This window comes from Struthio camelus, chromosome 2 (assembly GCF_040807025.1).
Source record: "Struthio camelus isolate bStrCam1 chromosome 2, bStrCam1.hap1, whole genome shotgun sequence".
NCBI classification, from domain to species: domain Eukaryota; kingdom Metazoa; phylum Chordata; class Aves; order Struthioniformes; family Struthionidae; genus Struthio; species Struthio camelus.
The window spans coordinates 142446503-142568553 of NC_090943.1; the positions used below are offsets into that span (position 1 = coordinate 142446503).

Sequence of the window (122051 nt, forward strand, 5' to 3'; positions counted from 1 at the left end):
ACGTAATGCAGTCTTTCATAACACAAGCAAAAGGCTGCACAACTACTTTCATCCTCTTTACACTAGTAGAAAATGCGTGCTTGCACTTACCCTCCACCTGGACCCACATCTTTAATAAAGTCAACTGGAAAGCAAAGGCAGTGCCGTTCCAGCTTTGTGTGAGGACCTTGCGTGACAAGGCAGGTAAAATGGATCTGAAGTACAAGGTTTCAACCTTGTAGCCCAGGAAGATGTGCATCAACCCGTTAGTGCTGCTGGGCAACCCTTTAGCCTCTAACACCTCCAGCTGGGGCTGGCAAGCAGAGGAACAATCACTGCAGTGTGGCTGCACACATCAAACCCCAGAGCACAGCAATAAGTGGCTATTCCTCTTAACCGGCCTCAACTGCAAAGTTTTAACGATATCGGTCCTCTTCGCCATATGTCTGCTGGGTATGAAGTTATTAAGGGCATTTGAGGCCCTGATGTTATCCATGTGCAGATGATGTCCAGCTCGCCAGTGCCTTAAGTCTTCCCCCCACAGGTGCTGAGAAAGCCCGAAGAGCAGCTCTGAGAAAGCTCAGTGCAGGTAAGATTTGACTATTCTGTATGGCAAGGCAAGAATTTCCAGGGAGATGGTCATAAAGGTGGTGTTACATTTTATCGAACTGCTACTGTTGGTATGTGAGGAATAAGGTCTATGGATTATACTTGGTTCCTCATCCCTCTTGAATATCCAAATGAACTGAGGTTTTCAGACAATTGGGCCATTCTTGCACTAGGCAGGCCCGTAGCAATGACTGATGTAGTCCAAAATATGCCACAGCAGTGAACTTTACCTTGTCTGCAACTGACGTAGCATGCAGAGTCCCTCCTCTTGACCAGTGTTTGTCCCCAAGGCTATTCTGGGGGGCTTCCAATCAGTTTGACCTTTTTGCTTGAAAATATTTGTTTGATTAGGAGATGAACGTCTAATCTAGTAACCTAGTGTCTATAATTGTCCCCTCCTCCTACCCTGACCCCCATTTCCTATGGCCATGTAACCTGGTAGGACTTAGCATAGAGCTAACAGTTTTTAGAGGCAGGGTGTTCCCAGGGGAAGATTTGTCATGCTGGCAGTGGTATTGCTATGGTCATAACGTTCCAAAGACTGGGTAGATTAGAGATGATAGAACGAAGCAGTATCTCTTCTTCGATCGACTGATATATTTAGAATAAATAGGCTGCAAGCTACCCAGACCCTTCTTCCGCTCATTCTCGGTACCCTGGCCTTGAGGAAAAAATATAAAGCCAAGCCACTTTTCCTACAGCCTCTGGCATGTTGTAAGAAATTTGCATCAAAAGACAGAGGTATTTCACTTCTCTAAAGTGTTCTGATGTTTGGTTATCATGAAGATGCAGTTTCACATCTGGTTCCAAAGTATCTAGAACCACATCAAAACTATCACGATACAAAGCATTGAGCCAGCACAGACTCATTTGGTAGTTTCAAATTTGTTCACTGGTATTGAAGGCAGATTGCCAGAATCTAGATCATGATGGATCCGGTGTCGTCATACTGCTCTGACTTTATGCTGGATCACATGCTGTCTGTCCTCCTGTGGCCAGCGTAATTTTGCGCTGTGCTTTCAGACCAGTTCTACCAAAACACAGTTGTGTGTCTTGCCCTCTCCACATCTAATCTGTACAGTTTGGGCATCTGCTCCTAAACTGATCCACGGTGAATTAATGTGAAACCCTGCTTCCACGCTTTGGTAGCAAGGATGGCACACTAATAATTTACCAGCACATAAGGTAGAAGAGCTGCAGAGATCATCTGGTCTGCTCCTCTGCTACAAGGGAGGGGAGTAAAGCCAGAAAAAATCCTGGCAAATTTGCCTGACCTGTTCTTAGAAAGTCCCCCGTGGCACCAACTCTGTATCTTCCCTGAACAATTTGTGACAGCGCTTCACTGCTCTTATTTCCAGGAAGCTTTTCCCAATGTCTGAATGAAGTCTTCATTACTACAGATTGAATTTATCACTTCCTGCCCTACCAATTATGTTACATTCTTTAGGATTAGATTTTGATCCTTTATTCTTAACACAGATTCCAATGGCTTATAGAGTTGTCAGACAGAGTTTTTGTGAACAACTTTCAAGTGGGCAACTAATCATTGGATTTGCTTTCTGTTACTGTGATTCCAATTCTGCATGTGTATACATGATTGATTTTTAGAAGCATTAGTTGTCCCATTAAAGGCAATGACACCTGTGGATTTACAGCTGAGCACATATTTAAAGATTTACAGAACCAGGATCAGGATTATGTAGTAATCATGCTGTCATGTAAATATCTTCTAATTTCAGTCCTGGACTTCAGTCATCCTAGGGTATGGGTAGTCCTTCAAACCAGGAATACCCAAAAGTCATCACTGACCTTCAATAACTTTGAAATTCAGCCACTGCTTTATGGCTCAGTAGCAAAACAATCATGGTACTGATACCTTTACAGCATGGTGGTATTTTAACAGACCAGATTGTCTTTCCCAGGGTAGTATGTTTATGTTTAATTTGCAAAGTATTTGCAGTCATAAAATACTTCGTATAAAGATCAACTACTAGAAATACCCACTGTTCCTCCATAATAATTACATATGACATTCAAAATTTTGTAAAAATCAATGTATTATTAAGGACTGATTTAGCTAAAGCACAAATAATATTAGGTGATGACATCAAATTAATATTTTAAAGCACTTGACTTCAGGGATTTATTTTGAAATATCTATCTGATATTTTGCCCCTTCAATGGGTGTTGATGAAAAAGTAATCAGACTATCTAGAAAAGTTTCTGGGGGAAATTATTAAAAATATTTTATCTTAATCTGAATGAAGAATACAATTCTGTAAAAAAAAAAAAGCACCTAATAATCTATTTATTATACTTTGTTAAAATTTGATAATGTTTTGAACTCCCTGAGAATCTTAGGTTTTTAACTCTAGTGAAATTTGACCAATTAATAATTTTGTAGCAGATAATTCTTAATAAAATGCCTAGAAGGTTAAATGAGTTGAAGAACATGTGCTCCTAGCATTGGGATGTCATAGATGCTCTCTTATGAGATTCCCAATACCAAGTTCTGACAATTACTTTTCCTTAAGGTTAACTTTGGATATTGCAGGGGAGCAGTGCTAAGCGCAGCCCTCAGAAATCATTGCTATCTGTTGCCATAAAGTTGCTGCCTCCCTGTCTGCCCTTTGACACTCTAATGTCTTCGTAGACAGAATCTTCTGCATCAGAATTTAAAAAGGATAAAACTTCCTTAAAAGGATAAAACTGTTACTATTGTAACAACAATATCCAGGTTAGCAACTCCTTTAGCAGCTCCTTATGCATTTTAATAGCCAATAAATGGTGAGGAAAAGCTAAAGCTCCTCAGCTTTGGGAGAGCTGGGGCTGGCAGGATGAGGATAGCATGTCAGGGAGCGGGGCTCAAAGCCTGGGAGAAGGCCTCACGGAAGACACTGTGAGATGACAAGGTGGACAGAGGTCACCCAGGCCACCAGGTGCAATGGGGGCTCCCAGGATTCGTGGCCTCATGGGGTCCCTTAGCAGGGGCATTAGAGGAAACCCAGGCCTCCTGGTGCTCTGCCCATCTAGCTGGTCTGCTCAGCACCAGCCTCAGCATATCCACTGTCCCACTTCCTAAGGTGGTATTCTTTTCCAACCTGTTGCTTATTATCTTGTTCTTATCCTTGGGCTTTAATGTTGCGATATATATTGCTGCTGCTTGTGAGTTCCCTCAGCAAGGTGCAATGTCTGCTTTCCATAGTCCACCCTGAGCTAACATCTCCCTGTGAGAAAGGGGAAAAGTTCCAGAAAAGAGGGGGCTGGGAGACCAAAGGGAGAAGAGAGGGTGAAATGGAGAAAGAAATATGGCATTTACTATATGTAAAAAATATGCAAGAGGCCAGGTAATATAGAAGTTAGACTCCTCACATTTAATCAAGTGATAAATAATATATTAAATTACTAGGAGGCACTACCAAATGGCAAGTCTATCTCACCTGACTTCTTTGGTATATGTAATTGAGGTCAGAAGAAGAATATCTTTAAGTTTCCTGTTAACGTTTCTTCTCTCACCATCATTCTTTCTGCTTTTATTCTTACATCCTTTGTATTTTCCTTTTGCTTGACAATAGTGGTACAGCACAGGGCTGAACCTATGCATGAGAAGTACAGGAGCAAGCACTCTGCCAGCTTTAGATGACTTGAGCTGGCTAATGAACATCCAAGGTCTTCTAGTGAGCAGCACAACGCTACCTGTGGCACTTGGCTATTTTGACTTCAACTTTGCTTTAGGTAAAAAGCTATTTAATTAAAAGAACAACATGTTAGCAATTCTGTAAATATCACATTAATGCCAAAGACTGTAATTACTAAATATAAATTATACTCATAATTGTTTAAGAAATTGTTCATACCTTAAGAATAATTATACAGTGGTTATAATTTGTCTTGTTATAAAAATATTTCAGGTATTTTGCAGTGGGTTCCCTCTTTATCGAGTGCTATCACATTGTAGCATCTGGGATACAGCATTCCCTCTGCTCTGGTTGCCATTTAAATCTTTGCAATACTGAATGCTGCCACGGTACTTGCAGTACTTCTCACACTGTGTGCCTGTCTGTAGGATCCTTCATAGTATGTCAGACACGGTTCAGATGTTCCCAGCAGTGCTACGTATAGGCAGTGTTGTGAACAACAGCAATGATTACTGGCTATGGCAGAACTGTGAAGGTGTTAATGGCACCTGCCCCACTTAGAAAATTGACAAAACCCAGTGGTATCATAGCAAGTATGAGATTGTTATATACGGATTTCTTAATGATACTCTTATGGAAAAAACTGAGATAATGATGTCTTTTTCCACAGGGTGTTTACACCACCATATGCCATTCTGGAAGAAGTACGTGGTATAAACGCTGTTTGGTTCAATAGGTTAGTTCTTAAGTTCTTCAGAATTTAAATAATTGTCTAGTAAATCTCATCTATTATTCAGAGAAATATCTGTTGAATCGTATTGGTTCCACCCCTATTACCTTCTCCAGGTTCCACTGCTGTCATGGTGAGTTAGCGTGGACTGAAAGGCTGAGCATGAAGAGCCGGAAATGAGACATTTTTCCAGGAGGAAAAGTACATACACAGGATGTCCTTTCCAGGTGCTGAGTTAGGGAATTTCATTTTGCTTAGCTAAATTCCCCTTGCAGTTTCTACTAGGTGCAAAATTTTTCTTTATGTACTGTCATAAACTCCTCTTCTTGTTGTGCACTGCTAAATACTTATCTCCAGCTGTAGGTTGTGTTTCAATGGTAAGCGGAGTCATATTTGTTTCTATTTCTTTATGTTTGTAAATGCTTTGGCGTCCTTCTCTATAAAAGGTGCTGCATAAAATGTAAACTATATTTTAATATTACGAGCACCATCACTTGCAGGGAAGGCTCTAAATATATTTCACTCTTGTTGTAGTCTATCAAATTAATGTAATGACGAACATTAAGGCTTTTTATAAATCAGCTGAAGGATGCTAATATTTTTTTCTCCAAATCATGTAGCATTGTACAAAGCTAAATGCAGGGATATGAAATGAAGTTTCATCATCGTTGCCTCGCAAGTCTCTCAGGACAGGTGTGCAGAGATAACTACGGGGCAACAGCTGTGCAAGTGACCTCTGCACTTCTGGCCTACTTTACAATGAACAGGAGAGAGAATTACGACTCTTTTTTGGTCCAAAAGCTGGATTTCACCCATCTGCCCATAAGATCTATTCATATTTCAAGTAGTGGTGTCTCTGATTCTACGGGACGTGAGTCAGGGGGTGCTGTGACCATCTCAGTGACCTCAGAAAAGCCACAATGTTCTCTTATATTCTGAGAGTGAATGACCTTCAGATTAGCTCACCCTGGGGCACAGTTTCAGAAGTTTTGGCTTCTCCTTCTGTAAAGTGCCATTAATATTTACCTTCTTCCTCACTTTTTGACATTTTGAGATCTACATTGTGGACTGCGAATCAAAATCAGACACACACACATGCTTCTAGGCAACCCACACTGAACGTGTAGTGGGTTTGTTCAGGTGACATAAATGGTGGGAAGCAAGAGGTAATGTTGGTGTTGGAGCTATTTGTATAGCTTTAGGGAGTGATTTCCTTGGACTGTGCGCTATACCATTATATACATAGTGTATATACACAGGTATATAAAGCAGCATTGTAATGATATTATTTCCTCTGAACTGAACCTGGCAACATTAATTTTGCATTGTTTTTTTTCCATGAGAAGTTCTAGGATTTTTGTTGCTTTTATGCTTGTTCTTACAAAAGTATGAAAAACCGGGCTGTGGTACTAGGTTTATGGTGTGACCAGGAAGATGGCAGAAAAAGTCACCTCTGGAAATCTCTAGTACAAGCCAATTCTCAATGGTTGTAGCCACCTTTCAATATCCACGTTTGAGGTCTGTTGGTGATGCAGGAGAGCGTCTTTGTGCTCTAGCAATTTTTCTTTTCTGCTAAATCTTGTGTAAGCAAGTAGGAGTGACCCTGTTGCTAGAGGCTACATTAAAGATTGTAGAGATGTTAGAGGTGGCGTAGATTATGTTGGAGGTGGTGAATGGCCCCAGCATGTTTGTGAGGGACATGTGATAGCTATCCTGTCCCCACGAAGCTCATCTCCACATTCTTTGCTCTAGGGTCATATTTTTTACAGCTGCACTTGGTGCATGGTTAAGGGATAGGGCTGTTTTAAGACAGAGGTAGAAGAAAACCTGAAGAGCTGTACAGAAATACATGAAGAAGGCTGCTAGGGACTCAGGAGGAGTGCAAAATCTGTATTTTAAATAAAGCAGGCCCTGAACTATTCTCCAGTCCTATGGCCATGTGATGTGGCACAGCTCACATCCATACACCTGGACTCTCTCCACTTTCCTGTCCATGCACGACAGTGTGGCTGCACCTAGGAGCATCACCTGGCTCACGGTGCCTCTTCAGTTGTGCTGGGGAACTGCTTGAGAGAGCACTAGCTGGCATTGCTGCCACGCCAGGGAGCAATTAAACAGTATGGACAGGAGTGGATGCGTGCGTGAGCCAACACCTGAGCTCTGTTTTATTTACTGGTAAAGACATAGCTGAAGCAGTACCAGGGAACTCTGTTTAGTCTCTGCACAGGGGAATGGAGGGTTTAGGCTAGTGAGCTAGTGAAAGTTCATGTGAGGGCTAAGATGGCCAGAGCTCTTGATGATGGGATATACTAAGGAAGCAACAAAGCTCTAGCAAGACTTTGAGGAAAGGAATCACTGATGGCATTGTGGTATACTCTCGTTCTTCTACTGCCTGTTCCAGAGCAATAAAATGGCAGCTCCCCAGCTCTGTACTGCACAAGTGCTTGTCATTCTTGAAATTCATCAGCTGTTTTGTATCCACCTTATACGTGCCTGTTCCCTGCTATAAGGCCCCCCCAATACAAAACAGACTTCAGCAACTGGGAGTATGTTCAGCAGAAGGTTACTGAGATGATCAGGACTGGAGCACCTCCCCTGTGAGGAGAGGCTGAGTGAGCAGGACTTGTTCAGCCTGGAGAAGAGATGGCTTTGAGGGGACCTAACAACAACCCCTCAGCACTTATGAGCAACTCATCGAGATGATGGAGACAGGCTCTTCACAGTGGTGCAAGGCAGGAGGATGAGAAACAACAGACATAGATTGAAATAAGAGATGTTCAGAGTAGATATAAGGAGAAACTTTTTGCCCGTGAGGCCAGTGGGCCAGTGGAACAGGCTGCCCAGGTTGATTGTGCAATCTCTGTCCTTGGAGGTTTTCAAGACCCGACTGGCTAAAGCCCTGAGCAACCTGGTTTGGCCACATGGCTGAGCCTGGTTGGAGAAAGTGTTCAAACTGGAGACCTCCTGAGGTCCCTTCTGACCTGAATTATCCTGTGATCCTATAAAAAATTTTTTCCTGGTAGAAGCATGTAATGCAAACTGTGCTGACAATTATGGCTAAAAAGATTGCCACATAATATTTATAAAAAATATTTTTCAGAATTGGAAAGGTTTCAGAATCATTTTAGCTCTAAAATCCCCTTTTTGTGACCTCTCCAAACTTCCTAAAAAAAATTATCCTGTGAGATGGAAAGGAAGCTGTTCGTTAGGAAATTGGTTTGCATGGGAAGAGGGGGGCAGTTAGAAGAAAATCAAGCATTGGGTGCTCAGCAGGTACTAATTGGGTGGTTAGTTGTGAAGAAACTGCTTCCCCCAGGTACTGGGATAACGCAGCACAGAAATGACTTGAAATATGGATGTGACCCAATACTTCCCTTTTAATTCAATCTTTTTCCAGCCTATTGCTGGAATTTACACAACGTTTTATTGACTATGGTATCAGAAGCTATCAATTTGCTGCAGCCTCATAAAAATAAAATAGTGATACAGAAGAGAAACTGCTGTGTCAGACACACTTCAGCTATTCCCAGCTTTCCTCGACCCCTTCATCTACCCTCTCATCATAAACATCACTATTCCGTTTGCCTCTTGCCTCTCTCAACCATTAAAACAGGGAAACAAAAACATAGCTCAGAAGCTGTTAATACAAGATCCAGAAACATGTCAAATATTCAGTGTATGAAATATTTGTTGGCATCAACTAGTAGGAAGGAACAAACAAACAAGCAAACAGCATAAAAACAGGTGTGTCTGCGGGTTAGAGAGAGACTAAAGCAGGGTTATATATTCAAATTGGAGCAAGAGTGTTGTATCATACCATGATTGCTGTGGTAATTACCCATTTTAACGCATATTAGTGCAAACAGCTGTGCAAAATCCATATAAATGGTGGAACATAAGTAATACACTTTAATTAAAAAATTACAAGGCTGTTTTTCTGAAGTGGGTAAATGTATTTTGCTTGTCTTGCTTGCTCCCTTGTGATGTGAATGTCTCAGGGAGCAGTAGAAGGGGTGCACAGCAACTGTTTATTTCTGGGTTGAATTCCACATATATTAAGAATACATTGTTTTGGTGAGTTCAATACTTTGTTTTGGAACAATACCCTCCTTTTGGCTCTGAAAATCATAGACCTTCTGCAATACATATGCTCTTTACTGTATTTTATGCATGGCCACCTACCAAAGACAGAGCACTTAACAAAACATAAAATAGCTTGAGCTTTTGAGAATTATAATGCCTGTGTTGTGACCTTACAAGTGGCTCTGGTAAAATACAGGAGCTGCAGGTATTCAGACCAAAAATATGGCCCTGGGTAAGGGTGACTTGAAGGTCACTTTGAGCTGACGCCATGAAGAACCATGACTTATTTTCCATAGAGACAAAAACGTTAGGACAAAATGAAAGAGACCCTAAAAGTGTATTTTTGTCATGGCAGTCTGTGCCTGATAACGACCCCAGGGGAAGCCCCAGAGTGTGGAGACCCTGTTAACCTCTTTGCTCAAACGTTGGGGTTTGTAGATTTCCCTAGGAAGTTTCAAGTCCTTTAGTACGTGCATTTGCTGATGAGAATTGTTCCCTTAAGTATATTCCCAAAGAGATAAACTTTATGCTATATGCCAACTTTATGATGTAATAAAAGTTTGGGTTTGAGGTACCTTACTGATTATCTATTAGGTAGAAGAAAAAGAATAAAACAACCAATTAAACAGTAGTTCCCGTACATGTATCTTATCTAACCTGGTAATTGAAAAATGGCCCCCTTTTTTCCCTCCCCCACCCATTTCCTTGTAGTATTTCAAGAACTCTGTCCAAGAATCCAAGAATATCACTCTATGAAAAAAAACATCATCTCAAAATTATTAAAATCTCTGTGGGAATTCATGATTAATTTTAAGGCCTGGCAGATTAAAATACATTATTATGTACACTCTAGTGCATCCTTTCAGATATTTTCAGAATCTGATTTTGCTCTCTTGATACACACCAATGATTCTACATGTATCTAGTAGATTGCAAGGAATAGATTAGCATTAAAGAGGCAGTATTGTGTTGTTAGGTTGTTATGTGTAACTTGTGCTCATACATTAAGAAAAATGTAGCTGGCATTCCCTTGGACATGACCAGACCCCTTAAAAAAAGAGAGAATTATTAATAGTTGATTGTAATGCATTAGTAGAGCACTTCTGAAATTTTGACCTTTAGTACATTAACTGGCTGTTTTTATCCAGCTCCCAGGCAGAGTGAGATCTACAGTAGCCTGCTTTGGAAATGGAAATAATGGGCTTATTAGTAGGACCTGTTAAACCCTCAGTTCCTAAAAGGAGTGTCTCTTGTACCTTTAGCACTGAATATAGCCTTGCAATGAATCTATGGCTCTAAACAGCAGAATTAACAGCATTTAACTTCAAGAAGAAAGGAAAAACTGCTTTTTATTTTGGACAGATTGGCTATATTCATCATTACTGCGAAGTTCTTCATTTGTGGTCTAGCTTCATGAATGTTAAGGCCCAAAGAGGCTGTCTGGTCTGATGTCACAGGCTGACCTCCTGCTGTTCAGTTGTCCTCAATCCTGAGCCAGTGGTTTGTTATCTTCTGTGCCACAAATGAGCACTTTTGCTGGTCTGAGCTGTTCTAGCTTCAGCCCACCGCAGCTGGGTCCTCTTGCATTTCTGACTATACAACTGAGGACCCACCTAGCATCAGTTTTCCATCTCCTTGAACGTCTTTGTTCTCCATCAAGGAAAGTAAATAGAGCGCCTTAAGGCTTTCTTAATTAGGCATGGCTTCTAATGTAAGTTTAATGTAATTACCTTTGGGACTCTCCTGTGGTCCACCTACAGCTTGGCCTCAACCTGCCTGAACTGTGGATGTAAGAACAGGCCACAGGATTTTGACAGCATTAATGTAACCAAATCTCTCTGTTGCTCTATAGTCTCCTGTTTACACACTCTGACACTGCACTGTGGGTGCAGGATCAGACTGGAGCTCATGATCAGTTGACCAGTCCTCATGATTCCCATCTTTTTCAATGCCTCTGTTACGAAGATGTCCCCTCTTTTTGAAGTATTTTTCCCCTAGATTAGACTGGACATTTAACTATACTGAAATTATGTTGTTTGTGCCCATTGTACTTGCAGTCAGAACCTTCTGTAGTAGACATCTCTCCAGTTTATTATTTAACATGGCCCCAAACATCATGTCATTCTACAAACTTCATCATAATGATTTTATGTTTTCTTCCATGTCACTGATAATGTTAAATGATATACAGCCAAGAACCAATCCCTGCAGAACCCCACTAGCAACAAGCACAGTCAGTGGTGATTCGTGTTTATAATTACATTTCGAGACATATCATTTAACCAGTTTTAATACATTGAATATGTGTCACATTGGTTTTGTATCGCTCCAGTGTGTTAATCAAAATGCTTTGAAGTACCAGGTCAAATACCTTACCAAAATCGAAGTATACTACATCAATATCATATACCAAATTAATATTCTCATCAAAAATGTTAGGAAGTTAGGTGTGCAAGATCTATTTTCTACAAATCCATGTTGATTGTCACTAATTACATTACATTTTTTATTAATCAAATCCTCTACCAACAATCCTACTTCAAAACCCTGTGTAGACTGAGAGGCCTGTAGGTAGCTAGGCCATTATATTTACTCTTTTTCTAATCCTGGCACAACACTGCCTTTCTATTCCTCCTCTGCAACAACCAGATTGTTTCAAAAATTGTTGAAAATCAGTGCTAACAATGTAAAGAGGTCCTTGCCTAGCTCTAATTAAAACATGTATTTGACCTGCTGATTTTAAATAGCTAAACTTAATAATTGTTGTCTAACATCAGCCTTATATATTGTTGAAAATGCTGGGAAATATTTCAGCAGCAATTTCATATCATATGAATATAGATCTACTTTTTTCTCCAAATGCAAAAGAGAGATTTCTTGAATGCTTCCAACTTCTCATATTGTGTTTATTCTACCACATCCATCTTGCTCTTAAACCCTTAAGTTTGGACCCTTTTTATTCTTCAAAGTCTAAAAAGATCCTTCTTTTATTTTTCCTCTAACTCTATCTTGTCGATTTCTTCTTGGTGTCCACTAGCCTTATTAATCAGTTTGCTGTATTTCCCAGCTTCTAACATATGTTCACTGCTTCTGGCTTCCAATTTATTTTACTTTTTTTTTTGTTTGGGTATTTATAGCTGTTTACATTTCCTTTCTTAGCCAATATAGCCTTTCTTCTGGACTTCTGGAGGTGTGATTTTTGTGGGGAGGTATCTATTTCTCAAACAGTTTGCAGTTATCATTCAGGATTTCTGCTTAATTTATCTTTTCTCTCACAGCTTACATGGCTCAGTTGTTTTTGGCTGTGTCAAATATGCCCCTTTTAAAGCACCAGATACATATATTGGTGGTTCAAGCTGTATCTCTTATCACATAGCCGACTTCTAATCCTGAGCAATTATGAAATTTTCGTTCAGACATAAATTCCTCTTTTCCTTTTAGATGAGCTCCAATATCACTTTTCCCATGTTAGATACAATAGGTTTGGGTGGCGAGGTTTTTTGTTTGTTTTTCAGAAGTTCTGAAACAGTCATCCATTCTTCTAAAAAATTCTCAGGACATTTAGTTCTGCCTGCAGCAGACTTCCTGCACATGTCACCCAGATTGAAGTCTGTCACTCTAACACAGCTTTTTTCCTCCTACATCTTATATATAGAAAGATGTTTAAGGGACTGGTCATCCTGTTCCCTTGTGTGATTTGGGGGTCCAGAGCAGGTATCAATTGGCACTTCATCTTGTTCTTTATCTGATAGACCATTGATCCATAAGCACTTGAGAGCATTTCCTTCAGACGTATCAATGAGTCAGAAGCAGATATTGGTGTAGATGTTAAATATGTGCTCTGACAAGGGGACGGGGATCGAAAATCCGAGGTTCTGTTGCTATTGATTCACAGAAGCATTTTCTCCGTGACTTTGCTGCTTATACATTCAGGACATTCCCAAATCAGGGTAACTGTCCAGTGTGCGCTTTGCTGTCATTTTGCAGAGAGGTAAGTAATAGCAAACTGCAAGACAATGCAGAGTCAGGCAAAGCGAGTGGCCTGGTGTAAGTCATACACAGTTTTATTTTCTGTGGCACCTTCTGTGAGTCCAACCATTCCTCGTATCTGAGGATGGCAATATTGTAAAGCCTCTAAAACCCTAAAGAAAGAGCCCTGTAGAAGTATACCTATGGGATGCGTTCCCGCAGCTTCAGCAGTCCCTTCTGAAAAATGTGCAATATCGTCACCTATTATGAAGGTCAGGAGTGCTGAGACACTTAGCATCTTGCAGGAACTGACCTATTGCTACCCATTAAAATTTTTTTGCTTTCCATTACCTTGGGGATAAGTCATGCTTGTGAGTTACTAGTGCAGCTCTGAAGGAAAGCTTGCCCTCCTCTGCCTTTCTAATTACCGGAGCCTTCGAGCTCAGCTGGGTAGCCCCAATATTTTGGATGATCCCCACTGCTAAGTAAACTGAAGGGATAGGGCAGCTTTATGTCCTCTCACCCCATTCTGTGATACTGTTGGCTGCAGAGGTGAAAGGAGGGAGATGGTCTACACCTCTTCCAAAAGAAAAATAATGCATGTATCCGTGCGTAAGGGTTGGAGAAGGTACACTGTGAGGCAGTGAGCCTTGGGTTAGAATGAACTGATGACACCCTGTTCGCTGCCCAGATCTGGGTCTCGTGGCATTACTATGGTTGTTAAAATAAAGACAGAACTGAGGGTTGATGGGCTGATGCAATATCCTATGCCACAGGGCTGGTTTCCTCACCAGCACCCACAGGAGAACTAGAGAGCTGGGAAAAAAAAACTCAGAATGGTAGGGCAGTGATACAAGGTCAGTTCAGACACAAGAAGGAAAACTGAATAAAATTAACAAACAGATGTAGCGGTTACTTCTTGGGAGATGTCCAAAGGTTTGCTTTCAAGCTATACTGCAAATTAACTGCAAAGCTCGTTTTTTTAATTTTTCTGCTGTTGGGGCTGTGACAGAGAAGTGGGTGAGAGACTGAAGAAATGTATAAAGGAAAGTAAGAGGGACAACTGAACGTAATCAGTCACGAATGGAAATGAAGATTCATGCAAGAATCGCCCGATAAGCTGACAATAAATCTTAAAATCTCTTAGATTTATTTAAAAAAAAAAAACAAAAATCTTGGCATTGGTGTATATTTAATTTGAAATATTTTGAAGATTTCTTTTCTTTTCCATTAAAAAAAGTGAAAATTCGAATGTTTCAGTAGCAATTATCCAAACAGTTTTCATCCTGGATATGTTCTTTCACAATTAACATGGCTGAGACTCTTTTCCTGGTTAAAAGCCTCAAATCAAAATACTGCACCAACCGCCTGCTGTATCTTCACGACTCTCTCCACTTCAGGCAGATCACCTTTTCCTGCCAAACTTGTGAGATTTCATCTTCTCACACCAACCTGCATGGCCTGCCCATGGGGCTATGGGCAGCTACCATTATTTTGTGCTGCTGCTTTGCACCAAAATTGAACCTGTTTCATCTGCCAGGTGGAAAGACAGAACTTTAAATATACCCTGTCTGCAGTGACTCAGTAGGTGCATTTAGTGCTTAGCATCTTAAGTATCTCCACAGGGAGTTTCATCCTGGGTACTTATCTGTCGCTGACCCAAATGGACCAGAGAGGAGGGATTTGGGTATGGAGGAGGTCAGAGGGTGGAAGTTATAGCACTCATGTCAGGAGGTGATCAGAAAGCTGATGCTGTGCACTTTCCTGCTCCTCAGTGAACTGATTCACTTTGAATGGTTCATTTATTTATGTGACCATCTAGGGGGAAAAAGTCTTTAATTGCAGACTCCATAATGTGTTCTTCGCATTAAATTCCAAAGTGCTGATTTCAGTTGATTCTGTTTAGAGGTCCATATAGTTTTGTTGGTGAGCTGTGCTTATTCTTTAACTCTTCTGGTTTTGGTGTCATTGTATTCTTTCAAACAACATAAATCACCTTTGGAAAGCAGCTAAATATTATTAAATCCCTTTGTGCAGAGGAAAATATACTAAGAAATTTTTAAAAACTCATGTATATTTGCCCCAGTACAAAGAATGTAGGGATACAATATAACTAAATTTAGGAACAAGAAGTAAATTCCACATTTTGGAGGAAAGATCACTTTCTTAAGCCCTCGTGCTCTTGGAGAAGAGCCATATTTAGGCAAAGGGAGATATATTTCCTTCCCTTTTCCTGAGCCAACCTTGGATGCGAAGCACGAGACTCGTGCCTCAGAGGCAGTCTGTGATTATTGCTTTAAAAATTCTTCCCATGAAATTCTGAATATCCAGAAACTGTGCACTACTTTGTCTCCTCATCCCTCTTCCCACCCTTCAGTAAATTGTTTTTTGGGCCCCCAAAGGCATTATCTTTACATGACATTCCTTTGCTTTTGTAGTTGTTCTTACAATAACCTGGAACAACTGTGCAATAAGGCCATCAAAATGCTTTTTCTTTTGCTGCAGTCAGAGATCAGTTTCCAGGAGAATGCAGAGAGACCTCCACGAGGACTAAAATGCAAAGATTGGTAGTTGGAAGGTCAGATTTTCCAAATGTTAAGAGGTTAGTTCTTTAGGAAACAAAATAATGCAAAGGATTGTTCTGGTAGAAGGACGTTTATTAATTAATGGACTTGCTCACATCTCTTCTCCAGAAATCTGAATGTCATGTAAAACATGTAACTCATCTTCTAGGTTATGAACTACATTTAACCCACTTTCAGAGGGGCTAAACTGAAGGACAAGAGAGAAAAAAAAACAGAATGGTGATCTTGCCATGCAGCTCAAGATTTTAAAAGCATAATAACTGTACTTTTTAGATAGTCAGAATGTAGTGAACCATTGAAAGTGACCCAGTTCACTGAGCTGAGCTGAACAGATGGAATTCCACCCTCGCCATGCTTGGGTGACTCCTTGAACAATACAAAGTCCTCTTTCAAAATCCTCTCCACTGAGCTCCTTATCTCAGGCATGTAACATTTGGGGATGTTCTGGTAGCTTTTCAGTTCCGCTCACCACGTTTTGGGGTAGAGTAGGCAACATACTCTTAGCATTGGGCTATTCCTTGGTGTTTTTGATCAGGGCTTTCAATACTTCTGCTGTTTTGTTCCAGATCAAAAAAAAAAAAAAAAAAAAAAGAAAGAAAACAATTACAATATGGTCCTTATTTAATGGAAGATGTCTCACCAAACTGTAGCCCCCGAAATACAATGGTTATTTTTCTTTATTCATTTTACTCACCTACCACCAAATGCCAATAAAACATATTCACTGCATGTTTGTTATTTCTAGCTAGCCCCCTCCTTTTTACAGGATAAACAAATGACAGATATAACTCGATGTTTTTGTTCACCTTTTTATTAAAGACTATGAAAGAAAAAATATGGCATTGCCAAAATAAAACACTTCTTCTAAAAGTATCTATATGAATATTTTTAATGTTTTAAATAACATTCTTATATGTTAACCTAAATTTGTGAGCAGTTTGGATTTCCCCACCAAAAATGAAGCTCATTCATTGAATTTAATATTTGCTCTTCCCTTATCTCAAGTTGCTCTAACTAAAATTTCCATAAATGTCTCTAGGGTGTCTAGGGTTGAAGCATAGTGAGAGAGAGGGCTTTTTTAATAAGTATAATGTTTATTTACTGAAAGCTAGATCTTAAGGAGTAACTCAGCCTTTCCATTTGATTTGACCTTAGCAAACAAATTGTATCCAAATGCATGGAAAGAGTGCTTTACTTGGTTTTCAGAGGCACTATTTAATTTACATGTTTTCCAAATTTAATTGATTTTTTAATTTACTTAAAAAATTTCCTTCATAAATGCAAGCTTACAGAAAATATAGGAAAGGAAATATAAAATGAAATTAAAGAGGTACAGTGTTACTTATTTTTATTGTTGCTGTTTTGCTAGTAAATCTGAAACGTTTTTCTTTATTTTTCTATCTAGTCAGCAAAAAGACCTCAATTTTTCTCACAGCCCTAATTCAGAGACCTGAAACAAGGGTGAAAAAAAGAACATATACTATTCCCTTTCTCTTTTCTGTGAATGTACATGAAATGACTTTCTAGAAATCAGGGTAATCTGGACATCCAAATGATACTCACCATTTAAAAGTTGAAAATGCAGATGCCTTGCCTCTAGTAATAGTTGTTCTTAGCCGTGTAAAGAGCACATAAATTGCTGCAAAATTAAAATGAGAGGGAGCATCAAACCAGAGATCCAGAATCTTTTATAAGAAGCCACAGCAAAGGTCAAAAAAGGTCAGTCATTCAAGCCACCTTATCAGTTGCCAGATCTAAAGGCTTCAAAGGGATAGTTATTTGAACTTCCTAGTCTTCTCTGTCAATTTGCCCCATAAAACAATATAAAAATAGTGGTAGCTTATCGAAAGGTAGCAATCAGAGCAAAACAAAACCCTTGTTACCTTTGATGTGAACAAGTGAACTCAATTATGATAGCACCAAAATTATCTTCCTCAGCTGTGAATTTAGCTGTCATGCTAGGGTCTTGTCCTAGCCCTTGCATGGCTTACCCTGCTCCCAGGCTTAGCGGGCACCCTCAGCCCAGCCCCTCCGAGGATCCCAGCCAGCCCTGGGGCTGATGGACTAAAACCACTGGCACCACCTGGGAGCTGGCTGTGGTGAAATGAGGGGGAAGATAAGTAATTATGGGAGGAGTAAGAATAAATATGGTCGGAAAGTCGTCATCACTCCCTGTGAGGGGAGAGTAGAGAAAAATCAGGACTAGAAGGCTTTGGGTAGGGTATTGATTTGCTGAATCAAGCTGAAACTGGCAGATAGAGACCTCCCCTTGGTGCTGTACTAATGCAGGTTCTGCTAATAGCAGCCCGTCTGGGGCACTGGCACTCATGGACTCAAGATGAGACACCAGCTTAGGAGAGGCAGGCTTCAAGCTAAGTGCAGGAAGGCATCACAGAAAAACTGTAGGGCTTTAATCTTCCTGGATGCCTGAATAGCTTAGAAAACTGGTTTCATTTCAGATTCATTTTGAAATGCCCTTAGCAAGCTCTTCACTTCTCTTAGTTAGAAAAGTTTTAGGATCTGTGTTTCATTTCTTCTATAGTAAACTGAAAGCTTGTTGCTTACGTATGACTTGGGAAGAGAAGGACCTGAGTGCTAGTGCATCAAAGGGTGACTATGGAAAACCAACATGCTCAAACTATGCAATTTAGAACATATCAGGTCAGGTAGCTGTGTCACAGATATGGAAATATTCATATCACTGCAAGGGAAAGGTAAAGCATCATCTGAAATAATGAGCCATTGCAGGTGTTAAATTCCAGACAGAGGAGCTTGGACTGAGCGCGTACAGTGAGGGGTTTGGGAGTCTTGTTAGGAGGCTGAAGATCCTTTTGTATGGGAGAAGATCAGAAGATATTATTTTCTGTAAAAAGCAAAGTCTCTCAGGAGATATGATTTCTCCATGTCTGTGTATCCAGAAGACAAGAAGAAAGATAAACCCAGGGATGGAAAAGAACTGTTTAATCTAAAGATAATGTGTGTAGAGCACACATGAGTATAGGCTGGTCAGGATGGTTCCTGTCCAGCTAAAAGATGATTATGAACCATTGAAGAAAGCTCACTGCCTTCCTGTACAGCCAGCACAAGCAAGGCTGAGCAGAGCTTGGTGGGTTGATCTGAGGTGGCTCCACCTAAGGATGGGCCCCTCATCCAGGACATGGTCAGCTCCAGTCCTTGAATAAAGACGTTCACAGTCCTAGCTAGCACTCGGTATTTCTCCTGGTGGAGAGGTCTAGAAAAGAGCTGATATGGAGATAAAAGCTTCCCTCTTTTCCAAATCAGTGTGATGGCCCATCAGAGAGGCAATGCAGACAAGGTTTGGTCACTACCTTTGCTGTAGCTGTTCTCTAGATGAAGGGCTGTTACTCAAATGTTGTTCACCAGTTCTGTATTCACTGACATTTTTTAGTGCCCTGAAGTCTGACTGCATGATGATGGGCGATAGCAGAGATACCTGTAATCTAATTAAAGCCAGTACCAATAGCTGTTGCTAATAACCTTAACAAAGTCCTTGGTGTGTGGGCAAGTTCCTAGCTTCCTGGAACGGTTTCAATCAACTCGTGCAAGTCTCTGCTTCTCCTGTTCCACTTCTCTTAGTGTATGTAATAGTCAGGTGGAAGTTAGCTCTGCTGTGTGCGAATGACTGCAGTCACATCTGTAACTGCACTGTTTGCAGAGCCTCGGTCAGCAGCCCTTCCTCGAGCAAGTACTCAGTGCTGAGTCATGAGCACATCTGCTCTTTTGGGGGGGTTGGCAGAGGTACCTGCTGTATCGCCTCCTGGCTGAATCAAGAAGGGAAATTAAATGCAATGAGCTTATTGATCATCAAAAATAGTAACTCACAGGAGAGGAATTCGCCCCTGGTAGCTGGCAGCTCTGACTATAAAACACTGGAGGATGCTGCAGCGGCTATGTCGGGTTTATAACCATCCCCTGAACCCACAGAGCATCTCCTGTCTGGGCTCATAGGGGATTTATAAGCACTAGGAAGCCACACTCTAGCCGTGTGGCACATCGCAACTGTGTCACCATACACGGTTGTGTAGCAGGGCTGGGGGTAAAGCGGCCACCCAGGGCGTTCAGAGGCTCGGGAGCCTGGGGGAGCTGCCCGACTACCACCTCTCAACCCCAATTTCTGTCCTCTCTGACCCAGGGCACAGGATAACTGGCTATAACCTGGCTTTGCTGCTCCATGCAGTCACTGAACAAGCATGTCCTCGAAGTGGGCACCCTGCCATCCGGGTGACAGGTGTCACCTGCCCCCAGCAGTCAGCAAGGATGAGGGTTTGACCCGCTGGCTCATAACCCCTCAGATGGGCTTTCCTAGCTGGAAGGGGCCTTCCTAGCTTTTCTCCTGGTGGGGAAAGCATTGCACATGGTCTCTGCCAGCAGCTGCCCTGCTCCAACGGGCAGCGAGGTGCCACGTTAGCACTGGCCCTTTGGGGGAGGGGGGCCCTCAGGCAAGCAGCCTACCCCTTTCCAGAGCACCTGCCCCTCTTGGAAATTCTGCAAATTCTCTTCTAGGGGCAAATAATCATCATTAAGCCTCTGCCCCAGCCACAATAGCATCTATTTAACTGATAAGGAGATGCAAAGAGCAAGGGCCTCCTTTAATCCAGGGGAAAGCTGGGCAGGGAGAAGCTGTCCCCAGAACATTAATGCCTGACATGAGCCTAGTAAGTGTTATAATTAGGTGACATTAATTAGTGCTGGAAAAGATTGTCATTTTTAATACCATGCTTTTGGTTAAAAGATAGGAGCAGAATACTTTTCTTGAAAAAATTCCATGTATATTTTCTTGTTTTACTAGTAGGGATTTTTAATCAGTTGAATGAACTTGTATGTACTAGTTAACTTTGCTGGAGTTTAGTGGTTGTATTTAAAGCAGATTTTATCCTAGAATGATATTAATTTGATAGGATCCCTGATCTGTAAAACCATTGGTTATCTTGGTCTCTCCTGATAAGAAAAAAAAAGTGCCGAGGGTTTCCAGTTGGTGAGCACATTTGGGCAGAATCTTTCACACGTCACAAATTGCAGATGGGAGGCAGTGATCTCGAACATGCAGTCACATTGCGTGACCATCTGACACCTTCCATTTAGAAAAATAATACTTTCCTCACAGCATACGCTCCCTGCTGCAACCAGCACCAAAAATTATGCCTGGGAGAGCTGTTCCTCCTAGACTAAGGTCTTAAATATTTCTTAGGCTGCTTTTAAAAGATTCATGCAGCAGCACCACCTCACTCACATCCTGCTAACCCAGAGAAAATACTGAAATTCCTCCCCAGACGGTGTTAATCACAAAAGAGCTGAAAAGAACAAAAGGGGGAAAAAGACAGCAGGAAAATTATATACTCGCACTAGTGAGGTGAACAATGGAAGGTTCTTGTAGCATGTGTAATTCAAACATGTCCACGTTAAGCACCGAATGGAGTTATTTCCTATTGCTACCAGTTTCTCAGCTGTAGAGAATCCTACCACTGTGGGGAAGTTCAGCACCCTGGTTTGTGCGTAATTCCATTTGACAATGCTGTGCACTAATGCTCACTCATTTAAAATAACAATGACAATTTCAGGGGCTCCTTTGCTGTATAGTTAGGTGTCAGTAGTGATAAAAAAAATTCTTTCATGTTTATGAACAAAGCCATGTGAATTTAAAGACTGGCATCACACACTGACCTATTGTGTCCTGTTTCTTTTTATGTCCCAGTTGATATCAAGAATAAAAATTAATTGCCACACATACTTTCTACCCTAATTAGAAGACTGGCTTGGCACCCATTTTTTAACCCACGATATTATCAGCAGCACGATGGGGTGGACTGCAATAGGAGGCAGCTCCTGCTGTCCTACCTGACCTTACCAAGTGCAGCTATCTTAAAGACTGGGCAATGTTTTCCCATTCATCGGCTAAGCAGATGTGCCCCAGCAGCCAAGCCAGCCGAGCACCTAATTTCTGTGGAGCAGCTTCCTCCCCATGTTACACAGTCATTACTTCAGGTCCGCAATGACCCGCGACCTTTACTGCAGCAAGTGCCATACCCCCGGGCTGGAAAATCCCATTCCAGCTGATGCAGAATATCGTTCTGGTGTTTCAGTTTGGATGGCAGTAGTACAGGCTGATACCACGTTTAGTAAACCTTAGTAGCTTGTGAAGGGTCTGATACAACCACACAGGACATTAGATAAACAGATATACCTGTATATCTAGATCTTCATTCAGTCTCTGTGCATCTGAACTGCCATGAATTTCAATGAAGAAGAGGTGCCTGTGTAGCTGCTAAAATGTGGACGTCTTTCTAGGGTGGGGCATTAGTTAGCCGTCATATTGGTGACATTTGCCAAACTGAAACGGATGCCAGGGCGAACATCTCTCCTCCTGGCTGCTGTGGGTGGGATGTGAGTGATGGCTCAGCCCTGCAAGCACCTCTCACAGCCCAGCCTGCAAGGCTAAGTCAGGCCCAAGGCACTTCTCACCTCCTAGGAGAAACTCCACTGGCCTCTGGGAGTTTTAATGATGGTTTTGTCTTGCGGCGGATTTCACAGCCCTTCGGTACCGCAGCCCCTGAACTGGCCGTGCTGCCTGTTTGAAAGCAAATCTTATCCTTGCCAACAGGGAGCTGTCATCTCACGCTCTCCAGCCCAGGCCTCTACAGACTTTCTTCCTCCTGGCAGCACCTTCTGTGGTGTTCTGCTAAGCAGACCTAATGCTTTAGCTCTGTGAAGACTTGGTACTGCTTTCACAAGACACACTGTGATTTCTGGGGACAGTGCTGCCCCCTTCGCTCCTTGCCAGCTGATGGACAGGGCAGTGAGCGGGGTGAGGGAAACGCACGCCTGGGAGAAGTCCCTCCCTGCCATGAGTGGTGTGTGCCGTGCCTCTAGTGCTGAGGCTATACAGTGTACAGGTGGCACAGCTGCCCCAGGACCTATGAACTAGAGACGTCCCATGCATCGAAGCCGGGATGAGAGAGAAACACTGGCTTCAGGCAGACCCAGCCAAAATCTAAGGCAGAACGAGTCTTCCTTCCCCCTCCCTGTGGCATGCCTGGCAGGAAGGGACATGGGGAGACTCAGAACATGAATTCAATCTCCTCTGTGGCCAAGGGTGGCAGATGGTTGGATAGCTGAATGCCCAGCTTTGCCCTCTTGAAGCCCACTTTTCTGATTCGTTAGTTTAAAGTTGCAACCTGCTGCTTATATACTTGTGCCTGTCAATAGTCATCTCTGTGTCCGGATCAGTAAGACTAAGCCAACTAGTGAACTTGTCTTGTTATTTCCTTGCTAAAAACTTATAGGGATTACTTATTCTTGGATACTTATATTATTTATGCTTTTGCTAACCAGAAGACTAGCTCAGGCATAGCAGAACTCAGAACACAAACCCATCTCTTGGCATTAACATAGCCTGGGCTGGATGTCATTTTACAGTAGTTGCACAAAAAAAGTAACTAGCAACAAGTCACAGATTATATTGTACTGGTTTAGCTCATGTTGTTTGCTTTAAATTTATCTCGTGCTTTAAATGCCAGCCATTAAAATTATTAGGGCAAGGTTTGCCCTCAGTTTACAACCCCTCTCCCCAGCAGCTCTTAAGAACGGCTTATGGTCTTGGTCTCTCCAGTAGAAGTCACAGAGAGTATCCAAAGAGCCGTAACACAGCCCAGAGCTGTTTCACTTCCAGACAAGATTTGCACTTAGAAATCCAAGTACAGAAGCAAGCAAAGTGCACTAGAAAGCTGCATTTCATTTACTCAGCCTGATCTACACCCTAAATCCATAACATCTCTCTGGGTCGAGTGATGCAAAAGGGACTAGGAATTAAAAAGGCCCACCTCCCCTTTGGCAATAGATTATTCTGAGTTCTCATCTTAGCCTAAGGAAGACCACCCATTTTTCTAAGAGATTATTTTATTAATATATTCTTTTGACTGTTATTATCCTCCCTCATGTGTTGCTTTGTATTTTGCTAGTCTGTCCTCACATGTAAAATATAGTTTTTAAATAGCTTCAGTCTTGCATACAGAACTTCCTGTGGATTTCTTAGTGTGTGAAAACAAGATCTGTGGCAGAAAAGCTAATGCAGTCCTAAGCACAAAGATGCCAGAGACTCTTCTCTAGGGTCCTTAAACAGGTGAATATGATCTTATTTTGACTTGTGACAAATCTCAGTGGTGAAATGTCAGCAGTGTTTACACAGAAGCCTCTACCTATCATGGACAGTGCAAAGTGCTGTCCGTCGCTGCTGGAACAACAATACAACTGCTGTTTTTTTCAAAAAAAAAAAAAAGGAAAAAAAAGACAAAATACATAACGTGACGATCAGGCAGTCAGAAGAGAAGGAAACAGGAGTGGATGCATTGCCAAACACAGATCTGGAGAGCGGAGCCCCTGTGAAGCTGACCACACTTTGTAAGGTGTGACAAGCTGATCAAGACATGAGTTATTTCAGAGTCATGCTGGGCAGTTATCCAGACATGCCTGATGAGGAAAATGTCAAAATCTGTCCAGAACTCTTCAGTGGAAGGTTGAACCAAAATCACCGCTATGTTCCAGGCTCCGTTTTATCATGCTCAGATCTCTCAGCTTCCATAGGACAGTTCAAGTGTGAGATAAAGTCAGACTCATCAGGGGGAAACCTGAAGTACGCTTTGCCATGTAGTTCTCCAGCTGCACAGTAACAGCGCACATGGTGATCTGCAGACATGAAGAGAGAGACAGTTCCTCTCAAGAAGAATGCAATAGGAGACAGTGGGGGAAAAGAAGCTAACGTGATCCTTACGTTAAAAGTCAAGACCTGGGCGCGAGTTACACTTACAGCATACCTTGTATTGCTACTGATGACTGAAAAAGTCCGTGAAAAACTCAGAGACTCTGAAAGAGCAGGGAGTGGGTAGCTCCGGCTGAAAGAGCCTGGCAGGTGGCAAGGTGGCAGGAAGACACAAGGGGTGGAAAAGCACTAACTCTTCCCTTGGGAAGAAGCATGGCAGAAAGGCATATGAGAAAATTGGATTTGGAGATTTGGTTGTAAGAGAACCGGTGGAGGTGCCTAAATGAGGAGAGGTGAAGGTATCTCTGCAGCGGGAGTACAGCAGATTACAGCGACAACAGCTTTCTACACAAGGTTAAGATGACAGAGGGAGAAAGGTGAGTGAAAAAGTAGATTTTTTTTGCTGAGACATGATACAGATGAGAATTTTTTGTAACTGCAACAGCAGAAAAAAACAGAAGGAAATAATAGGGTTTTAGGAATGTCAGAGAGAGTGCAAGTAGGATTGGTCACTGCACGGGCCTGGGATAGCAGAGAGATGACACCACCGCTCTGTATGATGGGGAATTACAAGAAGATGGCAGCAACCGGGCACATTGTAGAAAAACTCCTCTGCTGCCTCATGCCTTTGCTGGAGACGGAGCTCTGGCAATAGCTTTGGCTGGAGAAGGTACTGGAAAATCACAAAGCTTCTCACTCACTGCAGCAAGACTGGTTTGTGAACTGTGTCACCCTCAGGTCAGGAGATACTGGGAGTGGAGGAAGGGTTGCAAAAAACATGCAAACTTTGGGAGGCAGAAAGCTCTGTCTGCACCTGACATTCTGTTTTTATTAAGCAGAATAGCTACAAAGCCAAATTCTAGGAATAGGCCAGCTTTGAGCTTTTATGTCAGTATATGTGTACACTTACAGGCTTTGTTGCCTTTTTGTAGGCTTTGTCCGGAGCAAAGGAGAGTGCTAGGAGTGCATGGGAAGCTGTGGTGTTCCCTGCACTGGCAAGGGAAGAAAGTATTAAACAGGAAAAAAAACGACTCGAAAGTCAGAGTTATTATCCTGGCTCTTTAAGAGACTCCATTACAATATCAGCATCTTTCTCCTTCCAGATGTGCAATTTTAGTTCCTGCAAAAGTCCAAGGCAAGTGCAGACATTTAGCTGCTTTGAACGTTATGAAATATCATACTCCCCTGTGAGCTGGGTCCTTAAATGCCATATGGACATAACTGCCCTATGCCTCTTGACTCTGAAAAATCAATGAAATATAACTATAATAGGCAGTTTAGACACAGCCTCTTTGTCTCAGCTCATGCTTTGGCAAAATTCAGGTACCCTGTTCACATAGTGGGTATGATAGGGTATAAAGCTGTCATATCTGATGCAAGAGGCATTGAAAGGCCAAAAAACAGTGAGGAAAAAGTAAAAATGAGAGGAGGGGCTGTCAAAAAAATGGGTAAGAAAAGTAGAATGAGTATATTGGGGGAAAAAAAGTCCTACTGTCTTCCAAATTCCCTGCAAAGGGATGGAGAAGAGGGATAGATAAGAGGCAATGTGATACCGGCGGTACCTTGTTGCTTTCCCCTATGCACTTTTCACTCTCCTTGAAGATCCCTGCAGCGCTGACCCCTGCAGCGTGCAGGGCAAGTGATCCAGCAGGAGCAGCCGCTGCCGAGCTGAAGCCTGCTGCAGGCAGGCAGGGCAACAGCACCAGGGCCAACCTCGGACCCAGGCTTTGCCTGCTGGCTGCTGCATGAACAGCGCTTTCCAACTGGACTGACACTCGGAAACTAATTCACTCTCACAGGTTCATTAAATTATGTGGCTGCTTATCAGAAATAGTCAACAAATGCAGGCAGCATTCCTTGTGTTATATCATGATTGCAGGAAAAAATAGGCAAAAATGCGTTATACTGGGAACAGTAGGGGTCTGGATATTCTTTTCCAGATACACTTTTCCTCTTTTAGGGCTTTGCTTTAGGTTTCAAATGCCCTTTCTATAGAGAGAAACTGTATTCCCATTCCTGAGGCTTTTGGGTATCCAGACTCCTCTCTCCTTGCATTTTGGTCACTGGCTGTGCTCCTCAAAGACCATTTCATCGTGTTGTAAGGTAAGACAAGGCTGTGACCCAGATTCTGGTCTCTTGGGTGCTGTGGCTCAGCTGCAAATACTAATGTTGCTTGGGGTTTCACTATTTCCACCCTTCCTACTGTTCTTGTAAATTTGATTTCCCACTGCAACACATAAAGAGCAACAATTCATGCTCTGAGGCACCATCTCTCACCTCTTTGTCCTCATCCATGAGAAAATGTCCCTTTTAAAAGCACCTTGCGTGTATGTATTTGGCCTTTGTTCTGTTTTGTATTATTTAATGTTCATTTTATGTTTTCAGTGATTCTTTCTGTAAGACCTTAGATAAACACAGAAGACTAAACAGACCTGCAGTTACTTCCCAGGACAATAAAAGCTAAGGGTCAAATGAAGAAAGAAAACCTCACTTAAAGGTAGGCCTATAAAATCTAGCATTCCTGCATTTCAGGGGCAGTGCAGGAGTCTGCAGTACAAAGTTCCAAGTAACAGCTGGTTGCCATGTCCTACAAACACTTCTTCTGAGGAAAGCACATTGTTAGGCATTTTAAGGCCAGTGCTGGCTGAGGGGAATCAGCCCAAGAGGCAGTAGCAGAGGATCACAGGAATCCTGAACGCAGAGCATCAGACAACAATAGGTTGTATTTGTGTGTTGCTCTGTGTTTTTCACTGGCTCCTTATATGGCTGCTTTGTAAAGCAGGTTTGAGCTAAGTTCAAAGACTGTCTTTGTCCTTCTCCACTTGTTTACTCAAGGGCAAGTAACTGGAATTACATATACCTAGTGCTTGTCAACATAGAGGACAAATTCCTGCCTGCACCTTTTCCGGTTGTCTAACAGCCAGGGAGAGTGAAACAAGCCTGATGCCAAGCACAGCGTTTGAACAGAGTTCCCACCTTTGTGGTCAACAAATCCCAATTTGTGATCAAATTATTTATTGTCATGAGAGATAATAACGCTAAAGAGGAAACAAACAACACAGCAATGAGCCTTTCGGTTATATTTAAAAGGTATAAAGGATTTTAAAGGATCCTGAAGTGTTTTCCAAAGAGATCACTGAACCCATCACAGAAATGTAGCAATCTTGGTGCTAGAACACCACAGCTGGGAAATAACAGCTCTTTACTTTATTCCAAAGTTTGGAGGGGGCATATGACCAGCTGATCCCATTTCAGTAAATCATCTGCTATGCAAAGCTTGTGTCTGTCTGTCATATCTTTCATAATAGCAGCAGAGAAGCTTCTGAATGTGTGCATCTGGCCCACGCTAATATTTAAAAAAGGTTTTAAGGTTTCTGCCCAACACCTTATATGTGTGAAATCCCTTTCTACATACAACTCAACAATATTTTTGCAAATATTTTTATTATAATTCAGGTGGTCATAGCACAGGGAGCATTCAGAAGGATCCAGCTCACTGGTCTGAATCGCTTGGGAGGGGTTGAATTCAACCCTCGGCACGCTTCAACAGCCTAGGCCATGCCAAGCTTTCTTCGGCTTTTCCTCCTTGGAGCTGCCCTATGCTTGTCTTTAAAAGAAAACTGCAGCCACATTACTTAGGCCAGCAGCATGAAAATACAGTGCGAGAAGCACTTGTCACCATGAATAAACACTGAAATGCATTTTTTTTAAAGTTGCTAATTCCACTTGGCATTTCTGAGCCTGGCGTTGGAAACATCCATCTTATTAAAAAGTGATGTCATTTGTGACACTAGTAGTATTAGAAGAGACTGCAAACGAGTTTTCAAGCTGCTTTAATAATGATTTAACAACTAGGAAAGTAATCAATATTTTAGGGATACATTTTCTATTGTGCCTTTAGCAGACTCCATTTGTGCCCATACAGAACTATATCTGTATCTGCAGGTAAAAATACCTGAGTGTATATGTCAAAAACATACATGTGAAATATTATACCTGCAACACTTAGTGCCCAGTATTCAGACGTGAATTGCAAATCCCTTCATCTTTCCTCAGTCTGTGATAAACCCAATTCCACCTCTCTCTCTGATGAATTTGCAAATAAATCTTCATGCTTTTTGTTATTATACATTTTTGTGTTTAAAAATAGCAAAAAAAGTGGGGCTTTTTTGATCTAGCATAATATCTAGCACAAGGTACCATAATTTCATTTTCTGATAGACTTAGATGGCATTTGGATTTCACATTCTTGCCACAAAATGAAGCTATGGCATTCTGAACGGCTTGGATAATTGATGTGCAGATACTTCAAAAAAAAAGGATAACCCAAATTGGTTGGTTTAAGTAGGAAAAAAAAAAAAAGAGTAGGAGCTCAGTTTTCTTCCTTTTTAATGCTGACTCATTCCATAGCTATGCCACTGAAAGTGGAAGCATTTGGGGTTTTTTCTTCCTGAGTGAACTGTTCTTATGTAATTTCATTCCTACATAAGCAATACTTTTATAAGGTTATGTAATTATAGGCAAAGCTTCTGGAAATATCACATGCAAGTATAGAATCTATGTCCTTCCTTCTTAGGAGAAATACACCAATATTTTCTGAAGGAAGTGGCAATTAGATTATCTGGATTATCTAGTAATTAGATTACCCATCAGGACATCATTTGTTTTATTGAAAAGTAGATACTCTGAGCTTTCCAAACCTGAGTCACTCAAAATAACAATTCCCTTCAAAAGTCTTGGTCTTGCAGCAAAATTCTATGTATGACCTCATTTTCCTAAGGGTTTTTTAAATATAACCCATAGCACTGTAGGATTTGACCCAAGCTTGTGCATACCAAAATACTGATGAACAATTTTTCCAGCTCTTTTCTCAAAATTAAAATCCTGGTGTGTATTATGCCAGCAAGATGAATAGTTACATTTTCACTGTACAGTACATGTAATAAGCGCACGCCGTTGGAGACTGATGCTGGGCTGACCTGGACCTGAATGGGCCTCTTCTTAGTGGCAAGGCAGCTGGATTACACCCCACAGGAGCTCATCTGAACTTTAACTCAAAACTTGATGCTGTATAAAATTAAGTGTAGAAAGAATCACTTTTGCCTTTTTTTGGGGGGAGGAGGGTCTTCTTTTGGAGGTGGACCAGGTGTCCTAAAATACAACTGGAGAAGCCAAGCCCACATGGGCAAGCTTGTGCTGGGGGACCTTGCCATGCTGGATACCCACGGTGGCCTGGGAAGGCTCAGAGCTGGCAGCACAGCCACTGGGGAGCTGCTGAAGGCGGTACCTTCAGAGCTGGAGTGGAAATCTGGCCTGCTGCCCCTTGTGCTGTTTTTCCAGATAGCAAGCCACAGATTGGCACTCCTGGGCTACAGGCAGTAGAAAGATTCAGGTGCAACAGGAGGGAAACCTGCACTTGGCGTGGGTGTTGCGTGGTCGCTAGTCTCTGTACGCTGGCCAGCTGTGCGAGGAAGTTACGAAGGAAGAGAAAGGGTCCCTTGCCTCAGTGACCAAGGTTAGATGGAACAGCACCTCCAAGTAAGTGGGGCTGGTGATTTGGCAGGAGTGAATAGAGGAAGAAGATTGCAGAGGTGGTGGGTAGAGCATGGGGGGGAAATGAAGTCAGACTGCAAGCGGCACCAAGCAAAAACTGACTGGGATTTTGCTGCAAGGATGTGCTACAGTAAAAGCTAGCTCAGATAGGGGGAGCTGTGATTGAAGTTAACAGTAAAAGAGTCCCAAAAAACTAAATACTGTTTTCCTTCCTCTAGTTCTTACCCTAATTTTATCTCAGGTTTCGTTTGAAGCAGGAACTGTATAGAAACCATTATCCTCTTCCTGCCTACCCATTCTCTAACTTTCATTGATACTCAGAAATCACTGCTATGACACCGACAGTACAAATGTGGGGAACTTGTGCGCCCGTATGTGAGTGTGTGTGAGCAGGTAACCGAGACAGTCTGTACTTTCATCCCTAATACAAAATACCAGCCCAATACTTCCAGCCTAACGTAAATTTGGAAGCCTGTAAAGTAGAGCAAATGTTTTCTTGTGTATGTTGCAGAGACCCTTGTGGGAAGCACAAAAGATGAGGCAGGATGCTGAGGGTACGAAGATAAATGTTTCAGTAATTCTCCTGAGTCGATTTCCAGTTATTTAAGTGGGTGTCTGCTTGCGGTCTTGCAAATAAAAGCCTTCAAAATTGGAAGCAGGCAGTGGCCCTTGTTGCTGGTGGAGAAGTTGCTGGGAGGTGTGGTTGGTCCCAGTGCATTGCGGCTGGCTGCAGCGTGGTGCTGCTGCCCACCACCCTGGCCACACTCAGATGGGAGTACTTGGATGGGAGACTCCTCAGGAATACCTGGGGCACCAGGATGCTGAGGAAGCTTCAGTTTCCCACTGAAGGGAGTGATGCCAGGCCTAGGCTGTGCAAGCCCCACACAGAAAGGAGAGGCCAGATGAAAGCCCTTGTGGCGCTCCATGCTGGGCTGGAGGGGCTATCCAGCTAACCTAACACTGCAGTATGATATTTCAATCAGCTGGTGATGATGAATCCTAATTTTCTTCCAAGAGCCCAAGAAGTTATATTGAAATAAACCCGATAAAAACATTTTGCCAGAGCAGGTTTCCACAGGAAAATATTACCTCCATGACTTGGCATCTTCCCACAGAATATGCCTCAGTGGTCTTCACTAGCCTTCTTGCTTCAGTTTCTGACTGTGGGAACCCATAGCCTCCCAAAACTACTCATTTTCCTGTGTTTCCCCAGTCTACCGAGGGAAACATCTGCAAAGCACTTTGCCAAACTAGAAGTTTTAAAAAATTTCTGTACTGAAAGGAGTAAAATAACAAAATCCCATACTCCTACCCCAGCAAGCACCTTAGTTTTGGAATTTTCATTCTTATTTGGAATACGTGTTTTAAATATGCAAGCATCCCTGCATGATTTTATTGCTAGCTCAGAGGCAAATGGAGATGTCTTAGATGGTCATGATTCTTAATAATATCTCTATCATGCATGTATCTTAGAAAGGAGGAGTATCATGCTACACAGATCTAGAGGTTCACTGAAGGGCAGAGAACACTGAGCGGAGGAGAAGGGCATTGGACTATGCCAAAAGGCTGTTAATTACAGACTGCAAGGTTGAGGCTGGACTTCCCATGGTCTGACTTGGTGGAAGAGGTACTGAGCCTTTGAAAGCCTGAGAAGTATGGGACCAAGGGGTGACAAATGGTTTAATGATTACAGGACAGTACACTATGTCTGGGTCCTTGGCCTGACCAGTCTCCTGACCTGTTGTATAACTGTAAGCAAATTCTTTTACTGTTCCAGTCCAAATCCTGCTGTCTGCATCCAGGCAAAGCTGCCATTGCAATAAAATTCTGTCTTGCTGAATGTTTTATGAGTAAGCACAATACTACTGTTTCCTTTCTCTTGCCCAGAGCAAGTTCCCTTGGCATTATAGTCCCCTGAGGGACAAAGGCTGAATGTGGCATGTTTTGGTGACAGGTTCAGATCAAAACCAGATCTGAATATCAGAGTATAGCAGTAGCGACCCACTTTCACTCTTTATTTCCTCCTCTCGTCCATGATTCTCAAAAATCACTTGCCTCCAGCATTGTTACTGCTTTAACTCCCAGCCCAGAAGATCTGCTGTGCCAGAGCGACCCATGACTCAGAGAGATCCAAAAGCCTGAGCTTAGCAGCATGCCTGCTGAACTGAGACAAATAAGATGAGCAGGTCAGTCTGACGAGCTAATCAGAACTCTCCTCTAGGAAAGATTATGCTTCCAGGACATACTCCACATATTGCAGAAAGCATGTGGAAGAGAGCCAAGGCAGAGGCACCAACTCCAGCACAATCCATGTTCCCTCAGTCTTGCAGACCCTCAAGGACAGTTTGTCTTTTGACCTAACATTCTGAACCCTTAAAAGTACAAAATCTCTCCCCTTGCCTTCCTTCTTAGCAGAGGAGTGTTTCTTATCCAATCACTTTCTCTATTTTATTTTGTCGAAACTGGAGGGATTCTCCAGCTCCTGAAAAAATGTCTCCAGTCGCCTAAGACGAAGTTGGTACAGAATAGACCCGCTGAGATTCCTCACGTCTCCTCCATGTGAGGCCTTAAGGCCCCTGTTTGTGAACCTAGTGAATCTAGGAAGGTTGCTTAGCTGTGGCAATGGGAATGAAGTTACTAAATCACTTCTCTGTCTCAGACAGGAAGAGCACATGTGACAGAAGACCTGAAGATGGAAGCTCTTGAGCCTATACAGCTTCATGAACATGGCTTCAACTTCAAGTCCACTAGTGTGGCTGGAGGCAAATGTCCTCAAACCTGTAACTCGTTGTCACTCTAATTTTATCTTTTTTTTTTTCTTAGACACCCTTACTGCACTTTTCTCAGTCCTGTAAGCACAACAGAAGAGTTCTGTTGAAGGAGTAAAAGGAGTAAATAAACTGTGGATTTATATGCTGATTTATTCTGATCTGAGCTCCACTTATGTAAGCTTATTGTTTACTAGTGGCCATGTTCAAATAGCACAAATATGAGAAATTGGCTAAATACCACTCTGAGATTGACCCCTTACTCACACATAGCAGTGGTCATATCCATTCCATGCACAGTTTAACCTCCAGTGGCTTTGGAAGAGCAGCAGATAACAGACAAACAGGAGCCCCTCTCTGCTGCAGTGCATACAGATTCACAGCTCTAGCTACTTCCAACCTACACATTTAAGAACCCCTTTAAAAACAAAAACAAAAACAAAGTCACACAGCCTCTCTGAATAAAGCCATTAAATGAGGTGGCAAGATTTTGTTTTGCTTTGTTTCCCCTATGTTTTGTTTAGGACAATTAGTGCTTACTAATGTCCATTTCAGGATTTTGAATGTTGATATTTTGTTTTAGGTCACAAGTGGAACAGCCTTTTTTTAGTTCCATTCTTCTTTATAATATTTACCTTGGACAGGAATATTAAGAACTTGCAAATCAATACAGACATGCTAAGGGCAATTCTGTAAGAAAAATAAGGCTGTTCTTATTTGCAATGTGCCTTTTTAATAATACTCACCTACTACTGTTCTTCGCTTCTTGTAGCACCAAATTCACTTGCAGATTTAATGCTGAAAATAAATAAGCAGTGGCTCTGTATGCATGTGTGTGTGTGCGCGTGTGGTGTGGTATGGTAGATACTGGGGCAGATCGTCAGCTGGTGTAAATCAGCCTAGGTCCATTGACTTTAGTGGAACCATGCCAACTTACCCCAGCTGAGAATCTGATTATTGTTTTGCAAGTTCTTGCATTAAAGATAAGCATTCACATTCTGCTCTGTTAGACTGGTGTAAGTGGGAGTAACTTCACTGAAGTCTCTGGAGTCCTGATAGATTTATATTACCTGGAGAGCAAAATTTAGTCCAAAATCTTAATGACTCTTAAAGCAGTTTTTACCTCTGCCACATTAAATGTATTTCCTTTTCCTAAAAAAAAAAAAAAAAAGAAAAAAAAAGAAAAACAAGGAAATATCAATGTCATGGAAATTCTCAATCACATCTTTTTCTCTGATTCTCATATCCAGGCTTTGTGCAAATAGTTTATTTGATTTGACACCTCCTGCACAAAAGGTTGCCCCTTCTGTTCTATCAAGGCTGGTATCAAGAAGAGAAAGAAAAAAATTGCACAGCTGGTAATACAGAGAACCCAAAAATATACAAAGATGTACCAGAGGGAATAGTCATCAACATAAAGTGAACAAGCACCCAGACTATTGATTACATGCTGCTCACAGAACACTAGGCATTTCTGCCAACTTCTTTCCACTCTTACACTGAGCTGCAGACAGCATGTTGTACTTTGCATCATCAGTTTTGATGAATAATGCACTGATAAACACTGCAGCCAATATTCTGGAGGAGCTGAGAAGCCAGATGTCATCTGGACCTCCGATAGTTTTAACCCTGGGTCTCTGACAGACACTGAAATAAACACTAGACATGCACCACAGAATGGGCAATTCCTAAGTGCAAGGTGAGGCACAGTATTATGCTGGCAGGCGTATGAAAAATGAATGGGCATTGTAATTCTTTCACAAACAACTTCAAGAGGTGCTGAGATGGTAAGAAAATACCCTGGCACTAGCTTTTCACCGGAAATATCTGCCAGGTGCACATCACTGGTTAGGTGGGGATGCTCAAACAAAAGAAACTCTGCTGGCTGCCTCGGCTCAGACCTGCAAGGCGCTGCCCCTCTCCCTTTTGAGGGGAAGTGACTGGAGGGCTCAGCAGACTCAGCACCGTGCAGAGTGGGTACCCCTTTTGGAAGAAGGGAGGCATCCTTGCTGCGGCTGTGGTTTCGATGTATTAGGATGGCAATCAGGTGGGCATCTCAGTGACAAGACCCTTTCTCCTCGTGTGCAGCACTGTGTAGTGATGTTTCTCAAGCCCTTAAACATCATTTGGTATTTATCTTATATGTACCCTGAACAGTGAGGCCTTTTTTTTTTTTTTAAGCAATCTGCTTGTGGGCCCCCTAGGTCTACCCGCTGCTACAGTCAGTGCTTAGCAGATCTCAAGGCCTGTGAGGGTTTCCAAAGTGAGCACATTTCAGTGAGTCCTAGCAGCACCTGCTACCTTTTAAAATCTCACAAGGCTTAGCAACATCATCAGTGAGATTATGCAGCCTTGGAAGTCAGCTATTCTCCCCACCCATCTCAGTAATCAAGGTCTCAGCATGCCACATAAGAGAGTAAAACTTACTTTTTTAATAAAGAAGAGAAAAGACTCTGCCTTCCCCAGGATTAGAGTGTAAAGGGCTCATTGCTAGTTCAAAATTCTGTTTAAGGAAGATCCGCTTACATAAAAAGCCAAATTAGGCTCTCAAAGGCTCAGTGTATGCCTAAGCAATGGAACAGTAGTTTCTCTCTGCTGGCACTGCAGCACTGCTAGGGTCAGGAAGCCCCCTCATGGTTTACTCACCAGGAGGAGGTTTGTATTATCTGAAGCATCCTAAATGTTCTGCTTTATTTTACCTACAGAATTTCCCAAGAGAACAGCACATAGAAAAGAATATATGTGGCTTAAATATCTGGGAGACTGTCTTCCCTTTATTTACTTCCTCCACTTTCTTTTGCACCTGAGTAGCCATTCTTGCCTAGTTGGCAAATGTTCCAAGACGTGCCATACTCCTGCATTGAGAGGAAATCCAAAAATAGATAATATGCCGCTCATAATGCTATTTCTTTTCCATTCAGCTTGTCAGATAACTGACAAATATCAAGCATGAATAAGGACCTCTAAGAGGTATGAAATAATCCAAGAAGAAAACTGGCATGCACCTGGAAGTGGTTAAAACAACGTAGTAGATCAGGAAATGCTTACATAGATAAGGGGTAAGCTGTAAAAAGACAGAGGCAGTGACTATAGTGGAATTTCAATTACTCTGACATTGATGGGCATAGCAGTAGCGAAGTCATTAAAGATGGATGCATGTTTCTAAGTGTGGTACCAAACTGTTTTTTCAGTTTGAGGAGCAATCAACAAGACCAGGGGCTATTTTGGACTTAGTCCAAGGAAATGAAACCAGGTGAAATGAATAATATGGAAGATAATAAACCCTTAGGGCTAGGTTATAATATCATCAAATTGGAAACACTTCTGAGAACATTTGTGAATAGTTATAAAAGTACAATAATTCTGAGGACGGAACGAGTTGAAGAAAGTTGATTGGAATCAACTGTTTGTGGACAATAATGGAAAAGCATGTAGGATTTAAGAAATGCAGGAACTGCTATTTCTATTCAGTTTACTAGAAATAAAGTCAACATGATAACAAAAAGAAGCTAATATGGCCTCAACAAAATGTAATAAAGGTATCAAAATGCTTTCCTTATTTAAAAGGCCAGGCGTCCTTGAAAAATGGGAAGGTTTGGCAGTTTTAAAATGAATGAGAACAACATCAAGGGAATACCAAAAAATGAATAATATCCATCAAATAATTCAATCAAGACTGAGGCCAAGTTGCTCAAGTGTATGCATGCAGTGCAAATGGTAAAGAAGAAGAAGAAGAAAAAAAGAAAGATGATAATGAAACATGGAGTGCTCATTCGCATCTATTTCCACAAACTAAAGGATCGGTGCTCAGGCTTTCATTCAGGTGGCAGTTGCAGTGGCTTCAGCAGAGTGCTGGTACAAGCTAGGGCTATTCGGACAGGCCCTGATTGCAAGGTCCTTGAGGGAGCTCGCGGTTGCTGGAATCCAGGGTAACTATTCCTGTACACGAAGGGTCTGATCCCCTTCTTGTGATGTTGAAGACCGTTTGGAAGCGGCTACCTAAGAACCAGAGCATGATCTACCCTGGCAACAAGGTGGTTATTTTCTCTTGCCACAACAACCTGGAAGATCCAAGCAGAAGAAATACATCTTGAGCCACATAAATTACTCGAAGGGCATGGTCAAACGATCAGAGAGGTGGCTCAAGCGCATCTATTTTATTTTGCAGACGGCAGCCTAGCACACATGTGGCTACTCTGCCTCAGCTGAGAAAGCAGCAGCTTCCAGCAGAGGAGAGGTAGTAACTTCTCAAAGTAAGCTAACTCATTCGTTTGCAATTTACCTATGTTTTCAGCTGCCTTGTCTGCGTAAACTCTCGGTTTCTTCTCCTGAATGCCACAACTTGTGATACCAGAGCAGACTCTGAGAGCAGAGTTTTCCTTCTGCTCAACTAGTGGTATACAGGCCAAAGTCGCCTGGCTGTATCTTGCCCTGGCTAGAAAGAGAAAGGAAACCAAAGGCATCTCCTGGTAAGAGTGTCTGCAGAGGGACAGGCAGACAGTAGAAGCTTGTACAAACAAGGCGCTGCGTGGTGGGCAAGGGGAATGTGCTGAGGAAAGTACTTTGCCTCTTCTTGGGGAGAAACAGGATGTCCTTGGTCGGAGCTTGCTGCAGTCAGCAGCGAGCCTCGCCAGGCAGAGGCAGGGCTCACCATGCCTGGCTGAGCAGCAGTTCGTGCCCCTGTAGGGATGTCGTTCAGTTGGCAGCGTCTCCCGCTGCTGTCCTGAGCACTGTGACACAGCTTGCTGCTTCTCTCAGGGAAAGAGGTGCCACAGCCTCTCTTTCCCCTTGCCCGCAGCCCTCTATTTCTCAGTTCAGATCACAAGCCAGACATGCCATGATACAACCAATGAAGCCTGGCTCCAGACTTCTCCAGTGTCCAGAAAGGCTTGAATTACCTATTTCGGTTCAGCCTTGCAAAGCGGGCCGACCAAGGTCCCAAGGTACTTTTCCATATCCCAGATTTCAGACTAGGCCTGATTTCTAGCACCTAAGCTCGAAGAAAGTTCTTCTGATTTGCCAGCTGAAAATAAAATGATGAGTTTTCTTATGCAGGACTGATGATTCACAGTCTCAAAACCTTGGAAAGGACCAAGTTAAGGGACTTTGTTTCTTCAGCTGTGAATTTTGTACTCTGTTTTCACTAGATACCTTCAGAGCACAAGACTGCTGAAAGTGGGAAAAGGGCTTTTTGGAAACACACCAGTTGTCACATCAGTGAACCTCCAGCAAAATGCTGAAACCACATGGGAATGAATACTGAAGACAGCTGGCTTCTGATTTTCATAGTTTGAAGGGATTTTACTGGCTGAATCTTATATTAAGCCCAACAATCATATATTAAACTCCACAGTGAGTCAGGTTACCACAGTGGAGGCCAAAGGCAGGAACAGACTGGGGAGGATCATGGATGTTTTCTGGACCATATTGCCACAGTGGGAATTAGGAAAAATATTGTATTCCACAGAGTTTTACACAGGAATAAATGAGGTACAGGTCAGAGAGGAATCAGGCACTTAACCTGTGTGGAGTGGCAGAAATTGTGCATTTGGCTTCAAAGAGATAAGATGAAAAGCAGTTGATTTTTTGCAGTTACGTATTGCAAAAATGAATCCATCTCAAATTAGGTTTACCAAGTGACCCAACTTGTTGATGGGGACCTTGCAATTTTGGGCTGGGGTCACTCATTACTAAGACTCCTTCTAACTGGCTTCTAACTGACCCCTGATCATGGCAGGAGAGCACAGCTCTGATTGGAACTGGAGTATATGTCATGAATCCTCTCTCCCTTGAATATTTCTGCACCTGCCAAGCACCAAACATCCTCCAGCTCCCACAGCACACTGCCTCTCCCGGCAGCTGCTGCCGGACTGATTTACATGCCCTGCTGGAGCATGTGGGTGCCCTGCTAGCCTTTACTGTAAGCTAGCCTGAGAAGGTGGTTCACATTGTTCACAAAAATAATAAAACTTGGTGGAAATTTCAGGCCTGTGATAATGATCCAAATTTCCATGAGCCCATAAACCGCTCTAAAAAATTAGTGGGGAGAGTGCAAGACCGTGCATACCCGTGCAGAATTACTTGTTGACTAGGCAGGGGAGCAGAGAGGAGGATGTAGAAGGAGCAGGAACAAGTGCAAGAGCAGCAGCAACGCCTGGGCTGCATCCTTCTTGCTAGAATTTCAGAACTATAGGTGCACAAACATCTGTTTCCAGAGAATTTTTTTTTAAGTGAAGCCTGGAGGAAATGAGTTTGACGATGATTCAGAAAACCCTGGGAAGCTCATATCAGGGTCTCCCTCCTTTCTCCAAGCACCTCTATTAAGTGAGAAACAAAGAAAGGATTGCACAAGTGTAGGAACCGGAGTAAATTTTTTTTAAAAATCAGAGCACACAGCCTGGCTGAGGAGCAGGGTGAGCCCCAGCCTTTGTGACGGTGGAACCTGCCACATATTTGCACTGGGTAATGAGCTCAGAGGAGCAGATTTAAAAGAAGACTTTGCATTGTTCGTGGAGTCTCTCAAGCATGGGGAGGGTGGAATTCCATCTGTTCCCTTCAGCTCGCTTCAGTGAGCTGGTTCACTTTTAATGGTTCACTAGGCTGTGACACTTAGTAGAAATTACGGTAAATGTTTTTTAAAACCTTTACATTATCATTTAAGAAGCTGCATGACAAGATCACTGAAAAGCTAACCCTTTGATCTCTGTCTCTTGTGAGGTTTTTTTGTCTGATAATGGAGACAATGTAGCATGTACCATTGAGGCTGGATAATGTGTTAGTGTGCTTATGCTCATTTTGCCTGCTATCTTAATGGCATCCTATATGTGTTTTTTTTCATGCAACCACAAAAAAACACAGATTATTGCACTCAAAATCTGTAGTCACCTCAGCAGTTCCCATAGAGCTCTTCATATATGAGGAGAGCTGATAAACAGCTCCTAAGCCAGCTCAGATAGGAAGTACCCTATGTTACTGATCAGGTGGAATTCCACTTGGTCTGCTTGAGTGACTCTTTGAACAATGTAAATCATTAAGTAAGTCTTTGCAGTGGTGCAGAAAGGTGATGGGGGAAGGGAGTTCTATATCTGGTGCTTATTCAATGCAGTTTCACAGGAAGTCTGTTTATTTTCCATAAACCTTTGTGGAAGACCAAGTGCTGGTAACTTTTCAAGCTAAATTTGACTTGAAAAACATGAATGGAAATTCACCACAAATTCTTACACATTTCTGGGTTTAATCAGTATTTAGGGTTTTTTTTCTCCCTACCTTTGCTCCTTACCTTCACAGTTTTCAGTACTTTTCTTGTATCAATCTGTTTTTTTCCATCTGGAGAAAAGTCTATGGAGTATTTGTAAAGCCTGCAGTAACCATTTGGAAATCTTCACTGCTGTAGGAATGGGCCCTATAAGGAGCAGTAGAAAATCTTTATCTTTTTGCATAGAGGAAGGGAAACACACACAAATGAACGCAAGCTCCCCAGATCCATGGTTTGCAAAGCTTTCTGCTCCTTTGCTCTAGTCAAAGGGAATGGTGTGCAGTTTCCCCAGGCAGCCCATCCCCATCAACAACACTGCACAGGGGGATGTCTAGAAAGTGAGCAGCCTGAAAAGCAAAGCCTGGGTACAGTTGCCAGCCAGTAGAGCTCACTTCCACCTTCACCAGCATTCAACAATTCATTACTTCAGCCTGATGTTAGGCGACAGATACAAAGTGCAGATTCAGATCAATTTTTTTCCTGTAAATCTGGATTTATCCTGACCCAGGGCATGGGTTTAGGCATGAGTTCAAACCCTTTTCTCTGAACACATTCTGTAGGAAATGGAAACCTCAAAGGTTTAAGTTCTGAACTGGGACAGTGTGCTTACCATTAGTTTCATTATGCTCACATTTCACTGAGGATCATGGTTAGCACACTTAACAAATAGGATTTTAGCCATCAAGAAGGAAAGCTCTGAAGTAAAATGTAGTTAAATGACACCAGCAAGTTCTTGCTATAGCTGTACTCCTCGGCTGGACATCTCACTGAAAAATATTCTATTGCTTTCCTCCTGCAAGGTAGAATCTACCCAAAGAGAAGAAGGAAATTCAGACCATTTAAGGGAAGGCTGATAACCATGGCTGAGAAGAGACAGGGAGAAGAGTACTGAGAGAGGAAAGGAGAGAAAGAAGGAAGGATTGCAGCTGAATGTCGGGTGGAAGAATATGATGCTTTGGACAAGCTAGTGATAATCAAGAGGAAAGGAGGAGATCTTTTTGAAGTAAAGGGGCTGGCTGGGATTCCAGCTGCAGGTAGCTTCATACTGTCCACTCTAGCTGCTGGTTTGAGTTATTGGCCTTGAGAATGTGCCTGACAGCTAAACCAGGATAAATAAATTAAGCAAAAGCAAACAGATAAATACTGACACGACAGATGAGTTTTCCATTGCTCCTGCGTCTCCTCTGCACCGCACAGTGCCAGTGACCCAAGGCCACCTGCACAGCTTAGGAGCTTCCCAAGCTGAGGAAGCCCTCAAACTGCTCGGATATTGGTTGCCTCTGGCTGTCTCTGACTTATCTCAAACAGAGGCACTAAGACAATCCCCCACCGATCCTCAACTCTCTGATGAAATCTAAGTCCAAGTATTCCAAGTATTTCCTAGTACCCAAGTCCTAGTCTTCTTTTTTCTGTTGTAGATTTACAGAAGTTCATTTGAACTCCAATGTCACTGCGGTGCCACGGCCAGTGCATGCTTTATGCTGTGGGGACAAGCTACCTCTCAATCTGAAAGTGGAGGAATCCTTCCTGCAGAAATATCCATATCTCATGAAGCTGGAAAAGCACAGCCAATATAAAGCAAATAAATCTATCTGCATGTGGACTTTTGACTGGTATCAAACTGGCTCATTTATTGCCACAACTCTTTGCTGGGAGATTTTTGTTCTGCTGTAGAGCTGCTAAATTCCCCTTGAGTACTATTAGTGTTGCTGCTTTTTATGTCTCTCTCCATGACACTACTCAATGCAAGTTATAATTAACTCAGACGAAGTAGAAAAAGATGGACTCTCTCTGTATGAGAGGAGGTGGGTACAGAACAGGAAAAGATAATGCCAAATAGCACACGGGCTTTCTATTAAGCCAAAAATACTTGGGCCTTGGTTATTTTTAGACCTCACCTTTCAACTAAGAGGCAGACCAAAGTCTGTTGTCAGCCACAAATTATGGCAATCTGGATTGATTTTCAGGGCTGAGGGGGAACTTGAATGATATGTAGACCTTTGTACTGGCCTTTTGCGTGAGGCTGCGTTTTAGCCTTGGGAAAACAACAGAATTCATCTCTGGCTGAGAGCCCAGTGCCAAAGGTGAAAATGTAGCTGTTCTCCAGGAACACTGGACAATCCTTAGAGTAATTTATTGTTTAACCATTTAAGATTTAAAAGCCAAATGCAGGAGCAATCATGCCTCCTGCAGATCCCCACATTTGTGCAAGTACGCAGCCTGAGAGAGAGGAGCACAGCTTTTTAGAAGAGGCATGCACTTAAGTATGATCCTGGCTAGGCTGCTTCCTTTTTTTCAAGTACTGCACTGTGGAAGAAGAATCAGCTAGCAAAACTAGCAAACTAATGATCACATCGCAGATGCTTTGGACACAGAAATGATGTACCTAGTAGCAAATAATGAATGTTTAAAGGATCTTAGTGATCAGCTCACAGAATTCTTGGAAGTCAACAAGAAAAAATAAAGTGTCCTGAGAAGCTTACTGACTTTGGCGTCTCTCTTGCAGGTACATACAGTCATAAGTAACTTTATACAGCTGAGTAAACCTACCAGGTTCAGCAGGACCACTCATATGTGCGCTTTACTCACCTGGGTCTTAGTAATGTAAGCTCATGGTCTAAATAGTTCATACTTTTGAACTATTCAGAAAGTGAATTTCTGAACCAAGAAGCTATTTGAATAACCAGTGTGCTATTTTGATCTGCATTCTAATTTGAAAACTCATTATTATTTACATGATAAACATAAATGGTGCACTTGGAGTTGTTATGGTCCATCATGTAAATCCATATTTAAGCATTATGAAAAAGAGGACTTGTGACTCAGTAGATCATAATAGCTTTAAAGCAGTTATTCCTGTTGATCAAATCTATTTTCTTACTGCCCAATGTGCATCAAGTCCATCTGATAAAAAATCCTTATGACATATTTACTGCTGTGTGAAATGATATGGTCATTTTTAATTTCTTTGTATTTTTGCTATAATACTGTAAGCTGCTTGGCATTCTCTGAGGGGGACAGCAGTCTTAGCCTAGATAGCCCTAGTTAGATCTCAGCCAGACTACAGTGTGTGACGGGCTCCCACAGATCTAACAAAGGCTCCCACAAATATTTTCCCCCTCATTCAGTGATGCCGGGGACGCTCTCTGGGCACGTCCTCCTCACAGAAAAAGGTGTCAGGTCTACGTACTGCTTCCCTGGTCAGAAAACATCAGCTCCTTACTCTTATTTCCCCCTATTTTGGGCCATTATCTCCCTGATCCATCATACTTCCTCATCCCACTAACCTGGTAGTATTTATAGTTGACCTCCCCTCCCAGCAGCTGTTTTTCCAAGCAGATTCAGTAGGAACGAATCTGGTGGTCTCTGGTAACCAGTGCGCACTGCGGCCGCAGGCGCTTAGCTCTCCTGTGAACTGTAATGTTGCAGCGGCGGCTCGGATAGCCACCAAGTCTGCTCTGCCATGGGAATAGGTAGTCATAAGCAGACTCATTTTTCCTTCCGCTCCTCAGGTTGGCAGTCCCACGCAGATAGATGAAGGTATCTCATGAATGCAGGAAAAGACCTCTACAGCTGGTGCTGCAGGGAGAGGCAATAGCTCTTCTGCCTTGTGCATGGCAGTGCATGCTTTTCTTGCTTCGTGCTGGGCCAAAAAGACAGATTTCAGTCTTCTCGCTACTCCTGTCAATGCTACACCAAAAACTTGTGTATTGAGAAGGGTCTGAAAATGTTAACTAGCGAGATCAGCCTTAGCATTTCCTCATGAGCTAGAAATTAATTTGTTGTTTCCACCCCAAGTGCAATCAAAAGATATCCACAATTATTGCAACTTTACCTCTGAGGCATGAAGTTTTAGGACTGTTTGTGGGCTAAAGTTTTTGGGATACTCTTACCTGACACAATTTTGTACATATTCTCTACGTGTGCTTGGCAGGGAGATAGAGACAGAGGCAGATCTTTGTCCCCTCTACTGCCTCCTGCAGTAGAGGTACTGTGTATTCTTTCTACTCTCTCCACGTCAGTGACGTTTTTAAGGCTTGCTTTGCTAAGGAACGGGAAAGAAACTTCAGCCCGGATCATCAATGACTTCTAGAAACCAATACATTTACAAAAGCTAACCCTTTGTTATTAAAATTGAGATTATCCTTACGAGGCCCCAAAGGTCCCTGCTACTAGCCAGAGCTGTGCAAGGCCTCCGCAGATCCTGCTCCCACCTTGGGGAGGATGCCAAGCAGTGGCATGCCAACCCCAGATGCAGCAGCACGTTGCGAAGCTTCTTGGGTGAAATCTATTGCGATCAGCAACCAGGAGATGTGTCAGGGAGAGTTAAAGGAATAGGCAAAGTGTAAGACAAATGAAATTGCAAAATAAGGGTAATGTTCCACCTAGCAGATGTTCTATATTCCTACAATCTTGTTACCTTTGTCTGAATGTTTGAATCAATGCTCTTAGTTTAATAAACAAAACAGACGCAAAATTTACAGCTAAGTGTTAGGAGTGAATGTCAAGGCACAGCGAGCTATCTGCATGTCTCCTGGGACTGTGTTTTTTGGTCCAGGATGAGAAACCTGTTGTTACAATTGTTCCCAGATTATATCCCACTAGCCCTGATTACCTTGATGTTGGGGAAATGCCTCGAGGGACGTAAATTGCCTACAATCATTTGCAACAGCTGCCACAAACTGTGATTCTCTGTTATTACAAAAGCAATCTCCCTTCCTGGGAATTTGATTTGCAAAAATAGAAGAATTAACAGAAATAGAAAGAAAGATTTAAAATAAAATCGGTTTCCAAAAACTAGAGACCCCATGCTGCTACCCTTTTTCACACTGGTATCCCTCATGAAATCAAACGGGAATAATTACAGAAGTGACTGTCACAAGATGGTACACGCTTATGAAAAACAAATTTCTCCCTTGATTTTAGGCAGGCTCCAGTCAATATTTCTTGCAGAAGAAATCTCTCTTTTAAGCTTAGTATATTTTCTGGAACAATGGATATTGAATTGTGTCTGTTAATATAATCACTTGACATCTACCGTTTTGTGTATTTCGTGTTCCAGTGAAACCTCCTCTGTATTGCTAATGAAATAATTTTTTTTTTATGTTCCCAATAATCATTATTCTCTTTAATGAAAAGTTAGGGCAGATCCTCCAGTCCTTACCTGTGGGAATAATTTCTACCCTCACATTACTTTCTTGAGTAACTTAAGCTGACTTGAGCGAATTAAAGTTTTGTAGGGATGGATTGTTCATAACTTAAGTGCTAATTGACATCTATTTCAGAACATGACGTTCCAGAATAAACCTTACTTTAAGACACTAATGTAATTATGGTTTTTATAACAATTGGTGTAATTATGTTTTTGGTCATAACTAATAACTCACTGTAGTGGAATGTAACGTAATGTTTCCTGCCAGCTGCCTTCAAAAATTCTCTGTCAGAGACAGCGAGAAAATCTGTCCTGAGTCACATAAAGCATCTCCCACAAACATTTCTGAAATAAGAGAACGTGAGACTTCTGTCTTTTAATGTTGAGGCATGACTAATTCAGCAGACTAATTCTCATGCTTGAAAATTTTAGAATTCTTTCCTAGTATCATGAACAAAACAAATTGTTTCATTTCAATGCTTTTGCATCAGAAAAGGAGTCAGGTCCAGATACAGCAGCCAGTCTAATAAGTGATTAACAGCTAAAGTGAACCTCTCGTACTTTATTTGCTATCCCCTGCTCTGTCTCCTCTTTAACACTCAGGTAACTGTCAGAAATGCACCTAGCTATTACAGATGACAAGGGGTAAATGCCTTCGTGTTGTCCTCCAAAGGTTAAGGTTTACCAACCTCTGTTGGAAGCCACAATCTCCAATAACCATTAATCCACTAAACTCCAGTACGAGCGAACATATTTATGGCTGCAGTCACTAAAGGGTGAAATAAAGATTAGTTTTTAGTTAGGAACGCAAAGCTTTTTAGATCAATACAGACCCACTGCTGAAATCAATCTAAAGTTTGGAATTTTTAAGTAAAGATTTACTGGGCTTCCTTGTACAGTTAATTTTCCAAAGGGAGAATAGTCTCAGCAACGTTACATAGTAATCAAATTGAGTAAACACTAGTCAGTTCGTAAACTGACCTCAGTTATGCACATAGCAAATGAGTGTACAGCAATAAAAACACCCATAACGTGGATAGTAAATTTGCCAATAAACAGGTAAAGCCAAAATGCACATATAGACTAACAGGATAAAATATTAGTAGCTACATTTGCCTATTTGAAAACATAAATAATCAATAGACATTAATAATGAAGTTGTTCGTGCGTTTCTTTATTACTGTGCATATTAAGTGTTTCAATTATTTCTACTTAGTTTGATAGATAAATGTATACGCACATTTTATGCCAGGCATTGAAAAGAATATAGGATTACTCTTCAAAACAAAAGCTACCGTTTAGATGAAAGAACAAGTGGACTGGAAATACATAGCTTGTTATACCCCTCTGCTGTTCATGTTTGATGCATGTATACAATTTATTATGCAATTTCTTGAGATTTGACAAAGTAATTGTCTGGTAAACCATAGCTTTAATGATGGTTTTTCTGCTTCATACAAAAGGTCTGAAGGTAGTGTAGGAAAATGACTTAATAGATCAGTGTCTATAAATGTTGTTAATGCGTATTATATATATATATATATATGTACAATGGCAACCCAAGTTATTTTCTGAGTTACCGCACAATATGTTGTGAGAGTCCATGTGGTAAATTCATTTTTTGTCATCAGAGCTACTGCATGAAATCTTGTATGTTGAGCTGTAACTTCCAAAATAACTTGGGTCACTGCTGTAGCTTTAGCCTTGGTGTCTGTCACTGGAAGTTCTTGACTGTGGACCAAGGGCTGTGAAGAAGCCTAGATGCTAACAAAGCACCATGGTGGCTTTAAAAAAGCCAGAATTTCCATTGTTAATCCCATTTTAAAGGGCTTGTCATTTGGCAGTTAAAATCCATTCGGGTCTGAAACCAAAGTCAAGGTGCAATATATAAATTTCCTTTTAATCATATTCATTTTAAATCACTTGAGCTACAGAGGACAGAAATCCTAAAGTTTTATTATTTTGAACAGTTTTGCAGTCCTTTGTAACTAAAAGATGTCTAATTTTAAAAAATGAAATTTCTCAGCAGAGGGATGTTCTTCGTTTTGCCTGTCTCCCTGTTTTATCATCGGTAAAAGACTATTGGCCAGATTCATAGCTCATGTAAGCAAGCGCTGAGTCCACCAGGATCATCCCTTTACATCAGCAATGAACCTTTGTCTGCTGAGGAGCTGTACTTGAATGACGTTAAAATGGAATCCGTTCTCATTTTCTTCCAATGTCTTCTCTCAGCCCTAGGATATTTGGGATGTTTACTTATGTCTAGGCATAAATGAATATGAGGCACTGGGCAGACAGGAAGATGTTCTCTCACGAGCAATAGCTACCAGAAAATCACCTGGACAGCTTAAGCCAGAGAAAAAAAAAAAAAGAGATGATGTTCTGGTGACTGTACTCTGACATCAGGTATCATTTTATTCTATTTCATCTCCATTTTTTAAAAATTAATGGTATCTAACTCCATGCTCGCTTTTTGCCTCCCATACACTGCTCATGAATGAATCTGATTGTTGATAACAAGGAAGATTTTAGTCTTCTGTGAACCCGCTGGTACAACAGGAATCGGGCCAGTATTGATTTCTTCATGTTCCTCATTCGGCACCATGGAAATGTTTGCAAAGTGAGAGGGGGACACTTCCAGCTGTGAACAGGCGGATGCCCCCATCTGTCAATGCAGACCTCAGATGATCTGCTTGTATTCATAGACAATGTCACCCAGAGCCAAACAAAGGGGCATTTTTATTATGTGAACCAGATGCTGGACTGACACAGTTGGCTGATGGCACGTACAGCCTTGCCAGCCATTCCACGGTGACTTCTTTTTAGTTTCTGTTGCCTAGGCCAGATTCAAATCAGGAACCTACACACAACCATCCACATTTCTGAGAAGTATGGAAACACTTCAGCAAAGTAGAGAGATTTTTTTCATCCTCCCATTAACATTTTTGCCCCATTCAGAGAATCTGCTATCAAAGTTACATCTGATGAAAAAGAATATATTTGCAGGGCAATGCCAACCTCAGGTTTGCTATTTTGCAGTTGTACCTAGGGGAGGCAAAACACAGGACCCTGTATATCTGGGTAGCTAGTTGGGCTAGGTCTGAGCTGCTACTGGAGTACACCAAAAGCACGGTGCCTAACTAGTGAGGGTCAACTCCAGTTAGCAGAATAACGCTTGACCTTCACTGGCTACATAAAGTTAAAAATTACCTGGTTTTAATCTCATGTAGCCTGATCTCCACACTTTTTTTTCCCACACCTCTGCAAACTAGCTAACTTGAGTTACCAGTTTCTCACTCTAAAAATGCATTTTTGGAATAAAGGGAAGAAACAGCAGAGGAAATAACGTGGACTATTTCACAATGGTGAATAGTCCTGATTACTGAGAAAGTAATGATAGGTGGTGTCAGTTAACAGCGCTCTCCTCTTTCCACTCCACAGCAGAACAAGGCTGTACTATTTAAACCTAGCCCTGCCAGAAGCTGCAAGGTCAGAACACGCTGTGTGTTATCTTAGAAAGACAGGGCAAGGTAAGGGTAGAGGGTAAACCTTAACTTGCCCTTACTTTGCTTTTTTATACTTATTTTTAACTTATGCCCCCAACATGATGTTAATGAATAAATATCTTGGTAGTCAAAGGTAAAGCTACATTTTACTTTAAATCATTATTTTCTCATCAGGGAGTCCAAGTCCTACAAGTCTTCTGTTCCAGATCCAAGGGAAGAAAACAAATTTGGGTGCAGCTCAAATGGAGCCCTACGGGAAAAATTTATGTCCTCAAAACACTAGTTGCGATGGAGAACCGAAGTCTTTGCCAGCAGTTTGGCTGAAAGGGAATAAAAATGTTCTTGCACTCCTCTCTCCCTTAAAAATTGTTAGTGCTCCCTTGGGGCTTCTGAAAGCCACTTTAAACCTATGGATTATATATTACTTCATTACAAAAACATACTCCAAATCTAGCCACTGCAATTCAGCTAGTTCCTGCTACTCCGAAGCTTGCCCTTTCCACAAAATGCTGCCTTCCCTTGGAGCTGCCTCGAGAAATACAGCAATTGGGAGGGAGTGCTGTCCCATTTGGGGCCATCTCCTTATGAAGTCTGACAAGGACTTTGAGAGCATCGTGGTGCCACTTGACACCAACGAATCCTCCTCCTAGTTTTGCAGTGAGTCCCGTGTGCGCTGGGCCGAGAAACAAAGACTTGCAATCAAAACTGCAAGGTGAATGCAGGCACATGTCCTGCGTCAGGAAAGCATCCCTTTTGAAGAGTGCTCTGAAGAATGCGCTGTAAGAAATGCCTAAATGCTTTCCTGAACAGAAATGGACTTAAGCACAACAGAGTATCCCTTAATTGGGACTACAGAGCAGACACAATCACTAAAGCTCATATTATGTACCTGAATATCAAGTCCCAGAGCGTAAGCTCTTCGGAGTGATGGTTAGAGGGTTCCTAGCTGTAGCGTGGTTCTGTACAGAAGGATTTGCTTAATCCACCTTGCTTTTAGATTGCAATTTCCCCAAGCTTAGCTGCTTCTTTTAACAGTTCTGAGTTCTGCCTCCCCCAAAGTTATTTTAATAAATCTTTCAGAGGCAATACCTTATGTTCTGATTTTTCAGAAGCTATTGGTTTTCTACAAACTTTATTCAAGTCATCCTCATTGCACAGCATTGCACTGAATGACTTTTATTTTTTGTGTGGTTTACCCTATTCCCTTGTTGGGAACTGGGAGAGGAGGAAGAACAGCTTGTCTCTCAGTGCTATTAGGATCACTCATTTAAGGTCCAGTTTAGGAGCTCCCACTCCATTTTCACCAGAGCTTTGAACAACCGAGGGCAAAACCTGAATACATAACAACATTGTGACTCTTTTTACAGAAAAATTTCTGCTCTGTGTACATTCAACCATGTACACAGCCATAATAACAACACTTTGCTATATGCCTGTGTGCATAAATAAAAACCTTCAGTGTTCCTGGGGGAATCTCAAAGCATTGATTAAGCAGGACACAACGGAGGAGATCAGGACCCCTGTGACACCTCTGGGGCCAGCTGTGCCAGTCTCTAGAGCTACATGGTTGTGGCAGCCACTGGCATGACAAGTGTAACAGCAAACATTTGAAAATATCCAGCTGGGGGTGGAGATGGGCAGATGTGCTCAGTAGGGCAATTAGACCACAAGCTGGGAGAGCCTTGGACCACGCTAATGAGAAGCCTTTTTAGCATTTGTTAACTGAAGCACAGATATATCAAAGGATGCACCTGGGTCAAGGTTGTTACATCTATATTATTAGACCTAAGATAACTTTTGATTTCAAGTCTCTCTTGCTCCCAGCTCCTTACAGGGCCTCACAACTCCTTGGTTTCCAGGGAAAGGCCTCTTTAAGGAAGCACAAGGCATCTGCAAGCTGTGGATGGTCCCCAGGCCAGATGTGGTTTACCCTATTCCCTTGTTTGGGAATAAGTGAGTGTAGACGCAGACATGGCGTAGCAGTGGTGAGAGTCCAGATATCCGGACTCCCAGGCCCTTGCTGTAACAAAGAACAACACAACCTCCTGCTTCTTCCATGCCTGCCCTATTTCTTAAATTGACACTATCTGAACATGGATTAAGTGAGTCTGTCTATATACCACTGTGATGATGGCAGCTCCACCTCCAGAAGTGCAAGCTGATGAACTTCCATGTCAAAAACTTCAAAGTGGATTATATAACAATGTCTGGCAGGAGTAGCAATGTTACTGACAACGTCCAACATGGCCATTGCTCACTTATTTGTGTAATATGTGTACTACCTATGTGCTAAGAGCTGTCCAAAACTAATGTGTCATGTTGCCCTGCAAAGATTATCCAGCTTATCTGTACTCTTTAAGTTTCTAGAAGGTCCCCAAAACAATTTTCCTTTCCTGCAATGAGAGATCCCCTCCACATGTGGATGGTTCTGGTGAGCACTGTCAACCAGTCGCGTCTCTTTGACCATTTGAAATGCAACAGAGGCAGAGATGCAAAGTGTTGAGAGAGTCCAGCAGGCCAGACCATATGCAAAAGGTAATTTCTGTACCCAAAACCTGAAGCCAGCTCAACTTCTTTTGGTGCCATCAACCTCAATGGCAAAGGGGCAGATATTCTGAACTGATACTTACTTTCGGCCTTAACTGTTAAGATCCTATACACATAGCCTGCTGATTGCTGAGCTGTGCTGGGGTGTCAAACGCAGTGTACAGGGCAGCAACAAAACCCGCAAAAAAAAATCCCCCTCAGAGCATAAGCTGTATAGAGATATGTTTCATATTGCAAGCACAGATATTATATAGGAATTCAAAACTTTTCTTTTTCATAATTACTCTTATACATTTACTTTGCTTAGCTACTGAACTTGTTCACTGGGTTTTTAAGACAATGCCTTAGATTTTCCTGATGAAGACCTCCTCTGCAAGAGGACCTCTTCCTTGAATTGCAAGGGGAATCTCACTTGCTGTTGCAGTATTGACCTCCCTGCTACAAGTCTCCACACTGACATTTCCATAAGGTCTCAATGGAGGCTGCATGGAAGGAAATAGATGAGCTGAAGGAAGACAAGTAGAAGTACAACATCTACTAACCTCTGGCTGTGAAAAGACAAAAGCAGTGAAAAAGTCCCCTGCTTAGGCACAGAGTCCTATAGCTATGACAGGGAAAGCTCAAGGAGCATTCAGTGCTGTGATTTAATTCAAAAAGTTTAACTGCAGAAAGTTAAAAATTTGTAATTCATAAAGTGACCAACTATCATAACATCAGTAAGATTTAATTTTATTTTAACTTGAGTTAGTGTAGCAGAGTTAAATAAAAATTAACCAGATATTTTCACTAATAAGCAAAACATACCAGTACGCTGGTCCCAGAAACTTGGTACATGTTGTCACAGACGCATTTTGGCAGCTTATAGTGGTATAAGAGTGTGTGACACATCATTCAGTGAAAAAATGATACAAAACCCCTTGAGGGTTATTTACAGCCATTACAGCAGTAAAGTTCAACAGCACGAGTATGATATAAAAATTGTTCTTCCCATCTACTACAGTTTGGAGACACCTCACATCACTGAAAATAGTAGCCACTATTGAAATGGAGGCATCTTATAATTCATGCTTCTCTTCACCTGAGCAGGGCCAAAACATGGGCAACCAGCAGGGCAGAACTAGGAGGGAGGGGAGACACAAAAGGAGCAAAACAAAGAAAATGGTTTCAGAAGTATATGACAATGTCATTCTTTTGGGAGGAATACCATACCCTAGAACAGCAGCTGCCTAATTTCTGTTGGAAATCTCTTGCAGAAATAATTGAGGTACAAGGGAGGAGAGAATCTAAAGGAACGAATCTGTCTGGTGAGAAAAATGGAAAAGTATAGCAGAACGCCTTTTTTAAGGTCACCAGAAAACAAATAAAAGTGAAAACGGCTTTGATGCCTTTCAGTTTCAGTCCTTTGCATTCCTGAGCAATCTGACTCCAACTCTGTAAATGCATTGGCTTCCTTGGCCAAGTCAAAGAGAAAAAGCCCATGAGATCTGGCTTTCAAAGCAACACTCCTGGTGCATATTTTAATAACAAAAGCCTTAGTATTTTCTGGGAAATGGGATGGGGCTAATAGGTTTCACATCAGGTAAAACTTTCTGTAAGCGCTCACTCCAGTCTCCTTTCATGTGCGCTTCATTCAAGGGCATACCTTCTGCCTTTTCTTTCTTTCTTTCTTTCTTTCTTTTTTTTTTTTTTCTCACAATTGGAGGTTTGACAACAGGAGAACAGAGCTATAAATGTGAGGGTGCAATATATCATGAGATAAAGTGTGGAGAACATGTCCTCTACCAAAATGCCCCTTGGTGGAAAGGAAAAGCCCAAAATGCCTACAACAAGAATTCCCTCTGCTTGTTCCAACTATAAGGGAGCAAAAAAATAAAAACAAAAATGGAACAAAAGCCCAAACCACAGGCTGTGCACGTTTCTAAGGTATCAGATCTGGCAGAAAGTTGAAAGGTTACGCTTGTGAAATAGCAGCTGCTTTCCTGCCATTTGATTCAGGCTTCTGCATTGCAAAGTCTCGAAACTGAAAGACAAATCTGACAATATGCTAATCTTCCAATAAAAAAAGAATGTGACTTCTGAACCCTTATCTGTTGAAGAGCTGACAGTGAAGTTCAGAGACGGTTGTCTAACCAGACAAAACGATAGAGAAAATATGCCTTCAAACAAGATCATAAATCTTGAACAGTGCAGGAGAACAAATGTAAAGGGAACGTTTTACCACTAACACCATTTAGTAGCCTCACTTTCTTTCTCTCCCCTCCACCCCTCCAGCCTCATCACATTTGCAAGGATGTATCCTGTCAAACCAATAATATAAATACAATGGGGTGGCGGGGGGGAGGGGGACGATGACAATATATCGGGTACTGAAGTCAGACATTATTTCCATCACATCTAGGGTGCGGGGGCAGGGGGGGAGTAGAGACAGAAAACAAATACTGTGCAACCTGAATACAACAGCCTGCATACCCCCCCAACACACACTCACACACTCACACTCACCCGCAAAAAGTTTGCATATTGCACAGGGCGCTTGAAGATCATAAATCTATGCATGAGAAAGATGTAGTGGAAATTTTGGGGGGGATTAGAGTTTATTTTTGTCATCTCTGCGAGACAGCTACTCATTCATCCAGATCACAGCTAAGAAAAAAGCTGGTCACAGAAATTAGCAGTTTCAGCTCAGCAGCAAAGTCGCCAGCCTGTGAAGGCAGAGAGAAATTGACTAATTAGCAATGCGCACTAAAACTTGACGGTTCTTTATAGAGAGAGAGAAGAGAGAGGGAGAGCGGGAGGGAGGCAGGCAGAGAGGAGGGGGGGGGGGCTCGCTTTTTCCCCTTCTTTCTTCCAAAGATGTTTGAAATCGCAGTCATTTACGCTCGACAATTTTTACAATAGCCTTGAGCCATAATTTTGCGAGTCTCTCCAGCATCCATCCCCCTGTATGGTCTCTCTCCACCGGCCATGCACGACCGTTTCTCTCCCCAACCGTGGATTTCCTATTACTCTCGTTACGACTCACTGAGCCCCAGGCCCAAGGATAATGATGTGTTGTTTCTTGGTAGCATAATTTGTCACACGTACATTTTTTCTTCTTCTTCTCTTGCAGAAAGCTCTGCGCTCTCTCTCTCTCTCTTTCTCTCTCTCTCCTTCTCTCTCTCTCGTACATTTTCTTGCTGTTGCTAATTCATGGTGATCAAATGATGTACGACAAAATAAATTGTAAAGAGTGACTGCTCCGAGTTGGGAACCAGAAGGTTTTTTTTTTCTTTCTTTCTTTCTTTTCTCCCCCCCCCCTTTTTTTTTTTTTGGAAGGAGCGAGCAAACCTTTAAAAAGGAAGGACAATTGATTTTTTTGGGGGGGAGCTTAAGTGAACCTTTACTTTGGCAGCTGGTTGTGGAGCAGGTAAGTTTCTGGCCTTGTGTCTAACCGTCTCTGTGTATTTTCTTGTGTCTCCTGATTTGTTTGCTGTTGGGGGAGAGGAAAGGGGTGTATGCGTGTGTGTGTCTGTGCGTGTGTGAGTGAGTGTGTGCGCGCCCGGGCTGGAAGTGTGCGCGGAGGGGCTGGGGGGGGCAGTTGTGTAACAAACGCGTTTGCAGAATAAACTCCGATTGCAAGAAATGGGCAAAACGAGGAAGAAAGAAGGGGAGGGAGAAAGAGGAGGAGTGTGTGTGTGTGTGTGTGTGTGTATGTGTGTGTGTGTGTGTGTGTGTGTAGCGGGGAGTGGGGAAGGGGGGGGGGGTTGACCGGGTCCACTTAAAGGGAGAGGCGCTGGGAGATGTCTGCCGCCGCGCCGGGGAGCCGCGCCGGGGCCGGGGCCGGGGCCGGAGGGGAGAGATGGGGCTGGGGGCGCGGGGGCAGCGGGCAGGCTGAGCGCGCTGCAATGGCAGGAGCGGGGCCCGGCGGGATCCCGCGGCGGAGCGCGGGCGGCGGCGGCGGCGGCGGGCTCGGCTCCCCCCGGCGCGGGAGGCGGCGGGCGCGGGTGGGCGGCCGCGCAGCCCCCGCAGGTGCGGCTGCAGGTTAGCGCCGGCCACGCCGGGCCGCCCGCGGGAGGGGAGGAGGAAGAGGAGGAAGGGGAGGAAAGGGGGCGCCGCCGCCGGGCAGGGCCCCTGCTCCCCGCAGCCTCCCCCCCCCCCGCCCCGTCCTTCCCCCAACTTGAACTTCACGCAGTTACCGGAGTTACGGCAGCGGCGCCTTCGGCTTAGAGGAGAAGCGAGCCGGGCAGGACAAGAGCAGGCGGCCCCTCTCCGGGCCTGGGGGCTGCTGCTTCCTCCTCCTCCTCCTCCTCCTCTCGCAGGTTGCGAAGTCTTGCAAAGCCTCCCAACTAGGGCGGAGGAGGGGGCTCAACTTTGGTGCCTGGCACCGCCGGTCCCCGGCCCCGGACGCTCCGGCACAGGCACACGGGGGTGAAGCAGATGCCGGCGCCGCAGAGTTGCAAAGCGAGGAGGCGAGGGAGAGCAGCCGGGCACGGAGCGGGGGCCGGGCCCGAGGGCAGCGGGCAGGGACGGGGGCTTGCCTTGGCAGTCAGACTTTTAGTCACTTGGTAGTTTCTCCGGGCATCGCAGAGTTTGCGGTGGGTTCGGGGGATTGTGTCTTTTGGCTTGTTTGATCGCTCGGGTTTTTTTGGGGGGCGGCGGGGGTTGAGGGGGGCGGGGGTGGCTCAGCTTTGAACACGGCCCCTACCTCCTCGCTCCTCCCCTGGAGAGCAGCCCAATTTGCACCGCGGAGGGAGGAGAAAGGGGTGGCGTGCGTGTATGTATGCATGTGTTTGCGGGGGGGGGGGGAGGGAGGAGGTCGAGGGGGGAAAAAAAAATGAAATAAATATCCTCCCGCTTTCCCAAGTTGCGGCCTCACCCCGCGAGCCCGTGGGTGCGCGGCGGACAAAGCCAAGCCCCGCGCCGGGCGCCGGCCCCGAGGGTGGGCGGCCGCGGGGCGCTGCGCGGCCGCCGCGCCGGGCTCCGGGGGGGGGGGGGGGCGCGCTCCTCCCGCGGCTGCTCTCGCCCTCCTTCACCCCCTCCTCCCCACCCCCGCACATACGGTCAAGATGAGTCCTCCAGGCCTCTAAAAAGCTGTGTATTTATTGTTGTGTCGTCCCCCTCCCCACCCTCCCTCCACCCACCCCTTTGCCCAGGTTGGAGGAGGGTTTAAAAGGCAGGTGTGTTGGAGGCCGCTCGCCATGTCCAGATCCGGGGACAGGACCTCCACCTTCGACCCCAGCCACAGCGACAACCTGCTGCACGGCCTCAACCTGCTGTGGAGGAAGCAGCTCTTCTGCGACGTGACCCTGACGGCCCAGGGCCAGCAGTTTCACTGCCACAAGGCCGTGCTGGCCTCCTGCTCCCAGTACTTCCGATCGCTCTTCTCCAGCGGCGGCGGGAGCGGCGGCCACCCCCACGCCCTGGGGCTGGGGCCCGGCGCCCAGGACGGCCTGGGGGGCCCGCCGAAAGACCCGCAGCCGCAGCCGCCGGAGGAGCCCGGCACGCCGTCCTCCTCCCCGGAGGACAAGCTGCTGGCCAGCCCGCGGGCCATCAACAACCTGGTGCTGCAGGGCTGCTCGTCCATCGGGCTGCGCCTGGTGCTGGAGTACCTGTACACGGCCAACGTGACCCTCTCCCTGGACACGGTGGAGGAGGTGCTGTCGGTCAGCAAGATCCTGCACATCCCGCAGGTCACCAAGCTGTGCGTGCAGTTCCTCAACGACCAGATCTCGGTGCAGAACTACAAGCAGGTGTGCAAGATCGCCGCCCTGCACGGCCTGGAGGAGACCAAGAAGCTGGCCAACAAGTACCTGGTGGAGGACGTGCTGCTGCTCAACTTCGAGGAGATGCGCGCCCTGCTCGACTCGCTGCCCCCCCCGGTGGAGTCGGAGCTGGCCCTTTTCCAGATGTCCGTGCTCTGGCTGGAGCACGACCGCGAGACCCGCATGCAGTACGCCCCGGACCTCATGAAGCGCCTCCGCTTCGCCCTCATCCCGGCTCCGGAGCTGGTGGAGCGGGTCCAGTCGGTGGATTTCATGCGCACCGACCCCGTGTGCCAGAAGCTGCTGCTGGACGCCATGAACTACCACCTGATGCCCTTCAGGCAGCACTGCCGGCAGAGCCTGGCCAGCAGGTGAGCCGCGCCGGGGGGCGCCGAGCCCCGCACCCCTCCCCCGGGGGGAAGGGGGGGGCGGCCAGCCGCGGCGGGCAGCCCCGAGGGGGCGCGGGGCGGCGGCGGCCGGGGTGGGGGGGGGGAGCTGCCCGCCCCCGCGGAGCGGCGCCGCCGCCGCCAAACTTTTTGTCCCCTCCCCTGCGGGCGGCGGGGCCGCTCCAGCCGCCGAGGAGGGCGCCCGCCCCGCCGGCGCTGGGGGAGGCGGGGGGGATGGTGCGGGGGGGGGGGGGGGTCCCTGCCGCCGGTTTCCTGGTCGGTGCGGAGTTTGCGCCCCGCCGCCGCGGGGAGGAGGCGGGGGCGGCCGGGGTGTGAGTGGCGTCGGGGCTGAACCCCGCGGCCGCGGCCCGCCCGGCTGCTGCGGTGACCGCCGGCTCCGCGCGCCGGCGCGTTTCGTCCGCCACGCGGGAGCGTCAGTGGGAGATTTCAGCGCGCGTGTGAAAGTCCGTGATTTGAAAACCCGTTGTAATTATTTGTTGCAGGCCGATCTTTTCTCTTTGTTTCCCCCTTCCCATTTTTACTCCTTAATGAGGAGTTGCATCTTCAGGGCATTTTAAGCTGTAATGTCCAAGTCCTAAGTCTGCTTAATTATTTTTGTAAATAATCTTCTTATTCACACACGTTCTCATATTGCTGATGCTCAGATAATGTCCGTACTGGGCATGAAAACTTGTGACTTCATAGTGTTTATATCTATGACATGTCAGTTATTTTCATTTAATAAGGTAATGAATCATGATGTCAAAGACTGACAATATGAGGTTGGTGTTAGGAACTAGAAGCACGGCGTATAGTTTAATGAATAGTAAATATACCCTAAATGAAGAGGACATTTATTTTTCTCCCTTTAAAATATGTTTACACTTCATTTCATTCGAAAATGGAAAGATAAGACTGTCCTCCAAACACGGTGACGCGGCAGTGCGAAAATCAACGCACACTTAGAATATATTATTCTGCCTTTTAACTAATATGTGGATATTATTAATGACTAACAGTAGCAACAGAGTAGTACATCAATAAATATTTTAGATAGTATGCTCAGTGAGTATTAGTGCAGAGAATTCTTTGTATCTTAATTGTAATAGGCACTCTGATGATTTAACTTTAGAAATGCTGTGCCTTCTTTTATTATCTCTAGGTAGCCAGCTCTGTTAGTGTTTTGTGTTGTACCTATCGCCTTACTGTGTAAGCGATTCTCACTCCTAAACCCTACAGTGAAAAACAAATACAAGCATTCTGCAACGTGAAGTGTTTTGGAGATGCTGCTGTTAGAGCTGGTGTGTATCCTTTACATTTCACTGTTCAAAACTGTTGACTCTCAGAATGCAAAATCCACCAGCTTTGCCTTAGTCAAGAGTCTGCACACAGCACCTGGGGCGTGCTGGGGCTCGTGTCCTGGTGGATTGCCGAGATACCGGCCGGCGTGGTTCAGTGGCGATACCTTCCAGCTTCACTGGTCCATGTCATTTGAAGGATATGTAGTGGTGTTCTGACCACTGAACGCTTACAAGTGTCATGGATGCTGCGAGAATCTGATACTCTGGCTGCTGGAAGCTGTCTTTTACTTTAAGCAGCAGAGTACACAAAAGGATTGGGCTTTAAGTACACCTAGATGAGATTCGAAGTTGTACCCATGCAGTTGCTTATGGGAGACTACAAGTACTACATTTATTCTTTGTAATAGGTCTGCATGTAAGTGCAGATAATAATATTTCAGAGACCCTTGACTTAACTGTTACAGGTGAAAACACACCGTCACCTCCTCAACTTTAGCATATGTTTAGTGAGGATATTCTAACTAGCTTCTATTGATTGAGTTCTTTGGTATCGCTGAAGTTAGAGCTAAAACCTTCTAACTAAGTTCTGATGTATGTTTCTAAAGTAGTGAGATTTAAATGTTAAAACGTTGGAGATGTTGAAATACGCTGTGATACAGAATACAATTGGTTTTAGTTCATTTTGAGTCTTGGACGATATTCCTGGGAATTTTTAACAGGCAGTAAGGTCCGCCTTTGAGTCTTCCATCATTTTAAGATTTCATCAGCCTGTCTAAGCATACAAATGTCTTCTTAAACATGAAAGAAGAAATGAAAGAAACATACTCCAAACAACAGACATTTCCAGACTTACGTGGCCTGTTCTCCTTAGTTTTTCTAAAACTGCGATTCTGACAGGTGGACATTCAGTAGAATTTTATTTTTAGAAAAAATACGAGCAAACGTTTTATCAAGTTACTAGTTTGGAAAAGGAAATCTTTGAAGTAACTGGACAATTGTGGAAGTGAGCAAGTAGATAAAAACTGTTACACAGAGAAGGACTCTAAAACTTCATTGCTTGTTTTGTGAGCAGTTGTGACCTTGATAATTCAGAACTTCAAGAAAGGTTTATGAAATATTATTCACAGAAGATTCCCACCACCTTTAGAAAGAGATTAATTGTTCCACTTAAGCAGTATAATAAGTATTAGTGACAGAAAGAAGCAGCACAGTGGCATAGTCATCTGCTTACTGCATATTGAAGAAAATAGGAGAATCACACTCAGTATTAGAACTTGCTCATAACCTTTTTGCCTTTTAATAACAATTTTTTTTGTAGCATGCTACTTCAAAAAAAAAAAAGCACATACATATACATATGTATACACATATGCACACTACCACTTTGGGGTACTCTGGGATTTGACCTACTTGTATTTCTTATACAGAAAGAGTGTTTATCGGGAAGCTTAAAGTATGGTCATTCTGCTCTGAATTACACCTGTAAACGTACCAGTGTTTTCTTCTCTAAACTTGTTCTGTATGTTCTAAATAAGGTGTGCTCGCTTCTCTCACCAGTACCAGTTTCTGCTGTTGTCAGGGCTCGAGGACTAGTGTAACTGTGGGAAGCAGTTCTGGATCCTGACCTGATCTCTGCAGCATGAACAGAGTTATTTATAACGTTTGTTTCACAAATGCAAATCCTGAAGTGTCAGTGATGTTTGGGCTGTGAGGTATCTGATTTGACTTTTTGTGTGCCATTGTCAGGACTCTATAAAAGAAGAGAATAGCGATTTTACCTGCAGGGAGAGCAGATTTTGGGGAGGAATTCCTGAGAGAAGGCAAAGACTTGAAAACCTCCCCCCCCAATGCATTTTTGTAAAATTATTTTTCAGAGTACAGCGGCTAAATGACTATTTTTAAAAAGTTGAGGAATAACTTTCCCAACCTCTGAGCCCTGCCATACCCTCTTCAGTTGGGGACTTTATCATGGGAGGGGGGTATTTTGGCTCTGATCTGGCATTTAATCAGGTGCTTAACTCTAAGCAAGTTAGTAATTCTGTTGACTTTGATCTCCCTTTTTCAGGTTTATACCGGAACTTTCTGGCTTCGGTGATTTTCACCTAAAGTAGGCCTCAGTGTTACTGTTAAAGCTTCTTGAGGTATAATCAGTTTTGACATCAGTAGAAAAAATTCCAACTGATTGCAGCATAGAGTGGAGTGGGCCCACTACAGTGATCCTGGACTTATTACAGTAACTCTGGCGTAAATGATTTTGGCTATCCCTGAAGAGATACAGATAACTCTGTTCGATTTCATGTTTTCTGTAATTCTCAAGAAAAAAAATTGCACTTTAGGTAAAACAGAACGTTCATCTTCCAGCTATTTTTTTGACTCTCAGGACTTTGCTACAGTATTTAGTTGCGCAAAATATCTCAGTGCTTTATTATCTAATCTAAATATATGTGATATAATGCCCATTGTACTTTCACAATTTTAAGAAAGTTCTGGGTTAGAGCATTCCTGGGTTGCTGGAAAGAATTTGAGTTTTAAAGATGGATGAGCTAGTAAGAATTATCATTGCTTCCATGTCAACTTGCAACAATGAAAATGGTTAAAAACGTTATCACTGCTAGCAAACTCTTAGTTTGTAAACTGCATTTGATTTGTGCTAGTGGACAATATAGCTAGAGACAGAGAAAGGAGAATTACAGAAAAAAATGAATTTACAGGGCTTACTATCAATGGTTTACAGAAAGACTGTTACCTTTTTACAATACCTTGTGACGATCTTATAATTTGAGTTGCCTGGAACTATTTATAGTTAGGTGTATTTCAGATAGCCATAATAAGGTCGGCAGGGTGGGAAGAGGCAGCCCATTATGGCCTGGGAGTTGTTTATCACTTGCAGAGCACTTGCAACTCCTACTGAAATCGATAGGAATTGGGGCTGGTCAGCTTCTTTCAGGATTTGAAGGCACAGCAGCAATTAGACGGCTCTACAGCTATATCAGGCAGCTGAATGCAGAGAGCAGAGTGAGGAAAGTAAAGCTGGGAGGGAAGGAAAACGCAGAAAGAGAAAGGAAATACGATACCCCAGGGGAGAGACAGGGCACAAATAATGCAAGCAAGGAAGGAAAAGGGGAGAGCAAGGAGTACAGTTTTGAAGGGAGGAGGGAGAAAGGATGGAAGACTACCCCAGAGGAAAATAGACAAACAAAGAAAAACAGGCACATAAAAAGAAGAGAGTGAATGAAACAAAAGAAAAAACTAATTCTTGGCAAAAAACAGCTTCTCTTGTCAGTAACAGCTAAGTATTTCAGTTTCTGGAAAAGCGATTTCAGACGTGAGGGAGAAAAAATGCATGGAGATCAACCAAGTGACCTGAGGTGGGAAAAGTCGTAGGCAGGAAATACAGAATTAAAGACTGAAAGAGCGAGGAGGGAAATAAAAAGATAAAGAAACAAGAAGGCTAAGTCTGACCATGCTATCTATTTACTAGATTCAGCCCAGTCCTCTACCACAGCTGGGTCTGTGCGTTCTTGTACTTTTCTTCCCTGGACTAATAGACCTTAGAGAGAGATTAGAAGTGCAAATTCTGGTGCTGCTGAAGCTAACCTGGGGACAGAGCGGCTCCTTTACTTTCAGTGGGTCAGAGTTTTGTGCAGACTGTTGTGCTGCTTAACTTTAGTGCAAATGACAACACTAATGACCAGCAGTGACCAGTGACTAGCAGTGACCAGTGATGTGACCAGTTTTCACATGGTAGGAGGGTGGTAACTGTTGATGAAGAGGACAAATGTAAGTTACGAATGATGCGAGACCCCAGCATTTATGTGGGAGTCTGTTTTATTTTATTACTGAGTAGATTAAAAATTTGAAGAAACTGGTTACGTGTCTTGGCAATTAAATAATTTCCTTCCTGAGTACGCTGTATTTGTCTACAAATCTGGCAAACTAGAGTTCAATTTGACTCTTTTTTTCTGCTAAGGTTTTCATAGGATCTCCAGGGAGGGAGTTTGGTGGTTGCAAAAAAAATGTTGCTTGTTTTTCACTGAATTACATTGTCATATGTTGTAGCAGCTGGCCACCTGACTGTTCCTTTGCGATCCTAAATCCAGCGTTTGGATTTGTAAGTAATTGTAAGTAATATTTACACCCATGGTTTATTGCAAGTGAGAAGTATTTCAGATCCAAAACTAATGTCTGGATAAAAGTCATACCTTGATGAATTATTTACATTTGCATTAGGGTTTGGATGAAGTGAATGTGAGCCTCCGGTTTATTTCCGTGGGCTTAGGAGCAGGTCTTGTGCGCCTGAATTAATATCAGTAAATTGTACCCGTGCCAGGACTCTCTCAGCTGAGCTGCAGGATGGAGACTGACACATTAGAGGCTGCAGGGAAGTGAACCACAGAACTGTAGACAGTTTAATCCTAGTTAGTCTCACCTACTTGCCTTACTTGCCTTGTGTGCATTCATTTGCCTGTGGAGACAGGCTGGTGCTGAAGTGCCCATGGAGAGATGCTTAAATATCTGTAAGGGAGGGAGAAACAGAGCTCAGATAACTGTCAGAGGGGGCACTCTTGTCCTAAGATGACTGCTGGGGGTCAAGACCGTCCTTCAGAGCCTACTTAAAGACAAAAATGTCCTGAATGGTAAAATACTTGAGAAAGGTATGGCGCTGGTGATAGCCGGTTTCCCAGCCCAGTTATACTACTCATTAGGAGAAACATAATTTATAAGGGATGTTTTAATGGTCTCTTTTATGGGCAACTGTCTTTCTAACAGCTGTAGATAGACAAGAGAAGGTGGTGTGCCTTCTCCTGCCACCTGGGGTCTTTCTCAGAGATACCTAGCTGAGGTAGTTCTCCTCTGCAAACTCTCAGCCCCCCCCCCCCCCCGAATTTATGTCCCTAGGCAACACATAGTCCCCGGTTCTCCAGCTCCTACCTCATCTCTTCTCCTTTGCTCCAGAACTTGTTTCTCAAACCACTGCTTCAGAGCCTTTTGAACCCCCAAACTACTTGTTTTTCCTTACCATTCTCTCCTTCACGGGCCTCTCATTGCTTCTGCACCACTCTGCCCACCCTGCGCCAGTCCACCAGATGGGGTCTTCCCCAGATGTGTCCTACTTGAGCTTCGTCTCCTCCTGCCCTCTCCCCTGTCTCAATTGCCCTCTGCCAGGCTCCCCATTTCACCACTGTTTCTGCTCCCAGCCTCTCTGCTCCATGCGAAGCAGCTTCTCCCCCCTGTCGCTGGCTGCCGCAGCCAGCCAAGGTGGTCCTTCTCCTCCTCCTTGTCCTGCAGGAGCGGGGCCTGCTTTTGCTTCTGGCAAAGGAGAGTGGGGATCAGAAATGCAGGCACAGGCTGCATTTCTCCAAATTCACCTGGCAGAACCCCAAAGGCAGAGTAGCAGAAGATGGAAGACGTACACCTGGTTGGTACTTGTGGAAAGGCTGTGGTGCGGGGTGGTATCTGCACCCTTTCCCTTTCTATATACACAGATACACACACATATGTAAATGTAATCTGCATTTCTAAGCTCTCAAAGCAGAATTCCTTAACTATATTCCAGGAAAAACAGAGTCAATTTAGAAAAAAACCACTCAAACTCAGGGTGAAATGCCTGGGGGAATTTGAACTTCCTCCTCAGATGTGGTGCTTCAGCAAAGGTGCCCCTTTCCACCATCTGCAACAGTCTGTGCAGCTCATTTCCAAATCCTGCGAGTCCCCAAAGGGAAGGAGCTGTCTCCCATGAGGCCTTGTGCTGCGCTTGCCCACTTTGGCAACGCAATCCCAGACTGTCGTGTCGGGCAGCTCTTGGCTCACAGGTGGTGTAGAACCTCCTAAATAAAGAAATTCCCCCTCCAACAAAGTCCTCGTGGTATGATTTATACTGAGGGAGCACCTTTACAAACGCTGCATCACACGCAGCTGCCTCTCACCCGGCTGCGTGTCCTGTCTGAGGCTTTGCCGGTCTCTTTCCGTGACGTCCCATGGAGAGCAGAGGTGTGGAGGAGAGGGTCCCGCAGACCCTTTCTGCGTTTGGACTTTTGAGGACGTGCTGCGGCCTTGAGTCGCTGTAGTTTTTCCTCAGAGCGGGGGAACTGGGAGGTTCCGAGTCTGTAATTACTGACCGCTAAACGGAACAGAGCTGCCTCAGTGTAATTATTTGGATTTGTACTCCAGAGGGAGTACAGGGAGCCTTCTGGTGGAGGTGTGTGTGTTGGGGGGGGGGGGGGGGGGGGACTGAGGAGAGCAAAGGTAGAGCGTAAAATCAACAGAAAATAATTTTCTGTGGAAAACAAAAGGCATTGGTTCTGTTAAACTCGCATTATGGAAAAAATCCTCATAGTCTGTAAAAAGCACCATTTTATCTCTTCGGACAACTCTTAGGAAAAGCAGCCAAGATTCTCTGTTTTTTAAAAAGTAAAGCAGTTCCATACCTAGGAAAGGCTATCATTATCCTATCGCAAAGTATATCCTGCAAAAATCAAACATAAAGGAAGCTAATAGGAATCCTGAATAAAGGTTTTGGGTTGGACTCAACTGCCCTGTAAACATCTCTTTTTACGGCTGATTTTGTTGAAACAGATCCTGCCTGGTATTACAGGGTTTAACAAATTACCTGCTGAAGAACTTAAAGAATATGCAAAGTTGCAATCCATTATTAAATACCTCCTGGCATCATTTTTCATATTTGTTGGCTTCCTAAAATTTTCTTTAAAGACTGTCATGCCTAGTACTGTTACTAGTCAACACGTTTTGCTGTATTCTTGGAAAGCAGACAATGAACAAATACTATCAGCTGCCAAGTTCAACGGAAACAGACTGTTTGCAGTGAAGCTGGAAGAAAGTAGAAGTTGGTGCCACAGCTGGTTCTTCCTGTCTTCCCCTCACTGCTGCCACCTTTCAGGAAAAAAAAAAAGCCAGTGGAAAAAGTAACAAGTCATAGCTTATATGAAGCAGGAGCAAGTTCTCTTTCTTTTCCTCAGCTCCGTGATGAAAAGGAGACTCAACTGGACAGGACACAGCTTCTGATGCAGACGCTTCCTGTAGTCATACTCATCCAATCGATGATCAAGCAGAAAAAGGAGCTTTCTGACTTTTCACAGTATATAATGATGTCAATAAGAAAAGTTGGTTGAAATTTTCTATGAGAAAAATGAAGATTTGACTACCCTGAAACATTCTGTAAGCTTTTCCATGTCTACTTCTGTCAAGAGAAGAAAAAAAGGAGGAGATGGGAAGGGAAAAAAATTCAAACATTTTCATCAGTTATATTTTAAAAATTATTCAGGATCAAGGAGGTTTCTTCAAGATTTTTCAGAATTGCCAACAATATGGAAAATCAGTTCTGCCAATAAGATACATGACACAGGAGGTTTTGCAACTCATTTACCAATATAAGCTTTGCTGGTAAAAATTCCTTTGGTTCAAATTGCTTACAATGCTTCATACATTCACTGAGTTGTTAGTAAGGATATCTGTAGCGTTCAGATCGCAATTAATTTAGAGAGACTTGTGTTCAGATGATCTGTTTTGCACATATCATCATTATAGGACGTACAGAAAGCAACGAGGTCTGTGACAGCAATGCAGGAACTACAATTCCTAACAAACTTCCACAAAAAGAAATTGCTTGCGGCATAGTTGTGATGCAAGAAGCAGCGGTACCTTTGAGAAAGGAGAGGTTTGGGAAGATAAGCTCAGCTTATCAGACTCTTCATGATGTCACGCAGACAAAGAAAGCATCTATTAAAGCCTTTCTCCAGCTATAGGGAACAACGGTTTCATGAACAGATACAGTGACCTTGGCAAACTTCCATATGGGAAAGCTACTGAGAGTCTTTCTGAAGAAGTGGTACCAATCTCCTGTCAGCATGAGGAATAAGCTGGTAATGCAGTGAGACAATGATGAAAAGGACATTACTGCATGTTCCTCCCAAAGAAACAGTGATGATAGATGTCACTCTTCTGGGATGGTTGGCCACTCTTCTGCTATCTATTAATTCAGAGGACCTAATCCTGAAAGGAAGAGATATTCTCTTTAAATATCGTCCAGCTGAAAAAATACCCTAACTCTTCAGGATTTACTTAGAGACCCTTCTATATTAGTAACAGCGGGGGGATTGGATTCATAAAGAAAAATCAGGTATGCAGATCTCCAAACACATTATCAGTCATTTTAATGCAGAGAAGGCATTTAAAGAAGTGTTAAAAGCTTAGCCAGTAATCTTGCAGCACATAAAGTATGGCCTGTCGGGCAAAAATAGATCAGATTGATTCACTTACCCTTAAACTTTTGCTTTTTAGATAGAGAGGACGAGGAGAAATTGCTTCTGGAGCAACCAGTGACTTTCCTTTTTTTCTAATGCATGTGTTTGCTAAATCAATAAAATGCAGTAAAAAGTGCATTTTAAAGTGCAATAAATAAACTGCACTTTGGACAAAAGTGAAAAACGTTTGAGTAGGTAGATGCCCATAGCACATCTTTCCCACAACTTACTATTTAGGGTCCCAATCTTTAGTCTGTCAGTAACGGGCAGGGCTTTCCCCTGGTTACGCAACGTAGGAAATGACTAGGAAGACAGCTGTGTCTTGGACATCGCCAAACCTGTTTAGTGAATGCTACCTGTGAGCTCTGCTGCAATGAAAACATTTAGTCTGGGAGTTCTGTGAAAGATGCTTATAAAGAGAATGAAAAGATGAAAACAAGAATCTTCATCGCACTAAAGCGAATGGTAAGGCTGGTTTTCAGGTACATTATTAATATTAGTATAAAGTCTGTTGACATTATGTCAGGTATGTCTTCAGTGATAGTACCCTTAAAAGAGTTAGAAAGAGAAATACATTCATAAAGAAATACTTTTATGTTCATTGTATTTTTGAACTATTTTGAACCTAAGAACCAAGTCGTTTCTTGGTCAGAATTTGCAGAAGACCTAGATAATCCTTAGCATGCTTTAGATTTTGACTAAATTTATATATTCAGTTTTGACAAAATTTAGGTATTGTTTTAGGGAACAAGTTTGCCCTTAAGAAGAAGAATATTCCTGGTGGGTCAGAGTTCCCGCAGCACTCTGTATCTGTAGGACTTGGTCTGATTGCTGTAAAAGTTTAGGTCCTCCCTTTGGCTGTTTTATGGGATTGGGAAGAGATTCTGGATGTCTATTCACCTGTAAGTGGCAATGTTCATTAATTCATTTGAATGATAATAAAACCTCACAACGTTTTTCTGTCCAAAATGAAACTTGCATAGTATCTTATGGCTTTTGCCAAATTCACAGTTAAACTCTGGATTATAAGATTTTCTATTAAACATGTGTTGCTAATCATGGCTATCTCTGAAGTTAACTGCGGAAGCCAAAATGCACTGAAATAACCAGTTTTCCGATAACACCATTGTTGCACTGGAATGCCTGTCCACTTGTGAGAGTGATTCCCAAAGATCTCATAACATGCTGTGTGATGGGAAAACAGTTTCTTTAGTCATGAGCAAATGGATGTCTGCATCATCAGCTCAGATTTGCAGGCAACAACAGGCTCCTCCATTCCATTTTTGCTCGACGCTGGTTTGCACAACATTCCTTCAGATGCATTTTTGATGAAGAAGGATTGCTAAAGACTGTCCTGGTTTTTGAACGTTAAATTATGTCTTTAGGGTTAACCGACAAAAGCTCAAAATGCTAATCGAGACAGTGTATTTATTTCTTTGCTTATTATGTTGAGCTTGAATCCTAAACCCTAAAGTAATTTTTTGTTTCTGCTGCTAATTAGTACAATCCACCTTTTCGATGATTCTTGCTCCTCGTTGTTTTGACAGTATCAGAATATATTGGGCTGTATATACTCTGGTGTCTTAACTTCGTGGGATTTATCTGTATACATAAAATTTACCACACGTTCCTGTGCTTTTGGTGAATCTGGGCTGGTCTCTTTGCTGTTATGTTTGAGCCTGAATTTGGTGAGCCAAACGTCTTGAGTTCAGTTTGGCTCTGCTGTGTATATGGGCAGAGCTCAAGCAAGAGTGCGTTTCCTGGCTGGAAAAGCCCCTGGCTCGCTCCATACTCAAGCTAAGGTGCCAGCCTAAATTAAAAGAGAATGAATGATCTAGGTATTTGGATTTATTATAGCCCTGAGTTAAGAGGAAAGTGTAGTTGGAAGAGTCTTCATTTTTTTTTCATTGATTGCCATAATCACCTTTGCATCTAAGATAGGATTTTCTTTCTGATATGTAGCACCACACAATGTGTTACGAACTACAGAACCGCCATTTCCTTGGTTTATTCTGTTCTCTTCTCTACGCATTCACTAATTCAGAGAAAGGAGCTTTATTGCGTCATTTAAAAAAACTGAAGGAGTCTGGAGCAAATCTGTTGTTTGTAGGGCTTGTTTTCTTGCCTTGCTTGGTAGAATGATATTCTACTAACTGCCCAGATGAGGAAAACCCAGCAGTGCAAGATTGATGGCTCCGTTAATAAAGAAAAACAATCTACAGGAAGACAATTTCCTATTAATGCGATTTCCATTCACATGAGACTATCAGGGTTACAAAAGAGCTTTAGGAAGAGGTGGGCATCAGGATTACTGAGTTCTGTAACAGTCCTTTCCATTCAGAATAATGAGAAAATTGCACTCAGCATTTTGACCAGCGTTTAGTGAGTGTATACTTAGTTTGGACTTTGTGAAGTGAACCTGTTCTTAGAGCTGATGCATGTTTACTGCTACCATTGAAGTTGGTAGGATTTTGGTGTGTTGATGGGTATTGAGCATCTCTGAAAATAAAGCCACTTGCATGAGTTTTCAGATACTTAGGTTTGTGTGCCTGAATCAAACCATGCAAGTTGGAAAATGTTGCCCTTAAAATATACTTTGATTTACAGTCTTGTAAGTAGACAAAATACATTTCACACCACATGAGGTGCCCCAGGGACTTAATTAAGGTGAATTAACTGTTTTGAAACCTTTTACAGAAACTGGAAAGTGTGTGCAGACTAATGTACGTATATCAAAGGGAACAAGGGTTTGGGGTTCTAGGTATAAGGAAATGCTGTCAGGATAAGACATTCATATGTTTATCTCAGCTTTTACCTGTGACACCAGCCTGCCTGTTCATAGTTAACATTATTTTAGCCTTCCCTGACTGGCACCTGCTACTCTTAATTGAACACAGGATGATCAAAATAGTCTTGCTATGGTTACTGTGAACCACGATGTAATAAGGACTGAAATAAGGACTATGAAAAGACACTGTAAGGAAATAAGGATTACGAAAAGAGTGTTTCAGCTATACTATAAGGTGTTACAGATGGTAATCTTGAGTTATCTAAATAGCAAATAGCAGTAACACAAAAAGGGGAGAAACTTTATTTGCTAAGATATTACACATTTTTTTAGATCCTGCTTTTACCGTAGTATTCCATTGAATCACGTTTTTATTAATATTTGACAAGGGCTTCTGCATATAAACACCCGTCATTTCCACGTCTTTCATATTTTAATATGTATATGTAAGTTAATATTTTCAACAGTACTGCTCAGTGCAATGTGAAACACAGATATAATGTATTCTAATAGAGCATGGAGTTTTTTTGAAAACCTAAAATGTAGGGATTGACTCCAAAACTTAAAAAGCAGAATCGGCTCCAAGAAAACACATTGGTTTAAAACGTGCATGTCTTTAGTGTCACTGCATTATCTTTACTTAATTCACCGGAAGAGCTCTCGATATAAATTAGTTAAGTTCTATGCATTTTTGAGTAAAACAACGCACGGCTTGTTAGTTATTTGAGAGTTCCCTGTGCTTTTGATAAGAGACTATCCCAGCTATTAAATTCATATTAGATTTTTATTAAGGGCTTCTGTTCATATTACTTCCCATTTTAAGCATTAAAAAAAATAGGTATTTTTAAACATTGCTGTATAACAGTGCCACCACTCCTTCTGAAGATATAGTAGATTCTCAGGTTGTTTAGCTGAAAAAGTAGCGTTAAGGATAGTTGCAACTGCCGAAGTCTAGAAACTCAGAGTTACATCTGACATTTCATTCTTCACCTTGACTGTTGAGCCTTGGCCATTCATTGGTTTTTCACAGTGCTTTGGAGTTGGAAGGGAGTTTCACAGATGAAAGACGAAAATCAAAATAAACTCCTTTATCAACTAAACCTTGCAAGGGCATTCCAAATTTTACAATACACAGGGCGTTGATTGTGATATAACATACAACACAAGAGGGTTGGAATAAACAATTGATTCTCTATTGTTAGGGATGGCCATGCATAACTGACTTATGGCTCTGGTTTGCTCTGCTGCTTGTTACATGTGCAGTCATCCCTAACTCATACCAAAAATAGTTTATCGTACTCCCTGTGTTGCATATGTTTTATCAAACGTTCTCTCATTAAAAACTTTACTGGGGAGACTGAACGTTTCAGGACGCTGGCAACCTTTGTGAAAGCTTTTCCGCAGAGCTTGGTCTCCCTGAGCGGAGTCCGCGCTGACGGTGACCATGAGACAGTTGCCAGTATGGCATGCAGATACAGTCCGCTGGGCAGGTAACAGTCATCATGGGGCAGCGAGTAGCCGGTTTCGTGCAGAGGTCAGAGGCTGGATGGTCAGGAAGGCGGAAGGATTGCGGGGGCTCCCGCCAAGCCAGGAGCGAAGGCCGGCGGCGAGGCAGCGCGGGAGCGCGTTGCCGGGTCGCTGCCCGCGCTCTCCGACTTCTGCCCATGGCGCGAGGCTTTCCGTTTCCTGTGCTGTCAGTTCAGGACCTTCCGTGAGCCCTAAATTCATTGGAAAACAAACAAGGGCAGCAGCCGGGGAATTCACCCGGCCAGCCTTGTGATAGACGGTGTCTTATTTTGCGGCATCTGCAAGCTGTGGTTGTCTTCTGGGTAGCCGTTGGAAAGGTTTTATTCCTAAGCGCCGTGTAGATCGACTGTTTACCTTCCTGAATTAAGTGCATTTTGGGTAGTGTAGATACATATAAAGACAGCCCGACTGAGCTCACTCTGCGCAGCCTCCTGAAGAGGGGAGGGAGCGCAGTGCTGGTTCCAGGGTGAGTTAGCCCGTCACCAGCGCTCTCTCCGGGTCGTCGTTGGCGGTAACGGCGTGCCTCGGGGATAACGCTCCCTCTGCCGGGGTGCGGTGCTGAGCCCGCAGCGCCCGGCAGAGGTTTTGCCCTGCCACGTGCAACTCCGTGGTGATGGGGTTTGGCTAGAGGCGTTCTGCGCCTTTCTTTGCCGCACGCCTAGGCGAATGACACACAGATTGCTACAATACTGCTATTTTTAGTGGGAAAATGTTGCTTTTTGGCAAGGGTGCTTTCCGTCGAAAGCGTGGTCCCCCTGCACATTCCTATCAATGCATTTTCTCCAGGCTACGCCACCATCATGCTTAGCAGGAACGTTTTGACTGTAGACCTTTGTTTCAGTGCTATCACTCTCCAGCTTAGAATAACTGATGAAAGTTCAATTATATGTGAAGTGACTATTAACGCATCAGGACTCATCTGGGAGTCTGGGGCCTCCCCTCCTCTTTTCGCTTACAATTGCGCTAAATCCCTTAATGTTGCAAAGGAATCGTCCATTCATCAGGTAGAGGGTTGGAGGCCAGGGTGCAGATAACCGCTTTTACTGCATATGAGACATTGCAGTCCTGTTCTTAAGAACTGCCAGGCAGATTGGGAATCACGGTCACGGTTAATAGCAGCGAATTGCCAGCTCTTGATGGGTGGGTAGTCACTCCTTTCAGTGGTTGCCCCCTGGGGGGGAAGGTAGAAAAACAGAGGGAGGGAATTAGAGTGACTTTGCACAGTTGAGCAAGTTCATGCCGCTGGATCAGTGGCAAGCATTGGCAGGGCTCCACTCTGGGGAGGCTCACAACAACATCACAGTCTCATTTTTACCAATTGGTGTTGCTATAGCCAGTGGTGCACAGGGGGAGAGCAAAGAGAAGGGGGGGAGTGGGGGGGGGGGGAGTGAAAGCAAGAGTCTGGACTAAATTAAACAAACAAAAGTGCTTGTAAGTAGCATTTAACCCGTAACCATTAGCCCAGTGCTGCTAATTGTACTAAACTATATATGTGAAGTTCAGTGTGTGATTAAAGAGTTGGCTCACAAACTCTCTGCATAACCTTAATTTTTTCAAGGTTCTTTGAGTGTAGAATGGCTTATAATAATGATTTTGACTAATACGATTTTTGACATGCAACTTTAATGCTTAACCTTAGTACAACTCCAGAGCATTTCATGTGTATTCAGCTGTAAAGAGTGATGATTTAAAGGGATAATATAAGAAAAAGGTCGTTCTAGAATGAACCTCTAACAAATTGCATAAAGGAAGCTTATTATTCCATGAGTAGAGAGATGTGCAGCTTTTCTGATCATTTTTCTGCTTGGTTCAAAAAATTGTTGAGACATGATTGGGGAAAGAAACACAAAAAATGAAATAGAAAACTGCAAGCAGTGAACATTCTTGTGATGCCTATGATTTTGTTGCCACTTAAAATACTCTTCAGTAATGTGGTTGTTCATCTTTCCTCTTGTTTTGGGTGAAGAATTCGTTCCAATAAGAAAATGCTGTTACTGGTTGGAGGATTGCCTCCCGGACCTGACCGGCTACCCAGCAATTTGGTTCAGTATTATGATGATGAAAAGAAGACGTGGAAAATACTGACAAGTAAGTGGTTTGTTTTTGTACAGTTGTCTTGATGAATTTAAAAACATGGTTAATCAAATTAGACACTTTATTGATTTGTTTCTCTTCAGAGATTTGTTTATGTATCACAAGGGGCTTCACAATGGAGCAATAAATTGAGATTGCAGAAGATGCTAATTTTATAATAGGATAGGCCTAAATTAACACTGGCTTAAAATCATTCTAGCAAGTTTTTTTTAAGTAAACTTGTAAGTCTTTCACACTGCAACATGAATACATGCATATTTATGTATATATGAATATAATCTGGTTTAGAAAAAGAGAAGGCTGCTTGAGAGAGTTTTCTCAGAGTCAGATCCCTGGTAAGCCGTAGGACTTAGATTACACCTTTGATTCTCTTTTGCATTTTCATTTCCTTCTTCCCGCTTTATTTGTTGCCCACAATCATTAAAGAAAGGTTTCTTCTGTACTCCTCTGCACTCATTGCTGACAGAGGCATTGGTGGAGTACATCTGCTACAGTAAACAGTGCATGGAGGCTTCGCTCACAAAATTATTTCCCACCTTCTTGTAAGGGTTGATTGTGTTTTAGAGTAAGTATTTTGCCTCGAGCATTGAAATTTGGACTTATTGTTATATTGGTTACGATTCCCAGTTTAACTTGGTGATGGAATCAAATCACAGCTTCCTGAGTGCAGCAGGCTGTGTGTGCATTAGTCCCCTTGTGGCTAAACTGGCTGCATTGGTCAATAAAACTAAATTTTAACTGTCAAAATTGCCCAAAGCAGTATAGATAAAATAATAAATGAGCAATTCTGATCCATAAATCAAAGCCATACTTTTAAAACTGGACAACTGCTAAAACCTGGATTTCCTGATAGACCTGCTTTTTTTTCCCCAATAAAGTACCTTTTACAGAATTCTGTTCTTCATCTCTTATCCAAAGCCCCTTATTAATGGGATGCACCCAAGGTAATATTGTATTCACAGGTGAGGATGACACAAAATTAAAAAAAAGATGGTGCAGGATTGGAAATAATGCTTTTGCAAATTGGCTTCTCCTTGGAAACTTAAGAACTTCTCTCAAACTGCTGCACCATAAAGACTGCATAGGTAGAGATGCTCTGATATTAATAGTTGATGGCATTGGGTAACACTGACAGTTTTGAAGGGGCTTATGAACTGTACATTTGAAAAGCCTACAACATCCATGCTAGGGGATATGCTACACTTGACATTTTTCAGTATCATGAAATGTGACGAAATTCTCCTGTGTATGTTGCTTTTCAGAAAAATCTAAAGATGATAAGTCAGTGAAAAATCAATGACATTATGTAAGGCAGGAGCATTCTGTTTTTTTTGAATTTGTTATGTATAATCCAGTGCCTCACCATGATAGATAGGAGAATTAGAGCTCTTGCTTCAAGATTTGAACCGTCCCCTGAATATGGTCCATGAAATAAGTTTATTCTGAATTACTTATATGTGTACATATGTAAGATTTTGTAAGAATTGCATCTATTCAGTTCCTGGTTATTTATATTGTGATGCTGTCTCCAAGTTTATGGGAAACTAGACCCAGAGGCGTGGTACCTAAATGTCGTGGTTGAAAATACAGACCTGAATTCGTAGCTAGTACTTGAATAACACCACCATCTTGTATGTTATTGCTTCAAATGTTGAGAAACGTTTGTGAATAATCTTACGTAACTTCATGAAAAGAACGCAATCTTTTCTGTTTCGCCTGGAACAAGTAGTAAACAGAAACTCTCTTTTCCCTTCTGGTGAATGCATGTTACCTTCTGTGCTGTGATTAAAAGGTAATGCATCTGTTACAGTCCTAGCTAGCTCGTGCTCAAGCACTTGATGCTCAGCACTGAAGTCCTGAAAGCCCTTGGATCGGTCCCAGTGTTGACTAAGATGACAGATGTCAAATACACAGCCTTGTTGTGACACGACTAACAGTGTTCTTTCAAAAGCAGAAAAGGGTGCTGGGCTGGCCTGGACTGCTGCTGTTCTAGGAGCACGGAGGCGAATGCCTGTCTTTTCACATTGAAAAACTTACTGCTAACAGCATAGTTTCTTAGAAAATATTATTACCATTTGCCAAGTAGTAGCAATAATCATAAAAAAGGTTGAAATGCAAGTTTCAACTGTGCCAATTCTGTATTCCCCTGCTTTTCTAAATTAATATAGAAACAATGTGGCAAGCGGGGACAAGTTGGAGTAGAATTTTCATCTTGTTCTTTCCATAAAACATTGGGATGGCTATACAGCACAGGAGTGCATGGACCTAAAGATCGAAAGAACTATGATTGAGCAGTTTTAGAGAAGACCATGAACTAATCACACTATAAAATAGTGACTGTACGGTGCAGTCATGGTGTTGTGTCAACATATTATGACTTTTACTTGGTATGTGGGAATTGAAGGACATTGTGCTGTCTTCATTTTTGGTATAGTTTTTGCTGTTTAGGAGAAGGAATAATTATTTTCTCCCTTTACCCTTTTACTCTTATCTCTTTCCCAGTCCACAGTTTTCGAAAATAACTGTTCTGTTTATTCTTATCCTAAAAGTAGAACCAGGAGTGAAGGAGGAAGGGTTTTTTCTGTTTCTTTCTGACTTGCAGGGCTTGTTTAGTCATTGCTGTCTGTGCTGAAGTTGCAGATCACCCTGCACTCATCAGTGTAAATGAAGAGTTGCCTGTTTGCTCCCTAGTGAATAGGGACAGAATAAAAGCCATGAGGTTGTGCAGCGAGGAGAATTTCAGTCCTTGCAGTCTGGTTCTTCAAGATATTGCTATCTCATTATCACTTTAGGCGTATTTGGTTTTCTCCTGTGCAAGGAAACCTCGCCATCAACAAAAAAACTAGTTTTTGCACTTACTAATACTTCCTGGTCCAGGGTAAATAGGCACAGAAATTCCCCTTGGAATCCCTATGCATTGCTAATTCTCTGCTCTCCGTGCCTGTGGCATTTGGGGATGGGGACAGTGGGAGAGAAGTTTGTAAATTCAGTCCGGGGTGCAGTGGCTGGGCTGTGGCTGAGAGGAGCCCCCAGAGTTGTTCAGCAGGGCCGTGAGTCAGAGGGAGCTGCTTGCCCGTTGTGTTTTTTCCGTCCCACTCAGTGGGGAGAGCAGAGCGACTGTTGCAACTAGCTGGGTGCTGAGCGCTCCACGTCCTGCCGTCCGTGATGCACGAGGAGCACCAGAAGATGAGCCGTCAGAAACTGCTGACTCCATACCAGCCGTGGCACCGCAGGTGGAGCTATGGAGGCGGTTACAGGTGGAACAGCACAAGCTATTGAGTATGACAGCTCAGCAGAGTAACAATCTCATTTTGTTCCCAGTCCATGACTAGATCTATTGGCAGGGGATACTGCCCACCTTTCTCTGCCTGGCTACCCAAAGCACCAAACGCATCAGTACTAATGGGAGTAATTCTGAAGGTATCAGGAAAACAACTTGCCTTGTTCATAGATCCAGAAGAGGAGGGGAAGCATGCACCCATTTCCAATTTTTTAATGTCATCATCTATAGGCAAGAATGCTATGGCTCAAGGGATCGGTAGATTTTTCACAGTCTAGTATTATAGTGCATTTTTCCTGGCTGGTATTTCTCATAGAGTTGTTTTTTTCTATGTTAGCAAAAAAAAAAAAAAAAAAAAGAGAGAGAGAGACAAACTGAAGGAAAAAAAAAGGAGGAAGCATGTGGCACATCCCAAGCATTTTCTACCACCAAACTTTATTTGATGGGGTTCAGTCCTAATCTGAGATTCAGAAGGTGCACACTGCTGTATAATTTGAAACATTTCTTATTGCACAGTCGTGCCTGAGCAAAGTAGAGGGTTTTATAGACTGCATGGCAAAATACAGTGAACAAATCTTTACCGAGTGATTTCTTTTCAGCCTTGCTTACAAATACGCAAAACACGAGTTCATTTTCTCATTGGGTGCTATGTCACATAGCAGCAACAGGCTACTACTGCCAGTGACACAGACTGAACTCTTGGTGGGCGCTTGATAGACCCTGCTAACAGCAAAAGTTCTGCTCTGTTCAGGGGCTTTCGTTATTCAGTGATATTTTGCAGCCCTCATACCTGCCTGCTGGATACAGGGCAGGGGGTCCTCTGTGCCACAGCCGCGCGCCTCGCCGGTGACAGCCAGCTGCTGCTACTTCTGTTTTAATTGTGAGCTACCATCCTACCAGGAGCCCTTGTTTAATCACAGAACTCCTTTTGATTGTTTGTTTTAATTGCACCATTTAAGATTAATTGAACTTTTAAAGAGTGAAACAATGTTGTGTTTGTTGGAATTATTCTGTAATAATTGCAAGTTTCAAAGACCAGAGCCTCTAAAGATTTTTTTGTGTTCAGAATTGCACAGCTCTCCCAAAAACCCTACTGCTAAGGCAATGATGTATTACTTTCACTTTCATTATATGTTTTTAATCAGAGCGTGACTTCACACTAGACAAAGCGATACTTTATGCATGGTCTCACTTGTTTTTTGCTAAAATCTTCTGACATGATTAATTTTACTTTAATGCTTTTGTCTTGTTGTAATGGTAAGGATGATGGGTATAAACCAGGGCAAAAAATACATGCTTTTCTGTCATAATGCCTCTGAGCATTTAAAAAGTATATTAAATGAAAGAAAAAAATATCACAAGAGACTGATCCAACTGGAATTAAATTTCTTGCTACCTGAACAGAGAATGCAAGAAATAAATAAAAACGATGCAGTCATTGTTTTAATTCTTTTTTTTTTTTGTATTTTTTCTATAGCAATGTATTCATCTGTCTGAGTAGAAGTGACGACTAGGAGAGAAATTGTGTCTTGCAGATTTCTAGATATACAGTGAATCCTCCATTCAATGCAGGACTTTTTTTTTTTCTCTAGAGCACAAAGGGATGAAATATTAGGAAATGTTCCTGAACTCTTAGATGGCACATTCCATCCATTTTAAGCTGCAGTAGATCTTTCTTTCATATCAGTACTCTGATTTTCAATAATGTGCTAATTGTAACGTTCCTGAACCTCCCTAGATAACTGCATCATCTCTGTAAAACGTGGAGAGAATTCAACGAGCATCAAAATAGCGGCAAATGCATGTATGGGCAGTAATGCATTTATGCTTAGGTATTGTACTAGGTTTTGATTTTAAACCCGTGTAAAGGCCAACATCCTTGTCCAATGAAAAAGTGTAACATAGGTGACATATTTGAATAGGAAAGGGAAAACGTCCAGAAGTTCATGAGGCTGAAGAGTTTTGCTAGGAAAACTAGCGTCTTTTTCCTCATTTAGAAGCTTACCTCTTCTACTAGTTATCTTTTATTCTTATTTTAGTTATCTTGAGCTTCCTGACCTTCGCTAGGTATATTTTAGTGTACTTGTTTGGTCACTATGTGAGGACGAACAGTGAATCAGATACTTTGATTTCTTTCTGCCTCTCTCACTTTCTTGCCAGCAGCAATCACACAATATCAAGGAGTTGTCACTTATTTGTTTTCCTCTGACTCACTGATCATAACAAACAGCCAGTAACCTTTTCGTGCTGAGTGCTCTGACAAAGGTAGTCCCTTTTCCCTCTTTCCCCAGGTCAGCTGTGTTTTCATTTTTACCTGAAGCAGCCTCCACTTTGGGTAGTCTAATCTGAATACAACATTTTTGTGTTTCTGTTATTTTGACTTTTTGAGTTTCCCTTGAATATATTCTTTGGCAGTCCAAGCCGCCTCTGTACAGCAATCCTCCATTCATCTTCAGTAACGGCACTTTGAATGTCAGCAAGCCCCTACACATGCTGGTGGTCCTAAAACCCCTCTGCGAGCTGCACGAGCATTATTACTTATGCATTTCCCCCAGAGGAAGGCAGGTAAAAGGAACGGCAAAATGATTTGCTTCACGTCACAGGCAGCAGCAGAGCAGCTGGGTCACTCCACCTCCCAGCCGATATCATTTCTGCTGGATCAGGTTGTCTTTCCTTCTCCCTGGCGATGCTTAGCTGAGCCATCCTTTCCGGTACAGAATGATACTTTGTCCTTCCCGAGAAAATTAACAGCAGTGTTCTTGCTCTTCTGTTTTTCTGAAATGTCTGTTTTTCTGAAATGTCTGTTTTTCCTTTTTTTGGAGTCGCCAGGAGTTCTTCGTCCTTCATGTGTTTCAGAGTGCTTTGTCTAGTTTTCCCTGATAAGTCTTCAGTATTTTCCAAGTTGGTTACCTACATGGCAGAGGGTATGATTTATACACTTACGTCAGAGGTCCTTCGGATCCTTGGGAGAAATTTTCAAAGGCATAAACATCAGTTTAAGTACCACGAGATGCCCAGGTTGTGCCTTTGGAAATTTCCAGTTGACCTTACTTCTTTTAAGTAGATTCATCCACTGTAGAGCTTTTACTTTTTGAAGAATGATAATATCCAGTACTTGTATTGTGTTAGACTCAAAGGTTTCTCCCTTTCATTTACGTCTGAACAATTGGTAAATGAGTAAAGGAAAAGTAGAAGTGTTCGTAAAAGGTGAGTGGAGTCAGATGGACAGATTAAATCTCTTGGCATATACCAGTTAAAATTTCTTCCCCCTTTTTTGTTACTTGTGAGAATAGTACACACTTAAGTTAATCAAAAATGTGTTTTGATGAACAGTTCTTGGCAACCCTGTTAAATTTCATATCTTTTACTCCATTTACCCAGCAGGCTGGAATGCTGCAGCTTCTGCTTCAGTGCTGTGTCGAGGCTGGTTTCAGCACTGCATTGAAAAGCTTGAGCAAGCATTAGCATATTACTAAAGCAGAAGAAGTCTTGATATTACCCTCTAGACAGATTTAATAGATGTGGTGGATATATGTAGTTGTGCATGTACACATATGCAACACACTCACGTGTATTCTCATAAATAAAAGTGCTAATTACATTAAAAGCTAATTTTTAAACATAAATTCCATCTGTATTTTCCATCTCATATGTTGCCCCTTGTATACAAGGAAAGTATGGTCACAAAAGAAGAGGTTCATATAGAGAGAAGTTGACTGAGTGGTACAACTATCCGATGTTAAGCCTGGCTTTAGAAGATTTATTCAGCGTGGTCAGACACATTGCCAATAAGTCACATGCTTTTCACATACAGAGAAGTGAGAATGTAACGGTGAGAAGCATAAAGATAGTGAAGAGTATTTTTTGTGTGTGACATACTAGAGGTTAGCCACAGCTCCCATTCTGAGGATGATGCATGGGAATTCAACCGTGCAAGTGCCATTAATGATGCACGCCTGCATATCTAAGAGCAAGACAGATCTCTAAGAATGAATGAGAACATAGCATGTTTTCACAATGAATGCTGTATTTGTGTCTTAAATATTATTTTATTCTGCAGTACCATTTGAGATAACTTCCAAATGTCTTCCCTCCTTTTATGCCCTGTGTATTTTTCCTTTTAATTGCAATGTTGTTAGCTTCTGCTTTTACACAGATGATATTTGATTGTATGTATCTTTTGTGATAACTTCTATTCTCTGTGCCTGCCTTGATCAACCAACATATTAACATCCTTTCACCTTCTTTCAGCTAAAACCCTGAGAGAGCAAAGGGTTAGTGCGAGCAAATCATTCACAAATTACTCTTTTTACCATTTCGATTGAGACTTTCTGGTTATTCGCAAAGCAGATTATTCTGCTCCCCCACCCCATTCATAAGTGTGGTGTATCATAGATTCTGGATAGCTTTCTCTTCCTATATTCCCTGTTCCCTTATATTTTGCTGCCCTGTGTCTTTGCAACTAACTAATCTTCTCATTGCCTTAACTCTGCTTGCGCTGAAGCCCTCAACAGTCTTTCCTTTTCTCTTGGCTCGTTTTCGCCCGTTCTTTATGAACTTCTGAACACCCACCTCTCTGGAAACCAGGATGTATGAAATTCTTCATGTCCTTTCACGTTCTCAAAGATGTGTGAATGTGCTCCTCTTCATCCTCAGCAACTCCACCAGCAGATAGTCACTTGTGAGTAGAATTCAGAGGTGTTACCCAAATGTCCTGTTCAAAGCCTGTGTTGAGCCTGGGCCACTTGTGGTGAAAAGCTCATCAGAACCGGAGAACAGGATGTCCTTGAGTAGGCTCCAAAATGTCCTTGAATAGGGGACAAAGAGCCTGCAGATAATGAGTGGTGGGTGGCTGCAAGTGAGAAAGTGGCAGACATAAGGCAAGTGAGTTCTCAGATGATCTGTGCCATTTCCAAAAGTAGATGCTGATGTCGGACTTCTGACAAAGCTACTGATTCCTGGAGATGCCGCTCCCTGCTATATCCTTGCAAGTAAATTAAAACCTTTGGCTTAAAACCTTCCTCCTGGCTCACAGAGCTTATCTTTTTCTACCTCATCTTTCAACTTGAGTTACTCATCTTTACAGATGACTTGAGGATGACAGTTCCATTTTGCAGCGACTTCTGAGGCTTTGTTCCAAGGCAAAATGAAAACAAATCCTTTCAAATGTTTTTGCAAAACAGAATTGTGTCAAAATGTCCATTGTCATATCAACACCTCTTGGAGGGTGCGGTAGAGGCAGGCAGCTTGAGGTTCAGGTCCCTGCTTTGCCCAAGTCAGAGTACAATTTTTAACTTATTTGAGTTGCTCATGTATGTGCCGGTAGGTGTTTCACAGCCCCACCAGAGAGAGCTCTGCCCACAGTCTGTGCTGGCCTGCTGCCGGCTAGCTGCAAACCAGAAGCAGTGGAGCCACAAATAGCAATGTACCATCCCTTCGCCAGTAAACCCGGATGAGTGACAGCACGTGTGAACTTGGGCTTAATGCTACCCTAACGGGTCTACAACATTTCAAGCCATCTCAGCCAATGAGCAGGAGTAGAGACTGGGAGTGGGTTGGCCTCTGTCCAAAGTGAGTGTCCCAGCTGGCCAGGTACAGATTTCCATAACATTACATGATTTCCAGTAAAAGAAAGTATCACCAAAAATGTTCTCACCAGTTCTGTGTGGGTCTCTTAATACTATTTGGCTCCTGCTCTGAAAAATCAGCCAGCTGAAATAGCTTCCAGGACAAATGCTGTTGCATTGCGTGCATCTAGTGCTCACTACAAACATGGCTTTCTGTTTCTTAGATGATTTCAGGTAAAACTGATGTGTTTATTCTCATCTACTTGCACTAGGATTTATGTAGCATTAATAGGAGCTAGGCACGTATAGAGATGAAAATGAACTCGGATGTGTTTCTTGTTGCTTGCTTTAGAAAGCGTTCCTTTTTTTGGTATCTAATATGACGTTTTATTTATATATAAATGGTTTGCAAACAGGATAGTAAAGCAGCACTAACTGAGCAAGATGTGCTCATAAAAAAATTCTCATAGAAATCCTCAAGACTTTTCTTTAGAAACTGATGGATTGTTTATAAATCTTGTCCTCTCGAATATTCCTAAAACAAAAGGCAGTTTCCTTCTAAGAAGTGTTTTGTACACGGCTATTTGAAAAACAGATTTCAGAAGCCTGCCTTAGCTTTCTCAGTTTCGTAGGTGCTATTAAGGAAAAAAAGTGCCGATCTTGGATCCTCAACTTTATTGTTTTCACTCTTGTATGTCCTTATGGTGTTGTGGTGGCTCGGTATTTGTAAGTAGCAGTACTCTTTTCAATTTTCCTGTTTTCTCAAGGCTTGATGAAACGTCCTTCCCTTCCCTTCCCTTCCCTTCCCTTCCCTTCCCTTCCCTTCCCTTCCCTTCCCTTCCCTTCCCTTCCCTTCCCTTCCCTTCCCTTCCCTTCCCTTCCCTTCCCTTCCCTTCCCTTCCCTTCCCTTCCCTTCCCTTCCCTTCCCTTCCCTTCCCTTCCCTTCCCTTCCCTTCCCTTCCCTTCCCTTCCCTTCCCTTCCCTTCCCTTGCCATTTAAGACAGAAATGAAATTTATTATGGACTTGACAGTTTATTTTTATAAGCTTTCTGTCTCATACCAGGTGTTGTATGAGCTACTGCTTTCATTTAACTGAACGCTGGAGTAAGTATCTGCAGAAACGGATTAATACGTCTTTTCGGGGCTGGTTTTTTTGGTATGTTGTTTTGTCGTATTTATATAGTGTGCTTCTGCTCCCCAATGGGGATTGTGCTACTATAGGGTGTGTAACTGCAGAATGACTGCTCACACTGAGAAAAAAAGTGTTAACAAATTGAATAGTAATGAATTAACCTGCAGAAAAAGCATTTTGCCCTAGTACACAGAAACCCTGCATAACTAGAGCATATAATTTTAAATGAAGCAGGCGCTAGGAATGCCTCAATGGGTGTGATGTCGACAGTAGCTCATAATTCATGGATATGAATTATGGCTGAATATCAGGAAAAAACTTCCTGACATTGAGATCTATTAGGTTGTGGAATAATCTCCCACGGGAAATGGTGGAAATCCCATTGCTTAGGACCAGGCGGAGCACCGGGAAGGGTACAAAGCCTGGCCTGGCCTCTGCCTTTTAAGGAAAACGAATTAATTGCTTTAAAACGTGCTTTCCTAACAAGCTAGATTAGAGCTGGCCCCTATTATTCCCTGGGCGGGAGCAGGGGAGTCCGGGCTGGGGCTCGCTGCCCGGCCCGCAGCCTCCCGCAGCGCCCCGGCCCCGCTGCCCCCACCGCGGCTCGTATTTATACCCTGGAGGGGTGCGAGGTGCTGCCCCGGCTGCCGGGGCCCCCAGCGGAGGCCCGAGCCGCGCCGCTTGGGCTCCTTCGGGAGTCGGGGAGGGCACCAGCAAAAGAGAACGGGGAATTTTTCCGTAATGTCCTCTCCGAAGCAGAGTAAGCCTACCCACGTTTGGTTTAGTTCGGCGAACGCCAGAAGCTGCCCGTGACTGATGTGAGCCTGGGGTTTTCTGATAATAATTTATCTGTGACTGAATCTTTTGAAAAGTTTCCCTTTGTATTGCAAGTAAATAAAATATTTAATGCACACGATTTAGCTTTAATTTGGAAAAGAAAGATCTTCCTCGGTGATATGGCTACAGCTAAAGCGATTAAACGAATCAAACCTGTCTCCTTATAAGTGAAGGTGAAATGAATGTGTGTGATGTGGCTGCTTTGGAGTGATGACAATAACCAGCATCTTACTGTGTATGGGTAGGCTGATTGAGTTTCAACTGGGGAAAAAAAAAAAAAAGGACAGAAAAAAGGTTTAGCTCCAAAACTTTCGACTAGGAGACTGTAAACACTCCTCCTTGGGTTAAGCAGAGAGGGGCAAAATAGGAAAGAGCTGTGCTTGTTTCACTTATTCAAATAGAGTGACCATGGTAACTGGCCACATTTCTTCTTTCCCCCCCAATTGTACACACTGAAGGCTAGAATATGTTGGTCTGATCTTTACTTACCACCAGCTGCTTGCTCGCTGGTCAAGAATTACAGCTGCTGTATGTGCACAGCCTTAACAAGCATATGTACCATATATAAAAGGTACTTTGCTGATTGAAATGACATGAAAGAAACGTCAAACGGGTGCCAGATCAGAAAGAAGCAGAAAAAATTTTTTTTTTCCAGATGAATTGTTAAACACTAACCAAAAAAAAGTCTGAAGAAAGGTCATGGAGCAGATTTCTGCCCTCGTGCACGTGAAAGGCATTGTGCTGGCATAAGGAAGGTAGAATTTTATTCCCAAATTAACTCATTTGCTTGATGCAAAACTGAAAGAAAATCCTTATGACCAGCTTATAAGCGTGTATAATGAAAAATTACAACAGCAGAAAAATGTATTCGTATCATATCTCTAATTCAGCGAAGTATTAATCACACTGATGTTCAACAGTGTGTTTAAATACATGCTTAAGTACTTTGCTAAGTACGGTCTGTAAACAACTCTATACCAGTGTGCATTAACAGCGGACAGAGTTTATCTGTACTGTCTGCAGGAGACTAGAATTATTGTAAGAACTGTGGCAGCCAGCAGCACAGAGCTGGATGATCTGTGGTGTCCACATCGCAGCTTTCTGGCTAGTCCCCAGGCAGTCCTTGTCTCCCAGCTGTATTACCATTAATGTCTGCGCAAGCTTATTTAAACTTTGTTTTATTCAGCAGAATCACAAATGCTTGGATCAGCCGTGCATTTCCTGGCTCCCATCAGCTTCAGGAAAGCAAGCTACATCCTGGGCAGAGGTGGCCCATCCAAGGCTTCATACAGGGCTCTAACTTAGGTCTTTTCAACGTGTAGGGTGTTTCAGGGGCTTTCTGCATGGGGACGGATTTCACCCGGCGGGAGCAAACAGCCAAGTTGCCCCTGCCACCTCGCAGACCGTCTCCAGCAGAGCTCCAGGGCACGGTCATCTAAACACTCAGAAGTTATGTTTTTTCCTAACTTCTGAGATTTACAACAGCCGTAAAGCCTTGACATAGCGTCCCTTTGTTAGAGGGAATGATTTGGCTTCACCCCAGCTGGTTCGTTTTAAGAGCCTGGTCTCCTCTCACAGAGGGAGGACTGCTGGCGACAGGCTCCTCTCCCTAAGGAAAGCAGCGCTATCGCCTGCTTGAAGCAGTTGCAGCCACTTCAGTACTTTCCTTTGAATTCTTTAACGTTGGAAAAAATATCCTCAGAAAAAAATAACGGATTCCTTAGTGAAAAGTCTTCTAGCTTTACATGGGTACAGAACAGTAGTGCTCAACAAAAATCAAGATGAATCTTTAAATAACGCGGGGTTTTTTTTGAGTAATGCTAAATTTGCTATTTCAGGAGAAAATGTTTTTATGCAGAAAACTGCTATTGATCCATATTCATTTGCAGAAAAAAATCCTTCAGGGTTGGTCATTTAACCGTGTAATACCGAGGTCATTTGGCTCTGCTTGTAGAGTCATGAATTACCTTTTGCCGTATACCAAACGCTTTCATGAAAGGCCCGAACGCTCATGAGAAGGGTGCCGTAGAGGACCCTCTGCAGGGTGCTGCAGGTGGTGGGGAGGGCGTGGGGTGCCGGGGGCTGTCCGTGGCTGGTCCTGCGCTGGCCTCGCTGCTGTGACCCCACCGCCAGCCCCACTGGGGACAGAAAATCTGGTCTGCCCTCACTAAACTGGCCTCCGTGCAGAAACGAGGCTGTAAAGATAGTACTGAAAGACTATCACGACACCAACGCACTGAAAGACTCCCAGATCCGTACAGTCTCTGGGTATAAAGACATCTCCGTTCCTGGTGCAGGCGTAACGAGCTAGTGGCTGGTTTTGGGTTGGTTGGTTTTGCTGCTGCTTGCGGAATTGCTTGCGGAAAAGGAGGAAAGAGCCAGAGCTACTTTCTGCGTCCACTGCTGCAGTTCACTCTGTGCAGGCAGCAGGTGCTGGGGCAAAAATACGACAGCAGTGTCGCAGGAAAAAAACACAAGCAAAGGAAAGTCCGAGCTTTTAGAGGTAAGCAAAGTGAACTGGGTGGACCAAATTTAGCGTGGTCAATGAAATCTGTGGAGTTATTATTAGGTATGAATTTAGTGTCCTTATTTAAAAATGATTTGTGACGGGTCACTGGAGTAATCCACAGACAGATACTAAAAATGTAGGAAGAAGTATATAATTTACAGTTTTGCTGATTGTTTCTATATGCTTCTGTAGCATGTGCTGTTTCCAGCCACCTATTGGTACAGCTGTTAAACTCGGGCCGTGCTGTTTCCAACCACCTATTGGTACAGCTGTTAAACTCGGGCCCCAGAATGATGGGAACCTTTAAAGCAAACGAGAACCTGAGAGGATGCGATTCAGAGCCAAGTCAGTGGCATAAAGCTAGTTCGGGTACTTCTATACTGTATTTTAACAAGTTTGGTGCTAGGAGCCTTGGGCCTGTCCCATCACAGAGCCATAACAATACTGCCCTTTGTCTAGACTCTAAATTAAGCTTAAATGAATATCTAATTCTGATTATTTCAGGGAAGTTACTCCTGAGTTACACTAGCAGCGTTGCCAACAATTTTCTCTCTGCTGTTGCGCATTTAATATTCTATTTAAGACAAAGCTTCTTGCTTCACCTAATTGTTTTTTTAAATGGGGAGGGGTTAATAGTATGGTTGAAAATTAAAACTTGAATGTGTCACCTTAAAGACTCAGAAGCCAGAAAGTAAATAGAAGGGACAGCAAGCATATGTAGCATCATGGACTTAACGGTCTGGATTGTGATTTTTGAAAATGCTTTGGGTTAGCAGCGCTTGTACCTTAGGGTAGGGAGCAAATAATTAAGCCCACAGGGTTGGTAATGGGATTCAGAGACAAAGTTATTAAACAAATGCTTAGTATGCATGTTTATCAAAAGTAAATTTGTGCAGCCGGGGTAATGCGATAGGAATGAATATATATATATATATCTCTGAACCTCTAGTGGCACTGACCTCAGCAAGAGCCCCAAACGGGTTTTCTGATCACTCACTTGTTCTAGGTGTTGCACCTGAATGCCAAAAGTACTTCTTCATGTTAGAAAACAAATTAAGGCAGTGGGTATATCATTTGAAAGTCTGTATATAGCTGATTATATGGAGGGAGCTATCTTCACAGACTCAGTGTCTAAAGTTCAGCTTTAAGGATTTTTTTTTTACTTTTAGTGAAGGTATTTCTCTAATAAAGATGTCAGAGACTTCTTCTTGGGATTTGCATAGTCAGTGTGGAATTTCATTGTATTTGTATTATATAAATAATGTACACTTGCATGAGGAATAGGTTGATTTCATCAACTTATTTTGTAGGTATTGACTCCTATTACTTGTTTGTCATTTGTGGATTTTTTTGAGTCTAAATCTTTTGTAATTTGGATTTGGTCAAAGGACTGAAAGAGGTCCAGCTCGCCTACGTTTCTTCGAGGTAGTGCCCACTAGTTCAGCCACGATTCCTACTTGTGCTCAGGTTCCTAGATGGTTACAAATGCAAGGTAAAATGTGTTAGCTTAAACAATCTAATTATTGCTTTAAGGTAGTTTAAGCTAGTGTTTTTTCTAATTGTAAGAGGCTAGAAGCAATTACTTCAGCCCAGCTGATAAGCGGTAACTTTCAAAAGCGCAGTGCTTAAACCAAAGCAATTGCTTTGATCATCTGTTCATACTCTGTAATATAAATCAAAATTGTTTGTATCAATGATATGCTAATATTTGGAAAAGCATATTTGTTTTAGGCAGATGCGGACCTACAGTGTACATGTGGATATGTCTGAACGAACGCACTGCATTTGGGATTATTCTGTCTTTATTAATTCATAGGAAGACTGCAAACTCTTCAGACAGGGTCAGCCTGTATTAATGTCTTGTAATGCAGCGTGCACTTCATCAGTGTTTTTTACAGTGAATAAAAAAAGAAATCCTCAACTGCACTTTTTGCTATATTTCTTTTGAGTTTCTTTTTCTGCCCCGTTTTTCACGTTTCTCTTTGTGAAAAATCCAAATTTGTCAGCAGTGAAGGCTTGAGCTGAATTTTCACCTACAAGATGTGAGAAAGGATGTATTTCTGGACAGCACAAATCTATCTGCTTATGCTCATATCCCAGTTCACAGCTAAAGTCTAATCCTACCTATTGAAAGTGCTGAGTGCCACTTGCGTGTACGTCTGTGTTGTGGCTTTGAGTCGCTAGCGTGGATATGGCCTGAGCAGGACTGGCTGTGCAATGCCGCCAAACCCAAGTTGTCTCAGCGTTGGGGTGAAGAGAAGAGCACTGATTGCGCATGTACCCCATGCCATCCTACTGCCCGGCACGGTGCAGTAAGAGCGTCCCAAGCAGCTGCCAGTGCCCTGAGGTAGTCTTCTTCTGCTCCCTGGGAGGAGGAAATATAAATTTCTCTACCCTTGCCAGACTGGAGGAAGAAAAGACATTCTGACTTCAAAATGATCCTTTTTTTGGCTCCTCTTCTCTTGGCCGCGGAGAAGAGGAAGAGGAGCCCCCAAGACATTGCCAGGCTGGGCTGGGTATTGAGAAGGTGCTGTATGGGGGATCCAGGATATCGGCATTTTTGTGGGAGCTGGAGGAAGCTGCCTGTTGGCAGGGAGTCCTTGGCTATATTTTACATACAGGTTTAATAACAAGTAGCATTACTGCTGGGATGGATGCTTTCTGGAGAGGGATAGTTGTTGTAAGTAGTTGGGAAAGGAGGAAAGAGTGGGAGAAGGTGTAATGCAGCAGGGAGTGCATACAGAAGTAAATCCCAGTCCCTGTGTGTGTTCCTTACAGAATGGGTATACTTCAACCTTTGGGTGCCTTTGCCAAGAAAATCCTTCTTTAGAGAAAGAAGAAGATAGCTGTAATATGGCTGCCTTTATGCAATCCGGTTTTGGATTAACACTGAGTAACGCACCTTTGAAAAGGAGCGACTATTTTGGAAGGATTCTTTTTTTTCCTGTAGTAGTGTAGGGGATTTGTTTGTATCGCAGTTACCTCATATCTGCTCTCCCCGTCCTTATTCCGATGAGGAGGAAGCGCTCTCTTTGTCAAAAGCAAGCGTGTTGTTTTACCCAGCTTCCAGATCATTATTAAAGGAGAGAAAGAGAGAGAGAGAGAGATTTGGCGGGGTGTTGGTGAGGAAGGGAACTGTGCCTGCTATATTTCGCTGGGACTGGAGTGTGGAGTAGAAAAGCAGATGTGTGCGGACTGCCAGGGAAATCGCTGGCTGATGCTCGTGCAGTCTGGGTTCGGGGAACTGAGACAAGGCGAGGCAAAGCAGGTATGACTGATGCTGTGCCAAAGCCTGAGCGCTGCTGAGCACTCGCAATGCCCATTGCAGTCAGTGGGAGCAGCAGGACTCAGCATCTGGCAGAATCGATGCATCGAGCGTTTGTTTCTTGTGTACTCCGTTTGATTTCTTTCCTTTCACACTGAACACGAGGAACAAACAGAAGTTAACTGCTTGGGAGGAAGCTGGCTATGTCTTTTTTTGTGCTGCATTTCACCTCTTTGTTTTTGGTTGACTGTAAAACCGAAAGCCGAAAAAAATAATTTAAATGCTTTTCCAGGGGGAGGGGGAAGCTGAAAACAATGTACACCATCTAGTGGCTTAGGATAAAACTACCAGGTAAAAGGAAGCCGGGCAAGAAAGGAATGCGACAATACCGTCCCGCAACTGGTACCGTTAACTTGACAGACTTTGGACTCTCTGCAGCACTTACTTGTGCGATCCAGAAATGCCCAAATAGCTGCAGGATAGAGAGGGAGTTAGCTGCCTGTCAAAACAGGCTATATCATGTACAAATTACTTAGGTCCAGTACAGATTACTTAGAAAGAACATTAGAAAGGTGGCAATATCAAGCCCTCCGGAGTTAGGAAATGGGAGAATTAAGCTGCTTCTGCCTAACTCGGCCTCTGTTCGCCTAGACGTTAAGATGCAAGCTGTAACAATATCACATACTATTCTTTGTCACATATCAGTGCACAGAAGGGACCGTGCTGAATTTCTTCTCGCAGTATTTTGTTTCCTCTGTCGCTCAGCGTGTGGATCCCATCTACTGTATGCTACAAAAATCTTGTTCTGAAGGCAGAATTTCTTGGCAAGCTTTTCTTCGCAGGGTTCGTTAACAACAGGACCCAAGTACTTCATTGGCATTCGTTGTTGTTTTTGCATCATCCTCTTTGTGAGGATTGCAGATCCCTATTTTGCAGATAAGGAACCGAGGTGCGATGAGGTTAAAGTCAAAGGTATCCCGTAACCTGGCGTGCCCGTTTCAAGACACCACAGACCTTGCTCTCCAGATTGCCTCTCCCACTGATTTCAGCATGGGGGTGCTCCTGCGTATCAGACACAGGCATCAGATCAGGCATGTGGGAAATGCAGCACATGTAATTAAGGTTCTCGGAGCAGGGGAAACAGGTAGGTGTGGAAAAAGATAGCTTCAGGGACTTGTCTCGCACCACAGTAAAAATGTGTGGCAAAGGCAAGGTGCCCTCTCTCACTCACCACATGCCTTCCATAAATGAAGCAGCCTCTTAGAGCCAGGACTCGTTTTCACTGTTACATGGTTCGTTCATAGGGCAGCTTTGTTCCCTGCGCTGGGGCTGCGGTTATATGGTAGGTAAAGCTATCACTGCTCTTCGAGTTTCTCTCCAGCAGACGTCATCCCATGATCCTGTCTCCTACTCCGTGTCAGCGCTGGAGATCGTTTGATCCCTTGGTGAGGCGGTTCAGGACATTCAACCAAAATGAAAATCTACTCTCTTGCTTTCGGGGTTGTTTTTCTGTCAGATGATTGCCTTGAAAGGGGCTCAGAGAGGGGTGCCGATGAGAGGCTGTGCTAGCACAAAGAGGAGCCTCGATTGCCTGGGCTGTGAGAGGGGCAGGACCACCTCAATGCTAAACTAGACCTGTTTAAATGGTTTGGATTTGTGTGCTGAGGCTGTGGTTTCACCAACGCTGTAAGCTGCTGTAAGCTGGGGCTGCTGCCCGTACATCGATCCTACCCTTCTTCTCATGGCCTCTCGCTCCTGCTCCGCCACCCCCTCATCCAATTGGTGAGGCCAGGCAGCGAAGCTCACTGGGGAGCAGATCTGGGTTAAGCTTAATGTGCCTAAAAAACACATGCAGTGTCCTGTTTGCTTATTGCTTGGCTGCATGAGTACATCGACCTTCGCAAGCAACGGTGTGGCACACGAGGCCTGGGGACGAGGAAGGTCAGAGTTGTTTTAGTGGCAGTGCCAGCTTCTACAGGACTCTGGTGTTTGTGGGACTGAACGCTCAGTAAGGTGGGCCGTTGGGAAATGTCCTGGTTGTCTGTTTAAAGACCATATCAACTTAAATAAACAGAGAGGTGCCCGATGAAGGGTGCGCTGCAGCCTCTTGTAATGGTAGCTTGTGACTTCTGGTGCGCCACTGCACCTCAACCTTCTTCTATTGCCATGTATTTGGAGCTGAAATTGTCTCTTCAAGGCACACTGAGAAAGAGGTGTCACGTAGGCTGGTTCCTGTAGATATGCTGTACAGATCTCCTGGCTTTTGAATGTAGACAGCTTCTGATCCACAGTGGAAACTATGTGCCCTAGAAACCAGGGAGTGAGTATAAAACAACGCGAGTTTTCACCAAGATTTGCTGGCTGCAGAGGAGCGCTTAGAGTCAAGCGTTTGGGGCTCTAGATCAGTATGTGCTGCTATGTTTGTAGATTTTTCCGTCTCTTCCTCCCATCCGGATCCCTTCTGGCATGTCCCCTCGGCCCTGACCTTGTCCCATCCCTGGCTGCTCGTTCCCCTGTCGTTCTCCTCTTGAAGTTAGTCTCAGTTCTCCACAAAAATCAAATCACAGCCACAGTTATTAGTGTGGTGAGTCCTAGTTTTATTCATGCAGACTTTCTGTCTCAGGCCTAGTTTCCCTTCACCTGAGTAATTGAAATTGCTACTTTTATGAACAGTATAGTTTGCAAAATTAACTCCTTTAACAAGGAATGCAAGCTGGGTCAGGGAACTTTATTGTTTTGAAAGTATTTGTGATTAATCATAAAAATAACTTTAATTTACTATACTGTACATGTCCAATCCTACAGTCCCAGCATGAATAGTGATTTAAATTAACCTCACCTTTTATCCTATTTGTCAGCAGTCCATGACCATGCACTGATGTGTCATTTGTGAATTATTTGTGAGTGGTTCTACGTGATCACGGTTCAGTCCATGAATTTTGACACCACTTGATTTAAATAGCAGCTATTTATTTGTGTTGCAATATTCAACTTGATATTTAATCTTAAGAAACATAGGTTTGCTTCTGTTTCCTGATTGGACGCTTCCTAAATCCACAAAGAGTTTCTGAGATGACAGAACAAAATTTCTCGTATGAATGGTGATATGGAACATTTTTTCTGATCCCTTATGAGCACGTATCACAACATTTTTCACAGCAATTCTTTTGAAAATATTAAAAAGCACTATTATTGTAGAAAGCAAAAGAAAGTTAATACAAATGTCTAAATCTACAGATGGATTTTATTCAGATATGCATTCTCATTTCATCTCCTGTGTATAGATGCACAAGAGCAAGTGGTCTGTATCAGTTTTAGATACGAAAGTTTAGATAGCCAAGTTTCCCTCTCTGAATGTGGAAAGTGTGGGTGGATCTGCCATTCCCCTTCCCTGGGAGCCCGTGGGTGGGGAGAGTTTTAGGAGAACACCATTTCTCCCTGGTGTCTGTTGAGGAACCTTCTCTTTCACGTTCCCCAGTTTACATGGGTCGATTCTTTGTATTACTTTCTGTATTTGTTTGCCATGTGGTTAATACTTTTTAAAATGAGCTGTCATTGTCCATCCTGAGCAGAAACAATATAAATAATATTTATTTCTGCCTGGCATGAAAAAGTGTCACCTGTAAGACACTCACTTCCTGCTACCTGAACTCCTTCGTCCAGCTAAGGATTTTCGTGGTGATGATAGCTTTAAGCTCTGCCAGGGCATGTGTAAGTGTCTTTTTGCTAAGTGGTAGCGGGGCTGCGTGAAGTCGGATGAATGCACAGGCTGCAGGCCTCGGCCAGACACGTGCCTTCCTGTGGGTATGTGTCAGGGCACAGCAAGGGCCCGCAGCAACCCAGGGGATTGAGCACAGCAGTAGAGTCGGGGCTGCTAATGGGCTCCACTGACAGCCTTGGGCATGGCCAGCGAAGGATCACGGCCAGGTCTGGCCACGGAGTCCCGTCAGGGGCAAAGGGAGATGGGGCCAGGGCCAAGGCGGGAGGCAGGCGTGCCTGCAAAATAGCTCAGCCCGGGATGAGGTTCCCCAGGCTGAGCTGAAACGGAGACCCTGGGCCCTGGGCAGGGGTGGGGGAACACCCTGGGGAAGGTTGATTACAACCATTAAGGACCGTTGGTGCCCTCAGGCCTGACAATATGTTGTCTGAGTGTCCTGCCTGTCAGAGGTGAGCTCAGTGCCTTCTTGTGGTCCTGAAACTTGCCTTGAAACTTCTAGTGGCACGGACTCGAGAAATACAAAAAACTGTTAGGTACATTAGTATATTATTGCAGGGACATGCCTGCTTCTGCGTGCCATGCAGCAGGGATGCTGGAAGTCTGGCATGTTGGGCTTTTCCGACTTTGCTTCAGATACCCTGCGTATCTGGTATGTGTCTTCTGGACAAGTAGGCACTTTTTGGCTTTTTTTCTGGAGGTAAGGATTGGACAGATACTTCTGCTTTCTTCTACTTTATGTCTGGTGCTTTATGTACGTGCTGGACTCTCTTGTAAACAAATATTTTGACTGCAAACAATGAAATGTTTAAAAGGAAATGGTCAAAAATTCATAGCAGTGACATTTTTAAAGTTTCACTTTTGGCTATTATGAGGGACCTTCTGAGTGTATGGACAATACACTGCTAATATGATGGAACGGGGGCACATGTCTTGCCCACGTACAATTTTTCAAATGGAAAATCACATTTTTCCTCTTCTCCTTGAATGGCTTCAGAGCTGGTGGGAAGAAACGCAACTTTGGGTCCTCTGAAAAAAAATCTGTTAGTAGATAGTAAGTGGAAAGTAACTAAGATAGGAAGTACTGACATTGGGAGAGAAGATAGTGAAAGATTCAGCCTTTTGGGCAGTGAGGGCCCAGTAAAATTTTACTGCATGTGATGATTTCTTTCAAAAATGTAGGTCTGCGAGTAGCACAGAATGGATCCTACCAGGGAAATGCAAGGAGTGTTTGTGGTTGTCCTGAGCTCACAAGGTTGGCTTCAGAGGAGACCAGGATAATGCAAGCATCTCAGGGTCAGATAGAAATTGAGCCGTGAACTGATGCTACTGGAAACAAGCACTTGGGCATTAACTCACCACTCCTGGTTGGGGTTTTTCCTCCTCTGGAACGGTTAGAAAAGGGAATGCACGTCCTTGAGCAGCTATCTTGGAGTATCCAAAAGTCTCTGGTGGGACAGTGTGGTATTTCTTTCTGGAGCTTTCTGGCAATTATATCATGGTGTTATTCCATCGAGGACTATTCATCATTTCTTCCATGAGGAAATTTTGTTGTGTGAAGTGTCACACATGAATGTTTCATCATGACACTATTACGATGTGACGAGATGTCATTCCCCAGTAATATATATTGGGCTCTACTTTAGAGACCATAAATCTAGGCCTGAGTAGGTATACAGCATATTCCACTGGGGAAAAACCATCACTGAGGTAACATTGCAAAATTCACAGTGGTAGATAAAAAGTGTTGCATGATAAATTGTCTGCCTCCAGATTATGTGCAATCAGTGAAGGGATTTGGGTGGGCATGGTCAGCCTTCAGTAGGTTAGCATGTAAGCAGAGGATAACAAAACAAGGGGAATTGTTCATGGTTCCTAAAACTGTCATTTTTAACATTCCCGCAGGACTGTCCAGTATATCCCATGCTCCACTTCCTGACAAGAAATTTGGGCTATTCTTTTGCATTTGCTTCTCAGATGTTGTATCGGCAGTTGAGCTGCATGGAGTTGTTTCCATGAAGAGAGGGAGCACAGGTTTCCTGAACACTGCACACCAATGATTATGTCAGGATTTTGGTACAGGAACATCAGGTAGTAAGGTGGAAACTCAGCACTGCTGATCCAGGTAGCCAGCTTTATTATTCGAATGAAACCCAAATATATACTTGCAGCTTTAAAAATATATAGGTAGAATTTGTTCTTGCAAGCAGTCAGATATTTGTGTTGCTGAAAACCCAGTAAAGCTGCCTGCAGTCGAGTGGTGAATTTCACTCATAGAAATAAGTAGGACTGTTCTCCAAACCACATCCAAGTAACTTTAAAACTATTCCAGGAAGAGCTGTCTGTGCCAGGAGTACCAGTCATGTGTGCCCAAACTGGTGCTTCAGTATGAATTTGGGTGTCTTATTTTAGACACTCACACTGTGTCCAAACTTAGCCCATTAAAAAAATTAAACTGAGAACCAAGCTGAACAAGCTTGGCTGGTGTTATTCTACAGAATGTACGGAAATGACATCTGTTAACAGCTGAATGAAAAATGTGATATTTTCATTAATATATTGACTATGTCATGAATGATTCCTAGGACTTTCATCTGCCTAAATAACTTCTTAGTGTTTATGTTTTCTTGAACTGAAGGTAGGTTTTGGGTGGCATTTTGTATTTGGTTTCCTGCAGCCTCAACTGAAGTAGGGGCTCTGACCTAGATGCTCTGGCAGCATTCTCTGTGGTGTAGCTGGACCACGGCTACTCCAGGTATTTGCTCTAGAAGGTGACTTTGAGGCATAGTGCTTCATCCTGATCATTTTAGGATTTTCTGCTTGTGATGAATGCAGTTGGATTGTCCCAGGTGTCCCCCCCCCCGAGTCGATCTCACATTCAAGGTTGGCACTGGTGTCTTACTGGAAAAAATAGTTCACAGTATTTGCTTGAATTTGAGATGGTTGAGTGCAGTTTAACCATAGGTATAGCAGAGGGATTTGCTACTTACTGTTCCTTTTTTTCCTCTTCTAAATTTCATTATCTAGTGAACAGAAAATACCAGTGGATGAAATCATGATACCTTCTAAGTCAATAGCAAAACTTTCACTATGTTCACTGAAACTAGAACGTCATACCATGTACTTATTGAGGTCAGTCTTTCCCCACAGTTATTAAATAACTAACAATTGAAGTGAACAATTCACAGAAGACTCCTAGCATTTATTTACATAACCTCCCTGGTGAGTAATAGCAACTAATAAATACAGTAGTAAATGCATAGTCTTTGTACAAATAATTTATGAACCAAAGAAAAGGCAAACACTATCTGATATTCTGTTTACAGCAAATAATTGGATCAACTGTAATCATGCTAAAATTTGGGGGAGAAGATTGGAAATGAAATGAGTATTATGTCCCTGCCATGAGCAAATTACAATCTCCTAAAGCGATTTTGTGGGTTCCTTTTGTGTTGGAATAAAACATCTTCTCATATGAATCTGCCCTCTGGAGTGCACTGAAACTACCTAGCTTTCAGGTAGCAATGGCTGAATATTATCTAGCCAACAGGTTATGCTCTTAATGTTGTGGAAGGTCATTATTGTCTCCTTTTGTCCTCTGGTAATGACATCCTGGTCTTTGAAACAGACTCTTCTCTTACGTCACCTGCACAGGTTGTTAGACATGGTGAGCATGACTTCTTGGTACGTACTGTGTATCAAAAGGGCTATGCTCACGGTAGCTGAGGAAGAGACTGCTTTGCTTTCATCATAGTACCTGCTATATCTCAAAGAGCCAAACTGTTCAGGACAGTGAAAAATCTATGCGTATAAATTTTTTACATTAAGTAGGAGAATCAAATGCAGTTTCTGAAAGGAGTTTTTAGCAGAGAAGGGAATGCCTGTGGGATGTATCACAACCTTTGGATTTCCTGGGACCAGAAATTATCGCTCCTGCTCTCTTCAGAAATGCCACTCCTGATCCCTCTTCTTCCCTACTAGTTAATGTTGAAGTGAGGATAGACAGGGAGAAGTGGATTATAGGGAGGAGGAGGAATTGATGAACCCTTGAGAAATATGTGGAAACAAGCACATGTTGTTTCCTCAGTGTGCAGTTGTTCTCAGAAACCAAGCAAAACTGGATAAGACGAACAGCGCACATGCCACTGTCAGCCTGATTCAAAAGGGGAAGTTCCCTGGAGCATTGCTGTGTCTGGCTGACCTCGTAGCCGTTATGGTAAAGCACATTTTGTTTCTTGAGCGTTTGGCTATAAGCTGCAGACTCTGGATTTGAAAGCAGGCATATGGAAGGAGTTTTGCCTGGGACAACTATCGTAGTATGCGGAGAGCTTCTGTGTCTCCTACCTGGGTCCATGTCTGGAGAACATCCAGGAGTGTCACTCCTGCACAATGTCACTGGCTTTTGTTTATTAAGTATTTCTTAACAAATACCACTATGTTCTTGGACTCCACTACCTTCCTTTGGTTTTGACCTCAAAAGCTCAGAATGTTTTTCATCTCTGTCTGAGAAATTGCCTCCCACCCTACTGAAGGTTTGCTAGAGAGCACTCACAATGCAAAAGAGGGCTGGTGGGAATGTTGTCTTCTCTGGGACTGCTTGCACTTGTTTCTGCTCTTGGTCCAGAAAAGCACAAATTTGTTAGCCGTAGGCCTCCAGAGCTTTGGAAAGTGTATGTATGTGAGGGGCAGGGGGTTAGAAGAGGTGATTGCTGCCTACTCTGTCTCATCTGTTTATATCTGTCTGTCTCAAGTAGTGCTCTGGCATCTATCACCTTGGTAGCTAAGCATGTTTCACAGAGGACCATGGCTTTTTTTTGTCTTTTCCTTTTAATAGTCTTTTCTCCTTCCTTTTAAACTGTCTTTAATAAAGTTGAGAATTCTTGCACAGGGCTTTATAAACATGTGTTATTAAATTTTAAATCTGTTTTGAAAGTGCCTCTCTCCTACTCCCTCCTAGTAAAGTGACCTTTTTAAATGGAGGGAAGTGGGTTTAGATGACAGTCATGATAAATGCGGTCATGTTCACTCAATAAAATAAGGCCCAGTGCATTTGAGGATAAATCAGTGAAATGTACAGCCCCACCTGTCTGTCTCCATCATTCATTTCCACTGTCACTTTCACAGTGGCTGATGGATCACAGTTGCTGTAAAATTAGACAGCCTTTAATCTCATTTCATCCTGATTAGCTTCTCCTTACCCTTTCCCTCTAACTCACTGACTGACACGCTAAAAACTCACACTGGGCTGTGTTTGAGTGTGGCGTACAAACTTCTCTTCAAATACCCTTATTGCCGGGCAGGCAGGTGTTTCACTGGGTCGAAATCTAAAAATGAGAAGATGCGATTTTCACATTATTAAAACGAAACAGCAGACAAAGGCTGATGTAAAATTAATGAACACGGTGAGTTGGCCAGACTGCGTGATGGGCCAGATTCTTCCTGCTACAGCCTGGCAGCCCCAGTGAGCTTGAGAAGTTTGTTGCTGCTGGAAGCTGAATTTAGCATGCTCAATGACGCTTCATTTTGACTATAGCTATGAAAAGTTAGGTCCTGTACAGACATCTGTTCATAAGGAGTTATGATTTATAACAAAAGTTTCCTGCTGCCTTCAAAGGGCATTTTCTGGCTGTAAAGACATTGCTTGTTCCCACCGTTCGGAGTTCTGTGTAGAACCCAGGATTAGGAAGGCCTCTGAAAATGATCAGGGAGAAAGGCTGTAACGCTGATGCTTTCGATACAAAAACTCCCTCTGAGATCTTTGCAGTGCTGTTCTGCCCTCCCTGTTTTGTTTGGCTCCCTCTGACCTCGGTGGCGGCAGGCAGAGCATGATGGCAGTCCACGTTCGTGAGACTGAGAACAGGGTTCTTCCCAAAGCTCTGCAAGAAACAGATGTCGTAGTAAAGGTCTGCAATATTTTATTTTAGTCACTTTTCGTTCTGGTTCCCAAATACTACCACCCTTCCTTAGGTAAACTTCCCTTTAGCTTTCCCGTGAGTTACAGATGATAGTTCAGGTCATTTGGGCCTGATCCCGTATCAGTGGGAATGTTGCCATCGAGTTAAGTAGGAACTAGGATTAAGCCCTTAGTTTTCAAGGTTTAATTATCATCATAAGTGTGGGAGTCTTATTGCATAGTTTATATGCATGGGAATGGCAGAAAAGCTTAAAATATAATTTCTTCCTCTACTGGCCCTGTTTGTATCAATATGGAGGATAAACAAACAAAAGTGTTTGCAAAAATGGAAACACAAAATGAGAAAAATATGCATGTATGCACCGTTCTTTTCGATAAATGCTGTATCCCTTCAAATTGATCAAAGGAAGAACCTCGTTGAGGGTTCAAACGTTGGCTTGGGCATCATTTGAAAATGCAATAGAGCAGTGGGTTAGGTGAAAATCAAAGACCCTGCAGGCTGCTCCCAAGGAGTCTTGACAGGGGGGCCCCAGCAAACATCTAAGGGAGACAACAAATTTCCTGTGGGAGATATAAGTTCATTCTATAGTGCAAGCATCCACAAAATCAAGGAAAGTTCTAGGCTTCTGAGAGAAGAAAGATTTTAAAATGAGAAAATAACTGAGATTAAAGAATGAGGTAACTATGATTTGGGGGCCAAGAAGGTATCAAAAATTTCTCTCGTTCTTTCATCCTACTATAAGCAGTATAAATTCTTAGGCAGTGCCTAGTATAGGATTACTTCCTCGTTATAAACAGTTTACTGGTAACAAATAACCTTAATTAATGCATTTTTACTGAACCCAGCTGCCCAATTTAAAAATTGCTTCACTTATGTGGCTTGTAAGAGCACAGACTATGAAAATGATATTCGACCTTTACTGGAAACTAAAAGCGTACCTTACTTATTCATCATTGCCTTGGCAAAAACTTCAGTAAGAAGCTTAAATGAGCCCACTTGATCTTTAAGAAAATGTGTCCTACATAACAAAGCTGTGCGTATTTCTTATTATTATTTGCATATGCTATACTGCACAACTGCATTTTGAGAAAAATAAAAGATAATAAAACAAGTGAAATGAGAGATATATCACCCAAAATAATCCAAGTGTGAGATAGGCTGCCTCTTTTTTTCTTTTTTTTTTTTTTGGCATTGGCAAAAGAGCACAAAGTAAGAGCTGGCCCTGAGTCATATTGATTTCCCACTGCACTGGTTTCCTAAGTGCTCTGTTGATCCGTGTCAAGCAATAAGTTCCCTGCCTGTACATGCACATCACCTCCCCATTTGTCCTCACCTAGATTTAAGGTGCCCATATGATGAGCTGAACAAGGACATCATTTTTCCTACTGGTGTCACTGGGCCAAAACTACTGCATGTGGTATGATAACTAATGCTGTGTCTACATTTACCATATAATATTACAATACTGTTGTATGGCACAACACAGTAATATGTGCATATTATGGATATGTAAGCCCTGTATTTTTGTGTGCTAGTACTTGTAATGGAAATGTAAATGAAATAATAAATAGTTTATTGTGACTGTAGCTGATGTATAGTAATCCCAACACCTCCCAAAAAAGCATACTGCAAAACCTAATGCCACAATTTTGATCTTTGTTAACAAAGGGCTTCCTGATTAGATGAATAGAAAATGTGTGGTTGTGCTGCTAATGACATTGTACAGGAAATTAAGCGTATACATTTGGAAAAGGCATTAAATCAGCAGGACCTTAATTTAAAAACTTAAAACTGTATGGAAATGCAGCTTGTTCATTGCTGTGTAATAGAAAGCTACTGAACACACTGACTCTTCTTGTGGAAACATTACCAAGAGAACAAAGCTGGGGTGAGGTTTTTTAATGTTTCCTAGCATACTAGGATTCCTAGCAGCTGTTTATTTTCAGGAAAATATCAGACAACTTCACCCCTTTGTATAAGCGGTTTTTAGAACAGCGTATATGGCAGTTGGACAGGTGTGTGGGGGCAGAGGGACAAGAATTTCAGCTTTTTGCCTCAGTTATTTGCGAGATTGAATGATGTGAAATGATTGATCAGTGGCTGTGTCTGCTGTTAATTCACTGAACATGCTTAGGGTGATGCATTCTGCTATTATTCCCTACAGATTTAATTCCAGTACTGTATTTTTTACCTTTGGAAAAATTTTATGGAATCAGTGCCCTGAGCTGATAAAGAATTCTTGCTTTACTTGCAGTCATGCCATATAACAGTGCCCACCACTGTGTCGTGGAAGTGGAAAACTTCTTGTTCGTATTGGGAGGGGAAGACCAGTGGAACCCTAATGGTATGTATGTAATAGTAAAAGACATGAGCGGTATCTGCTTTTCTGTGTCTGTCTGTCAGGTTGGCTGATGTGGTCATTAGCAAGTGATTTTGAGGACCCGTAGCCTAATTGTTGAACTAGTCAAGGCTACGTTTAGATAGTGATGTAATAAATATGTGGTACTTTAGCGTTAGCATCGCCGTCGTTCATCAGCTCCCACATCCCTTGAGAAATGCCACAGGCAGCAGAACAGACTCTTTCAAGTGCATGCACCAGGCAGCAGCTGTTAAGAATTTTAACCTTCATTTCCAGTCTCCTTCCAGTCATAATATAATAATGCAATTGCAGTAGATGAATGCTTCTTTTCTATTGTCAAACCAGATACTCGCAGCTAAAGTTGTTAATGTGTTAATTATCTAGACTCTCAGATTCTTAAACTGGTCCTTTTTTTAGTCTTGTGCAAGAGCTTCTCATATAGATTATCTGCTGCTACCTTCTTTGATTTGATTACTTCATAAATTTACCGCAAAGAGAAATTAAACAATTTAACAGGCTTCTGAGCAAAGCAAAAGGAGAATACCATGCCTTGCAAAATTCACAAAATTGTCAAGACAGTGTTAAAAAGCTTGCACACAAAGAAAGAGTTGTAGTTGTAGCAGTCTGTGTAACAGAGATAATTATGACTGAGAAACCATAAAACAGCTTGCAGGTACACATTTTTACTTTAAAACACCAGAGGATCCAGCTGAAATTACATATACTGCATATATTTTATTGTGAATGCCCCATTTCAGCATCTGCACTAAACCAAATTATAGAAAATTGTTACATCTGTTCACTTCCTAAAATCTGAGACAAACAATCCAGTCCACCCTATAAGCATATTTCCGATGTAGTTTAAAATATCACTAAATGTCTTAGGAGAAGGGCCCTTCAGTTCTATTGTTGAATTTTATATTAAGCAGGAGATAGCATGGTCTCATTTATGATAATTCTCATTAGGAGTGTCAGCCACATTCAACAACTGAGGGCCTCTGTTGTGCTTGATGATAGGCGTGTGGATAATAAGAGGCAGACCTTGTTCCAGACAGTTTAAAATTAAATAGCCAGGTCACATGAAGGATGAAAGAAAAGAAGTGTAATCATCTACAATTTAAACATGTGGAAACTGAGTCACAGAGTAAAGGAGAGACTTAAGGAGGGGTACTTATCCCGCGTCAGAGGTAGGAGTTGAGCACAGCTGTCATAACAAGCTGTTCTTAAGCTGGATAGTACCGTAATTCTAAGGCCACCTAGATCAAGTCTTGAACTGAGGACATTGCCACCAGAAGTCTAACAGCTTCCTTGTTCTGTGAATGCCAGATATTTGCAATTTGTCTTTAGAAAAGAGAGGAATAGAGGAGGTAGGAGCACTACTGATGCTGATCTCTTTACAAATGTACCCCAAGTGAAATGGATCTTACTCATCACGAAAAGTGGACCTGAAAATCATCAACTACATCCTGTGCTGGACTAGTTCTTTCTTCAAACTGATTTACTCTAAATGGGCAGCTACGTGGGAACTACTCTCATATAACCATTTACATTTATGTAAAGGCCCTTGTCTGCTATTTTCATAGTACAGTAGGGGCTTCAAATGGGCCTAACTGGAGCTGTCCTGCCAGAACATTGCAAGGATTTCAGTTTGCATGAGAACGTGCTGGTATTATTTCGATGAATTGAGTTATCTTTGAGATGGGGAAGTTGAAGGCTCGCTATGCACTTCTTTAGCCATCGCAGTTGCAGATCTTGAGGCACCCCATGGACTGTGAGGAGCTCCCACGCACCCTTCGTGCTGGGAGCACCCTTGTGATTTCCAGTCACAAGAGATCCCTCCGCAAGTGAATGCTGATGAGAGCAGGTTGCAGAACATTAGCATGGGTTTAGGACCAACCTTTTCAGCCTGCAGAGCCCTCACCTTTGGGCATAGGGGCAGAGACCTTCCTGCAGAGAGCAGCATCTGTATTCTTTCCCCCCATTCTGTTGATTTACTAACCCTGATTTCTGTTTACTCCTCACAGTCTCTGGGTTCTGACAAGTGTTTCCTACTGTGTGCATACTTCCTGAGTGATGAGCAAGGCAAAATCATAGATACAGTTGTCTTTCAAACTGAATTCCAAAATTAAATTGGAATGAAAACAGTTATACCAGGCAGCTTAAATAGGTCATCAAGTCCTTTTCCTGCCATTACAGCCATTGTATAGTTCGTCTTTGTAAATTTTCTAGGCTCCTAAAAGCAGTCGGATTTTTAGCCCCCTGCTACTCCTGTTGGAAAGCTGTTACAGAACCCAATGGCTCTAAATGACTAGGAGCTGTATTCTAATTTCCAGTCTAAAGGTATTCTTTGACTGTCTAAATTACCTTTCCTCATGCCAAAGATGGCCTTTCACTTAACAGTTTTCCCCTCCTGGATTTTTGTTCCCTTGCTGTATTATAGACACCATTCCTATCCCCTTTCAGCTTTTGTTTTGCTAGGTACAACAAGCCAGATTCTTTAGTCTTCTGCTCCTCCTGTCGTCGTAGAGGCACATCTCTATGCCTCTTCTAGTTTGGTTGCGTCTTCCTTCCCGTGAAGTGGCCAGATTTGTATCCTGTCTTCCCACTGTAGGCTCATTAAAGGCTTCTCTTTTTACTAGAAATAACTACCATTGTGTGCTATACAGTCCTGTACATGCGTAACACTTGTAGAGGTTAGGAGGTCTGTGTGATAACAACGCTGCTGTATAAGCAAGGAACCACTGAAGTTAAAAGTAACTCTGAAGAATGTAGTAACTCTGAAGGAGCAGCATTAGATCCTTCTAGCAGAAGCCTAAACTTACGATCAATACTTACATTATTTTGTAATTCTTCTTTTTGTAATAGAAATAGATTAATAAACGTCCCAAACAGTGAGACCTAGAGCTAGTTAGATGCCTGCTATTATTGCTTTTGCTGTTTATTGAATCTATAGCCCTCAATGCATGTTTTTTTGTTGTCTTGATAGACTAAAGGAATTCAGATAGGGACCAATAGCAAATCTGGCTTCACTAAACTTGATGGCAAAATTGTAGTTGCCCTTAGCGTATGAGGATCTCACCCTATGAGATGTGTTTGAGTAGCGCTCAGCGTGCTGGGACCTCAGTCCTCATTAGGCACAATGCTGGATTTGAAGGGAAATGCTGCATTATTCATCAGTCATCTGCTTTTTACTCTTCTCATATGGAACATGCTTTTAGCAGCGAGAAAATGATTTTGCTTCCAGAAGGAGTGGTCAACATGGTTTCTTTTTCTATTTCCTTGTAGAGCATGATCTTAAGTTATTATGAATGTAGATTCTAGCTGTATCATGATTCTTCTCTACAATCCTGATATAGTTTATTTGTGTAGGCTGAAGCATGTATAGAAAGAAACAAGCAAAGAGGGCCAATCCTACAGTGGCTTTTCCAGTGCAAAAATATTCACCTTGTAGAATACCCAGTGGCCATTTATATAACTGTGACATATGCAGTTGGGTTATTCTGCTGTCCTCTGAAGCCTCTAATTCAATTTTTTAGTCACAGATACATAAACAAAGATTTCTTTTTCTGAGATCCTCGTCTGTTGCAGTCTCAGGTGTTACAAGAAATTGCGGTGCACTCTCTTGCTTCAGTTTTCTTGCTTTGATGTCAATCTGCATGTAAAATAAGGTGAAATCTTAATATTGTGAAGACATGAATACAATTCTGGGGCTTGACAGCAGGAATAAGCTAGTTAGCTGGTGTATGTTGCTCATGTTTCTATTTTAGCTAACACACTTGGAACAAAACCCTAAGAGTGTATTCCCCCTTCGATGCACATGTGTAACTCCTCTGAACTTACACTGAAAGTAGATGGTAGAATAAACCATGTAGTGCAAAGACTGCATACCCCATGCTGATGGCTTATGCAGCTCCTGGTTATTTGCGCAGTCTTTTTCACCATGTTGCACACAGACATGAAGTGAGGAGAAAGAAAAACACATATTCTCCCCATGATTTTTTTACCTGACACAAAATAGTCTCGCCATAGCAATACCACAGGAATGCCCTTGTTTGGGCAGCAATTTTGTTTAGTGATGTGATTTATTGCGGCTGCGGAAATACCACAGCATCTATAACTAAAGCTAAATACATATTTTCAAGGTCTTATTACAGACAGCAAGAATAATCTCTGTCTACTTTTACTGCTGACAATTGCTAATTCAAACCTTGTAGTGCCCCGTTGGTTGAATTATTACTGTACACATAGTGAAATCATACATTGTTTTAAAAGGGGGAACCCTTCATAAAAGCTGTCAACTTGTGAAGTATATGTAATATATATTACAATCATGATGTTAAATACATGAAACAAACAGCTGAGTGTCAAAATAATCTATCTTTACAGGGAAACACAGTACAAACTTTGTTAGCCGATACGATCCCAGGTTTAACAGCTGGATACAACTTCCACCCATGCAAGAGAGGTAAAAACCTACTACGTGTTTTTCAATATGTGTTTTATCATCCTAGGAGCAGCTGAAGTTTGGCTTAGTGCTGGGAGTGAGGAGGCCTACAGAAGCACTGAAAGTACAGGGATAAAACTGCATGTGCCGTTGCTTCCCCTTTGTGTCCTGATTTTTTTAAACATTCCAAGTTCACAAGTCCGGATGCCAAATGCTGTGGTGTTAACTGATGCAAAATAGCCATGGACTTTGTGCAATTACTGGTTGCCTGACTACGATCTGAAGGATTTTTTTGAAGTCTCCATAGTGTCCTGTCATGTTCCCTGACTGAAATGTCATGATGAGTTAGCAGTAAACAAGCATAATTATAGTCGGATTTCTTATGTAGAACAGAAACCTTCACGTGTTGACCCCATCCTGTTTCACCACACCAGCCATGAGAAGCTCTCCTCAACCTGACTTACCCCGTCAGAGGACTCTTATCCTAGGTGGTCTTTGGCTGGAGTTGCCGTCAGCCAGTGCATGTGAGAGTAGCGTGCTTTTTATTCTTCCTGTGTACTGAAGAGCAGAGCTGCGTGTGAACTTGAGCAGTGACCTGTGAAGATGCCTTAAAGTTAACTCTAGATCCTGGTTCCTACCCTGACAGGGAAGAAAGTCCCCCAAACCTGAACTGAGTGGTACATGTTTCTTCTTAAAGCCAGGCGATGCAAAGTTATACCGTTGTTTTATGAAAAAACATTCAAAGGACTGCCCATCCTTCAGTTCAACAACATCCATCTTCTCACAGATCTTAGGTACAAGATAGATCACACCACCTTCCTAAGATATTCTCCTTATTCTGTGTGCTGACAGTATTTTAGCTCTTTTTCCGTCCTCAGTGATCAGGTGTCTGACAGTCATAAATACCTTGAGCTCAAGGCGACTGTGTGATTCAGGTGTGTATGTATTATGAGATGCATGGAAATATGGCTGTCTCTTCAAATTTTCAGAGGTAGAATCTTGCAGAGTTTTTAAAGGTCCCCTGTTCAGGATTCAGTTTGATCAGCCTATGTCCATGGGCAGACCCATGTGTGATGCTTGTCACCAAAAACTACTGCATTGTACCAGAGCAGAGTGACTCCTGCCCTCTGGTTCAGCTCCCTGAACTGACTTGCTGCAGGGTCCGGGCTGTGCATGAGATTGGGTGCCGCTGTGCAGGTCAGCCTTAGCGGGCTGGGGGGCGGACCAGGCTTTGTGTTGAGTCTGAAGCTCTTTTATGTAGCCTAATCACAGTCCTAATTAGGTCTTCTGAGTATTTGAGTATCTGGACGGGTTAGGTTTATTTGATTGAGAAAGCTCAGAACTCAGAAAGCAGAAGTAGGTAGTTGAGGCTTGGAGAAAGCAGACAACAACAATTTTTTCACTTATATAGTGGCCAGTTCTAGAATATACAGATCCAGTTTATCATACCAGGTGCTGAATATGCCTTCAGTCTTGCATCGTGGTGGAAGCTGCTGCTTTCAGCCAAGAATTAGAAACTCTGCGGTGTGTTATGGCTGCCCACTAATAAACTGTAATGTATTATCATCCCAGCACTTTATAGTTTTATTTAAAAGTAATGGTCCACTGATACATAGTCCCTTTTGCTAGGGGCTTTACTGTAACAGTATTAATTGTCACCTCTTTTACTCAGGATGCATAATCCATAGTCTTGCCAATTATTTTCCTATAAAGGCTCCCAAGCATAGGGACTGCTGCTGGAAAATAGGGATTTTTTAATATTTTTCTAAAATGTGTTGAATGGTTTATTTGCTCATCCCTAATGACTTCCTCAGAGGTGTTGCAAACAGGAGAGAGCTTTTATGCCATCCCCATTCCCAGCTCCTTAGTCAGATGAAGTTCCCATTAAAGTCAATAGGCTATTTTCTCCCTTCAGGAGTCCAGGGTCATGCACTGTATGTGCTGGCATAATGCGGACACCATTGACAAGACGCAGGGTTTAATGGCTTCTTCTGAGTCATTATGGTCCATCAAGTCAAAACCTACTTAGGAATTTTAGTGTGAGAGTAATTGGCTGGATAGATTATCATAGCTCCTTTGAAAAGACTGCCAGGTAAACATGGGTCTCATTCACAGGCAGTATACTTTCACGTTAAAAATCTGTATGAAATATTTGATGGGTAAACTTTTATCTCATATTATAAAATCCATATCAGATTGATTTCACTGTACAAGCTATAAAGAAACGTCTAATCCTGTTACAGATTCAGAGCCATCAGCGTGTGTTTCTTTCAAGCCAAAATTGGGTTCTTTTACTTTGAAGAACATCTCAAAAAGACTTGCTTTTGGAAAGTATGTGACGTTTTCAGGTGTATGTCGTTTAGAGAAGTGGCGAATGATTCATTAGCTATTAAAAAAATATGTGTCTGCCTAGCAATACAATAGCAATAGGGTGCTTTTTGGAAAGCAGTTCAGCTAGACTGATAAGTCTGATGAAAGAGGAGCGACCCTTGTAGCAGCCATACCTTAACGTATGGGATGAACGACAGCAAATGCCACTATCCTCTGGTTCCTGGAACCAGAGACCTCATCAACCCAGCTCAGCCCAGAGCTGGAGGAGGTGCGTGGAGTATAATAGCAGTTACAACACCTTACTTTTTCTTACCTTGCAGTTTAAAGGGTTTTATTTAAAGATCACATGCAGTGCTTGACAGCAAAAAGTACTGTGTTGTTCCAGGGCATGAGGAAGCACACGAAGCTGAGTGAACGAGAAAATAAGTGGCAGAAAAAGAGATAAAACAATCTCACACTTTTTCATAGTCTCTGACTTTATTAATAACCTTATCCTTTATTAAAATGACTATATTTTTTAAAAAGCAAAACATATACTCTAGCAATGACCTTGAAACAAGGCTACTGGGATGATCTGTAATAACACCAGTAGTTTTAAACCTCAGATTGAGAGTCGTATTTCCTGCTTCAAGGCATAATTTCATTGGTTTTGGGAATCAAAAATAAATGCTAGAAAAGTTTCCTTTTTGTGAGTACTTAAGAGAAAAAAGTTAGTTGGGTTCATTATTGACTGAGGGTGGTTGAAGGAAATGCATTTTAGAGACTGAGGAACATCAAATACTTGTAAGTCCTGGAGAAAATTACAAAATAACTGTCTTGTTGTCCATATTCAGATCCCAAGGTGCATTCCGGTTATCTTATTGGAGTAGGTAGTCTCCTCCCAGTTTTGTGAGGAAAAGGTTGCAATGCTAAGATGACTGTACTATATTTTAAATCATCTGGATCGTATTTTACAGCCACTTAAAAAAATCATCATCTAACAATGCACCCCTTAAACTATGTATCATCGAAAAGTGAAAAACCAAAACCTCACAATCTTTGTGGCAGGAGCTACTGGGGGAATATTCACATGCAAGCAGAAGAGTGAAGCTTGCTGACGCTTTCATTTTTGCTCCTTATAGTGACACTGTGTGGATGAAACCAGGAGTACACATACAGAGTGAGGTTAACAAAATCCTGGTTAAAATAGTAATGCTTGCCAGTTGTACCTAGCTCTGTTTACTAGGCTTGGACTTAAAAAAAAAAAAAAAGAGAGAAACTTCTATTCATGTAGAAGAGTATATGCATTTTTTATAACCATAGAGTTTCTGGTGCACATTTTATTAGGGTTATTACTCTAAATCTGACTGAAATACATCAAAAGGTGTTTGCGTAGGCTAAAATTCAAAACCTCTCAAGGCTGGCAACAAATCCTGCCCAATCCACGCCTTGTATAGAGCCCAGTAAAGCTGCCAAACACTGCTGGGCTTAGGGTTGGGAAAATAAGGGACACCCCTTTGGCTCCTTGGTAGGAAGCACTGAGGAAAGGTGGTGGTAGGTTGCTTGAACCCTGGCTGAAGCTTGCATCAGCACATGGGTGTGCAACGGGGCTCACCTGTGCAGCTTCTCCGGTGTCTAACCAGATGCGAGCTCTGTGGCTTTTCCTGCCTTTGGGGCAAATACCCTTGCCTCTAGCCTGTGATTTACTCTCAGGAAGCATTAGGCACTTGATTAGCTCTAGCACCTATACATGCTGTCAAACTAGAGTGAAATCAGCTGGCAGATTTTTGTTGAGGAGACAACACTCAGGCAGACATTGATATCTATACAGTGTAATCAGATAAGCTTTGTTTCCATAGAAAATCAGGCTAAAAACATAGATGCACAATTTGCTGCCCGACCATGCAGAGCAATATATGCCATCAGCTTCTATCTGCCCATTGACAGATAAATTAAATGGTCTCATTTAATTCATCAGTTTAGTTGAAGACACTTAGCAGCTTTCTTGCCCTGCTCTTTGTGGTCTTTTCTTTGCATAGCTTTTTTCCTGTGGCAGTGTTTCCCTTTCTGTGTCACATAGGAGACCTCACAACAAGAAGTGCTACTCTGCACCATCCACGTTGCCCATATGCAGGCAAGGCAGAAGTGAAAGAGGGGCTCCATAATGCACCTCCTCACCCTCATGGGCCCTATCAGAGGTGCACAAATCCCCAAGTGAGGCCAGAAATAGGTAGTTGTCGCCTCAGATTTGCTTCCTGAACTCCCAGCCTCTTTCCGTGTCTATATATGTATGTGCCTGTCTGACCTCTCCCCCAACTTTTAAATCATCAGCCAATTTCAGCCACATTTAACAAAGAGGAAAATGCCTCAAAAAAGTTAATGTACTAGGGATTTTGTGAAAATAGCTGGGTAAAGAAGAGCAATCCTATTCCTGCTGCCACTGAAGGAAACACACCTAAATGCCTCCCTTAGCAACCAGCAGGCTAGAGACACCGCACACTGGCTTCATTCGTTCCATTGGTCATGGCAGGACTTTAGAAAAACCGAGGGAGGAGCGGGGACACGTTGGAGTTGTTCACTGCTGCGTGCTTTGCTCTGCAGCTCACCCTGTATGCCTTGGCAGTTTGCAGCATCAAGCCCTGGACAGTGCATGGGATCACTGAGATCCCCAAATTTACCTTGTGATTCAGGAGGTGGATAGTGCAATTTGCAATGGCTACCTGCTGCAAATCTGGGTGCCTAGGCATGGGCTGGAGAGCGTTGTGTTAGCTGCAGAAGTGCGTTTGGCAAACTGTAATCACACCTTTGTGGGCCAGTTTCGCAGAGCTGTTAGGACTAGACCTTGTAACTCCTCTGGTGTTTCACTCTGGAAAGAAGTTTAGGTTCAGCATCTATAGCTCTTGTCATTCAGCATTTTGTGCAGGACTTCATCCTAGTCTAGCTATGTTCTGTTGCAATTTTCTGTCTCATATCATTGCATCTTAAAATTAAAGCCCTCCGTCCTATCACCCTTGCCACCACAGAGTAATTAGGGTAGCTTTCCCTGGAAGAGGATTACACCAAAGAGTGTATCTTGATGTGGTCTACCCCAAACAGTATGTCTCAAAATGGTCTACCATTCTATTTTTACTTCAGTAACAGACACTTACCATTAATTTTGAAGGCGCAAGGAAGACAAACTCATACAAGTCCAGCACTCCTGAGCAGAAAAATTAATTAGTTCCCTGCATACCTGAGTTGCATGTGAAATCAGACAGGTGGCTGAAACTTTGTTCAAAGTTAGTTGGATGGAGACGCGCCTTTTTGAGGTAACGGGCAGAAATGTGGTATTGTGCCTAGCTTAAGGAAAGTTGTTCTATTTGCAGCACTGCAGAAAGAAGAAAAAAATGATAATTGAAGAAAAATTTTGATGATGTGGTTCTCTTAGTAAATTGGGAACAATGACCCTTGAAGGACCATAAAGAAAGTGAATGTCAAGATAATTTATTATTGTTACATTATCTACCTCATTTTTCACTTTGTCTTACTGAGTTGTTATATCCCTTACAAGGTAATGCCCCAAACATTAATGAGCACCTTTTTATCTTCCACGGGTGTGCAAAAGCAACAAACAGCTTTGGAGAAAGGTATTTTCTGCTAGATTTATGCGTGCTTAATTGTTTGACACCAAAAATGAAGAATTCATTTGAAGTAGAACATGTATTTGCGGATTTGATTAGCAAAGCAGACGTAGTCTTCAGAACTGCTGCGTGCGTGTGAATCCCCCGGACACTTCCGTCTGAAGTAGCGTTTGAAGTAGCAGCTATCTTAGTTCAGGGAGTCAGATGAAAAAAAACCAAATCGTTGCCACAGCTAATTGGCTTGTTGTTGGCTTGTTTTGTTCTGTTCTGTTCTGCGCTCCAGGAGGGCCAGTTTCTACGCCTGTCGCCTCGACAAGAACTTGTATGTGATCGGCGGAAGAAACGAAACTGGCTACTTGTCCAGCGTGGAGTGCTATAATTTAGAGACGAATGAATGGCGCTATGTGTCTTCCTTACCGCAACCTCTGGCAGCCCATGCAGGAGCGGTTCACAATGGCAAGATATATATTTCTGGCAAGTGCCTTTTCCCGTTGCTGCTATAGAAAAAAACCCAGAACCCAAAAATGTAGAGTTAAATTCCTGCTGCAAGGCAATAAATGTCTTTATTTACATTAATTAGCAAAGGTATATTTACTTTGCAGGAGGTGTTCACAATGGAGAGTATGTCCCCTGGCTATACTGTTATGACCCTGTGATGGACGTCTGGGCCCGAAAACAGGACATGAACACAAAGCGAGCAATCCACACTTTGGCTGTAATGAATGATCGACTGTATGCAATTGGAGGAAACCATTTGAAAGGTCACATTTTTAATAGTGAAAAAGCATTTCAGTGTCCCTGTCTCCTGATAAAGAATATTTTTGTTAGACAGTCATTGCTAAATATGTTAAAAAACAGGCAACACAATTTAACAGGACACTTGAGCCAGCAATTTTGAAAACATTTTATGCAAATTATTTTAAAATTATAACAGTACATTAAATATATGAGTAATGAATGCTTTAGATAATAAAAATGGGAGCTTCCATTACTCAAAGGCATGGACAATTTGTCATTACCAAGAATTCAATGAAACAAACAGATTGTTCTTTGACCCGAGAGTACCAGCAATATTTTCCTCTGTAAATCATTTTCCAAAATGTGCAGTTAGAGAGAGCTTTATTCAGAGCAGCACACAAAAACAAGCTCCCATTTTAATGAAAAAACCAGCCATTAAATATTAGGACTAGACCCTTTAGATCTCTTTTTAGCATTAAATGTAGCTTGTTAATTACAATTTTTTGTTAATTCCTTTTAGAGGTCTCTTGTTTTTGCCTTTTGAAAAGCTCTCATATTAAAATTACTACTGCTTAGACAGCTGGAATTCTTGTCTTAATACTTACATGCTATTGCTATTACTGCTGCAGAGATTCTGCTTAGTCCAGTCGGTTCAGGCAAAAAGCACAGCTTCTGCTCCTTTGTCCCCTGACAATACGTATCTGTTTATACTCAACGTTTTTCTGGAAAAACTCGCTTTTTTTTTGCTTTCCTTTCTTGTTTCAATAAAAGCCCTCATAACAGCAACAGAGAAAATTAGCCAGTAATGCAAAAGAAAGAGTGATGTTAACTGCCAGTAATGCTTGCCCGTGTACCTGAATGGCTCTCGCCCCCTGGCCACAGTGAGACTCCGAAATCACATGCTGCTTTTTAAAATGGGAGTGTCTGTGGTGCATATAGGGGGCAAAGTCTTAGATGTAAAATTTCCCCGGTAAACAGTGCTGCTGCAGAAACCCTTGCTGCCAGGTGCAGGCAGCTTTGCCTCCTCTTACCCCCAGCCCAAGCTGCGGTGGGTGTTCCGGATTAGCCGTGAAAGGAAGGATGAGGTAAAAGGTGCCTGCACAAACACACCTGCAAATTTTATAGAGGTTGGCTTCCCAATCCAGCCTCTTGCAGAGGTCCGCAGCGTTGGATTTTTCTCCTACTAGACTAACAAGATTAAGATGTCACAGCCCTCGGTCTAGCCACAGCCCCGGCTTTGGTCTGCCCGGGCTTGAATTGCTTCCACCCTGCCTTCTCCTTCCTTCTTCACCCAGTTTCACCTAGCATCCCCTGGGAGAGGAGGAACTTCTGATAAGCATTGTATTTTTGCCTCCACAGTCCTTGCCTTAGATGCCTGTATTATGTATGAACTGCTTGCTGTTGTGAGATGTATTTAATGTCTAGGCTTCTGGAAAGCCTTCTGTTGTCTGGAGGAAGAGGATTTTGGAAAACTTTGGTTTCTTCTGTGAAGCGGAACAAAGAAAGGAACTGCAAGCAAACAGAAGAGGGAGAGGACTGAAGCGTGGATAAAACATAACAAATTCTCCCTTGGTTGGGAAGAGCAAGGTGCTCTGATAGGTCAATGGCAAAGCAGTCCCTTGTGAAGCTGGTTCTTTACATTAGTGTCAGCAGTGCATTCACCTCTTCACCAGTGATCATGGGTGTACTGCAGTTTATTAGGGAGCTTTCTGACAGATTCTGGGTAGACAGCAGTGGCCTCTCTATAGCCCCTTGAAAACTTAAAAGCGATGCAAAATTGTTTCATCACAACTATTCGTTCTTGACATAAATGATCTTAGAAGCAGCATCACTGGGAAGTACCAATATCACCAAATGCCTTTTTCCAGAAAATCAAACTTATCTCTTCTTTCCCATCTTCCCTTGATGGAGAAGACAGTAATGTTGAGTAAAGCATCCTGGTGTATTAAAGAAGTCATAATTTTACTGCAGTGCTTTGACAAAGTCGCTTGAGATGGAGAAGTGTCTAAATATTAGAGCAGGGACCAGGACTCCTGGGTTCTACTACTGTGGTCAACGCATCTAATTGTTATTAAACATCACAGCTGGAGACCCATCTGCCCTTTGGTGATTGCTAAGCAGCAGCTGCTTGGAGCCGTTCTCCCACCTCAGTCGGGGAGGACAGAACAGCCATTCTTTGGGTTACTTTTTCTGTTGCCTTTTCTGATGACTTTTGTCACATCATACCTGCCTGCTTAGGTTACCCCTTAAATCAGCTTGAAGATTGAAACTGGCCCTGAATGTCACAGCTCTCTTGCTAAGCACCGTGTCCCTCTGAAACCGTGTGGCATCAGTTGTCTTAGCTCTACCTTGACTTGTCAGTCATTGGTTTCTGGATGAGATTTAAGCTGGTGATTTCTGAATAGGTTAGATCTGCTGTCCTTCAAGAAAGGCTGCCAGACCAGTCTTCCCCTACATGTTCAAGCTGGCATTAGCATGGATAGGTAAGGGGGAATATTGCTTGAATCTGCTTTTATCATTATTAGGTTGTTACTAAGCGTTACTTTCTGATCTGTTCAGGTTGTGTGTGCTCTTGTACTTCTGATTTGTAGAAGACCTATAGAACTAATGGTAAACACTTTAAACAGATTTACTTGAACTGAAATAACGATTACCATTACAGGTGATGGCTTAAACGTATATGGCAATATTTTCTAAGAAAAAGCTTAACGGTAATGTTATAATTGTAATGATGTAATTGTAATTATACATTAATACATTTAACAATGTAACAAATAATAAATTGGTATGGTTATAATGCATGTTCTCTTTTTCTCCATCTTTTTATCCAGGTTTCTCCCATCTTGATGTCATGCTTGTGGAATGTTATGATCCAAAAGGCGACCAGTGGAATATTCTTCAGACTCCTATTTTGGAGGGCCGCAGTGGCCCTGGCTGTGCGGTCCTGGATGACAGTATTTACCTTGTAGGAGGCTACAGCTGGAGTATGGTAAGTACCTGCTGTGTGCCAATGACCCATCTGTTCCTCTGAGCTCTTGTGGCCAGTGTGTACCTTACACAGGTGAGCCTAAGAGGAAGAGAGGGATGAACTACCTGTTTTCAACTTGTGGAGAATGTGTGGTATTTTTTCAGATTTGTGCTCTTCTCTTTTGGTAACTTGTTTTCAGTGTGTACTCACGGATAGATGGTAATACAAAAATCAGATGCATTGGCAAGAGTGATCAGTGAGGCTGAAGGCCTGTAGCTCTGCTTATAAGAATCTTGTAAAGAAGGCTCATTTGCAAAGGCTGGGCACTCAGCCCGTGTGAAAACTGAGTCTCTCTAAATCCTTAAGCTAGGGCCCAAAACCATCAGTTGCTTTTGAAAAAAATGACTTTTCATCTTTAAAGCTGATGTGTCACTTGGATTTTACTTATGCCGTACTTCCATATGAATTTTTGTTCTCTGTTGCAGGGGGCCTACAAATCTTCTACAATTTGCTATAGTCCTGAGAAAGGGACTTGGACAGAACTAGAAGGAGACGTTGCTGAGCCTCTCGCAGGCCCTGCTTGCTCAACTGTCATACTGCCAGCCTGCGTACCGTACAACAAATGATAGTCAGGGAGCACTGACATGAACACTGATTGCATTTGGGAAAATGATGACGGGTGACGTAAATATTTTAATAGAACAGACTTCCTGTTAAAACAAATCTACCATAATTGACCCCTTACTGCATATTTATACTTTAGGAGCAAACTAAAAGAAGACAAAAACAAAGTGTTGTCCCATCTCAGATAGATGCCGGTGTCTTATGAAGCAAGTAGCTAAAACACACCGAACATTACATGCTGACAGACTGCCATTTCAGACTGATTTTAACTTTTTCCTGCTGCAGAGATATTCCTCACATCAAATTTAACTTAAAAAAAAAAAAAAAAGAAGGCTAAATGTTCAAATACAGCCTGAAGAGACAAGATCGGTATTGTGCATTGTATCTACCTGCATGTGATCTGTGTTGAAGTCACGAGGATGTTGTTTTCATGAATGCTTCAGAATTCAGATAGTGAAAAGCTCACACTGCATTGCAGAATTGTCTCCTCCTCTGTAATCCTAACCTACAGCTACTTCACATGCTCTGCAAGCAACACAGCATCAGAAGATCATTAAAGGTAAAGAAATATCATTCAGTTTTTGCACAGCTTGGCTTCTAATACACTCTGCCTTCAAAGTCCCCCCGTGTAAGTGCAGCAGAAAGCAGACTACAATGAAAGCCATGCTTTACAGAGCACTTCTTGCAGTAGCAGTTCAGGGATTAGGATCAAATCCTTCTCCTAATCACACTGGTGTACATTCAGAGTCACTTCACTGAAATCACATGGAGTGACTATTTTTAAATTAGCATAACAGAATTTTTCTCCTAAACCTTAAATTCTGGGTTTGTGAAGGAAGTTATTTCCGTGACCACTTAACAAAGCACCAGAAGCCATGTTTATTTTCACCAGTCTGTTAGATATGAACATAGCTGCTATTTGCTTCCAAAGACAAGAACACTGAATTTAAGTGTATTACTTTGGACTCTTAAAGCATTATGTACAATATTGAAGAGACACTGGAAAGTAGTTAAGATCCCGTGAGTGACTGGTCTTAAAACATATTCTAAAAGATTTTTACTATTGATCCAAAGTAATGCGAAGCTAGACTTACACTGCCTTATAGCTTGTGTAATGGTTTACACATTGCAAAGCAAGTTCAGAATGCTGCCACATAGGACCAGTAGCATTTAGGACTCACTTTACGAACACATACTTGCTTACACAAATCAAGCTATCCATGTTGTAAGCTTATGTCTTTCTGTCCTGGCTTTGCAGAAGCAAAGACAAAATCTGAGCCTGATTGTTCACCACTTTGCGGTTAACAGAAATCTACACCTCAGCACAGTATACGTAAAATTCTTCCATCGTGGTTTACTGGTGCTTTGCATCCATTACCCTCAGGGCTGTCTTCTTCACTGATATAAATTGACATTGTGAAGCCAATGGGTGTACTCTGGTTTTTGTCAGCTAAGAATCTGGCCTTTAATTTGCATAATTGTAACCGGCTGCATCAGATAAAAGGCAAAGAAGACTCATCCTGCATTTCCAAACCTGTGCATATCTTTCATGATAGGACTTAATGCCAGTGCATTAAGCAAGAAGCCGGCAACTACTGTAGGTTGGTTTCTGCTGCAGAGGCTACAGATGGGAGGAATAGAACTCATTGTTTGCTTTGCAAAATAGGAAGAGGATGAATGTACTCAGAAATTACGCTATATATTGAAGCTTGAGAGCAATATAAATAATGGAGAGCAAATACCATGGGACTGTTTCTCTCTGGCATCAGTCCAGTTTTATTGCAGTGCAACTCCCTTGCCTCCAGCAGAATTACACAATTGTAAAATTGGAGTAATGCAGTAAAGACTGATACCACACAAATGCAATAAACCAATTGATGAGGTAGCTGCACGCCTGGAAAAAAATTGTTTAAACAAAATAATTATCTGAAGATGCTAATATGTGAATGTGCCATTGGGGAGTTTTCCAGTGAGCGTCACTAAGGAACTCATAAAGGTGGAGTGTATATCCTGAAATCTCAGTCCATTTCTACTATATAGTGCAATCTTAGTTGGTTTTGTATTTATTTATATTGTTCAGATCCAAGGGATCCCTTGTAAAATATATTTGGTGCAATCATGACTTTTTTTTCCTTTCCTGTTGAAAGTATATAAATATAAATATATATAAAAAGGAAACTGTTAAGGTACTAAATGAGGAAACCTTGAAAGACACTTAAGATCAGGATAAGGTCTGCCATTGAACACTGATTGTCACCTGTCTCTACTAAAATGTACCATTTGTAAAGGATATTTGTTGTCCTTTTAAGTGGTTCTTTTTTTACCAAGGTAATTTAAAGATTTATGAGGACTGTATGTAAATCTTTCTATCTTTCAGGAAGGCATGACCAAGGAAAGTGCTAACTGAACAAGTCACACAAAGAATGTAAATTTTGTACAGTATTAGACTGTGTAAATGAGGCTTGCTTGTAGGGGGAAAACTTTAAATAAAACTTTATGTACTAATTCAACTGTCTGCCATATTCCTACTTATAAAGTGTATGTATAAATAATATCTACATTAAATTCTTTGGAACTTTTTTATCATGTAGATGTGTACACTTTTATTTTGTGGCCGTGCCTAACAGTCTCACTGTTCTCCAAGAGCTGAACCTGTGAATCACCTTCCTCCCTTGAGCGCACCCGCTTGGCCTGTGCTTCCACCCGGGAAAGCGGGACCTGCGAGACTGCAGGGAGAGCCGCCCGCAGCAGCACGCGGATGCTGCTGTGCGCTTGTGCAGTGCCGTGGCGCGCTCTGCTCTGCCCCTGCCGACGGCCCGTGGTGGGCTAAGTGAAAAGGCACCGCTCCGTTAAATGCAGTCTCGCTTTTGGTAAGTTAACGCTCGTCCACACAAATTCTTTCCTCTTCACAAAGTCCCTGCTGTGGTGATTAACCCTGCGAACTGTGGGTATTTCCCTTCCCAGAGGGGAAGTGCTGGCAGTGATGAGCAGTGGAGGAGTTGGGACAGCAGATACTGCCAGGCTGAGAAGGAAGGGGGGAGGCATGGATTTTGCCAGGAAGCATAGTTAGCTACCACGCTTTGTGCATATATCGGTGCCTACTAACCCTTGGACGAGGACCTTCCTATGCAGAGTAGGTGCGGTGCTCGGAGCAAACAAAAAGGCACTCCCTGACCCAGGCAGTTTAGTAAGTACAAGCTGTGCTTGGAGATGCCTGCAGGCATAATGAAAGAGTTTGAAGAGCCTGTTTTAAAGAGAGGGGATCCTCTTCAAACCTTTTACAAGGAAGGGAAAACGCATGCCAGCAAAGAGACTACAGTAAGATACTATGATAAATGGGACTGGTTCTGTAATAAGTCTGATTCAGGTCAGAAGAAAAAGGGAGGAAGAGAGATTTGTGTGTATATTTTAAAGTAATGTGGGAGAAAAAGGAAGACCTAGGAGAAGCTGGAATCACAGGACAGAGAGAAGATTTAGAAAGGAAGGGAATGAAGCTAGGGGGAAGAGGTGAGGAAATAGGAGGAAAAAATTGGGAAAAATAGAAAGCAAGAGTCTGGCAGATGAGAAAGTGGAAAGGTCTTGTGGCTCAAGGGCACAGAGAAAGGGAGGTGTTGAATAATGAGGAAGGCAGAGGCAGTTTCTCAGAAACACCCATCAGAGCAATCTGGGAAGCAAAGACAGGGGAGATGATGTAAAGAAGAGCAGAGAAGCAAGAAAAAATGCAATAGAGAACATAAACATTAAACTAAATAAACATTATGTGATGGTGCCTGTCCTATTTTCTTCAGGCAACGTATGTAAAGTGTTCTAGCTGTCAAGGAGGAAGGATTAAATCTGCGGAGTACTTTGGAGGTGCAGTGTTCAAACTTGCCATGTGTGGACTTCAGTGAAATACAAAACCATGAGTCAGGTGCCTAGCATCACTCTGTGATGCCTGGGGTGAGACGGGCGCCCAACTATGGGTGGCAGGAGAGGAGAGCTGTCGCTGGTAGTCAGCAGGAAACACCAGAAGAGCAGGCATGTCTCAATTCCAGCCTTGGCTGGGCTGGAGGGAAGCGTTTTCCATTTCTGAATCACGGATCAGAATCTTCTTTGGGAGTTAGACATCTGGGATGTTTCTCTGTTTTCCTGTTTCTCCTGCTGTCCCTCCTGTCACATATTAATCTTCTTTTCTTCCTCCTCAGCGTGACTAACTCTCACTCAAGCCCTAAAACAAAGAATAAACCAGTGAATGGGGTTATTTCCCTGTCCCTGACTCTGAGCCATGTTCCCACCTACTCTCCAAGAGGCCTGAGAAGAGCAGATTGCTGCTAACTTGCAACCTATATGCGTACCCTTAAAGAGGGCTCAGTTTGCATTTCAGGGAACATGCTTTTCACTGATCAAAGCATTGTCCTCACTTAATTTGTATATTCAACTGCATTTGTGAGCCAATTTACAAGAGACGTTCATACCAGACCTCGCTGTATATACCTCTTTATGTTGTAATTACACACCAATAAGATACTATAGTTCTCTTGCTTGTAAAGGACAGGCCTTGTTTCAGCTTCCTATTTAAACTGAGCTTTCCTGCTACAGACAAAGGAGACAGAAATTACAAGCAAGTGGCTGCTGAAGACGGCGAGACTGTAAATGACAACATATGCACCCTTGAGCAGTTTACGATAGACGTTGTCACTTCTGTGGTAGTGCAGCGACAGAATAAAATCAGTGTTTCAGTGGCTAAAATTCAGCCTGAGGAAGTAGCAGTGGCAGCACTGGAGGTCAGAGTAGTTAGTAGGAAGTGAAAGTACACTAATGAATTCTAGAGGGCTTGTAATGCCATAAGAGATTCAGTTAATCTGCAGCATAGATGTTGATCAGCGAGACTGAACCTAGCTCTCTGGACCTTGGCAGATGTATTCTGTGCGTGTCAGTGTTCCACACCAATTACAGATTTTAGAAGATGCTCTCATGCAAAACTATATGCCCTAATATATAAGGCAGCTCAGATGTAACTAAAATTAAAATCTGACTGTGGCAAATCTCTGTGATCCTGATATATGAAAATCCAAATAAATGATTTGTTCCCAGAAATGAAAAATAACTTCAGCAGGAAATTTCAAAATTACTTATGCAGGATTAATCCAGTTCAATGAATGCATCTTACGTTGATTAATAAAGCATTCCTGAATTGCAAAGTAAAACGAGAGGAGACTTCTGGTGCTGATATATTTCTATATATCTGAAGCCAGAGAGAAATGTGCACTTACAAGAGATGTGGTCAACCAGTGTAAACAGAGATTGAATATATATAGTGATTTTTCTAATTGTCTCTGTTTTCTCCCTGCAGCAGAAAACCACCTTTATATCATTGATCCTTTCTTGAAGAATATTGTTACCATGTTACCAGACACACTGTTGAATAAGAACAAGGCAACTGACACAATATTACAATGACTCCAGTTATCAACTAAATGACATCTGCAGTTTTACCTAGCAAAGCAATGCAAGAAACTAAATATTAGCAAAACCTAAGCCGCC

General features: G+C 42.6%; 1 protein-coding gene and 1 long non-coding RNA gene across 3 annotated transcripts in view; both read left to right on the forward strand.

Annotated features, from left to right (window-relative positions):
* The window catches only part of LOC138066054 (uncharacterized), an 8130-nt gene extending 3913 nt beyond the window's left edge, over window positions 1–4217 (forward strand). Inside the window, exons 2-3 of the long non-coding RNA XR_011139244.1 lie at window positions 524–568; window positions 4164–4217. This is a non-coding gene — a long non-coding RNA (uncharacterized lncRNA). The remainder of the gene's footprint in view (window positions 1–523; window positions 569–4163) is intronic.
* A 50276-nt stretch (window positions 4218–54493) lies between these two features.
* On the forward strand, window positions 54494–120728 carry KLHL14 (kelch like family member 14). 2 transcript variants are annotated; one of them, XM_068932798.1, is made up of 9 exons: window positions 54494–54553; window positions 56280–57259; window positions 73118–73239; window positions 101720–101809; window positions 106211–106289; window positions 112482–112672; window positions 112801–112959; window positions 115768–115925; window positions 116390–120728. In XM_068932798.1, the coding sequence occupies exons 2-9, from the start codon at window positions 56325–56327 to the stop codon at window positions 116528–116530; spliced, it is 1875 nt and encodes a 624-aa protein (XP_068788899.1). In that variant the 5' UTR covers window positions 54494–54553; window positions 56280–56324; the 3' UTR covers window positions 116531–120728. The 2 variants fall into 2 exon arrangements, with proteins under 2 accessions (XP_068788899.1, XP_068788900.1); XM_068932799.1 differs by lacking the exon at window positions 54494–54553 and adding an exon at window positions 55655–55721.
* Window positions 120729–122051: the final 1323 nt, after the last annotated feature.

Coding starts and splice junctions, on each gene's coding strand:
- KLHL14 (XM_068932798.1), top strand. CDS start 56,325: ATGTCCAGATCCGGGGACAGGACCTCCACCTTCGACCCCAGCCACAGC. Junction 112,673..112,800: donor TGGCAAGATATATATTTCTG/GCAAGTGCCTTT, acceptor TTTACTTTGCAG/GAGGTGTTCACAATGGAGAG. Junction 115,926..116,389: donor GAGGCTACAGCTGGAGTATG/GTAAGTACCTGC, acceptor TCTCTGTTGCAG/GGGGCCTACAAATCTTCTAC.